The following is a 121,240-nucleotide window of genomic DNA, read 5'->3' as shown; positions in this document are numbered from 1 at the left end:
TGTAGTGACAATGTTTTGAGCATTCTCTCCCCCCCCCCCCCAATTCTTCCGGTTGCATTGCCTTAGTTGTGGAATGCAAGATACGACAACTGCCATATTTCCTCCAGGTATATTTCTCCAACGGGATGTGTTCTGCAGTCACTGATACCTCAAGGAGAGAGAAATTGCCTTAACGGTCAACATTGCAGCTCGTTTCATTCAACCAAGGGAAGATGGTGGGATGGAGATTCGTAGAGCTGTGGAACTGCAAAAGACACGACTGAGTATTTTACTTCAGTTAACCAAAACTTGAATATTTAACTGCAATTTGGCATACAAAGAAGAGTATCCTGGACTTTTGTCTTTGTAAACCTTTTTGTTTTGGGAATCTTTGTAGTGTGTGAGGAATTTTGTACATGCTATACTGTGAATACTCTTTACTACCATGAATTTTATCAAAAATGCTCATTGACGAGTTCCTGTTTCACAACCCTGCTTTTCATATGCCTATTTTCTGCTTCTGGCAGAGCACTGAAGGAGGGAGTCTTGCATAATATTCAGTAATCCTGTCCAGGTTTGCTCTTTGCAGTTGCTGTGGTGAATCTTAATGTCTAGGTTGTTTACTCTGCCAAAGTGACATATTTAAACAAAGGCATAAGAAAGTGAAAATCCTAGCATAGCTATAATCCTTTATTGTAGACAAGTAGACAGTAATGTAGGATTCAGCAGTATAAAATCTTAAGAGTACAAAAGCTTGAAAATTGTAAGCAATTGTGCCTGACCTTTTTATCTGTTAGAATTACTTTGAGTAGGTTTCTTTCTTTGATTGCAGTGAAGCCACCTAGCCCTCGGTGATTACCCTTTTTGTACTTGTTTCCAGTTCTGTCAGTCCCTCCCTGGAGCAGAAATAGTGGCTGTTGTTTTTTAGGTTTTGAGTGAAACTTCTGAATTGACTGAGAGTGGCCAAATCTTTCAACCCTGTGCCATGTTGCTCACCCACAAGGGGCCTAATCCTTCTGCCATACCTTTCCCCAGCCCCTTTCAACAAATATGTTGGTGCTTCCTGATCACCTTAGTCGATACTTCAGATTCTCCCTGGAAGTGACTAGCCACTCTTAAAAAGTGCCATGTTTTCTCCCACTGCCCTCTTTCAAGTGTTCCACCTAGTTTTGCTTTCAGAGATAGCTGAGCAACTTCAAACTTGTGACTAAGGCTGACACTCCTCTTCTGAGGTAAGCAAAAGCTGCATTAATTATAAATTTGACTGGGTTACACACACACACACACTACTTGTTTCGGTGACAGCATTATTGGTCTGGATAATCACCTGACTGTTACTTGTGCCACATACTTTCGTGACTGAATGGGAGGCTGCCATGTGTTCTGAGTAGCGCCTGCATAAGTGTGTGGGGTACTCCATGCAAGTATGCCCTTCAGGGCTCTGGTGTGTAGCACTATGGCATATTGGTAAGTTGGGCTGCATTCTTGAAATAAAAAGACTGCTGGTCAGTGTAGAACAAAAGTGTGTTTGGCTTCACTCCAGACAAAGAGCTGCCAAGTCTGCTCTTGGTAGTTGCAGAAGTTGGCCAGCTCATTCAGTAAAGGGACCTTCACCTATAGAACTTGCTTTCTGAGTCAGTATTCTACAACTTGGGTTTTCCTGAGTTTCATTTCCTGAAGCCAAAAAGACCCTTCTTATAAACTTTTTTTGGGTGGGTGTTTTGTTTTAGTGACAGCACAATCCCCTTCCCTGTTAAGAACTTCCAAAACCTGATTGGTTCTAAGGTAGAAGTCTGAAATTTCTAGTCACTAGTCCAGGGTTATGCACTTATCTCTGTACCACTGTGGAAGATTCTACAGCAGGGATGAAGAAACTGTGGCCCTCCAGATGTTGCTGAACTGCAACTCCCACAGTGCCTGCCCATGCCCGTGCTGGTTGGGATTGATGGAAGTGGGAGCCCAATAACATCTGGAGGGCCATAGGTTCCGCATCCCTGCTCTTCACCGCTACCATAGGTAAAGCCTAACCTACTTAAGAATTGTATCCTTTGCCAAGAGGGGCTTTTCATTTCTGACAGGTCAGTTTGTAACAGGTCACAGCTGGGGAGAATGTGTTTGTCCAGTGCTTGATTTCCAGGGGAGTTGGGCCCCCTACCTATCTACTTTGCCTTTTTATGCTGTCCTGTTCATTGAAGGTGGATGCGTTAATTGTCTTAAGGAGCCATAGGCTGGAAGTTGTAAGTTTCATTACAGGCCTCGTACCTCCCCTGCCCCTAACTAAAAGACTTTCTTCATTGCTTCTTTAGCTAGTTTTGAAGGCATAGCGTTGCAAGGCAAAGTGTAGCTTTTGTTAGGATATGGTGCTTGAAGTAAGTGGGGTGCCGAAGTCTATTGCACCTTAGCAGTGCTTTTTAAAAAATAGATAAAGGTGCTGGCACTATGAAGTTAACAGTAAGTGCCACACTTTTAACATTTTTTTGGGGGGGGGGTTGCCAGTACTGAGTACCCTTGAGGACCCCTAGAAAAAAGCACTGCACCTTAGAATGCCTGTGTTGCTGTGCATTGTGGATTTTTACTGCTCCACTTAGATTATATGGCTGGATCAGCATGGACTTGGGCTGCAATGTTTTCATGTTTGGAGCTTCTTGTATAATCTTTCTGGCTGTGGAACTCCTTAGGGCTGCAGGGTAGCCTTCTGCTCAGCAGAAGCTGCCCTTTTGGAAAGAGATGGAAGGCCTGGCAAGGGTGGCTGTGATGTGCACTTTAACATTAGAGATCAGCCTTACCCAACCTGGTGCCCACCAGATGGTTCAAACAACTCCCATCTGCAGGGCACCTGGTTGAGGAAGACCATTTTTAGAGTACCTCAGTGTAGCTGTGACTATCTTTTCTGTGGCCTATATCACAATTTTGATATTTTTCTGTATCGCTAATTCAGTGTTTTGTAAAGGCCGTATTCATTACTCCCCTTTTAGAATGAACTATTTTGCTATGTATTATGAACTTGAGTTTGTATGCCAGTAGTCTTTATAGGGCAAAATACCCTGATTTATTGTACATTTGTGGATGTGTTGTGTGATGGAGGTGAAGAGTAACCTACATATGATACATTTCTGCAGCAGCTATGATTAAGTATTTTTTAAGCAGGAACTGTGATCCATAAATGATTTATTAGGTGTCTTTAGGATAGCTAACCTATCCTTGCTGTTTGGGCCACCATCCAGATCAGGGGAATTAATATTCCTTTTTTGCCTCTTTATAAATATTGGAAAAATGAGTTTTTAAGGGCAACTAATCTGAAGCTGCCATTCTCTTGCAGTAGCAGGCATCTCCAGCCAGTTCATTTAAAAACAGGCATCTCATTTTCTCCCTTAATGGGCAAACTGTATTATATTTGTTACTTTGAATTTCTTTTCAGTGGTATCCTTTGGGCAGAGGCTTATTCCATCATCAAAGCTGGCAGTGGGATGTGTGTCTCCACTGACCTATAACCCACCTTTGGTCCATCTGCTTTGCTCTTCCAGGTGCCAGCAATGGAGCCCTCCTCTCTTCCACTAAATCCTAGGTGTCTTATCATAGGCTCAATTTTATAAACTACTCCTTCCTTTTTAAAAAATGTAATAAAAACCCATTAGGTAACCTTTTCCAAATGCACACACAAAGTAGATATCGCGTACTTGAATTTATGGGAATTTGTATTTGTGTCTCAAATGACTATCTCTTAATAAAATATTGTTCCTGGGGAAGTTGGTTGCATTTATTTAAATGGAATAAATATCCCTACGTGCAATTAGCACAGTTGTGGTATAAAGGAATTAAAACAAGTTATGCTAAAGGTAACTTCCACTTTTGGACATTGGGATGGTGGCTAAAATGTCCATCCAGAATCTACAGGGCTTGGACCACCCCGCAGCAAAAACACAAAGCCATCCTTTGCTCTAAAACTCCTACAGAGCTGCAGGAAGTTCATAGTTGCTACTGACGGCAAGAGCACCAGCTATTAGGTACCTGACAGCCAAGCACATTTCTAGGAAAGCATATAGATAAAAATTAAGGATAAGGCTGATGGTTGTGTAGCCAAATATAATAATTTTGGAGCCTATCAGCTAGTTTAATCCATTGATTTTTTCCTTCAAAAATTACTGGATTGTGGAATTGCCAAAGGGGGGTAATTATGTTAGCCAGCTGGAACAAAAAGAACAAAAGGTCCTATGGCACCTCAAAGATTAAAATGCATATAATGACAATAAGATTTCATGGATTACATTGCTGACCCAGTGAAATGTGGTTCACAAAAAAGCTTGTGCTCTTAATACATTTGGTGCCACAAGACTCTTAAGATTGCGAAAGCGAACTTGTAAACTGTAATTCGACTTAGAGCTTTGAAAGTCCCCCTGTTTTAAGTCACCATATTACTACTGCATCAATAGTAATTTAAGAACAGGAGGTCTAGATACTTAATAGGCATGGAATTCTGCTACTCCACAATCACACACCCAACTGGAGGGGAGGAGGGAAAGCCAGCCCTTTCAAGTTTTTTTTTTTTTTAAAGCAGCTGGAAGAAAAGCACAGCTCAAATTCTGAGCTTGTGGAAAGCATGCCCCCAAAGTAGCTTTTATTACAAAGCATCCGAGATCTTTCCTTACGATTTACACAAACATGGGTCATTTAACATAATGGAAGGGGCCTAGCAGTAGCTCCAACTGAAGCCAGCTGATTGGAGGCTGAAAAAAAAGTGTTAAAGGAGTGGCAAGGACAGTGGTATTCAGCCACAAACTGCAAATCATACATCACATTTGAAGGGGCTGTGGAATTCTATTTCTCTAAGTGGACTTCGAAAAGTTGGAAAAAGTCCACTGAAACACTTCAGGAAGTTGAATTTACATGCAACAGAGGAACACCAAGTAGAGTGGTTCCTTGGTTTGCGATCAGTCCTGTTTACGAACTATTCTGTTTATGAACTCCGCAAAACCGGAGGTAGTTTCTTGGTTTGCAAACTACCTTGGTCTAAGAATGGAATCTGAATGGTGGAAGGGCACCAGCAGCGGGAGGCCTCATTAGGGAAAGCGTGCCTCAGTTTAAGAACGGTTTTGGTTTAAGAACGGACTTCCAGAACGGATTAAGTTTGTAAACCGAGGTACCACTGTACAGTGAACTGGCTAACAAGTTGCCAATAGGTAGAAACACCTTTAAATCTTACATGATGCTCACCAGAAAAGGCCCACTATGGTTTTCCCCTCATGGGTACGTACTGTACTTCAAAGAAAAGCCCTCTACTTACATATTGAAAAGCTAAAATGCATTTTCAAGGTTAACTTGAAGCCTCCCCATCTCCCATTTTCTTGCAGAATGGTGGCAGCTGAACATATCTGGATGACTGCAGTACACTCTTGTTGAAATATACCAGGCCAAACACTTTTAAGGAAAAGCATAAATACAAGCAGTGATTTTTTTCTGCTTATTTTTATTGGGTAAATGATTTAAAAGGTAATAACAATAGTGTTAAAACTACTACAATATCTTTCCACAGCCATATCTCACAGACCCACAAATTACCTTCTAGATTTTTTTTTTTCCTTTTTCCTCATTTTTACCTTTAAGCCATACTTATAAAAATGCCCATTTTATTCAACAGTATCTTCACACTAATAGCAAATAAACATGGAAGGATCTAGTTTAAATGGTAGGAGGTTTGTGGTAATCTGTGATAATATTGTAATCAATAGTCAAGTTACTAAGGAAGGAAAAAAATAGGGGCCTTTAAGCTACTCCAGGCAGCTTTTCTTTTTTTGCCCATTTGTGTCACCTTGTTGCATTAAAGAACTCATTATGCTGGTGAGCCATTAATTCTTGTAACATATAAAACACGAAAATAACTTAGAAACTAGATCCAATCTTTTGAAAAGAATCAACTTTGATATACAAAACAGTCATAAGTTGTTACAAAAGTTCTTTTGTTCTCAGTGCATTTGTGTACCAGCAAAGTTACTGGATCCAGGGCAAAAGGAAGGGTTTTTTTTATTTGTTTTTTTTAGTCTTCTTCTGAAACAGTAATAAAAAAAAAACAAGGAAAAAAACATATCTTTGTATATAAAGAATAATCATTGCTGGTCTTAATAAATGTAACCAGAAACCCTTAAAATCTGAGAGGCACACTTCGGGTTTCTATATTATTTTATTTAAAACACAAAAAGTCACCAGTTTTATTTCATTGGAGGAGTCGCTTAGGCTCCTCGAAACTTAATTCAATTAACACCACTAGCAAAAAATCAGTTAAGAAACTGTACAAAAATAAAAAAGTTAACCCATTTCATCCTGCAGGGACTTTGGAAGGACTGGAAGGCAGGCATTTTTTTTATTTTTTTTTAAAGGAGCAGCATTTAGGCTTGGCTGGAGGATTCTTTGGTTCGATCCAACACACAAGAGATGTAATCTACTCCAGGCAACAGTTTCAAGAACCCACACAGTTGAAGACAAGTGAAAAGGTTGAGATACATACGCATCGTGGTGCGGCCCGGTGCTTCCAGCTGACAATTGTGTTGCAGTTGGTGCAAAGCACCTCCCATATCCCACCAGAGCCTGCTGCGGCCCCAGCGGGAAAGTGGCAACGATGCAAGACACATCACTGCACAAGACTCTTCCAGCTGCTGCAACGGTGTATGTTGTGTGTGTGCAGCTCAACTCTCCTTCAGCATAACGGGAGAGACTTGTTCTGGAACTGCCTCATACCACACGGGTGCAGGAAGCAAACTTTTAAAGCTAGAACGAAAGCGCCTTTTGGAATGAAATAAGGCAAAAGTAACTGATCAATGCTTGCCCAAAGCTCAGTGATCAATATCGACAGGAAGGTGAGAAATCTGTCTGGGATTTTCAAAATCAACACGAAATGCTCTGATTTTAATTTGCATATTTAGGAACAATGCACAAGGCATATTTCAAGCCTTGTTTTTTCCTTGATTTGTTTTCAGCGAACAAAGCTACTATGTTCCTGTGAAGTACACCATGTTTTGTACAAATAAACCTACAATTACATAAGAAACATAATCTTTGTGTCGTTGGCACTTCCATGCTCAAGAGGTAAGTGCCAAGAAAAAAATGTCAGCAAGAAACGGATTCGTCTATATGTAAAAACAGAACATTTGCTGAAGCTTCTGTCTCACAACATGCCAAGCAAGAACTCTTCCTAAATGAACATATGCAAGATAGGCTCAGAAGGGTCTGGAGGTTTTTTCATTTGTTTGTTTTTTAAAGCACACCTTTCCAGTTTGTATAACCCTTTGAACTAGTTTTAATTTCCCAAGCAACAGCTACTGAAACATAAGACAAATATGCATTGTGCATTACACTGTGTACAAAAAAGGAGACAAAATGATCCTTTTTCCTCCCCCAAGCCATGGTGGGAAGTATTGCTGACCTCGTCCTTCAAACCCTGCAGGATATTTTATTTAAATCAGTATTTCATTATTACACTGGTAAGAAATTCTGTATAACATCTGCATATATTGAGGATTTTTTTTCTAAAAAAATCTGATATGATTTCCGAGTCCGCATGACCAGTCACGTGACCTGCTCAAGGTTGATTAGCACCTTTAAATACACATATATTTATATATATATAATAGATCTTTTTAAAAAACTTCTAACAATGAGCTCACCCAGAAGCATGAGCTGTAATGAGATAATAGAGGAAAGATGAGATTGGGTGGCCATGGCTGATTTTTCAAATGTTTTGCAGCAGATAATATTTTTTTCAGCTTGTGCTCAAGTTTCCCTTTAAAGGGCAAGAATGAAAAAGTTGCATTCAGAAAGCCACTTGTTGATACCTGTTGTTTCAAGGTGAATCTGCTTTCCAACACCCAAATGGAAAGGGTCCCCACATAACTTCAACAGAAGCAATGGCCAGTTCTTTTCCTGACCTGCAATGTCTGCCAGACATCTGTTGGCTACTTGTGTTTTCAGGCCTTCTGTTCACTTAAAATTAAGGCATTAAAACAGAAAGTTAATATTTGGACATCAAATGCTGTGGATGAAGGAAATGACAGCATTCCCTGTGAGAACTTTCTCTGCTAGCTTCCCTGTTAATGTGAGAGCCACCCTCTGCTTGCCTCCCTGTACGTATGAGAATTAAGAGTACATTTCAGGATTCTTAACCAGCTGCTTGACATTTAATAGTGTTTGGTTTTGCCCAGACTCATCTATCCTCCTATAGGTATGCATATGAACTCCACATCTAGTGAATGAAATATGCTGGGATTCCTGTGAAAATGTATTTGGTTCATCCAAAATTTATTATTGTTATTTATTAAATTTATGTATCACAGGGCTGTTTAGCAAAGAGCCTATCCCCTTGAATATACACTTCATCACTGTCCATGAGAGTTCTGTCAGTACATTAAATAAGGTGAGTCCCAAACTACTAACAGCTTCCAACTTCATGAATGCCTTTTCCCTGTCTCTCTTCCTCATTGCTAGAGTCTGATCAAGACAATAACTCTTTCAGCCCCTTTCACGTAGGACAGAAAGACAGTCATTGCCACAGGACTGATCCCTCCGGCTCAGAACCATTCAGACGACACATTAAATCGAAACACATTTTTCATATCCACCACCATGACTACTTAAAACAGTAATTGTGTTTGGTTGATTGTAACAAACTCCAGGCAACTAGAATATGATGGGAAGAGAAAGAAGAAAACCGATTTCTGCTCTCAAACTAATTTAATTCCTCACCAACTCTCAACAGAGAAAGGAGTTCAATATAGCCATCTTTTCTCCAGTTTCCCCCTATGTCCCCCCTATTATTTTGCGAAAACTTGCATCCTTGTCAAAGGCACTAATACCTAAATCCATTGACTTCCTAATACGACAGCTGCTACATGCCAACTGCTTCAGCACAAAAGCAGCTTCTATCACTGAAGTCTTAGAATGGCATTGGTGCAAACACAAGCCAACCTGCTATACATGGGGCCTGTGAAGGCCTTGAGTCCCATGAGTAAAAAGGTGGCAAATCCTCTTCCTAGATGTGCAGCAATTAAAATGGCAAACACATTGGCCAACACAGCCTGAACTGGCTTTGCAATGAAATTCTTCCTATGATCATTGTATACCACGCTAAAAACCATAGCTGCCTTCTATTCATAATCAAGCAATTCATCTTAAAACCTGCCTCTCCTAGGATTATCAGAAGGATCTGAGGCTCACATATTTACTTACATGAAATAAAAACAAGTTTATAGGAACGTTGAGGATTGTACGGCTAGTCCTACTCAGGCCCCCTTCATAGTCTAAGCTTCTGACCTAAATCTTGTATGTTTTGTTTTTATGAGCAGCTAATCATGCTTGTATTCTCTAATCCAAGCCCTTTAAGCATTATACTCTTTCCTTCCATCCACAGTCTTACAGAGAATCTTGACTGATATAATTCAATGTTAATGAAGTTAGAATTTTAAGGTTTTATATCAAAAGAATCCCAAAAGGTCTATATACTAGCCAAAGTAAGAATTTTTAAAAAAGAGAGTGAAGGGGCTCTTTGTAATGATGCAGCGTTTCCATCCGTTGCCATGATGAACTTAACCTGCTGTGGAGAAGCGCCATCATGGCAACGGAAACTATCATCATAAAATGGTACAGTAATAGAGATAGCTAGACCAAGAGGGGGTGGGGTCTCCTGGGAAGAGGTCTGCAGAGAAGTCCAGGGACTGGTCATGCGGCTCAGTGTCAGGAATAATGGTTGTATGGTGGGAGGGGGTGCCCAATGCCATTCTGGAAGTGATGATGCTGACGGTGAGCAAGGTATTCTGTGTAGCTCATGGTCATCTTCTCACTGCGGTACCTATGGGGGCCGAGAGGGAGAAAAACAGAGACAGAAGGGTTTAAAGAAAAGGAGGAAACACTCAGGATTTCCCAAAGCAACACATCAGGAAACAGACTTCTGACTGCAAAATATTCAGTGAGTAACACAATGCACACACATTGCAGTCTGCATATAGAGGCTACACACACGTATGTCCGAACACAGGTCCCCCCCCCTTTATGATCCATTATCCACCAATGACCTAGGAGCAAGGACTTTATGAGGAATAACCTAAATAGGGTAAGCCTTGGAAGGGACAAGGCCATTATTAATTAATTGTAAGAGTATACCAATGTTGATTCCTACAACTAGTCATTAGGGCTGGAGAATGAGCTTCTATAAACACCTGCTAGCTAGAACCAGCTCTCCTCTCTCTTATGACCTATACTAAAAACAAAACAAAAAACCCACCATGTTTTTTACTTTTAAAATAAAAAACCTGGCTTCCTGTATGTTATTTATCTGAAGCTACTTTTATTAATGAAATCCATCATCCCCATGACCCACTGACTAAGGAGAAGGCAATTCATCAAAAGAGAGCTGCTTTCAGCCACAGTCAGATTTGGCACAGGGAAGAACTCACCAGAGTGCAAGCTTCTAAATCAAGCACATACTGACATGCCAATTCACCAAGCAGCTCTTGGGCTAGCATTCTTTGTGTAGCTTTTCCTTGCCAAATTCAATCAGCCCTGGTCAACATTACCATTGGTCAGGATGATGGGAGTTGTAGTCCAGCAATATCTGGATGATACTATGCTGGCTACCCATACCTTAAGGTTTGGCATCTAGCCCAATGCCTTGAATGTGCATCAGAGACAGTGAAGGGCAGCAAAAGCATCAACAAAAAGCACATGCACAGGACCTGTTTTATGTACTGTCGGACACGACTGAACGACTGAACAACAACAACATGATTTAAAAAGTGCAACTGCTGATATATCAGAATAAAATGAATCGCCAAAGAAGAAGAAGTTGTGAGGGTAAATGGGAAGGGAGGTAAGACCCACAAGGACAAAAGCATTGTAAATTAAACCAGAAGTTCTACTAAGGATGCATGTGCATTTTGGTGTGGCTGCCAACACAGGATTTGGCCCATGATCAGCAACACACACTTATCTGGAATAGTTCTGGAATTGCTTTTAAAGATAGTTTGATCTTTAATTACACAAACAGCACAGATCGGCAAACATTTAGCCATTAAAGAGGGGGGGGGGAGAGACAGAATTGTTCTGCTATGTTTAAAGTTTTCCTTAAAAGCTAAACTGGCTTGAAAGTGAAGCAGCTGCAATCCGGGTCTAATTGAGTCCACCCATTCGGCAATGTGTACAGGACTGGGGAAGTAGTGCCTAGTTAAAAAGGACCATACCTTGCCATCAAATTTGCAAAGATCAGGGACATGGCACCTGTGGCCACCCAGATGTTTGACTCCCAACTCCTGAGCCTGAGTTAGAATGAGGCATGGTGGAATATCAACTGCAGCCAGATCTGGATGGTCAGAGGCTCTGGCATAGATCATAAGCTATAGGCTGACCCAAGTGCCAATACAGAGCTTTGAGGGAAGCTGCTCTGTAAGAAATTGGTAAAATTAAGAGCCCAGAACAATGGCCAAGTCCAATGATAGCTTTCTAGGGCTCAAAACTGATCCTAGATCTGTTCAGCACAAAAGCTGGTCCAGTCATGACACAGTGCTCTGATGTGAGGGCCAAAGCTTTTGATGTTAAATGCATGAACTCATTCAATGTGCATACTTTTAATCTCTGTATGTGTCTATTTTTAATCACCAGTCATTTTAGTAATTGTATACTGTTTGTGGTGTTTTACATTTTATGGTATATGCTGCTGTGCACCTCCATGTTGTATTGCATGAAATGGTGGTATACCAATACTTTCCCAAACAAACAAACAAACATTTCTCAGTTAGCAAAAGCAGCCGGGGATTTTCAGCAGGGGTGCAGCACAGGGGGAAAGGGTTAAGCCCCCTCTGCCCACAGCCTCAATCCTGCAACTAATGCAGTCATACATTTAATGTCACATTTGCTTTGGGCTAAGAGCCTGAAAGCAACTGCCTCAGCCTCTAAATGAAGAGCTTCAGGACTGCTGCTCTCTCATACTGCAATCTGTTCATCATCATAATCAATTCCTCTTTGCAAAGCTCTAATACCCTAATATGCCCAGACTCCTAGAATCCATTAGATCCAGATGCAGAAGAAAGGGGAGAATATTCTATTAAGCGTCATTATTAGATCTTTGCTGCCATTATCAGGAGAGATGCTGCAGGAAACAGCTCACTTTTTGCCAATAATAAAACCAGCATGCCCATGAAATGCAATTGTAAGCATAGAGAAAAATGGACTCCTACCTGGTCAGTTTTATTGTTTTCCTGAAATCGTTTGTAATTGGAGCCTTGTAGCCTCCTTTTCTCAATAAGGAATCTATGGTCTGAATATGGTCCCATCCTGTTGAGAATCATCAGGGGAAGAAAAATACTATTAGAACACAGAAACCAAAAGCCAAATTGCAAGGCATAACTAGTGAAGGCATTATGTAGACCCCAGGGCTGGGTCTAACCATGCAGCATGCAAACCCTCTCACCTAGAAAAATGCCCTTGCAAGAAGAAATCTGACCTATTGCTTCCTGTAAAGATGTGTGGGCAGTCCGAAGGCACACACAGTTCTGCTTTCTAGAGCTCGTTTTTTTAACATTTGATGCTTTTAGTTTGTATACTGACTTGTGATGTTTTATATGGAAGAGCAGCTTCATAGAACTGTTTCAAGTATGTATGTAATAAGCAAACAAGAAATTTGCTGCCATGTTTGCACTAAAAAACTACATGAAGTCATTTGGAATTGAAGTTTCTAATGGTAATATTGCATGTATGTTGGTTAAATCTTGGCCCCACAAAAGGTAAAACAGACACACACACTCTCAAACTGCAGCATCAAAACAGGGCAAGGCAAGGGAACCCTCTGAGATGTTGTTGGGTCTCCAACTCCCATCAGCCTCAGCCAGCCTGGCCAAATGGTGAGGGATGATGGGAGCTATAGTCCAACAGTTATCTGGAGGTCCACGGGACCTCCACCCACAAGCTAGAGTGCTGGACTACATGAAGACCCAGGTTCACAACCTCAGCCAATTCTGAAGTTCATTGGGTGATCCTAGGTCATTGTCCACCCTTCTGAGACAGAGTTATTGCTGACAATAAATAGAGGGAGGGGACTATGTGTATCGCCCTGAGATCCCTGGAGGAAGAACAGGATAAACATTTTGTAAAAAATAAATAAAATCAAAATCAGAACTATGTTCCTATTTTATGCTTATATTACAGGTGAGGAACTGATAATAAATAGACATGGCTTAGAAGTAGCCGACTATAGTTCCTTAAGATGAACCACATTTTACATCTTAGTATAAAATGGTGATCAGCAAATGCATAACTTACATTTTATCAAAGATGCTGTATCATAGCAATGCGCAAAATAACAATGTTATTTAACGAAGAACAATCTAACCACAAACAACTGTTGATCAACCTTTGCCCATTTTAATGGTGACTGTGGTACTTGGTGGACTGCATCACTGTGTTTCAGAGAACTTTCCCACCCTCCCACCCCCTGCCCCTGGTTTCATTTGCCTTGTAAATCTAGAGAGCTTGTTATCTTTAGAGACCTTCCCAGCTTCTTAGAAGATACAGGTGTATAAAGATGCAGGATGAACAATTATCCCAAGCATTTCAATGCAGGTTGGTGTTTGTTTCTTTGTGGGTTTTTTTTAAAAATGATCTCTTCCCAGTCCACACAAGGGATTATACCTAACTAAAGGTCTACTCATGAGTCAACCCACTGAAATTAATGGGTTTAAGTTAGCCTCATTCATTAATTTCAATGGGTTGGGTCTGAGTATGACTAATATAGGACACAACCCAATGAGATGCCTTTAAAAACTCAAAACTCATGTAGAGAGATGCAGAAAAAGTGCAACCAATGCAATAAAAGTAATAATGCTGAGAAAACCTTAGGCAAGTATACATTAGTTGCTTTATTTCATATAATGACAAAGTTCACTGAGCTTTCCCAAAGCTATGCTTAAGTTGACAGCTTAGTGCCTTTGCTATAGCATGGCATGGGACAGGGCTGCTGACAGGCTGCCTCAGATGGGAGTCCTAACTAGTGCATGGTTTTCATTATGATAAGAAGAGGGTCAGAGTCGTACACAAGCGCAGTCCTTACAGGCACTTATAGCCCAAAATCAAACCAATTTTTACTCTTAACTATTGCTGCAAACCATATTGGGTTTTTAACCAAAGAGGTGCCAAGGGACAGAGCAACACCCACTCTATGTTGATAGGTGATCCTGGCCAATGGCAGTTTTCAATTTAATACTGGAATTTGAGGCTCTGTGTCACGTAGTCTTTTTGCATCACAATGCCGTTTCTTATATCATTGACTCATGGCCTTATGCCTACTCCCCACAACCTGTGACAGCAACACCCAAGTCTGCATGTAACCCGCTGTGCACTTGATAGGTCGAGGCCACTCAATTCTGGCACTCTGACTTGCATTTTTCCAATAATGTTCACCCACACACCATATTTTTAGAAGCACATTTTAAAAACTGTAATGTGCAAAACATCTCAAAGAAAAATGGAGGCCGGAATCTCCTCCAAACAGCAGCAAGTTGAAGTACATGCAGATGAAGTACCAACGGTGACCGCCAGACAAGAGGAACATTATAGCAATTATTAATAACTGTCTCATCACTTATTTAAAATACTTTCCCCATGTTGCTAATGATAGCCCCATGCACCAAAGAGCAGTTTTTTGTCACAGAGACCCTGTGGACTTTGCTCTACGTTTCCTATTTGGCATGCTACTGATCTTGATACTGTAGCACATTGCTAGCTTGCTGCAATGTATGGAAGGATTCCCAATAAAGGGACTTAGGGTTGTATGCAAGTAAGTTATAGACCCACTGAAATCAACTGATGTTGCTAACTGGTCTATTTGTTTCAGTGGGTCTACTCTGAGTCTGACTTAGTTGGATACAATCCTTTATTTTCTATTGATACACAAGTGACATTTAAAGAAGAGTCATCCCTTACAATTAAAAGTATCGCTCCATCATCTGACATCAGCGCAAGGTCAAATATTGCATTTTAAGTTCCTAGGTATGTTTAAATTCTTCACCAGAGCATATGAGATAAAGTGCAACAATGACCTTGCTCCTTTGCAACCTCCGGTAAGTAGGTGGCGGTGCGTTTTGATCCTTTTTCATTGATGAATTCTATTCTAATACCATGTACACCCACCTGAAAGAAATGGACAGCATTATTAGGACATTTAAAAAAAGAAAAATGAAAACAAAGAGATAGTTAGAAACATAAATCTCAAAGAGTCAATTCTGCATTTTTTTTTAAAAAAAGGTCATCCCAAGTCTTGACCTTGTTTGCTCTTCCAGGGTATTTTTTTTAAAAAGTCACATTTAGCCTCTCTTGAATGAGAAGCTGAGGAGGAAGAAGCATATCCTTCACTTAGGATCCTATGGAATACGAATGACTCCATCAGCATCTCCTACTGAAGCCAATAAAAGGTTGGCAGAAGTTGAGTCCTACTGTCTCCTATGTGAGCACATCTGCTCCCACTCACTTGTCAAAAGTGATGGAGTGTTCTTGCTATACTCAACATAGGATACATCTGCTGAAGTGACTGTCCATGTCCAGGCGAAGCAGCTATTTTATATTACAGCAAAGACTTACCAAAAGCAATAGGACTAACTCCATTTTAACAAATGGCCAACCAGCTTGGTGAAGTTCAACGGATCAAATAGCTTAATAATTAAAGGCTCTGAAAGGTGCCCTCTGAGTCCTTCTCATGGCAAAGCATCTCACTTATTCAAAGTGGCTTGAGAGATATCTAAGTGCTTATGCAATCATAAGCCCCCAAACAGAGAACTATAGAACTGATACAAGCTAAGACTTCAATGGGGTGACACAAGAGACTTGCAATATTTTTTTACAGCTGCTTCAGAGAAGATAAGTGTAAAAGTCGATCACACAGTCTCAAGGAAGTCACACTGAACCCTATTATATAACTATTTGTATTCCCTTTTTTAGAGTAGTCTTCATGTGGAAGTACGGTAATAGTTATGTCAAACTGAGATTACTGATAAATTGGCTGGACGTCAAAAGCCGTATTTTCATAAAAATTACACACAAAAAGAAGTCTTCCCCATGCCTGCTTAGACTTGTGCACTGGAATACTGAGGCTCAAGGAGGCCCACCCAGTTAGCAGAGTCAGATATATTTCAGAATGCAATACAAAACCGATATTATTCTCACTTTCACATTGTCATGGGAGAATGAAGTAGCATTTGTGTTCATAACCCTTGAGAACTCTAACTTATAGTACACTAATATATACTGAACTTCCCAATACAAATTCATTTAAGAATAAGCAAAGACTAGTGCAAATGACTTTATGACAATCCATACATGCAAGCCAGCCATTTTATTGTCTGCACAAACCTAAGACTTCTAAGCTGGGACAGCCAAAGTTAGCGAAACAACCATTTGCAATGGAGATTTGCACTTGGCTCTGAAGTTAACTACAGAGTCTCTGAGAAACTTGCCATGGAGAGGCAAAAGACAGGCAGGCTAACCAACCAGGTTTAACAGGAGAGTCAGGTGTGACTATGCAAAGTAACTAATTCCAAGATTGATGAAGGATTCAATTTAAAACTGATTTATGATCCAGTTTATTAGATACCTAATCAGAACTGCACAGGAGGAGCTAGTCATCAATGGGACCTCCACTGTTTCCCTATTATATATTCACAGCCCCTAGGAAAAAATAATCATACCAACCCATCCAAGGATACAATTGTGCTAAAGACATGCCACTGTGCTTGGATACCTTAGCTTGCCTGGAAAGGTAGAAGAGTCCAAGAGCTGACACTTGGATGGTTGAAGAGGAGTAGAAGAAACCACTTGGGATGCAGATGGATGTTGCAGATCTTCACATACACTCCCTGCCTGACAAACCTACATCCATTTCCTCCCAGGAGGTTACAAATACTATGCTTGTTGAGGCTGATGGGAGCTTGAGTTGAGCAACACCTGGAGGGTCGTAGGTTTCCATTCCCTGACCAAGAACTAAAGTTATGGTTTAGCATTATGTCAAAACATGACCTGTGAGTCCTTTCAGCTTTCTAAGTCTTGTGGGACCAAGACTACTTATTTCTTCCTGTTTACTAAAAGAATAATGAAAGCCTGGGTTCTGGGTGCCTTCTGAGATGGGGAGGGTGGCTACCAGGGGCAGAATTTGTTGGTTGTGGCATCTTAGCTATGGAATCCTCCCTTTCACCTAGTGCCAAATTTGGCATATTTTAGATGCCAGGTTAAATTGTTTGCACTCCCAGAGTTTTTAATGGTTTTTAGATTAGCACCTAGCATTTCCTGAAGGGATCGCTACTGTGCTGTTTAATTGCAGTTGTTAGCAATCATGAGAATTGTTTTAGTGAAAGGATAAGCATGTTTCAAAAGCAACCACCTGATCAGATCGAGGTTACTATGGATTGACTTTATTATATGCCCCAATTATTTGAAACTAGGGTTGGATAACAGTGCTATACCAATGCACAAGATGGAAGGTTGACATAATACAGAGAGGCTGTAATCGAGGATTTTTTTTGGAAATCAGTATATAAACACTAATGCCATGTGAAAAACCAAGATGGAAGGCACAGCTAAAGGTGAGCATGGAATAAATAAGTATCTCCTGCTCACAAATATGGATTACGATTATGAGCCCTTTCTGAAGTAATATTGGTGGCTTCCATGGAAAGATTTTTGAATGATTTATGCAGTGGTGGCATATGCACTGGAGACAGTAGGGTAGAATTTTTTAAAGCATTTTTTAAGGGAATGACATGTGGACTGGCAGCCAGTAAGAAGCTAATCTCTTACTTATGGACCTTTCCTAAACAGAAGGGCAAACTATATGTCTGCAGGGCAATTAGCTAAGCACTACCTACAATAGAAATGGCCCCATGTGAAATGGGAAGATCAGAAGTATCCAGAACCACAGAATGATTGTGACTTGGAAACATGAGGCCTTCCTTTTGGCTTTCTGTAGCACTGAGGCGCAATAGCTTGGCTCTATGTGTGAAACCACCAGATGTTTATACATTTTCCTGTGAAGTTTTCACCACCACTTTCTATCAGACACACATGGAAAATATAGAAATATTTTATCAAACATTGATTGGAACACACACCTGTTGCTCTGGATTCTGTGGAGTACGACCGGGAGAAACCGCTACATTTCAATCACAATTTTCGCATATCATATTCTCGGAGAATGCAGAAGAATTCATCCCCTCTGCTCCCCCCATAGGATAAGAAACAATGGATTTAAGCCACAAAACGCGAGAATAACCGTTTTGAAATATAATAGCATTTCAACTTTGGAATTAGGTGCCTTGGGACACAGTGAAATCTTTTGTCTTGGAAGGCTTTCAAAACAAGACAAAAGATAGGAATTGCACAGGACTGGGAACTGATCGACTAAGTTGACAACTGGGTCCAGAGATGATAACCACCACTTTATTGGTAGCCTAACTAAGAATGGGTTCCAGGTGTCTAGGCAGACCATCTCTGGAAACTGGCAACAGTATAGGAAAGGACAAAATCCCATCTGCTACTGTCAATATATTGAGATGTTGTACCAGTTCTGTGCCCAAACTTTGGTTCAGTTCTTAAAACTTCAGTTGAGCAAGAAGCTTAGACTTTTGAAGTAAGATCTGGGATTATGAGAACGCAGTTTTCTCTCTTTTAGCAAACTGCTAGCAGTTGCAAAATTTATTGCACCTGTGCTATCTGGTACCAGCGTCTCAAGGCCGAAAGTGACCAGTCCATTAATTGGGCAAACATTCTTCAACTGTGCTGTCATGAGTTCATCAAAGAGTTTTGGAAAGTTCCAGCTGAGAAGCAGGTAACTATGCTAGAGGACATGAGACATTTCCTTAACATTACTCATTTGTCCCCTATCTTGGTTCTGAACTTTCTGACTAAGACCTTGAGTCACACCTCTTTGAGGGGACAAAGGGTGTTTGTAATGTGTTTAGGGAAGGTTTTGTTATTTGTGTGCATGTTTCCTAAACCCTTTATTCAGTAACAAGGTTCATTAGGCATGGTTATTTAGGTAAGGCTTTGGTTTGAAAACCAGTGTCTTGGATCACTTTGGTCACATTCTGCTACTATGCATTTGGCAGACTTTGCCTGAGGCTTCAGGAAGCAGAGAGTAGTACTTTTCGCTCTTGCTCCTTGGAATCTTGGGGACATCTGGTATGCAACTTGAGAATCTCCTGCCTCAAACTGGGTGAATCAAAGAAGTGGGGGCAGCTTACTTCCTTTGAGGGTTGGTTTACCCTGGGGCTGAGAGTAACTTCTGCCTTCAACACAGACAGTCACCGACCTGGACTTTGGATCAGGCTTGAACTATGATCTGGGGGCAGGTAGCATATTGGAATCAAGAGGCCAAATTCCCTTGATCCTCAAACCCTTGACAGCTACCTTTCTATATTGGAATTTAAAGAATGCAAAAGCCAATAAAAACAGCATAACAAATAATGCAAATAGCATAAAACAACTGAGTACAATAAAGATTTGAAAGCAGTGGTAGGCTAAAAGCAGTCTAAATGAAGTGTTGTTCTGATAATGTCCCAGACTGTTTCCAAAGCCTGCCAAAAGGTGGGCAGTCAAGGGACTTGTTATAACTCTCTTGGGAGACTATTTCACATCCCGGGTGCCAAAAACAGAAAAAACCCTCTCTTTTGTACCCACACCTGATAGATGAAGTAGAATGGCATTTTAATTTCTAAGATGTCAGGGTCCCAGATCATTTTCTGTATCTGGAAATAAATTAGCAAACATTCAGGCTGGTAAAGGACCTGGCCCTAGACAGTACCCTGGTGACCATATTTTACACCAATTGAAGCTTCTGGACCATCTTCAAGGACAATCCCATGTATAACGAATTACAGTAACCAAAACATGATTTGAGTATCAATGACTGAGCCTAGGTCTAACATTTCCAGGAAAGGCACTGCTGGCCTACCAGATGGTATTGGTAAAAGGCACATCTACGCATTGTGATCCAAGACAAGGCAATAGTTGTTCAAATTGGATGATTTGAGTGATGGCTTTTGTAGAAAGGAATTAACTTCAACCATCTTAAGTGCTATTTGGAACTTTGCTCTACCTTAATGAGGCATTTATCATCTCAGTGACCTACACTCCAAACCTTGTCCTGGCAGATTTAAAAAGACAAGATAGGGACAGGTCAAAAGTAAACATGGTGGGTCTCAACTCTTCCAGAATCTTGACCATGTATCAGATTGTACAAACTGAAAAGTATCCATATGAAACAGAGTAGGCAGAGTCCTAGAGTCATGGAAACTATTCTGCTATAACTATGGCATCTACATAAGGAGTGGATATTGTTAAGATTTTTTTTTTTTTTGCCACCAACACAGTCACAGAATAGGCTCTTACCTGTGTATGGTCGGATTTGGCCCAAGTCTTTCGTCACTTATGCTCTAGTCATCATCCTTCTCATTTCACTGAACCCACTCCTCAGAAAACCAAGGAGATGGTCCAACTCTACAAGACAGGAGAGGACGTATGGTTGCAATTATGTTGACAGCCTATGTTACTTCCAAATTCTAGAGATCAACCAGGGCATTGATTGGGCAGTTAATCATATTAACCAGAAAAATCTACAGGAGACACCAGGAGAGCAATGAGATCCATAATTCTCAGGGAGTGGATCATCCTAAAAGGTTCCCCCACCCCTCTAGAAGTTAGAGGCTGCTTCAAATCTAAACCTCATCAGATAATGAGACATCCAGCACAAATGCAGCTGTAGTAATGACATCTATTCCCTCCCATTGGATCTAATAAATAATTTTGTTGAGTCTAGTAAAGGTGGAATCAAAGACTCAAATGGACTAACCACCACTACAGCAGTAAGAAGAGATCACTGATCTCTTATCACAAGGATTTCAAACACACGATAAATGGATGCAGAAAACGTAACTAGATTTAAAACAAAACAAAAACCTAATTACTTCCAGCATCTACCATCAACGAGCTACATCAAAAGGAAATTTGACAGGCCCAGATAATGAAACTTCATACGAGAAATTAATTCTCAGAAGTCACTCAACGGGGCAAGCCAATTTTGATACTGTTTTTCTTTCTGATGACAGCTTTCGAAGAATTCTATAGGTACACACAACTCTTGAGCTTCCTGCAACAGGAATCCAGTTCACAGCAAATACACTGAAAGAAATACAGTAATCACATCTATTCTTATGATTTTCACTATACGCACAACCATCTTTCTATCCCTCCCTAAAGCCATATCAGGGATAGAAAAATATTTTGAACAAAACCCTGCCTGAAAGTGGCAGCTTTAAACTCCTGTCCCTGTGGGTATTGCAGAGGAGGTTCATAACACAACTGAGAACCTTCAACTTGGTGCCCTCCAGGTGTTTTTGTACTACAACTCCAATAAGCCCCAGCCAACACAGTTGTAGTTTAAAACTTCTGGAGGGCTTCAACAGAGGAACAACTAAATCTAAAGATTTTGTTATTCCCTTCAATTTGCCTATTCTGCAATTTAGACTTTCTGGGTGGGGCTTGGGAATGACACTGTAATCATCAGCATGACTGCAAGAGGACTATAAAAATCTGAAGAATAACAAGAGGAACAAAAGTTACAACATGAAGAAGTTTATTTATTGTTTAGGATTGGAACAAGTGTAATACCAGACACTGTTCACCCAATTCCTGTCTGCTATAATCCCTCCATCACCATTTGCATGAAACTGGTAACTGCCATATGCCTGCATTCTCTATGTATGTGGTGTTTCAGGTGTAGTAAGACTACTGGTTTACTAACTAGGCCATTATTTTGTAGTCTCTTTCCATAACTTCTCTAGCATATGCAGAGAAATTGGGGGAAGAGAGCTATATGCCCTTGTATTGGGCTTTTGAAGGAGATTTAACCTGCACTTTGTTGTGGCTTCCTTCTGCAAAAGCTCAGTTGAGGAGGAGGAAAACTCTCCCCCTTAAATCCCCCCAATTGTCCATGGTGGAAAGGGGAGGTGGTTAACCACCCATAATCTGGGCTTTTGCAGAGAATTTTAACAAAACAACCATTAGAAAGTAGTCCTGCACCCTTTCTCCTTAAGTTTTCCATGGAAAAAAGGAGGGTAGTTTCACTCAAACAAGCAGGACAGCAATGTGGACAGAGCAAAATTTGCTCTCTGTCTTTGGTGAGAATTCTGCCTAGCTCCATCTTGGCCTTTGGCTCTTGTGGCAGAATATTCTGGCTTTTATGGAGAAAGAGAGACAATTTATCCAGTCTTTTTTCTTCCTGCATGCAAGTCTGGCATTATTCTTGGGCACAGCTTTGCTACCCTGATCTCAAAAGGGCTTCCTGGCTCTCTCGGTGCCACAGTTACACAAACTGCAATTTACATCCTGCAGTCTCTCTTCAACAAGAGAATGTTGACAAGATCTGGGAGTCATCAACCCTACAACATACTTTCTTCCCTCCCCCCTCTTCTATTTCTCCTTCCCTCCTACACCTCCACTTTGAAATATGTTTAATCCTCCTGCATTTTTTTTAATAAAAGGAAATAATCTCCCTTCTCCTCTGTTCTTCCTCAAACTACAGTTCTCTGCTCCTAGCTCTAAATTCTGTGTTCTTGGGAGCACATGTGCAATGGTGCTTCACAAAGCATGAGAGAACAAGTACCTGTTGCAAAGGTCTTATAATTTAGAAATCAATCATGAGAGAGACAACAGAACAAGGCTATGTGATTAGTACAATTGCGTAAGCCTAGGCTTAGTTTACAGGGAGTAATGTCAAATACTTCATGGAAGAGGCTGATTTTGAAGAGGGATTTTAAAGTGAAAAAAGAGAAGGAAAGAGGGACATTTTGGAGTTAGTTCCAGACAACAGAAGGGAGGTAGGACTCTTTTGTGAGAGCCAGAGGCCTTCAAGCAGCTAAGGTGGTAGAACTGAATGAGCAAAGGCAGGAATATGGGGCAGCTGTGCCAGAGAGAGCTTTAAAGGCCACAGCAAGAAATTTGTGCTGGATCTAGGAGAAGACAAGAATCCAGTAAAGGTATTTAAGGAGAGACAAAATCAAACCTTGATTTGAATCCAATGAATGTCAGTGCACTGACCAGGATTTGGCCCAGAGTGCACTGATTCTGACTGGATCACTAGATTAACAAATTTAAATTGCTTTAAGCGATCTGAAGGAAAGGCAGAATGAAAATGTAAACTATCACTCCTTCTCTCCTGTTTCATGTCTCCTTTGCTCCTCTCACGTCCCCCCTTAAGGCAGATGCTCGTAGCTCTCATCTATGATTCCTAAAGCTGGCAGCATATGACAGCTGCCACACCCTGCAAACGGCTTCGATTGGCTGGCTAAACCAGGTGAGGGGAGCCAATGGTTCTCAAACCCTTGATGTGTTAGGGACTTCCCATGCACACGAATACAGGCTCCTGCGGATTGAGCAGTTGAGACCAATAGTGGGACCAATGGTCAAGAAGGCAGTTCCTGCACATGCTGTGGAAGGAAGTGAGGGGCAGATGGGGCTTGTCCACCTGGAAAGATAGCCCTTCTGGGAGAAGGAAAACTGGTCCTAAACCTCTGCTGCCCTATGGGAGAAGAAAAAGCTAGGGAGTAAACCCTATACAAATCTGGAGTGGAATCCCTAAGACAGTTGGGTGGCGGCTTGTATGCAACCTTCCAGCAACACCTACAGCCAAACTGGTGCCAAATTTACTGCTCTGCTTTCCTTTGGACCACATCAGTGAGGCTGAGAGCGGGGTCTTGTCATCTAGGCAGCCCAAATACTCTTTATTCTGGGAAGGGTCTAGCTGTGGTTGAGGGATGAAAGTACTAGGAATGTCACTCGAGGAAAGGAAATTTCAAGAACTAGGGTAAGGAGATGAGAACAGTCGTCCTATGTCTGTTGGTGTGATAAAAGTAGGGTCAGACCCGTTATTGGCATACAGTTCAGATGTTAGGAAACTGCTTCGCATGGAGTAGCCCGAATGTTTCCAGGACCAAGATGTAAGGAAGAAGCAATGTTTGGCCCTGCACATCCAAAGATTTAGCACATGTAAAAGGAAGCCATAGGAAACAATCTAATAACAAGCCAGAGCATTGGTCCATCTAGTTCAGTCCTGTCTATAGAGTAGGATCACGTCTTGCATGGAGGTTATGTTCTTTGGGGTAGCATGTAAAGCCAAAATTGCAAATAGTCAAAACAACTCCTTGGAACCAACCCTGTATTAGCAAACTTATCTCCCAGAGCTGGCATGAGATGTTGAGAGCCATCAGAGATCTTGCCTCCAGAGCCCATGAGAGAGTTTTCTGGAGCACAGTAAGCAAGGCAGAGAGCGCAGAAAGAGCTTTTAAGCTTTCTGCCTTCTGTGTGTTTGTGTGACTTCAGTTGGCTGCCTGCCAAGTGCATAAAGTTGAAATTGTTCAAGTTAAATCCACCTAGGTTGAGAGTTGATTATACTGACTGGCAATGGCTCTCCAAAGTTTTAGGCAGGAAATCTTTACCAGACCTACCTCAAGATGCCGGGGATCAATTTTTCGGCTGTCTGCATGCAAAGCATATATTCTGCCAGTGAGCTATGGTCCAGTGGCCAGCTAATCTCTTTACTTCTTCTTCCATGTGTCTGTGTCCCTGAGGCCTCTCAGACTGCTTTGATGAATAGTATGTTCGCATTTGAACCAGCCCTTAGCTACTGGCATTTCTTTTACCCTATGTAATGCATCAGCTTTTTTTTATTAAGACATTGGCAAAGTTTGTGGGGTAGGAAGCCCTTGCTCTGAGAGGCATGCAGTAACAACACGCCCAGTTTCCTGACAGCAGGAGCTGATGAGCAGGGTGAGTCCCACAAAGCCATGCCAGGGAAGAATGAATGGGACAAATGAAAATGCCTGCATTTGTACACTGTGGTCCCAAGTGACTCTTCTGGCAAGCAGCTGGAAAAACATGCAAATTATATTTGAACAACAGGTGGAACGGCAGCAATTTTTTTGGGGGGGGGAATACAACATATGGGAGATAATGACAGCCAGTTCACTCATCCCCCACTGAAGAGGTATATATTTCTCAGGGGGAAATATTAAACTATCCAGTAGCGGGGGGAGATCCTTTGTCTGCCTGCACCAAAGTGCAGGTGCATCCCTGAGTCACATCCTTAGCTTTGCTTGCCATAAAAGCACCACATTCAACCATCTAAGCACCTGAAATTTAGAAGTAGTTTCGCACCTGTCAGCTATTTGTTGTATTAGCTCCCACAATATCATTAACAGCATACCTACAGAAGAAAGGTCTCCTTTCAGGAGGACCTGGAAATGAGCAGTTATGCCAGATGGAAGACCCACATTCTCTCTTAAGGTCATATTCTAGCCATCTTGAAATGACCTTTGGCCATTCACATTGCTTAACTGCATCTTCCTTAAAAGAAACACAGATGATATAAGCTTTCTCACTGTCAGAGGGGAATAATTATTTTAAGGTCCCATTTTTCAATAAAATTCATTCTCTCTCAAAGGATGCTACCATCTTGCTTAAAATGGGGGGAAGGGGAGGAGGAGACACACACCTCAGGTCTGAGAACCAAATGCTGCCCTCCACACTTTCTTGTCCAGCCATTAGGCTACTCCTAAGGTCAGGCCCCCTTTCTCTGGCCACTTCCCTCACTTCCTCTTCACCCTCCTTGAGAGCCTTGTCTGGCTTAAATGTTTCTTGTTTGCCTGCATAGAAAAGTGGGTCCTCTCCTTCCCTTGTTATCAAACATTTGTATGACTGGAATGTAGCCCACTGTACAAAGATAGATGTCACAAACATTGCCCTACTTACTTTGTTTGTGCTGCTGTCCACCACTAGCATGCTGTTTCCAGAAAGTTACCCATGAGACAATACAACCCTCAGACTGAAATGGTTTTTCAACACTGCCTACAATGATATAGGGGACCACAGCCTAAAGGATACTAGGAAATAAAGGGGGGAAGGCACCCCAAGTCCCGCTGAACAATTAGTTTCCAATGTGAAGACCCTTCAAATAAATGCCAAGAGTTTGAAAACACATTAAAAAACCAGTCAGCCACTTCTGCTGTCCCAACTCTCTGACATATAAGTACTAATTGCCAATCTTCCTGGAAATCTGCTCCTTCTTTCTCCCAACTGTTGTAATTTAGAATGAGTACCTAACCAAGCAAAGGTTAAGTACATTATGTGGCACCTCTAAGTGGTAATGAATGAGTGGTTACTTTTGTTGATGCTGAATGGTATCTATAAGAATATAAGAAAAGCCCTGCTGTATTAGACCAAAGGCCCATCTGGTCCAGCATTCTGTTCCCAAAGTGCCCAATCAAATGCCTATTGAAAGCCTGCAAGCAGGGCAAGAGTGCAACAGCAGTATCCCCAACAATTGGCATTTGGAGGCATAATGCCTCAGGTGCTGGGGGAAGAACATTGCCATATCCCTTTATGATTTCTTTTAAATGGTGGAACGATGCAGCATAAGGCAATCCGAATGCTCCTAGCCTTGTGTTTTTCCTTGTGAGGAAAGTATTGTAGTGGGAAACACATGCAGAGTATAATCACCTGGTGGAAGAGGGTGGTTAAAACTTTCCCACAGCTGTTGGTTGCCTCCTGAAAAGGTTATTCAGTGTCATTTTTATCCCACTGGCCTATCCTCCCCATCAGCTAAGCTCAGAGAATGGAAGCAAGTTGGGTGGGTGAAAATGGGGGTTTCAGAGAGAGCTCTTCTAAGGGAGAAGGAATAATTTTCTGAGTACAGATTTGCCAAGGTAATGTGCAGCTCAGCCCTAAGTTCCCTGACTACCTGCCTCCTCCCCAACAAAAGGACTGAAAATAAAACAGTAAGAATTTAGACAGTTTACTTAAGAACGTAAAAAGAGCCCTGTTGGATGAGGCCAGTGGCCCATCTAGTCCAGCATCCTGTTCTCACAGTGGCCAACCAGATTCCCCCGTGGGAAGCCCACAAGTAGGACTTGAGCAGAACAGCACTCTCTCCTTCTGCAAAGTATAGCCATCATGGCTAGCAACCTAATAACCGCTCTCTTGTAGGAACCTCTCTAATTCTCTTTTAAAGCCATCCAAGTTGGTGGCCATCGCTGCCTCTTGTGGACTGCAGATCAAACTGGTCCACTTCACACTAAGCCAAACTATGGCTTAACATGAACAAGCAAATGTGCGGGTCCAAGAGAGAAGAGGCCACTTTGCTCCTCCTCCAGCCCTGCTGTTAGCTAAGCCACAGGTTTGCTCATGGTTTACCTCCCCAAACACGAGTGGCAAGCTACAGAACAAACCTTTGACTGTTTGTGGTGTGTCTGGAGAGAGATAAACCACAAGCCCAGGTTCAGACATAACATTAAGCGAAACAGCAGGACCCCAACATGTTTGCTTGTTCCATTAAGACATATTTTGGCATAGAGCTACATACAAACATGGTCACCTGAAGGTTGTTGGGTTTTTGTGTCTGTGTGCTACACAGTAATCTGTGAAACCCTATGGGACTTTGCTCTGCAGCCCATTGCAACCAGAAGACATTCAGCTACTTGATTATATTATATGGACAGACATTTGGCAATGTACCAGAATGAACAAGAAAGTCCAAACTTGACACTAAGAACTGGTCTTAATTGTGTATCCTTTTGCTTATTTAAATGCTAGCTTCAGAATGCAATAGCTGCTTTGAAGAGACCTGAAACCATACTGTGACTGTATTACGAAACCTCAAGTGCATCTTTAGAGAACTTAATGCTCTTCACAGAGTACTTTACTGTACTTTACTACATTGTTCACAGCTCAATTGCTCTAAAATGTTAGCTATCTTGAACGTCACAAAGGTAGTTTCTAAGCATACCCATATCCAGTTTTCTGCTACTAATTACTGTCATTGAAATTTTGTTCATTTTTATCTGAGTGCAAAAATTAAATGAACTGCAGTTAATAGCAACAAGTTATTCACACGGAGCAGCCAACTGGCAGTCTGCGAAGTTGCATGCAAAGGATTATTATAGTTATTATTATTATCTGAAACCATGATACAACCAAGAACTCCATTTCTATTTTTGCAGCTTATAAAACAGCCAGTAGAATTTCTAGAGGGGAGAGGAACCTTTTCTCATTGTAGATACATCCACAAAGATCAGGCTGTGCCCGAATATTGACATTCAAGGGTGGTTTTGTTTTTTTGGTTTTGTTTTTTTTCAAAAAAAAACAAGAACAAAAAGGGGTATAAAGGCCCAGGCAATCAGAAGCCCTTTCCATCTGTGAAGTGCATTCTCCTCCTCTTCCGCGTTGTATAAGTGACTCTGTCTAAGGCTAACCCTAAAGGTAATTTACAGCCTTATCAGTGAAAGCAACCATGGCAGATATTACACATTTTAAACCTGCATGACAGAGGGGAAAAAGAAACATTAATGGTCACTTAATCAGGAACACTCAAAACCCTACATTAGAACTCATCTGAGGCATATTAAAGCAAAATGCTGTAATTTTACGTAGCACTCTGCAATTACCACGGGGAGCCCATTATTGTTGCAAGTGATTTTCAGAAACCTATCTAGGCACCCTATATAAATCGGCTGTTGCAATGAGGAGATGCAAAAAATGCTGAAAATACTCTTGTCCTGCAAGCTTTCATGTTCTCCAAAGAACGACATGCGGTTTTTAAATGGCAAATGCTCACTTAGGTGCTGCCACGTCCATAACATTTATGGAATAAAAGAGATAAAAGCACATTTATGTGGTTCTTCCTGTGTGGCCTGCACCGTGTTTGTCCAAGGACGCTCTCAGTTCAGTTACTCAAAACTTCTTCCTTAGGCCTAGTTCTCACTGTGCCTGGGCAGGAGTACTTCACATGGCAGGAATGATTCCTACTCACACAAAACAATCATGTTGGGAAGGATACTTTAAAACCCTCTGCCCTGATAACTATTTATTTTAAGTGTGAGTTATTTTCTTATAAGGAGAAGCATCCCATCAAATGGGCCTCACCTGCAATCTACAGTCCAGACAAATATATACTGTCTCAGTGAGAAACGGGCCTCCGAGATAGTACTGTGACTAAATATGATCTGGGCAAACGTTGGCCAAAGGAAAAAAATGAAATTCTGTGTGCTTGTAGTTAAATGCAATGTTGAAAGTTTATTTGCCAGGCTACACACTGTTCCAGAAGAGCACCATATGTTTACTTTGATTAAGTAGAGGTCTATATCCATCTCCTCTGTGCATGTTTACCCTAGTGCAGTGCAAAACAAACTCTAATGAAGGACGACAGTACTAAGCGACTATGCTAAAGTATTCTAGCCATATTTTGTTTTAACAAAGACAGAGAAATTGTGCTCAACAAAGCAGCAACTCTTTTCACAGAGAGAAAAGAAGATTGAGAATCCTTACCTCCCAGTCCAAGTAATCACAGACATCTTCAAAATTAGTAAGTAGAGACACTGAGCAGAAAAGCCGTGGCAGCTCATCCCTCGTCATTGGGGGAAATCGGCTATCTTTAAGGGCACTGCAAAACAAAAAAGAAAAAAGGTGTGTGTGTGTGTGTGTGTGTGTGATTTTGATGCACCTTATTGTAAACAAATGCACTGAAACGGCACAGATGAACATATTTTAGCCTTAATAATAAATTCTTAGCAGTAAATGGAAAGCTTCTGAACACTAAAACTATTCTTTCCATCATATGTTTAGTTATTTGTCACAATTATCACCTTTCCTTCAAGGAATTCATGGTGGGTGGATAAATGTTCTCTCCCTCCTTGCCGGCTGCATCTTCAGAAGAACCCTGCAAGTTATATTAGGCCAAGTGAAACTAGCCAAGTTCACACATAACCTTCAAGCAAGAACGGGGAACTTGCGGCCCTCCAGATGTTGCTGGACTAAAAGGCCCAATACCCCTGGATGTCAGCTGGGTGGGACTGATGGGGGATAGAGTCCAACAACATCTGAAGGGCCACAGGCCCCCAGCCCTACACTAAACCATTGTTTAGTGCTATGTGCACAAGCTGGACTAAGCCTAAGCAAAGTATTAGGCTGACAAGCTCTCCCTTCTCTTCCTCTCACAGAAGGAATTCTGCAGAGTTTAGTTTTACTTTACACAAATCCTGGTTTGTGGTTATGAACAGAGAAACAACCTCTGATTAATTTCCAGACAAACCAACTTCAAACCATGGGTTATGAAACTGATTTGTTTAACTAACCCAGGGGGTCCCAAACTAAGGCCCGGGGGCCGGATGCGGCGCAATCGCCTTCTAAATCCGGCCTGCGGACGGTCCGGGAATCAGCGTGTTTTTACATGAATAGAATGTGTCCTTTTATTTAAAATTAATCTCTGGGTTATTTGTGGGGCATAGGAATTTGTTCATTTTTCTCCCCCAAAATATAGTCCAGCCCCCACAAGGTCTGAGGGACAGTGGACCAGCCCCCTGCTGAAAAAGTTTGCTGACCCCTGAACTAACCAGACTATGCTGTAATCTGCAATCTCAGGTTGTAGCTTGTTCATGTAGCACTAAACCACAGTGCTATGCTATTTGCTATGTTACGTGCAAACCAGGCCACTGACCAACCCAAGGCCACCCAGTGAGTTCCATGGCCAATTCCAGGACCCAGTCAAGCTTAAGCAAGAGTGAAGCAACCCACGGATCAAGCAATTCATCCCCTGCAAGTGTACAAGACAAGACCATACTCCAAATGGGAGAAAAACATTATGGAAACAGCTTTCAGTGCTAACCAAAGTCCAGAACTGACAAAGCTTTTAGACATAAATGATTAATATTTTAAGGATAAAAATGTCACATATATGTTACAAGTTTGATATCAGAATTGCAGTATGCAGAGAACAAATGGCATGTATCGCAGCTCTGGAGCACAAGGCATTTTGAGGAACAGAGAAATGGTTAGTCAGTGAGAAGGTTGTGAACTTGAGATAATCCACAACTGCTCCATATTCCTACTAGAGAGTACAAAGTATGACACATCACAGATTTAAACTGGAGAGAAATCGTTAATGACAATACATTTCAAACAATATTTGAAAGAACATCGGAGTACAATATTTGGAAGAGGCAAGTGCACAAACCTGAAGAACAAAGAAAATCTGTATGTGTGCTCACTTATACCTAGGGGTAGAAGTTTGCTCCAAATATTTCTTTGAAAATTGTGATTTTGATTACAATATCTAGCTTCTGAACATAAAAAATCTGTCATAATGTGCAATATCCATACTGTATTTGATACCCAGTTATACTGCACTTCAACATTTGATGTTATTGATTTATTACATTTATTTCCTAAAGACACCCATAGAGTGTTACATGACATCATATCCCACAAAGTCGCTGACCACATAAGCACTAGGCCTGGGCTATATATCAATATATTGCCCAGGAGCAGTATGAGGAGCAGAACGTGATGTCGGCTTCATTTAGCAGTTTGTCGCTGGTGAAACCACCACCGCTCCTGAGTTCATCTGCCAGTGATTTCCTCCAGTGAGCGTTGCTAGCAGAGGGACCCAGGAGCGGTGGAAGTTTCCCCAGCGATATATCGCTGAGTGAAACCCCAATCCCACTCAGCCGATACAGCTTGTTCCTCCCTCTGCATCTTTAAACTGCTCCACTGAGGAGTGTGCGATTGCCGCTCCCCTCAGCTGAGCAGTTAAAGGACCCCCCAGCCCGACGCTGGCTCCCACGCAAGCAGGGCGAGCACCGGGGATGGGGAATCCACCCCATCCCCAGCAGAGCCGCACAAAGGATCCCCCGTGCTCTCCCAGGTCGTCTGCAAGTGGAGGGAGCACTGGGGACGGCTTTGCCAGGGAAGGGGAGCCCGTCCTGCACCCCAGCTAAGCCACACAAACAAGCTGCGTTGTCCCAGCCTGCTAGGTGCTGAGGTGAAACTGCCTCAGCTCCCAAAGTGAGAGCTGTGGCAATTTCACTCAGTACCTTGCAGGCTGAGGCCAATGCAGCTTGTTTTTTCATCACCACGGTATATTCCCAGACCGCGATGTTTGGCTGGTGATATATTGTGATGTTGAAAAGCTGATATCGCTCAGCCCTAATAAGCACTACTTGTCTTCAGACTATACATATTCAACAGTATGTCTGCTTAGTACATGACAGCATTTTGCATTAGAGCACCAAACACAAAATGAATGATAGGCATCAGCTAAGTCTAAAGCACTCAAATTTGTTAGCATGGATCTTAATGCAAATAGTTCTCCAATTCATTTACAAATAGTGACCTTTAAAGTTTTTTGATAAACAGCAGCACATATCCTTCCATTTAAGTTTTTTTTAAAATAAAAAACTCAAAGGTTATTTGCATACAAGGAAGTGTTTGTAAGGTGTTTTAATGTGTAATTGCTCATGTGTATGCATTACACAAATGGAGGAAAATTACACAAACAAAAAGAACTGAAAGTTGCAGCAGGACTAAACACATAAGCCATTTGTTAAATCAAAGGAATTTCCTGTACAAACTGTGAGCAAAGTACAGTGTGGGTGGAAACGGATTGTGTGTGTGTGTCTGTCCCAACATAGAAGGAAGTCCCATTTATTTTAATGGGAGTTATATTCAAACAATTTAAGTTTAGTATTGCAGCCTCCATCTCAACAGATTTTCCCAGATTCCTTCAGGACAGCTGCAGAGTTAGCAAGCAACAGAAATCTCATCTTGCATTAACTGGTTCTCCACCACCACTTTACAAAACTGTGATCAGCCATGTACAAATAGGATTCTAGCTCTTTTTTTTTACCTGTTGCCTCAGTGGCTTCTAGCTGCACTGGAGTACAAAAGCACTCTGATTACGCTGAAGCTGTGCTAATCAGCTGGATGCAAACCAGCCACAGGGCTCCCTACAGGGCAATCCTCCCTGGGTGTGAGCCACATTATAAACTCCACAGCATTGTTAACAGCTGTGACCAAAAAACGAAACAAAGCAAGGCCCCCAAAGCACTGAAAAGCCTGTGAAGCAACCACAGATCCATCCGGACTAAGCAAAATGCAGTTTGGTGGAGTTTTTTTTCCACATGTCTCTGGAGTAGAAACTAAATTACATGTTTGCTTTAGATAATTATCCATCAGCAAAAGAGCTGAAAGGACAGTGAGTTTCTTGGGACAATTCAGAGGTGTACATTTTGCTGCAGGAACATTTGTTCTGTTTGAACTGAGTGGTCAGCCATTACTACAGGAAGACAAAACAATGTTATTGGACAACACATGCTGAGGCACAGGCAGAGAAAGATGAAGAAATTTCTTTTCTGAATTTAAATGACAGAGATTTAAATGAAACTATCCCAGGAAGAACATGACAGCAAGGGAAGACTAACTTGGAACCATCCATCAGGCAGAGAAGCAGCAGCTGCAAGTAGCTTGCGCCTCTTTCTACCCCGTTTCCCCCAAGATGAAGAACTCTCTCCTCCTCTTGCCAATTGCAGTTGCCTGGGGATTGTGAAAGTTGAGGGAAAGCACACTCTGGCTTCTGCTGCCAGTCAGAGGAACAAGGGCTGCTGGGCCAACTGTATCACCTTTTATTCAAGTAAGACCACCAGCAAGAAAAGGTCAGCCTGGTGCCAACTGAAATTTCTGTTCACAAGGTTGCTTCCTAGCAACCTAGTTATTGAGCATTCATCTAGATTTGCTTGCACAGAGGTTATATGACTTGCCAACTGATTGTTTCCCCACACTTTCTACTGCATTTTCCTGTCACTTGCCTTAACACAAAAAGTCCTAAATTTGCCAGGTTGCAGTCGATTCCCTCCTGCAAAATAATGACAATCTGAAGGGGACCTGGGTCATCTTCATCATCATCATCATCAGAGTTTGGATTTGATATCCTGCTTTATCACTACCCTAGGGAGTCTCAAAGCGGTTAACATTCTCCTTTTCCTTCCTCCCCCACAACAAACACTCTGTGAGATGAGTGGGGCTGAGAGACTTCAAAGAAGTGTGACTAGCCCAAGGTCACCCAGCAGCTGCATGTGGAGGAGCGGAGACGCGAACCTGGTTCACCAGATTATGAGTCCACCGCTCTTAACCACTACACCACACTGGCTCCCTCTTTGTTTTGGGATTCATCTTCCCTTGTGTGGCCATATCTCCACTTCCCAGCGTCCAGTGTGAGAAGGAAGGGAGGAAGGAGGCAGAATAATCACTCACCCTTACAACTTTAAATCAAAATGTCATCAAAGCAACAATTGTGCTTTCTGACATTTCCAAGTACTGTAGTACTTTTAGGATGAAATCCTGAAAACACACTAAGACCAACTGAACACAGTGAGAACTCCTTCTAATCTAAGTAAATCCAGTTAAGATTGAGCTATTAACTTATAATATTAATATAAATAAATAGAATCACAGAAATGTAAAGTTGAAAGGGACTCTGAGGGTTATCTAGTCCAACCCCCCCACAATACAGTAATAGCTTTATATTTATTTGGATTTGCAACGTGGTTGTGTGTTAACTACAAACTGTAATACTTTGCCTGGTCAAAGATTAAGCTAACATACCTGTTCCTTTCTAATTTTAAGATTTACCCTTAGCAGTGAAAATGCCAAAATGGTTTTAAAAACTTTTTAGTTTCTGAGGGCTTCCAAACAATGACAGAAATCCAAATTGATAGCTTTTGAGATTTGATATTTAAGATAGTCTGCAAAATGCATAAGTAGTCACCTCGGTCCACAACCCACAGGACAGCACCTATTTTAGGATTAATAGGTGGCCAACCAGGTGGTTGTGGGAAGCCCACAAGCAGGACCTGGATGCGACAGCAGCACTCTCCCCATTTGTGATTCCTAGTTACAGGGATGAAGTTAAAGCAATGACTACATTCAGACACAATACTGAACTATGGGTTGTTGTTGTTGTTGTTTAATCGTGTCTGACTCTTTGTGACTCCATGGACCAGAGCACGCCAGGCACTCCTGTCTTCCACTGCCTCCCGCAGTTTGGTCAGACTCATGTTGGTAGCTTCGAAAACACTATCCAACCATCTCATCCTCTGTCGTCCCCTTCTCCTTGTGCCCTCCATCTTTCCCAACATCAGGGTCTTTTCCAGGGAGTCTTCTCTTCTCATGAGGTGGCCAAAATATTGGAGCCTCAGCTTCAGGATCTGCCCTTCCAGCGAACAGAACTATGGCTTAGCATTACATAAGCAGGACTGGATGAGCCATAGGCTCACACGCTCCCTTCTCTTCTGTTCTTGCTAACTGCAGTTCAACTTCAGACTGTGGTTTATGAAGATGGCTTGTTTCAATAAACTATGGTTAAGACTGACTGCTGCTTAAGGTCTCACTTTTTGAAATCATGACATTTCATAGATATGTGCTACTATGATCCACCTACAACTTTAATTATGATTTCAGAGCAGACCCGTTGTTACTCTCCCCATTTGTAATTCCTAGTTAGAGGGATGAAGTTAAAGCAATAACAACTACATTCAGACACAATACTGAACTGGGGATAATGTGCTTTTGGTGGCAATGATTTCAGATTAAGAGCACTAAGCATAATAGTACACTTTGGGGGACTGCATAAATAACAGCATGACCTCAGTCATGAAAATGATATGCAAATGTTGTTTCATGCCACCAATATACATCAGTGACATACTGTTCTCAGTTCAGGACATACCTCCAACCCAGCACTGCATACCAAACCAGTTCCCCATCACAATTTTGGGATCTTGCCAAAGGCGAACAAAAAGTTTTGAGACAGCAGCTGCCTCTCATTTCAGGGCTTGGAGGCATGTGGCTGCCTGAGTAAGGCTTTAAGAAACATAAAGGTCAATGAAAATTAGAAGGCTACCACACAAAACAAATGGCCAATACAGTGGTACACAACCCAGTGATACTAGCATCCACTGTATAGATTTGAGAAGTGTACTCCTACTTAGTACTACTTTCCAGTGCAAAGCCAGTAGTGGAGCACTTGCCCAAAACCATTGGGGAGGAGTACAAATGCCATGGCTTTGCTGCCTGGAGCAGAAGGCAGGAAGAGGCATGACACCACTAGCAACTGAGTGGAAGCTGGCATGAGTGAAGCATTTTTTAAAGTGCCCACAAAGATGTATCCTTCCAGTAGCACCTTAGAGACCAACTAAGTTTGTTATTGGTATGAGCTTTCGTGTGCATGTACACTTCTTCACACGAAAGCTCATACCAAGAACAAACGTAGTTGGTCTCTAAGGTGCTACTGGAAGGAATTTTTTTTATTTTTTATTTTGTTTTGACTATGGCAGACCAACACGGCTACCTACCTGTAACACAAAGATGTATGCCGGCAATAACATATGGAAAGTTTCACACCCAAGTGAGGGGGAGTGACAGCTTCTGCTCTCTTTGCTAACAGAAGACATTTCAGCAAAACATGATTGTAGTGAATCACTGCCGTCATCACTGCCATCACCACCACAACCATCTCTATTTCTAATGTTCAGACTGTTAAGTGCCGCTCATGTAGCAAAAGAGACCAGCACACCACCCATGTGCAAGAGGGGCAGAAGTTTTAGCAGCCTCGGGGGAACATCATGCTTTGGAGAAGTTCAAAAGATCTTTGGTTGTTGTTGTTTTAAAAAAACACGCTAAGAGGAAGGAACACCACAAAACAGGGGGAAGAGAATGAAATTGAGTGAATTGTTTGGAATCCTGATCAGGAAAACTCCACATTTTGTTGCAAGTCCCAATTATTTATTTATAAATTATTTATAAAAATTTAATTGAGCACCAGCAACAGCATGAGAGAGGCATTTGTCAGGAATTCAAAATGTGTTCTGAACATTATAGAACAAAGGCAAAGGATGCTAAATGTTCATCACCTAATTTTAGATGTGTGATAAATATCTAAAAAAACCAAACACCAAAACACCCTCAAGATGGCATACCAGAAAAGAGATGCATGCAATGCTTGGCAATACAGTGGCTTTTAAAAAATAACTTGTCTGGGGAAGCAAACTGGGGGTGGGATTGAGTGGGTTGGAATATACCAGAGAAAACTCTGATTGTGGACTTGGAAAGGTAATTCTAAAGACTATCATGGACAGTAGATGGAAAATTGAAAATAATAGTTGATGTCTTTTAACAATTTAGTGATACGTAGGTCCTGTTTATCGAACACAATGTGTTTCCTGGAAATCATTTGTTAGGAGAGAGTATTTGCATAATGAGTCAATGATTTCCATTATTTCCTATAGAAATATTTATAATGCAGGATTTGTCCACATGCTTTCTCCCACTCTCTTCATGGTTTCTTCCTGAAATGACTGCAGTCAATCAACAAAGGAAAGACAAAGACAAACAAACAAAAACAAACCCAACCCTAACAGATCTGTCTGAACTCTCCTGCTCTCTGATGTATCCAATCTTGCTCCCCGAAGGAGCATTTTCTGCCTGAAAATGGCTGCTGCCAACGAGCAAAGCGGAAACAAACAAGGAAGTAAGGAAGTCGACTGTTTGAATAAGTGAATCTGCAGAACATATAGCAAGGTTTGTGCATAATTCTTTAAATGTGGATAAGTGAATTTTCAGATAATGAGCAGGCAGATAGGGGGACCTGCATGTAGATACATAAGTAGGGCTGATACTTGTGGAGAGCTTTATTTTCTCCCAACCTTACTGATGATATAGATTCACACTGCACAAAGGGGTGCCTCTCCTTGTGCAAATATAAAACTGGTTTACTGAATTCAGACTGAAAACCAGCTGCCTTCACCTGGGTAACACAGCTTCCACGAAGTAGTCTAGTTAAGTAGGCTACTGAATGAGGGCAAGACTTTTAAGTAGAGCAGTAGTGTCTGATTGATTAATCAGGTGTATTAAAACAATTAAATAATTTTGATTGGCAAAAAGACACTCCTGATTTAATAAGGATTCTGTTGTTGCTTTTTTAAAACACACACACACACACAAGTATTTATAGAAAATGTAGAGAGAAAAAGCCCTCCTTCGCCAATGGAGAAGAGGGAATGCTTATTCTGAAAGTGAATGCATACTGCTACATGTGTGTGCATCAGCTGAAAAAACAAAGTTTGTTTGTTTTCCTTAGAACTATCATTTTTCCAATGCAACTTTAATCCATTTAATTACCCAAAGTTAAAACTCAATATGGTCAGTCAACTAGGATTTTTTCAGTTTGACAGCAGACCAAAAGTATTTACAGAGTGGTGGCAAAGCTCTAGAAAGAGAGCTTTCCCCACTTTATTTTTAACAGCCAGAGGGCAAGTCCAACATTACATTTCAGCAAACTGATTGCAATGAGTCAGTGACACAGCCAAGAATAGAACTCACGAGTCAGGGCTTCCCTGCCTGCTTTTTTTACTTGCTTCCCCACACCCATTCCCTTTTTATAACACAAGCTATGCAAAATATTGCCATGCCCCAAGAGTTCAATAGCAAGCAGCTTAAATCCAGTTTCAGAGGGAACCATTAAAGTAAAACTAGTCCCACTCTTAGAGTGAGGAAAAGTCAACTGATGTTTATTATGGCTGTGAATTGGTGGAGAATCAGGATTAAGAGAATGAACAGTGAATCAGAAATCCTTTAGTGTGATTCCTACTTCAGCCACAAATTAATTAATTGGCCTTAGATTCTATCTTGGCATCAGTCCCCCACACTCATGGAAATAATAATACTTACCTATAATACAGGGCTCCTGTATGGATTACAAGATAACATATGTGAGGAACAAAGAAGACATCTTGCCAAATGAGCTAGAAATCCCCAAAGTGGCAGACTCCACAACAGTGGGAGTGAAACCGGGTCCCATGAGAGATTCAGTACTAGAGGCACACTATTGTTCCCCTGACCAAAATGGCCAGAGCAATGTTGAGATGGAAAATGAAATCAAGGAGGCATTCAAAAGAGAAAATGCTGTAGTGGTGGGTTATTTCAAGTACCCTTAGATAGAATGGGTACATTACTGTTCCAGTTAGGACAAAGTTAAGATTTCTAGATACCCTAAATGACCGTACCCTAAAACACTTGTCATGGAGCCAACCAAAAATGAGGCAACATTTGACTTGATCTTAAGTGCTGTCCAGGACCTGGTTCAAGATGCAAGTGTTGCTGAATAAACTGGGATCAAATTCAATATACAGTCGTACCTTGGAAGTCAAACAGAATCTTTTTCGGAAGTCCATGTTCGAAAACCAAAGCGCATCAGAAATTCAGCTTCCAAAAATAGTTCACAAACCTGAACAGTCACTTCTGGGTTTGCGGCGTTCGGAAGCCAAAACATTCAAGAACTAGGCTCTTCAAAAACCAAGGCACAACTGTATATGCAAGTGGCCAATAGCCAAGTAAATCAAACACAGTTATATTTGGCTTCAAAAGAGACTTTGGTATCGGTATTGGTAAGAAAGAAGCTGAAAGGCCAATTCAAGAAAATAGTCTCACCAGAATGCTTGGGGTTGTTCAAAAGCATACTATTAAAAGCTCACCTAGGTGGTCTACTGCTCATCAAGAAAACTACCACCAGGGTGAAAATGAGGCCAGATGGTCAAATAGCAGAGACAAAGAAGCAATTAGAGGGAAGAAGGCATCCTTCAGAAAATGGAAGTCTTATCTTAGAGGACAAACCAAACCCTTCTTGCCGATGGGTTAGGGGTTTTTTTATATGCAAGGAACTCATCCACCCAACACGTGACAGCATTTGAATGTGCAAATCCTCCACTTACAATTAAAGTGATACAATCCATAGCTTTACAGTTTTAGTTTTGTTGAATTTATAAATGTCCCAGAGAAGCTAAGCTAAGGGGATTCATAATGTCTAGGCCAGTGTTTTTCAACCTTTTTTGGGCAAGGGCACACTTGCTTTATGAAAAAAATCACGAGGCACACCACCATTAGAAAATGTTAAAAAAAATTAACTCTGTGCCTATATTGACTATATATAAAGTAATTCTCTTGAATAGGAATCAAATAAACACAATTTTCCCACGGCACACCAGGCAACATCTCGCGGCACACTAGTGTGCCGCGGAACAGTGGTTGAAAAACACTGGTCTAGGCACAGCCTCACTCTTTGTGGATGGCCTGGCAAAAAAAAAGAAATCCCCCACACAGCTGCTGATACCACTAAATATTTCCCAGAAAAATTCTGCACTGAATATTTACCAGCGCATCCCATGTCCTCCATCATGGGGGTGGTGCTGGCACTGCAAATAGGACAGCCAACTGGAAGCAAACAAAACTTGAGATGGGTCATGGTTTACCCAGATCTTTGACTCAGGGCAAAGGAATGTGTGGTGTGGTGGGGCTTTCCCTGAAATCTGTCCCTTATTCCAAAACAGCCACCATGGATACCTATTCCCTGGGATTTCCCTTGATAGGAACCAGGAGAATTATGAAGATAGACATTAATTTAGAGACAGAGGGAGTTTGTTAACAACTATTGATTTTTCCATTGCCAGGTTTTAGCTGGCTGAGGCCACTAACAGGCAGCGAGGGAATTCTTGTTATACTGACAATCAATATTTTCCTAGTGAATCCCCAGCAGCAATAAGCATAATTTAGCTTTATCAAAAGAGCAGCCAAACCAACAGCTTCTTTCATCTGATAGTATAAAGAGAAATACTGCTCCTGAGAGAACAGGCAAAATTCTCATTCCAGTTTTTGTAAAGAAGCCTGAGAGAGATCATTTTCAGGCAGTCCCCTTCCCACCTTTGAGAAGAAAACTTGAAATCCAAAATCTAAGTTGATGGTCAGAAATAACTAGTGCAACTTGTGTGAGCAGGAATGAGCTGCAATAAGCCTTGGTCTCATGCACTCACACTTATTATGCTGCCAGGGGTTGTCTGGAAAGCTTTTTGGTTTGGTTAACAGCAGGTTTTTGTATTATGGGGAGTGATGAACTGTGGTTAATATTAACTATGGTTAGGTTCAAACAATCCAACTCCAAACTATGGCTTTTGAAACTGGTTTGCCAAAACTAACTGTGGTTCATGTTAACAACAATTATGGGTCCAGAAGATGCAACAAGCAGTTCTTTCTTTCCAGCACAAGCACAAGACGTGATGTGCTAACATAGCTAGTGTCTATGCTTGAGACTAGACAGCAAAACAACCCCTGCCCTATATCCAGACCTATGAATTATGTGTACATCCTGAACACTAGCTGAAGGCAGGAAAGGAAATTTAAAAAAAACACACTTGAATTTCCTATGTATTGTTATTTTGAATTGGAAAATGCTTTAAGATCACACGGGCTGCCAGCTGAGACAGAGGTCATACCAGAGGACAGAAATAAAAAAGAATACGGAACTGATATGGTACAACAGAGAACTGGATATTTGCCCTGGGTAAGAACAGGAGTGAAAAGAAATTCTCCATATGACAAGATAAAGGTGCACAAAGGTTTTGGGAACCACATATTCCGAAAGTCTCTCTATGAAGTTTGGAATAGGAATAAAAACCTATTGGAAAGGAAAACACCTTGGTGGTTTATCACCATTAGAAATCTTGAGTGTGAAAAAAGCCAATATGAGTAAAAATCGGGTAACATGAAATGTTACTCCAAAATGATGGTGTTAAATGGAAATTAAAACCATATGAGGAAGTGAAAGGTTTTGTAAATGATTGGTTGCATTATTATCAGATCAATGAGATGTTCAAAGATGATATGAAGAAAAATGGATTTGGAAATGTTAAATCTAAATTTGAAACCGAAATATTGAATAATCATTTTAAAATATTGTCAAAAATGTATAAAATGTTGGAATGGCATTTGAAAGATGAGGAAGTAAAGTCAGTGATGATTCATTGGGTGAAAGATTTTGGTCATAATATCATTGTAGATGATTGGGAGAAATTGTGGAAAGAAGGAATGAAATTTACCGCATGTAATGCATTAAAAGAAAATGTCTTGAAGATGATGTATAGGTGGTACATAACACCAGTTAAATTAGTAAAACTCTATAAAGTTGAGAACAAATGTTGGAAATGTAAGGAAAAAGAAGGTACCTTTTATCATATGTGGTGGGAATGTAAGAAGGTGAAAGGCTTTATATGATATATAATGAAATTAAGAAAATGTTGAAATATGCATTTGTTAAAAAACCAGAAGCTTTTCTATTGGGAATTACAGGTACAGACATTAAAAAGCAAGACGTCAAATTTTTCCAATATGCTGTAACCACAGTGAGAATCTTAATTGAATAAAAATGGAAACAGGAAGAAACACCGACAAAGGAAGAACGGACAGTGAAACTAATGGAGTATGCGGAACTGGATAAGATGACGGGAAGAATCCGAGAACAGCAGGACCAGAAGTTCATCAAAGATTGGAATAAATTTGCAGATTATCTGAAGGACAATTGCACTGGATTGAATACATTGGTAGGATTGCGAGAAGCTTTGTAGATTGAATAAGGAAGGTTATTGTAATATGAAATTTTAGCGATAAGTTTAAGCATGATAATTTTAAGCAGTGATTAATTTGTGAAGTATAGATATTAGTGATGAATGTTAGGATATCATAAGGAGGGTTTGAAGGAAGTCATGGCCTTAAAAAGCCAAAATGGTAAGAGTTGAAAAAATAACGTGATGGATTTTATTATTGTATTGTTATGAAACCAATAAAAATGATACGGCAAAAAAGAAAGAAAAGAAATTCTCCGCGAGATCTTTTTTCAGTCCTCTCGAAAGTTTTAAGGGCATTTACTAGTTTCCAATACAATGTTTAGAATCTGCATCCCCAGCATCCTAGACATTTTATACTATGCTAATTTTATGTTGTTTTGCTTTCACTCAAGGGAGAAAGTTCTTATTTTTACAACAACACGGAAGTTATGAAGCTGACAAGTTGAAGAGTCCTGGGAGAGTTTGTGGTGAATGGAGAGACTGATAAATAGTAACCTGATGTGTTCTCATAGTTGTAGTGGCTAAACTGTCCACACCTACTTCAGCATAACATACCTGGTATTTCTGTTGATCTAAAGCAAGGAGGGCAACCTTTTACAGACCAAGGGCCACATGCCCATCTGAGCAACCTTCCAGGGACCACATGCTTGTAGTGGGTGGTGCCAGAGTCTAAAGTGGGTGAAGCAACAAATGCAAATTTTACCTATTTACAGAAGGTTAATTTTTACACTTAAACACATAAAAAGAGCCTACTGGATCAGGCCAGTGGCCCATCCAGTCCAGCATCCTATTCTCACAGTGGCCAACCAGATGCCTATGGGAAACATGAAAGCAGGACCTGAGCACAAGAGCACTCTCCTCTCCGGTGGTTTCCAGCAACTGGTATTCAGATGCATTACTGCCTCAAACTGTAGAGATAGAGCATAGTATCATGGCTAGTAGCCACTGATAGCCCTGTCCTCTTTTAAAGCCATCTGGGTTGGTGCTGCCTGTGGCAATAAGTTCGATAGTCTATTTTATCTGTCCTGCATCTTCCAACATTCAGCTTCATTGGATGTCCATGAGTTCCAGCACTAAGAGAACGGGAGAAAAACTTTTCTCTATCCACTTGCTCCAGGCCATGCATAATTTCATAAACTTCTATCATGTAACCTTTCACTCGCCTCAAACACTGCAACTCACTTCTCCGCCCAGACAAGCAAGAGGCATAATCAGGAGTTCAGCCAGGCAAAACACTAGGGATGTGAAGCAGGGCCAGCAAGTGGGGGTGACCCATGGTGAAGTCTAAGGGCCAGCTAGAGACGCCTTAAGGATTGTATGAAGAGATTGCAGCCCTGCAAAGAATTGAGGGGAGGAGTTCCAAGGACCTGAGAGCTTGAGGCCCCTCAACACGGATCTAATGCAATAGAATGTGCCTCACCTACCAAGACTCTAGCAGTCTGAGAACAGCATGGTTTGAGAAGCAGCTTTGAAAAGGAAGTGTGGGATGTTTGGTTGCCTCTATCTTTATCTTGCTTTAAGTACAACACGTCTTTTCTATTAAGTGTACACAAAATAAACGTTCAAACAATATACAAGATTCTCAGATAAAATAGCTCAGGATCTAAGATAAGGCATAAACCTTATCCTAGCATAGAAGGTGATTCGTATGCTGGGGCATGAAGCTGCAACACCAGACACAGACAAGAGGGTACCTATGTCAATTGAGGAGGTATCCCCAGTCCAAGCTTAAGATCTGTCAATGATGCCTTGGTTTAAATTTCATCATATGAGGAAGGCATACTGGTCTTTTCCCGTGGCTAGCAGAGCTCTGAAACACTCCTCTGCGAGCTGTTCATTTGACTCCCTCTCTCAAGGCATTCTGGAAGCAAGTAAAGATGACATTATTTTGTTCTGCTTTTGGAAGTCAGTCCCTCCTGGCTGGTTTCCTGCTGTTCCAATGGCTGTTTTCTGTGGCAAATTTTAATGTGCAATTTTAATATGTTTTTTAGAATTGTTTTTTTAGGAGCAGTTGCTGAAAAGTGGCCTACAAATTCCTGCAAATGAACCTGACAGGCAGTTAACACAGATTCAGTGGGCAACAGGCCCAGCACGTGACACCATCCCTGGAAAGGCCACTTCAACACACACAGAGAGATGCTGAGAGTTCGAGAAAAGTGGTCCTGGAGCAATACTTCTGGCCACTGCCTTCATTGGAAGACAACTATTTCACCAGCCTGCAAAGTCGCTGCTGGGGAAGAATCCAAGCTCAGACAATCCCTAATGCACAGTGGTTTCAGGGGACTTCATTAAAGCAATGGGTAACTTCCCCCTCTCACCTTCTTTTTTCTTGCACTCCCATCTTTATTTAATTAGTCTACATGCTTTCCTTGGCTTTAGCCTGATGCACTAGACAGAGGAACTATTTCCAAGAGATGTGGAGTCACAATTGTGGCTGACCTATTCTGATAAGTACAAACATACTGCAATCATGGATGAAGCAGGGGACGAGGTTGATTTTAAGAGCAAAGGAACATATAGGGAAGTGGTGCTGAATCCACAGATTACCTTTATCCTCTACAGGTATGCCTTTTCTCAACCAGACTCTTGACACTGAAAGTGAGAAAAGCACCTGGTGGAGGGGTCGTAAGCGGGGGGGGGGGGAGGATTTAGCACATTGTTTCAACACAATCTGAGTGTGTATCATTTCTAGTTTCGGGCTTACATGCCAGAAGTAGCTTTTGAAAGTTTCACGACTGTTAATTCAGGTGCAATTTACATTGCAATTTGGTACATGTTGATTTGCAAAGGCACTTACAGGTATATTATGTATCACAAGCAAGGTCTGAACCCAATTCCCTCCAAGAATGCCTGCAGCTTTGTCACCACAGCCCTCTCAAGTATCTTGCCCCCAAGGGTATATTTGCAATAGGATGGTAGTTGTTCAATACCATTCAGTGCAGGATGGGTTTTTTTTCCAGGAGTGGCCACACTATCACCTTCTTCATGGTGGGCAGTACCACCCCCTGAATCCAGCCAGTCATGCTTCACGCCAGCTAGTTTTAATCAGCCAAGAAGAGGAAGGATGAAGAGGGCACATCGTTAGGTGCATGCAAGCACCATGTCAATGTAATCAGGTTGCAAAAACTGAAACTGATCCCACAGAACATGGTTTGATGGGGCACTGGAAATCTCTTCTGGGACTGCATCAGTCATTGCATCTAGCTTGCTAAAGAGAAGAATGTCTTTGTCTTCAAAGTGCTTAACATGGAGGGTCTCTGGGGTGTCCCAGACTCCATCCACTGATATGCTGTAGGTGTCAACAGCCAATGGACCACCCTGAAGAGTTCTGCTGGGCCATTTCTTGAGGATGCAGCAAAGTAGGCCCTCTTCACTGCTTTCACCATCGTGCTCTAGCATGTGTCTAGTCATTGTTGCACTAACTCAGGGGTAGTCAACCTTTTTATACCTACTGCCCACTAATGCATCCCAGTGCTCGATGGAAGGAGGATTCAGCTTGTGCCGTAGAACCCCCTACCGCCCACCTAGAATCCTGAAATGCCCACTAATGGGACCACGTTGACAACCCCTGCACTAAATGCACTCTAACTGTCCTTGACTTGTTTCCTCACATGTAACTCCCAAGTACACCAGGGAGCTGAACGTGCTCCACTGTGTCAGAGTATGCTCAGGAGCAATTACCGGTATATCTGAATCTCACCATTCCATAGCAAGTCAAGGGCCTCAGGACAATCACCAGATCTACCAACTAGAAAATCCCTCAAGAGCATTCAGAGATCCTTTTGAGTCCTTAGAATAAAGTTTAAAACCTGTAAAGACAAAACAGCAAGAACACCAATGGGGCAGAAGACCTGCAGTTGCTGAACTCCCTTTAAACCTGGTTAATGATTCTTGGCTCCTCAGAGAATAAAACAACATTGAAAAGCTCCTAGCCCCTGACAAATTAGATAGCTGCTGGGCCAGCAACAGCACTATCACATAAAAAGCAAACAAACCCCAATTAAATAATTAAAACAGATTGCAGAGCCCAGCCAAGAACAACCTTTCTCAACACCATCTTGGCAGCATCCTTTCAAGTCTGTAAATCTTTGGTGGCAGATCATCCCAAAAGGTCCCTCACTTATGTGGGGTGACTTGGTAAATACCGCATTGGATTCCTCTGTTGCACAACTCTAAAAATTCTATTTTGCTTGTTTATTTTAAGACACTTATATACCGCTTAATCATTAGCATTTCTGAGCCCTTGCAGTAGTGGAGACACAAGATGGGATACAGCCCAATGTCACCTGAATAAGATTCAGAACATAACCAAAGGGCTAAGGACTGAAGGGGTGTTTAACTTAGGGTCCATATGTACAGGATGTAGCTTTGGATTCAACAAAGCCTGTATGTGTGGACTTTTACTTTGTGACCCCCAATCAGTCCCACAGGGGCTATGTGAACTAATATTAGAAACCAATATAGAAGTGAGAAAAACAGCCAGTTCTGAGGCAGCAGGAGGAAATGTTTTTCTGTATTGTTCATAGCCACTGGTATTGAAAAGTTGGAATATATTACTGCAGTGTACCCAAAAGAATCAAATCAGCAGGCCAAAGCAGAACTACTCAGTTTGATTATTATCTCATATCTCATTATTTCTACATCAATATGATTGCACAGGCCAGATGGTCAATATTTATGGTTATAATTCCAGAGCTTTTTTATTGTGCATTATGTTTTCAAAAATAGTAGAAATAATTTCCTAATAATAGGCTCCAGTAAGACCCTGAACTACGTAAAGTGCTAACAGTTTACATTTTAGGAAAGCTCTTTTATGCTTTATACTGTTTAGGAAGCATGTGAAATCATACTATTTTTAAGGTCTTTAGCTATGTCACACAGAAGCCTAAGGAAACCTAAGAATAGAATAGCCCACTGCAAACCAATACCACCAATATAGTGGTACCTCGGAACTTGAACGGCTCCGTTCTCGAATATTTGGCTTCCGAACACAGACAATCCGGAAGTAAGTGTTCTGGTTTTCGAACGTTCCTCGGAACCTGAACGTCCAACATGGCTTCCGCTGTGCAAAAACCTAGCAGTCAGGCAATTGAAAGCCAAGACTTTGATCTTTGATCTCATTCCATATCCATCACTCCCCTTCTCTCGTGACCAACTAACATTTCTTTCTCCCACATCTCTGTCTCTACCCTTCTCTTCCTGCAAAAGGACCTCCCCCTACTATCCTTCTTTCTCTACCCAAGAACATCCCTCCCCCCACCACACATACCCTCGTCTCTCCCCCAAGAGCACATATTCTACCCCCACATCTTTTCCTCCCCCTCTCTTTCCAAGAACACGTTATTTTATGCCCCCTCCCCACACACCTCACCCCAAATTCTCTTCCCTCACACAACACTCCAAATGCATCCTGTGCCCCACATGTATTTCCCAAAACCTTTTTTCCCTTTCCCCCGGTGGGTGGACTGAAAGGAAAAGCGCTGGACCAGAGTGGAGTAGCCTTTGCAAGCTTTCCCTCTCTTAAACTGCTGCCACTGCATCTGCCAAGGGAAGCCAGAGAAGAATTGCTGCATTTTTCCTCCTGTCTTCTGTAACAACCAGTGGTGGCTGCGATAGGAGTAGAGTGGGAAAGCCTGCAAAGCTCGCCCCGCGCTGATCTGCCCACCCACTTCCAGTTACCTCCTCTTTGCCCCGAGGCCACTCGTCTACCAGGGCAGCTCACCAGAAACTGTCCTGCTTCTTTGTGGCTTTCTAGGCCTGCCAGGCTGAAATAGCGGTGTTTGTGTCCGGAGCACAGTGGAATTGATTGCTAGGGGAGTGCCTTGCCCTACCTGTTCCGCTGCAGCTCTTCCGCCTCCTCCAACAAAACCTACACTGGTTGCTTGCCTGTCTACGTTGCCTACCTGCTGCTCTGTCATCATGCTGCAGTTCGGGGACAAGCCAACTACCGCTTAGCATTTTTCTTACAAAAATAATATATGATAAGAAATCGCTTTCCCTCAAGGTAACGTGGATAACAAGACACTTAAAATGAGAATTGGGAAATACAGGAACAACAGTGAGGAGCAGCCTTCCCCAATTTGGTCCCCCTCAGATGCTTTGGACCACAACTCCTATCATCGCCTGCCATTGGCCATGCTGGTGCAGGCTGTGAGTTGCAGTCCAAAACATCTGGAGGCCAGCAGGCTGGGGAAGACCGGTGCAGAGGTACAAGCAAGCAGAGTGGCTAACATGAACCAAATATTAGACACAAGAAAATAATTTTTCAGACATTAGTTGCACAGCCAATATTATAAAAGTCAAGGGGTACACATGCTGAACAGGAAACAATACCTGTATTTCAGCACTTTTAAATAAGCCAGCCAATGAAACAGGGGTTTGGGGTTTTTTGTTTGTTTGGTTGTTGTTTTGCTAATTAGCACTAAAACGCTGGAAGCCTACATGCTTGACAGACAGAAAGGTACTATTGTGTGTACACTCCTTTCCTATCTGTTAGAAAACAAATTGTTCTGATATTCAAATCTTAACTACTGAACAGGAAACTCGGGTTACATTTCCTGAATAGAACTGACAAACCTTAGAATGCTAAGGAAAGTATGCATAGAACAGAAACGAGAGGAATTTACTGAGGGATTTGTATGTGTAGGTGGGAGACTTCTCCCCACTTTCCTTTTAAACCTAATATAACTGCAAATCTGAAAGGGTGGGTGGGACTAGCAAAGGCTTTCCACAGGAGCAACGGACACTGGCTTCCTTCTTTCCCTTCATCCCCAGTGAAGAGAGAACAACATCTGTGTCCTCCCCACTCTCCACAAAGGAGAGAAGGAAGCCAGTGGGGTTCTCAAGTGATGAGAACAATTGAGCAGCTCCTGGTCCTACAGTTCTTCAGAGTCACACTGTGCAACCACAGCTTGATGCTTACTGACCATTGTTGGTCCATGGACCACAGTTTGGGAACCCCTAGTTTAAGTCACGAAAGTTGCCCATGAACTTGTGCACAAATATTTCAAACATATTAATACATAAATAAGCAAATTTTCATTTCTTTAAAAAGAAAAGGCGTGTTTGGGGCAACCGACCCTGGAAGGGTGTGCATGTGAGGAAAGGAAACTGCAATTCAAAAACTGAAACAGAGTTGAAAGGCAAAGTTTAATACATTTCCATGAGCCTGGGAAATTTTTTAGTTTTTTTATACAGTGGAGAATGCAAAAGGCATCAATATTTTACATGGAGGCAGGCAAGGAAAAGGATACCCAGCTCCCTTGATCTACAGGGGATCAGCTTTTAAGGAATCTTCCTGTTAACTACATTCTTCCCAAATAAATTCTTCTATTCATATTCTCCCATAGAACAAGTCACAATAAAGAAGGATGGGCATGCTTCCCTGGGTCGTGAGTCAAATTTATCTTTCCACTGACTGGAGACGGTTAGTAGCAAAAACATGAAGAATGTATTTAATACAAAGAGGAAGTGCCCAGTGGCTGCCATCATCTGACAAGACTCTTGCCTGGCAATGACTGCTATGAATACTTTGCCCAAAAGCCTTCAAATCATTTTTGGTATGCACACTCCAAATGCAAGGACTCTATTGCTACATATAATGTTAATTTTCAAATGCACGAACTATATAGTTCTGATCTGTTTGGACTTGTAGTTGTTGCATAATGATGGGTGTTAATGCAAAAAAGAAAAAAGCACCTGTTGGCAGTTCAAGGGCAATTATGTTAAAATTGTCAAGGATTTCTGTTTGAGAAAGAGCCCCAACCCATTATTATTCATTATTATTATTACTTATTAAAGTTGTATACTGCCTTTCATCTGAAGATCACAGGGCAGTTCACAACATAAAAATACAAAATGAGAACACAAAATAATAAAACAAAAAACCTCCACTAATAGCTCCCCTCCCATAAACACATTTAAAAGGCCATAGAATGTTAATCAGCCCAAGGCCTGGTTCATAAGAAATGTTTTTGCCTGGTGCCTAAAGATATGTAATGAAGGAGCCACACAAGCTCCCCTGGAGAGAGCATTGCACAGGTGTTGCTGCCCTCTGGACCTCTTGTGGAGGAGGCACACAGAGAAGGGCCTTAAATATGGCCACAGCTTCCAGGTGGGTTCATATGGGGAGAGGTGTTCCTTGAGATATTGAGTTCCTGAGCTGTTTAAGGCTTTATAGGTCAAAATCAGCACTTTGAATTGAGCCTGGAAATTAATTGGCAGCCAGTGTAGTTGGGCCAGGATCGGTGTAATGTGCTCAAATCATCTTGTGCCAGAGAGTAACCTGGCCACCAAATTCTGCACCAACTGAAGTTTCCAAACTGTCTTTAGAGGCAGCCCCACCTACAACACATTGCAGTAATCTCACCTAGAGGTTACCAGAGCATAGACAACAGTAGTTAGGCTATCCCTGTCTACACAGGGGCACAGCTGGGCCACTAGCCAAAGCTGACGGAAGGCACCCTTCACCACTGAGACCACCTGAGCCTGAAGTGACAGCAAAGGATCCAGAAGTAGCTCCAAGCTGTGTGCCTGCTCCTTCACAGGGAGTGTAACCCCATCAAAAGCAGGCAAATTCCCATCCATTCAGTCTAGTCAACCACATACTAACGGTGCCTCAGTGTTAACTACTAAGACCTTTTGGAACAGTGCAGATTTAACCCAGGCTACCTACTAGCTATAAGTTTGCAAATGAGCAGCATGCATTTTCTCCATTTCACTTTTTGTTTGCCTTAAACTGCTGTTATATGGTTCAAACCTGCTTAGCATCAATCTTGGTTTAGCATTACACCCACTTAAGGCACAGGGAAAGGAACAAAGAAAACAGAAAGAGCCCCACTCAATCAAAGTAAGGGGTTCATCTAGTCCAGCATCCTGTTTCTCAAGAGCTTTCAGGGAGGCTGCAAGCAGGGCATGATGACAATAAAGATCCCCTGCTGTTGCTCCCCAACAAATGGTACATAGTGGCATGCTGACTCTTAAGCGGAGGCTTCATCACAACTAAAATGCCTTTGACTGAGCTGTTTTCTCAATGAATTTATCTTAATTCCATTTTACACCCATGCAAGTTAGTGCCCATCTCTATTATCTTGAGGCAGCAAATGCCCCTTGCACTGAGCAGGGGGGAAGGGAGGCTGCTTCCAGTTTGCAACCCTTGCTGTGCTAGTAGCCAATTGTCTTCTTCTTCAAGTGCCCCAATGTTTTCACCTTTCTGGAGTCCTGACAAGACAGCTCTTCTCACTCAGGCCACCGGGCTTACTGGTCATGTCACTGTGTAGTCTCTGAATAGGCCCAATGCAAAATGCTAAAATAGCAGAGGTAGGTGAAACAGGCTGCCTTCATTGTGAAAATATAAGCTGTAAAGAGCTTTGAAAAGGAATCCTGCAGTGAAGATGAAGAGTGCATGTCTAGACTGGAATCATTAAAACAATTACCAGTTATGCTGGCTCCTGTCTTTATTCCCCAATAACACCCAGGTATATCACACAAATTCCTCCCTTCAACCCTTCCCCACATGTCAAATTTTAGATTGCAAGCTCTAAGGGCAGGGGGACATGCCCTTCTGTACTCTGTAAAGTGACATGGACACTGAAAGTGCTACAGAAATCATCATCATCATCTGTGAAAGCTAGACGAACTCTTGCAACATAAAGTCAGTATGACCAAAGGCACCAAAAATGAATGAACACTAGATAACTTGGGAAAAATACTAGGTTATGTATTGTGAATCAAATAATTGTGCAGTCAATGAAGATATCACATTTCTTTGTGCTTTCTTGTATTTCATGGTTTATTTCTTTGCTCTGCTTTATGGGAAACCCTCAAAGAAATATGGATGCTTCTATTACATTAAAACTACACTTAGCTGTCCTAAATTATGGGAACAGATTTGGAAACATGGGAACTAACTCTGAGGAAAATTTTGTATTTGGCATCTTTAAAGTACCAAAAACAGTGTAATAAATGAAAGCACAATTATCTCCAAGTGCTTACATCACTACTTTAAACAGTATACATGCATGCACATTATCTGTGTTATGGGGTACAAATTTTGTTTCTTCTTCATTCCCCTTTCATAGAAGTGAAATAGATCTATATTGCAGTCAAAAAGAATCCTGCTAGGCCAAGAATCATGGACTCCACTACCTTAAAACTCTACCCCTACCCCTGTCAGTTAACATACAAATTACCATCAACACTAAGGCTAGCAAAACGTCTTGGTCAATTAACACCTGCTCAAAGTCATGCTTCCTTCATGACATGAAGGTGGTAACAATGTTAAAGTTAGGAATGGTCAGAAAGCGGTTTGGACTATGAATTTATGTTTTATAGCATCTTCAAATAAATTCTGAATCAGACCCAGACAACTCCAATCTCTGTTTAAATGTCAGGCCCAGTTCAGAATGGGCTTGCCTGGCTCAGTCCCTACCTCACTGATGCTGCATATGCCCCTCTATCTTTCCTTGTTTAGGTTTACTATGTTGCACCAGAAAGATCCTGCTGCAAAGTCTTAATTAGACAGCAGGAATCTGGGCCAAGAGCATTCCATGCACAGGGACCCTTGGGAAATAGGTCTCAAAACTAGAAATGCCCAAGGAACCCAGTGGTTGACTAGCATTCTAGAGGATAATGGAAACTTCAATTTGAGAATTTCTTCACCCACCCCTGCCAAATGGGGTTAAAGGAAATAAAGATAGTAAGACTATAACAAATTCAAGAGGAGAGCCTCAAGAACGACTGCTCAACAATACATGAAAAATAGTTTGTCAACCTGTTCTGAAATGGTGTAGTAAACTGCTTCCAAGGTCAGTAAATTCTTGAAGAAGCTGGAAAACACAAGGCAATTTTTTTCATAATCTAGATTGCTAAAAATCACACATTCTGCTGGTTTACTCAAAATCATACATTTGGTCTGCCGTACACTATTTGGGTGCAAAATACAACAAATGCTTCAGCATATTTTAAAAAACATTTCTCTTTCCTACTACCGTATCATCACATTTATAGTCATGAAGAACAGTAAAGACTGTGCCAAAAGAAAAATCCATGAAACATATAGCCAGAAATGTTCTTCACTGTGGGTAGTCTCACCCCTTCTACATAATCTATGTGATGTGGCCAGTTAACAAGAACTCAATTCCATGTCATTCAGATAGGATGGGGAGAGGGACAGGATCAGTGCCAGTAATGTTAGGAAAGCTGATTTTTCATTACATTGAAACCTTTGACTTCATGAATGAGGGGAAAACATGTTACACTCGTGCACCTGGCTCACCTCTCCCTTTAATAAAAATATTAGCATAAAAAGTTAGTTCTGAAAATACCAATTCCACTATTTATTCCTTCCTTACAAAGAGTGACATTACCAGGCATAAAATTATTTCTCAATCCTTTTTTTCCTGATCACCTTTTCAAAAGATCATTTGGCCAGCCTTTGCCAAATTGGTGCCCTCCAGATGTTTTGGACCACAACTCTCATCAGACCTAGCCAGCATGGCCATACTTGCTGGGCTGAAGGAAGCTGCAGCCCAGAACATCAGGAGGGCACCTGGTTGGCAAAGATTGCCCCAGGCTATTTTCTAACTACTGCACAATAATGTAAAGCAAGAAGCTACTGTGACAACCATGTGGAAATATATGAAGCTACAGGCTTTGAGCATACCAGATGGTGAACTCCCTGCATTCGATTCAAAAAGCTGAAATTCTGGAAATGCAAAATATAATGTTACAAAATCCACAGCAATAATGATATGAAGCACACTCCACTATATGCCTACCACCTGTCAAGACAGGAATGCAGTCCTGAAAACTGCCACCTTGTGACCTACCAGCCAATCTAAACTTATTTCAGTGACTGAACCTGCTGTAGTGCAGTGCCCCAGAGCTTGGGCTACAACAAAGCATGCCCTCAATTTGATTCTCATCTCTGCTGTGAGCTCACTACTAGGTGGCCTCTCTCTCTTCCAGCCTCACTTAAAGCACACAAGCCCAGCGATCACTTCTCATATCAGAGCAGATAAGTTGGGGTCAAGTTAAGAAATTATTGTAACTCGGTAAGGTTTGCAAGTCAGTAAAGCAGAAAAGGCAGAGGGTTTGGCTCCCCTGATTCAAACAGCACAGAAATTAGACTTTCCTGCACTTTGTACATGAATTGAACAGATGTGAACAAACATGGATGTCCTTGTCATGTGTAGTTTGGCCCTTGGGCTATAAAGATATGGTCTCCGAAAGCCAGGCTGCTGCAGTGCATCTTTGAACATCTGCTATCAACTGGGGACAGTACAAAGACAATAGCCACCCAAAGAAAGTGCAAACAGGGCTGTAGCAGTTCCTCAAAAAAGGGCTTTCCCAAAGGATGGCTGCTGAGTATATAAAGCATAAAAAGAATTTGAATAGCAAAGGTTTGTGAAACTGTTCAGACAAATCACAAGAAAGCAAAAATACTCAATGAAAAATCAAATCCACAGCCCTCAGATTCCTCTCCTTCAGAGTGTGCAAGAGAGTTAGATTGCCAGAAATAAATTTATGAGTAGTCAGGGTAAGCACAAAACAGATTTGTCTCATGCCAGTGATGCAACACATTAATATTTGTTACATCAGATCCCTCTGTGGCTGGAAGTGAAGATTATCCCTTAAACTGTCCCACCCCTCAAGGTCATCAGAGCTGGGAACCATAAGATCCAACTCCCATTTCCACATTGATAAAGCAAATTCTTCAGTTATTGGCATCCAGGCATTGCTTCCACAGCATATAAAAGATGCTATTCAGACCCTATTAAACTGGCTCCAAAAGGGGTAGCTGATCCCTTTCTTCTAGGAATTATGAAAGTTTCAAAAGGGAACTCAGGAAAAGTCAATATTGGGCCCAGCAACAGGACAACATCACAAAAGTCTGTATCCAGTGCAGGGAACAGACATTTCCTTTTCTCCCGACTCACCCAGCTCCTCATTTTGTGGTGGGGTGAAGGTCTCCCAAGGGCATCGTAAGGGCCAACAAATAATGACTCCTTTTGACAAAGTGGGCAGGCAAGTAGACTCATTAGCAAGAAGACAGAATTCTTCTGGGGCTCTTGCTATTTAATATTGCAAATTACAAGGCACTAATGGCAAGGTATCAATTATTTTTATGAGAAACATTGTTGGCATCAATTCTGTATCAGACTGAAGAAAAATTAGATTGCAGAGGCGTTCTGCAGAGAATTGACCGTGGCTACATACAATCTGACAAAAGTATATATCCTTTTCTTTGGGAAATGTTCCCAAAGAAAAAATAAATACACCAAAAGGGGAAGAAAGGGGGCAGGGTTCTGGGGGAAATGACTTTGGCAATCCCAGCCACCATTGAATCCAAAGGGTTTGGACTAAACACTATTTTGGCTTTAGGCGAAATCCCTGGACTGTAACCCCCACATTAAGTTGCAAGCTTACTGTATTAGCAAAAATATGGAGTATTCACAGTAAAAAGGAAAAAGAAATTATAATTTTTAACTAAGACTGAGTTTGGGAATATCCAAGAAGCCAGTACCAGATCTACAGGTGGTCTGCCCTGTGGGGGAAAAAATATTTAAGACTCCAGGGCACCTAAATCAAATGTCCAGGTGCTACGCAAGTATGTGCCTGGGACAGATTTGTGTGTGTGTGTCCCAACTTTGTCTTTCACCTTCAGAACTCAAAGGGAAATTAAAGGGCTAAAGTATTATTACTGTTGTTATTATTATTAGTAGGAGTAGGAGTAGGAGTACCCTGCCCATCTGACTTGGTTGCCCCAGCCACTCTTTGCTGCTAGCTTTTTTATTGTTTCCATTTAAAGAGTTACGGAATGATACAATCTATTGGCAGACAGAGGAATCTCTGGCCAAGTGGTAGCCCATTTATGCTGGCCCATATAGTAATTTTTATAATTTCCCACAGTCTGGTAGAGCTACCAGATTTTACCTACTACTACTACTACTACTACTACAGTGTTTTTCAACCTTTTTTGGGCAAAGGCACACTTGTTTCATGAAAAAAATCACGAGGCACACCACCATTAGAAAATGTTTTAAAAATTAACTCTATGCCTATATTAACTATATATAAAGTAATTCTCTTGAATAGGAATCAAATAAACACAAAGAAAGTATTTTATAATTCTTGGACTTAAGAGCAGGGGTCCCCAAACTAAGACCCGGGGGCCGGATGTGGCCCAATCACCTTCTAAATGCTGCCCGCGGATGGTCCAGGAATCAGCGTGTTTTTACAGAATTGGAACCTGTCCTTTTATTTAAAATGCATCTCTGGGTTATTTGTGGGGCATAGGAATTTGTTCATATTTTTTTCAAAATATAGTCCAGCCCCAAGTAAGGTCTGAGGGACTCTAGTCTTGTACCTGAGTGACTTTTTGTGACAAAGACATGAGTGGAGAAGCTCCTGAGACATCCTGACATGATATAATTAACTGCCATGCCACACTTCAAAGCCCAGCCAATGTGGTGTTTCCCTTTTTTGTGATGATCTTGTGTACAATTCACGGCAGTGGTTGTCCACACCGTGCTGTCCCCCTGGGACCCTCACCATGGGCAGTGCCCTGGGACGCTTGACTTGCCCCCCCCCCAGCGGTGCACAGCATGTGTGCTGCTTAGGGTGCTGGAGCAGCTAGCTCCTCCTCTGGCAATTAGGCTTCCTTGGGTTTTTTTTTTTTATTCCTCCCTCCCTGCTTTTATTTTGGGGGAGAACATAATAAAGAGCAGGATCACTTCTGGTGAAGTCTGTAAAACTTAAGAGTCTGAGCATCTCACAATAATTTATTTGGTTATAAAAACAAAAGCATATGCTTCAAAAATATCCACTTCAGCCCCTGGTCTCCTTTAAATAATGATCTTTAAAATGACAACAGTATGATGCAACATTGAACAAATTGGGCAGGTGTGTCCAAGCATCTCAGAACCACAGTTTTCAGTTAGGAAAATTAGTGATGTTTGTTTATAAGATTGTTAAGGCTCCAAAACTATAACGAATGACCAATGCATAAGGTTTGCACTGATGGACACAGAAAGCCCCAAGCCCCACCTCCAGCAGTGGGGCAGATCCATTGCTGCATCCAAAGTTATACTTTTGCTGGCCAGGACAAAAGGTGAGAGAATGCTTGTTGATTTGCCTGTTGCACTAGTTCAGGGCGGGTCAGAAACGCAAACCAGCCGGCGAGAAGCGCCCCTCATTCCGCCCTCCAGCGAAGCCCCAGGCCAAGCCCTTCCCGAAGGGAAGCTCCGCTAAGGCAGCCTCAGAAAGCGAGCCTGCTCCTTCCTCCTGCAGACTCGGGGACGACAGGGCTCCCTTCAGAAAACCGCTGCCGCCGCTCCAGCCTCCCTCTTGCCGCCTTCAAACCTCTTCCCTCGCTTGACCACCAGAGCTGCCTCGTGCCCGCTACTTACCCGCCACGTCCCCTCAGGGCGCCGGCCGAGCAGCGCAGCCGAGCGAGGAGGTTGCGGGGGAGGCGGCGGCGGCAGCGAGACCAACTCGTCCTCCTCGCGCCGCCAAAATCTCACGCACGCGCATGCCACCAAGCGCCATCACCACACACGCCTTCGCGCCTTTATAGCACGTTGCCGGCCCCGCCCCTCACCCCGCGTTGGCCCATTTCCCAGTCACTTTAACGGGATCGCACTCCTATTGGGAAAGAAGCTGCAACCGGACTTCTTCTCCCTCCACTTAGGAGCAGCCCAAGTTCCCAAATCCGATTGGCCTCGGAACCCCACTCGCGACAAGGCGCGTGCGGAGCGCAGGACCCCTTCAGGGCCACGCCGACGGCCGAGGAGGCGGGGAACTCCGGCAGGCCGGAGGGCGCAGACGATTGGCTGGCGGGAGGGCGAAGGAAGGAGGGAGGCACTTTTGAGGCAGCCGGCGTCTCTTTTCGGCTCTGTGTACAAACGCGCGGGCTGACCCTGATTAGCTGAAGGAAGGCAACAACAACGGCCGGGACGTTTTTCCCACGGCACACCAGGCAACATCTCGCGGCACACTAGTGTGCCGCGGAACAGTGGTTGAAAAACACTGTACTACTATCATTTATTTATTTATTTTTCTCTCTATCAATCAGTCAGTCAGTCAGTCAGTCAATTTGCTACTCAATGTGGCTTCTAAGCAGCTTACAAGTATAAAACCAATTACAAAATGTCTTTTAAAATTACAAGCTAAGTTTCACTTAAAAAATAATTATTACTAGGTTGTATAAACAAGGATCATAGAAATACTGGTGTGCTTTTGACCCTAGCAGTTCAAAAGCATACCAGTGCAAGTAGATAAACAGGTACCGCTGCAGCGGGAAGGTAAACAGCGTTTCTGTGTGCTCTGATTTCCATCACGAAGTTCTGTGCGCCAGAAGCGGTTTAGTCATGCTGGTCACATGACCCAGAAAGCTGTCTGTGGACAAAAGTTGGCTCCCTCGGCCTGAAAGCGAGATGAGCGCTGCAACCCCATAGTCACCTTTGACTGGACTTAACTGTCCAGGGGTCCTTTACCTTTTATTACCATAGGAATAACAAGTGATACAAAGAAACAGAACAAGTATCATGCCATTTGTATATCACAAAAGTAGCCTAATAGATTTGCAGTAATACTTGGTTCGTGACTTGCTTTAAAAGAAAACAATAATGAAGGGGAAACAGGATAGAACAGAGTTAGCAGATAACATTCAACATCACATAGCTACATGCCTAATCAGAAGCCCTTGCAGTTGTGCTTAGATTAAGTATGAGTAATAGTCATTTTTCCTCTTACGTTGCTACCGAAACAATTCAGTTTTAAGGGGAAAGAACAGTTTTCAAAAGTAAGGCAAAGAGGGGGTGATTCTCTCCTTTATACTTTCAAACACCATGTGTGCCCTGATCAGCACTGTGCAACCATCTGAACTTGTTTTCAGTCCGGAAGTGAAACAAGGCCACCCAGAAATAAAGGTGTACTTTATACATGCTCAGGAGGCTTCCTAGGTATAGAAAAGTATATGAGCCTGTAAATGAAAGTATTTATAAAACAAACAAACAGAAAAATGGACTTTCAAGCACCTGTGAACTTTCAGGTTGTAAATAGACTGAAAAGTACAGAATGTAGAGTAGTTAGTTGAGAAAGGGGGAAAAGAAAGAAATTGGAGGTGAGGAACTGGCTTGATCAAGTTGCGAACAGTTTACAGAAAGGATCCTGGAGTGAGGCAGATCACGGTTGTTATTATTATTATTAATTTTATTTTATATCACTTTAGATTTGTAATAAAAAAATCTCAAAGCAGTTTACAACCTACATTAAAACATCAAATAAAACGATCTAAAACAAAACATTACAAACGAAAATCAACTATAAAGGACACAATTAACAGTAAACTACAACTTAAAGATTTCAAAATAAAACATAATAAAGGAGGTCAAGTATAGAACACACATTTAATGAAATGAAGTTAACAAAAAAAAATCTTAAACATTCCAAAAATAAACTAAAATATAAAATAAACATTTAAAACAACTTAATTAGCAATAGAATAAATTATTATTTTAAACATAGCACATATCTGCTGCTGTTGCTGCAACTGCTGGTTCATGGTGGACAGTGGCTGTAGAAGCTTGGGCTCAATGGCCTGGGTCTACACACTAAGAGACCTGTGCCAGGCAGAGAAGCCGAGGGACTCCAAGATGACGCTAAGTATGCACTTAGTGTCGAAGGAATGTACATCATTAAAATAAAAATAATTCCCCTCCATCCACTGTATAGGGATGTTTCTGCAAGGACCCTGTTTCCCTCTCCCACTTTCTACCCCCAACCACATGAACATGAAATGTTAACATTTGGGACTGGCAGCCCGAAACCTGAACTTTTAAGCACTATTAAGAGCACAGGAAGAAGATTGGTAGTCCAACTAGCTCAATATTATCTACTTTGACAGGCAGAGGCTCTTGGGGGTCTCTTGACAGTTTTCAGTTCACCTGCAACCTGATCTTTCTAGCACAAAGGTGAGCAACCCTTTTCAGCCCAAAGGCCATATTCCCTTATGGGCAACTTTCTAAAAGCTGTATGTCAGTGTGGGCAGAACCACAGACAAAAGCAGGCAGAGCAATGGATGTGACTGTTACCGCTATACAGCAGGTCACATCCAGGCATGCAAAAGCCATGTGTTTCTACACACACACACACACACACACACACACACACACCCATCACTCCATCCAGGCAACCATGAGGCATTGTAAAAGTTTTAATGGCATATTCCAGGCAGACAAAGCACTCAAGGAGGGCTTGGAGTGGGGCTGGAGAGAGTCCCAAAGGCTGGATGCGGAGTGCCAAATCTCTTGTCTCTGTCTCATGCACACATTGCCCCAGCAAGACCTGAAAGGTTCCTGTTCCCTGGAGCCCTGAACAGAAGTACTCTTCTTATGACACACAATGGAAAATTTTGTTGCCATTCCCAAATTTCAATCATTTGTGCAATTATTGACACCAGTGTGGGCAGCTGACTCAAGTAAACATATTGCATGGCAAAATACATTTCCAGGCCCTGGACCATTGCCTGAAGATTGAAAAGGCACACAGAAAGAACAGAGGTTAGCTAACTCTGATCCAGTATACCCATCTTTCAGAAAACATAAAATCACCTAAAAATCCAAGAGAGACTGAAGTCCAGATACTAATTCTATCATTGGCCACTGCTATAAAAAATTATGTATCAGCCTAGGTGTGACTCACAGGTGGCATCAGGTGCCAGGGAAGTGAAGGGTTAATTACTACTTACCTCCCCAGTCCAGCAGCTTCCCACTCAAGAACAAGATGCCCCTGAAAAATAAGGTGTCATGGAACTGTGTAGGATTAAGTTAATTGCAGCTGATTGGAAACACCTGCTGGAGAGGAACTGAGAATACCTGCTGTTTGAGAATGTTGAACGTGTCCATCCAAGCTTTATACACACACACAAGGTTTTGTGTCACACTTAGCTCAAATATTATTATTTTTTAAATCTCAGATTATCTGCCTTTTGGATAAAGGTGCTATGATACGGGTCTGTTATACAAAAGCCACAGAAATTTTTAGGCCACCAAAACAAACAAACAAAAACAAAACAAAACACCAGAACCCAGTTACAAGATTTTGTGACAACTGGCCTATAGAATCACTAACTGTGAGAGAAAAAAACCTACTGCATTTCAAGTGGTCAGAAATTCCTATCAGCTGAGTGTGGCTGAGATAAATGAAAAGAAACAAAATCTTACCTAGTAAGCGTGTACTCCCTGAGTCCTGAATGCAGGTTCATGGCAGAAAAGGTACCTATACATCCACGCAATCGTTTGTCTCGACCAATCTTCCACGTTACAAAGAGTGGGCTGTTTGGGAAAGAGGAAGGGGGAAAGGAGAACATGACAGGAGTTCTGACTGTGATCAAATCAAGTCTTCCACCTCATAGTTGAGAACAAAACTATGCTTGTGAAATGCTGTTAACAGTATTACTATAAATATGCCTCAAGGCTCATTGCACATGTTCTTGAGAATGCTGTTGTAGTTGAGGTGTCAAAAATACAGGTTAGTGGAAGGAAATGAATAGGAAGGAGAGAATACTTTTCAAGCACTTCTCCAACTTCCTATGCAACACTATATGATACACAACATGTTTCACTACTGCTTCTGACTGTAGATCAACCTTCCACAACCTGGTGCCCTCATTATGTTTTGTACTACAGTTCCTATCAGCCCCAGCAAGCTGTTTTAAATTAAACTTTAAAACCTGGTAGTTTAAATCTGCTCTATCTGTCCCACGCTTTGAATAAATAGCAAAGCTGAATTTAGTGCTGATTTTGAGATTTTATTGCTTCTGCTGTATTCCAAGTACTGCTAATTTTACCACATTTGTTTTGAATAATAGCATTCTACTTCAGTGATGTTTCCATTTTATTGGAAGCTGCCTACAATTTTCCCCCAAGGTAGGATAAAAATGTTTAAAGCCTATCCACAAATTTGACTACCCCCTCCCTCTTGATAACTCACACACTTCTGAATTATGCGTCGACACACACACCTAGAAACAATTAACTTTCCACAAGTGGCCAGATAAGTGGTTAACTGTGAGCTTACGGTAAGTGGGAAAAACAGGAGCATTTCACATGAAGGCTGTAGATTTCCATCCCAATACGCTGAAGAGAAATCTCATTAGCCTTACTATTATTGTTTCTTGGCCTTCTTATCTACCCTTGACTGTAAGGTCCAAGGGTAGGTTACAACAATATAAAATGCAAGTTTAAAACCAGTTAAAGGAACTTACAACCTGAAGAATAGGGTGGGTCATAAAAATTTATCTCCAGTGTCAAAGGCCAAGATAAAGAGGGGCATCTTCAGCACACGATAAAAGCTATACAATGAAGATGCCATGCCTCTGTGAGGAGAGAACTGCATAGCTTAGGGGCTGCCACATATAATGCTCCTTCCCGGGCTGCTACAGTTTGCACTCAACTCATAAAATATAAAACCACAGAAAGATGATTAAAATAACAGAATGGGAGAACATCAATGCAGGAGGAAAGACATCCTAACCCCCCCCCCAAAAAAACCCAGAGCAACCCAACCATCAACCAGGTCAACAGACTCCCAACATCCACCGGCCTCTATATCACAGATAGGGAAACAGGTTGGTTGGTACTCATGGAAGTTTGAGTTTCCATCCCTGCTTTAGAAAGAACAGGGTGGAGGAAATCAGAGAACATCTCCCAATGATGGGAAAAGGTAGCAGAAGTGCATACAGACCTGTAAGGAAACTCTGAGGCAGGCCAGAGCAAGTTACACTGAGAAAGTAGGCAATTATCAATAATTTTAGTCTGTTTACGCTGGTAATTCCCAAATGCCATGCCAAGAAAGCAATGCTAGCGTGCTGTGAGAAACAAATGTATGGGCAGATTTTTTGTCTTCCAAATTTCAGTGGTGCCCTGTGCAAGCCCAATATTCGGTGTGCCCCCCCCCCCGCCTCTTGCCTTCTTTTCTGATCAATTCACTACATCATAGCTGCGACACCCAACTGTGCCCCTTAGGCTCAGCATCCAGAGCAGAGGAACCAGTTGTGTTTAACTAAATCCACCTCTGTCCTTGATATAGTGTCATCCATGTATCCCATTCGCAAGGAAGAAGAAAGGTCCCTGCCTCAAGGAGCTTAAAATGTAGAAACAGGCAAAAGGTAGATAATAGTGGAAGGGGATAAGCTTGAAGGTAGGGTGAACAGGAGGAATATGCAATTACACGTAGGCAGACTGAGCTGCACAGGAAAGGATTTCTGCAGTACCTCAGAAGATACTTCTCAATCATTCCATTCAGCTGAGGAAGGAAAGCAGCAGAATTACCATTCCTTGAACGAAATGTGCCCAGGAGAGTGACTAATGCAGGGGTAGGGAACCTAAGGCCCGGGGGCCAGAATGTGTCCTTTTATTTAAAATGCACCTCTGGGTTATTTGTGGGGCCTGCCTGGTGTTTTTACGTAGACTCTGAGCTTTATTTAAAATACATCTATGAGTTATTTGTGGGGCATAGGAATTTGTTCATTCTTCCCCCCCAAAATATAGTCCGGCCCACCACATGGTCTGAGGGACGGTGGACTGGCCCACGGCTGAAAAAGGTTGCTGACCCCTGGACTAATGTATTCACACAGGGAGTGGGGAAACACCCCCCCCCCTCCGCCGGCTTAATTTTTCTGCAGAAAATTTTCAATTTCATAATTTCATTAGCAACAATGAATGGAAAGCTTGGCAGTTTCCAAGTTTTTAGCTTTGTTCTCTAAACAGAAGTAAAGCAAATATGCTAAATTAGATCACTCTCTAGGACATTATAAAATTTTCTGATTCATACTGAAAACTTTCCTAATTTGCATAGGAAAAGGAAACGTTTTCCAGGATGGGAGTGAAGATGTTTGAATCAGGAAAAAGAAAATAAATGAAGCGTTCATCCGCTATCACAAGTTTAGGGAAAATACAGTCGTACCTTGGATTCTGAACGCCTTGTGACTTGAACGTTTTGGCTCCCGAATGCTGCAAACCCAGAAGTGAGTGTTCCGGTTTACAAGTGTTCATTGGAAGCCGAATGTCTGGTGCAGCTTCTGCAGCTTCCGATTGACTGCAGGAAGTCTGGATCGGACTTCCAGAATGGATTCTGTTCGACAACCAAGGTACGACTGTAGTGGTTTAAGGCTTCTATGAAAAAGATCTCTCTCGTCACACTCTATTCCAGTGCAGTGTCTGGAAAATCTTTGGTCCTCAATATCAAGAGTGCCACGAACTTTCTGCAAGTGAGGCTGGTAAGCACACAAGTCTGCACAAAAGAAAAGCTGCCACTTCTGAGGCAAAGCCACTGTTTGCAGACAGCCTTTTTCAGAAACAGGAGGAGAGCAAAAGCTATTCACAGCAACACTGGCAAATTCATTGTGAGTACACCAACCTGCTCAAGTGCAGAAAGTGTTGCTGCTCAGAGCTCAACGCAAGGCAAAAGGCAGTCAGGGTGCCACACTCATAGAACCCTTTACATAGACCACACAAGCAGTGCAAGTAATAATATAAGCACAGTTTATGGTGATGGATACCCTTAAGAGAATTCATCACATTAGCTTTTCTCAGGCTTAGGGGGGAATATTCAGAATTCTTAAAAAAAAAAAAAAAAAAACCCTGCCTGAAGCATTGTAAAGCCTTTGACAACCAACCAGGGTTTCCCCCATGAATTTCAACATAAGCTCCACTTGTTCTTTATCATCATCATCACTTTACTCATAAAAATGACTCAAATTGACTTAAAAAAACAAAACGTTAGCTCAATCCACAAACAATTTCATGTATATGGAGTCTATTTGCATATACCTATACCGATTTAAGTTGGTGAGACTTTTATATGAATTTGTGTCCACTATGTAGGATAGTAAACGTATTTGAAAATCAGAAGTTAATGCAAGCTGGCTACAACAAACCATCATCTTGAGTCCACAGCTGATCAATACCTTTATGATTAGGTCTAATGAAAGTGATTAGGACTAATGAAAATAGTGGCAAGCTTTACAGTTTGTGTTCAGTGGCCTTCAGCCCCAACAGTAGGTATTACCAGCACAGGCCAAAAACTAAGATTATTTTTTTTAAAAAAAACAACCTCTGCTGGTGGGTCTCCCTTGGAAGGAAGTCTCATGGTTATGGTGCCATAACTGAACAGGCTGTGCTCCTCTCACTCATATTTTATTCAGTGGCAGATGCTATCAGGAGCAGGGCCCTTCCTTGAGATCTTAACAGACTCCCTTATAGGTACACACCATATGGCAGAGCATGATGCCTATGGTATTGGGCTCAGGTTTCATAGCTAATTGCTAGCATTCTGAGTTGACCTGGAAACAACAGCTGCTAATGGGTTTATACAGTAAGTATCTTGGATATGTAAAATGGAATTTTGATGACACAGAACCATAATGTATTATTAAGAGACTGGAAGTGAAACAGCCTAGGCTTTGGAATACCCTCCCTTTCGAAATCCATCTGGTGCCAACACTGGTTGTTTTTCACCATAACTATCTCTTTAGTCAGGCTTTTAATTGGGTGCATTCTAGATGCATTGAACCACTGATCTAAACAGAGGTTACACTAATTAAACAATATAAAAATCTGTGCTATTATTGGAATGGTTTAATATCTTTATTGGAACTGAATTGTTAGTTTATATTATTTATTAAAACATTTAGGGGAAGCTTTTCCACCACCTATAATCTCCTCACTGAGAAACTGCTATTGCACTTTCTGCCATCCCAGTGATTGCTGAACACAGTTTGAAAACCACTGCTTTGGGCAATGATATCTGCCTCAAAGAGAACGCTGCCTTAATTATATAAAATACTTCTTACTGTGGGTAAGAAATTTCAGGAAAAGGATGAAGCCTCCTCATCGCTTACTTTCAATGTCCTCCCCCCATTCATTATTCGGACCCCATTGGACATTATTTTGAATCACCACAATAAGCGTCTAAATAACTGGACTCAAGAAAGTATTTTTTTCTTTGAAACTGATAATCTGAAGATTAATGTTCCAGATATTTATGGATTACCTTTTGCAGGGGATTATTATCCTCAGTTGCTGTATAAAGCAGAAGGCAAACAGGGAAAGTGAACCACTGAGAAGTGCAAAATGGTTCAGAAGTTCAGATGTTCCCATCATTGCCCCATGATGGTATACTTTACTTATGCAGACTTAATCCCACCATAAGCAACCCCCTCATTAATGTTTTACAACAAATTCCATACACTGTACCAGTGACCTACTTTCATACAATGTCACTGGAGGTACTCTAAAAATCAAAGATGTGCAAGCTATTTTAGTAGTCAGCCAGCAAATTACAAGAGTAAATGATCTAGGATCTGTCATGCTCTTATCAGCAAGTGCCTGAATTACTCCTCTGAGGGATACCAAATGCAACTCACCACACGCCCTGCAGGTGCTGCTTTGCGTTTTCAGAAATGCAAACACTTTTCAGGGCGGAGGGATATCCATAATGACTTTTGCCTTTCCACATGAACCGATATACCTGCACAAATGACAGTAAATCTAGGCATCTACCAAGACAATGGAGAATCTGTATAGGAGATGGGGAACCTGTGGATACTCCAGATATTGTTCTCCTACCTCAAGTCACAGATGATGGGAATTGTAGTCCGACAACACCTAGAAGATCACAGGCTCTGCACCCCTGATATATAAAAGTCATTTTCCAGCATTCAGTCAGTTTACTGTAGCCTGGAAAGTGGTAGGGAGACAACTACATATGAAACACATCTAGGATTCTCCTGGTTCCACCATGATCCACGAAAGGAAGGGAGAAAATGAATCTCCTCCCACCCCATATGGAGGAAAAGGGCTATGAAGGTGATGCATTTTTAAAAAATGCTTAACCCTCTCCCCCTCAAGCTGAGCAAGGAAACGGGTTTGAAAACAGATAAGCCATGATGCATTGTCTTGTCTGCTTTACTCCCCCCTTTTTTTGGTGGAAGTGGGGAGAAGCAACAAGTTACTTAGCTGTATCTCTAGCAAGCTGCACTCCTTGCTTTGGTAAGCAGAGCCTGAGCAGAATTGCAAAAGCAGGCCTAGTCCAATTCACAAAAATGGGCTCTGTGGCGGACAAATTTATGGGACAATTGTCCACCCCCATCTCCTTGCCCTCCCAATTCATCAGTGGTCATTACTATAGACCATGGGAGAAGTGAAATTCGGCCTGTTTCTCCAGAACCAGGCCTTCCCTATGCTCACAAAGGGAAAGAAGTTTGAGTAGTGAATGGGAAGAGAAACTGGGAGGTGGGGATTCTGAGTAGGGAAAACACACTGAAGCCAGAGAAGTGAAGAGGAATAAAGGCGACACTGGTGTAACAAGACTTGGAAAGGGAAAGGCTAGGACTATCTTACATAAAGCATATCAACCCTTGGGTAAAATTTCTTGGACTTGTATAAAACCAATACATTCGTACCTTGATTTTCGAACAGCTCAGTTCTCATATGTTTTGGCTCCCAAATGCCGCAAAGCTGGAAATGACTGTTCCAGTTTTCAAACTATTTTTGGAAGCTGAACGTCTGACGGGTCTTCCGATTGGCTGCTGCGCTTTGGTTTTCGAATGTTTCGGAAGTCAAACGTTCGACTTCCAAGGTACAACTGTAAATGCAGAGATTATAAAACTGCATGTTCACAGCTTTGCACATTCGCCACGTTTTCTCAGAGGTGATATTTTAATTTGTCATGTTGTGTATTTGCAATAAGCAAATGGAATTTTCAACTCATTTTTTCTCTTTTGACAACAATCTTTAGGCCAGGCATAGCCACTGCACTCCCCCTTCAGATGTTGTTGGGCTATTACTCCCATCATTCATGACCATTGGCTATAAAGGCTGAAGCTGATAGGTACTGGAGTGCAATAACATCTAGAGGGCCATCACTTCTCAGCCTTTTGGCTAAGATCAAGTGTAGTAACTTCTGGAAGGCCGTAGACTCCACTCCCGTTTTAAGTGATGGCTGCAGAAATGACTTTGGACATGACCAAACAAGCTCAACTTACATTTGCTTCTTTTGTACAAACGGTGAAAAGTTACTACCACAAATGTGGGCATTAGCTTTATTTTTTTTAGTGAAGAAACAGAATGCCAACTAAGCAACTTCTCCATGAAGCACATTCTTTCAGACATTGTTCAGAGAGTACATAGGAGCTAAAGTTAGCAGAGGATAGGCTGAAATACCTATTTATAGCACAAGTGAGTATTGGACCTCTTCCAAAAACACAGCCAAGAGAAAACTTTATTAACCAAGATGTATGAAAAGAAAACCTGAAATGCACACACTTAAAACATCTGAATCTAGAGTGTCAAAAAAGCTGTTTAAAGGTTTAAGAGATAGGATTAAAATGTAATCTCCCCTTGAAAAATGGATGAAATAAATAAATAAATAAATAACTGCTGGAAGCTTCACACCACTCTAGTCCACGTAAATGAAATAAATTTGTATGCCTTTGATCAGTGGTACAGCTAATATGGTAGGCAAGCTATATTGCAAATTATATTCTGTGACACACAAAGCAGAGACACACAAACAAACAATTTTATGGTTAATTACTGCAACCCACATTTTGAGCTCTCTTTGTAGTGGCAGGATGTAAGCAGACACATGAAAATTAAAAAAAAAAACTGCAGAAAAATATTCAAAAAAGTGAAAAAGCAGGTCTTAGGATCAACCAATCTATATAAATTTATTGTTCTATCCCAGGGGTAGGCAACCTAAGGCCCGTAGGCCAGATGCAGCCCAATCGCTTTCTCAATCCAGCCCACGGCTGTTCCAGGAATCAGCATGTTTTTACATGAGTAGAATGTGTCCTTTTATTTAAAAAGCATCTCTGGGTTATTTTGGGTCCTGCCTGGTATTTTCTCATGAGTAGGATGTGTGCTTTTATTTAAAATGCATCTCTGGTTTATTTGTGGGCCCTGCCTGGTGTTTTTACATGAGTAGAATGTGTGCTTTTATTTAAAATTCATCTCTGGGTTATTTGTGGGGCATAGGAATTTGTTCATTATTTTTTTTTCAAAATATAGTCTGGCACACCACATGGTCTGAGGGACGGTGGACCAGCCCATGGCTGAAAAAGGTTGCTGACCCCTGTTCTATCCAAAGGCCATGACAAACCCACAGCAACAGTACCAATAAAACAGTACAGATCATATAACCATAATAAGAGCCAACATCCATGATGTAAGAGAGAGGTTGCCAGACACCAGCAAACTCATATCCAGCTTGATTTCAAATTACTGTAAATCTCTGAATCACCACGACAATTTTATTTAACAACTCCTCCTCCTGCTTCTTTGTAGCCAGTGCATAGAGGGCCACTTTGTGTGTTACAAAGCTATTATCGCCATTCAAAAGAAACCAGATCATTTCTGCTGGGGTGTACCTGCTTGCTTGTGTGAATAAAGTTCATAAAGCGATCTCTTGGGTGTCTACATAAAGGGCAGGTTAACAGATAATGAGTGAAGTCTTCAACTTGAGACTGACCACAAAAATGAAGTCTGTCTGCATATGGAACCTTGTTGTAGTTGCCATCCAAAACTGCATCATTTGAATGCAGCTCAATGTAGATATTTCATAAGGAAGCTGGTGAGAGTTTGGTCAGATAAACAGCTCTAAAACGCTCCATTTTCAAGAGTGGATACCATGAGAAAAATTTGGTATTCCTAATTAGGACTATCTTCAGACTCTGTTCGAAGGGAGAAGTTCATTGCTCAAAGAGCCTGTTCTTCAACAGACATACTAGGCTGGTGCTGACTGACAGCCACCATATGGAAACTTCTTGCAGCTGACTCCAGACTGTACCTGCTCCATACACTATGACTGCTCCATACACTCCAGACTGTACCTGCCTTCCATGTGTTCCAGCTTGCTACACCGATTGGCCCCATATTGTGTTGCTCTATGCTGCTGAAAGATGCTGTCAGGAATTTATTTCTAAATTTTTTGGTACCCCATATCATAAAACATCAAGGCAGTGTGCAACATTAACACAGAAAGCACCATTAAAAACAATACAGATAAATAATTAAAGTGAGCAGCTAATCAAAAACTTAAAAATTAAACAGCTATTAAGGCCTACAGCATTAAAAAGGTATTCAAGAGATGTCTGAAAGTCAAAAGTAAGGGTGCCTGCCTAATGTCTGGTGGAAGAGCCTTTCACAATATGGAACGGGCAATACTCATTGCCCAACTTCTAGTTGATGCCAGCTGGGTCTCTGTAACACAGGGAACAACTGATATATCCCTCAGCTGGGATATAAGGGCTAAGGAGTCCTGAGCTCAAGTTGTTCAGGGCTTTGTCTGTCAAAGCAGTAACTTTGAATTTGGCTAGGTAGTCAGTGCAGGTACCACATTCTATCTGCCCCCACCAGCAGTTAAGTCACTGCGTTCTGCAGTAGCTGAAGCTTCCAGACAACCCTACATAGAACACATTGCAGTAGTCTAGTTTCCACCAGGAACGTCTGGTGGGGAAGGGAGAAAGGAGAATCTGTATGGCAAACCATCATCCCCTAACAATGGATCGTTGGGTAAAGAAGTACTACGCAAAATTAATTTAAAGCAGGCATAGGCAAACTCGGCCCTCCAGATGTTTTGGGACTACAACTCCCACCATCCCTAGCTAACAGGACCAGTGGTCAGGGATGATGGGAGTTGTAGTCCCAAAACACCTGGAGGGCCGTGTTTGGGGACATTTTGAATTCTGAGGCGTGTGGTGTTGATATGCATCTCACAATTTGAGTGCCATGTGACAGCATATCAACACCACACGCCTCAGAATTCGAAAGAAAACATTTTCTTCCTACAATACTTTTCTATTATATTTTCATGTGTTTCCTTTATGAAGCATAAATATCACTAGGCAAACATGAAACACTAATGTAGCAGATATTGTTGCTTCAATAGCCCAAGTACGTGACAATGAATATGAGGAGAGAGGCATGTGGGGATTGACTGAGTTTATGGCGTTTCTCCAAATACATACCAAGCAAGTAACAGGAGATGTACTCATCGAGACCATGCATAAACACATGCTAGCTAAAGTGCTGGTGAGCAGGATCAAGTCAGTGCATGTCAGATTTTGGCTCTCCCAAAAATCATATAACAGGTACCGTAGTGTTGAGCCCCCATTGCTGTCTCCTATCCACCAGCCTTGTCAATGGCATTCATTTAACTGCAGTGTTTGATCACCTCTAGCTTCTTGACTGGCCACATGTTTCACACTGAAAAGGGGAATTTTAACATAAGAACACTGCCTTGATGAAGTCCTGCTTGACAACCTTAAAAGGGAACTTTTTAAGTACTGTACTTTCTCTGACTTGTACTGAGTCAGACCAGTGGCCCATCTGACTCAGTACTGTCTATGTAGACAGGCAGCTGCTCTCCAGAGTTTCAGATAGGGAACTTGGGACCTTCTGTGCAGCAAGAAGGTCTTTCCTTCAACAAGCCTCTATTTTTCTTTTACCTGTTCCATGCATCTAGCTCTCTTTGCTTTCCTGGACATTCTCACATTCCCCCCACCAAAACCCTTCAACTTAAGAACTCATTGTATATTCAGCAGCCAGTATCTGCTTTGCCTGCAGATTAGGTTCTCTCTCTAATTTGTTATTTTAGGCTGGTAGACTGCAGGATACGAGTCAGCAACTTCCAAGAGTTAACTCAAATAAACAAAAGTGTTTAAAATCTTGTGCCCATCCTCCAAAAGTAATTAAGTACAGAGAATATCTTAGCCAGTTAGCTATGACTGCATGTGCATACAAAAGATTGTTTAATCTATAAAGACTTTTTCAGGGGAGGTTTGCCAAGTATACTTACTTTCAAAAAACGTACCAGAAGATAAACTCTACACTAGTTTATCACTAGCAGCCAAAAACAACTGAAAGTTCCAACACGTTATTACACGCAAACACCCCAAAGGAAGGGGTGTGGCACAGTGGCATAGTTTATGCTTTGCATTCTGAAGGTCCCAGGTTCAATCCCCAGTATCTCAAGGTAGGGATGGAAGAAATTTCTGTCTGAATCCATGGAGACCTGCTACCAGTCAATGTAGACCATACTGAGCAAGATGGAAGGCAGCTTCATGTGTCCCACCCACAGCATACAATTAAATGCAAAGTCAACACATACTATGAAAGCAAAATGCCATGGATTCCTAACATCTCCACTCAAAAGAAACATGTAGCACATGGGTAAGACTCTGCCTTAGAACCTGCAGAGCAGCTGTCCATCAAAAGTAAAAAATAGCAGACTAGATTGACAATAGCCTAATCCAGGAGAAGGCAGTTTACTAAGCTACTAACACATGTTGCTTTATGACCTTTAAAGCCCTAAACGGCCTCGGTCCAGTATACCATCATTCCGCCCAGACACTGAGGTCCAGTGCCGAGGGCCTTCTGGCGGTTCCCTTGCTGCGAGAAGCCAAGTAACAGGGAACCAGGTAGAGGGCCTTCTCGGTAGTGGCACCCGCACTGTGGAACGCCCTCCCACCAGATGCCAAAGAGAAAAACAGCTACCAGACTTTTAGAAGACGTCTGAAGGCAGCCTTGTTTAGGGAAGCTTTTAATGTTTTACGGACTATTGTATTTTAATATTTTGTTGGAAGCCGCCCAGAGTGGCTGGAGAAACCCAGCCAGATGGGCGGGGTATAAATAAATAAATTAATAATAATAATAATAATAATAATAATATCATCATCATCATCATGGAAACAGGATTTCTACAAGACAGCATGAACTCTTACTAGTATTCATGAGGACATGAACTGACCAGTTGTAAAATAAAGTGGACCTTATGGAAGTGGTAAGACAGCCACAAAAAGTAGTGACCCAACATCTCATCCTTACTTTCTAAAACACGAAGTAAGATGTAATTACAATTGTGATGTTACTAGATGTTACAGAACAACAGATGAGGTGATGCGGGGCTGCTTTTTTCATAGCAGTCATGCAGCATTTGTAATTGATTGCTATACTATGCTCTGCATAATGCTGCATTTGAAGACTTTCCAGAAATGGCAGCTTGTGCAAAATATGGTCACTCAGTTATTGAGCAGATCAGGTTATTGAGAATACCGTACATAACACTAGTCTTGCAGTGGCTGCCTATATGCCATCTGAACCCAATTCAAGGTGCTTGTGATGGTTTAAAACACCTGAAACAACTTGGGATCTACCTTATTTACGCGAATCTAATGGGCCATTGAATCTAATGCACACCTCAATTTTCAAAACCTTGAAACCAAAAAAGTATTTGCTGGCAAATGTAAATGTGCCATAAAATCTAATGTGCACCCTAATTTTCACAACCTGATTTGGCCAAAAAAGGTGTGCATTACATTCAAGCAAATACAGTAAATACTTAATGGAGTGCCTCCTTCTATACCGATCCAGCTGTTTATAGATTAAGATAATCAGGGAGGCTCTCTGGCTGCAGTTCAATTTATTATATGGCAAATTGAGGGAGGACTATCTCTGTTCTTGAAAACCACCTATGAAACGACCTCCCCTCTGACACTGGTTGGTAAACAAATAACAAACAAGTAATTATTCAAGTAGCTACAATGAGTTCTTATGTCTCATCTAGAATCAAACCTTTATAGAATAAAGTTAACAATATCTCAATCAAATTCTGAGATTTCTATAGTCGTACCTCGTATTGTGTTCTCTGTGGGTTGCGAATGGCATGGGTTACGAATGTGGGTTTCACCACTCGCACACGCACAGAAGCGCTCCAGCCGGTCTGCATGCGCAGAAGCGTTCTGCACAGGTCGCGCATGCGCAGAAGCGCGATATCGCACTTCCACGCGTGTGCGATATCGCCGCTCTGGTTGCGTACTTTTCAGGGTGTGAACGGCACCCCAGAATGGATCAGGTACGTAAACAGAGGTACCACTGTAATGGGAAGTGCTGCTATGGGCCAGGACTTAAAAGTACAGCAAAAAATAGCCTTCTTAACTAAAACTAAGAGGGTTGCAATTTAAGCTGGAATATCTAGAAAACTGCAATAGATGGCCGAATTTAAGAATCAACAGCATCCTGAAGTTTGAGGGAAGGTTGGTGGAAGCATTATGGCATTTCTGTCCATTAGTGGGTTTCTGTTTTGCACCCATGTACCTGTGCCCATAGATTACTTTGAGCATATTCATCAAGTACTGGTACTTCAGTCTCCAAAGCAGAAAGACCAATGGGCATTAGCTGGAAATGAGTAAAACAAAATAAAGGAAATAATTCCCATACTGTAGTACCTTATTTATTTAGCCAAAGCATTTTAATGCTGCTATTCAGTCAAAAAGGATCAAGCATAAATTAGATATTCAACCAGGTACATATAAAGGTGCTTACTTTGACTTTTCCTGCCCATCTGCTCTGACAAGCAGTGAGATCTCATCACACAGCTGTTTTGAGAATCTCACATTTCAAATATATATATATGGGGCTTCCACCTTCAAATTAGTCATCTTTTCACAAGCCCAAAATCAGCTTCATACCTCCTACCAGGAAGTACCAAACCTCTTAAGAGCAACTTAAGGCACCTAATGCAGTAGTCATCCAAGAATTGAAGTCAAGAAATTATATGACTGGTGCTAGAAGACTGAAAAGAACAAGAAGCCACATATCAATACACTTGAGTGAGCATTTAATCCGTTTGATTTTTTAGCTTCACATACCAATTACTAGCATTTTATTTAGACAAATACGTAAAAGGTTAAGACTTATTGTCTTGGTTCATTTTTAACTTTTAATTAACAGACTAGTTGCCTTAGGTTGTTCCTCCTCTAAAACTTGTCGCCAAGTAGCAGCCATTCCAACAGTCTGAGGGAGAGAAGGGAAGAAGGATCAACTTATTGGCTCTGCTGATACACCCGATCCTTTGGCTCCTCCCCTCTCTGAAGTTTTGGGGGCACAGCAGTGTTGCAGCAAAAAATGCACTGCAGTCCATTTCCATCAGATGCATAGAAACATAGAACTGTACAGCTGAGATGTTTCATGGGTCTTCTCCCTCCCCCCCCCCTTTTGAAGATGGGGCAACAACATCTGTCCGCCTCCAGTCTGTAGGGACCTCACCTATTCTCAAAGAATTCTCAAAGATTATAGACAAAGGCTCTGCGATTACTTCCTCAAGCTCCTTTAATTTTATTGGGTACAGCCTCCAATTCAAGTTAGTGGTAGCTTGCGTTACAAATGCCTCAGGTAACAAACGCTTCAGGTTACAAACTCCGCTAACCTGAAAGAGTTACCTCGAGTTGAGAACTTTGCCCCAGGATGAGAAGAGAAATCGTGTGCCGGCGGCGCAGTGGCAGCAAGAGGCCCAATTAGCAAAAGCGCGCCTCTAGTTAAGAACAGTTTCAGGTTAAGAACGGACCTCCAGAACGAATTAAGTTCGTAACTAGAGGTACCACTGTATTTGAAACATGAACTTGGAGACACTAGACAAAAGCGACTTCTGCAATTTAGGAAACATAAAACCACTATTTTCTGTCTTTTTTGAAAACCTGCACAATTTAAGTATCAAATACTAAACAAAAAAAGGGAGCTAAATCTTTAAATTATATTAACGTTATCTCAAATACACACAGGGTGGGTAAATTTCAGTTTTCTGGCTGAATAAGAGCTTACATGTTGAGGTGTCTGGAAATTCTCCCTGGGAAACTCTGGGAGCAGACCACACGGTTGTAGTCAATGGAAGAAATTTTCAAACCGGTGGAACTCAAGGAGTGGATTCAGTGGATCTGAACACAGGATTTGTCCTAACCCTGGAATGTTGAAACCTTTCTAGAAAGAGAACCTTCAGCCCACATTGCAAATCCATATATGAGTAGGCTGTAGTTTTGGAATGAAGAAATAGGTATATTAGCATCAATATAGTCTTGTATAGCACCATGATCAACATATGATTAGGAAGTATAAAAGAATAATGTTTTGTTATTAAGGCAACTGAAATAAGCACATCTCTTTTGTGAAAGCAATACACCTTTTCTATGCTCCTAACATCAATTTTTAAAAGTATTTCTAGATGCCTGCTACCAAATGTCAATTTCAAATATAACTACCGGTAATAAATGCTTCGTGAAAGCTCTTTTGTCACAAAGGGCTTAGAATTAAGATTTTATTGCGAATGTTTTTCAAATGTCAAGCTTATACACAAATAACATAATGTAACGGTAGCTGTTCTAAAGCTTGCATCTAAGTCTACTTTTGAAAAACCAGAATCACGAAAATGGCTGTCTCACAGAATCTGACTTCTAGACCCCTATACACTGCACACAACCTCTCCCCGTCAACATGGTTATTATTAAAACAAAATTAAAAAATTTAAAAAATTCCTTCCAGTAGCACCTTAGAGACCAACTAAGTTTGTTCTTGGTATGAGCTTTCGTGTGCATGCACACTTCTTCATACGTTTTTTCTTAGGCTGTTTCTGAGCTCAAGAGTTCAATGAAGTGCTTGGTATTCTTTCTTCTAGGGTGCTTGGTTGGTGCAAGAATACTGAATGGCACTCATGGATACTACATTTTTAAATCTGCCAGTCATTATTTCTGAATCTTCCACTAGTACCCTAGATGCTCAGAAAATGCATTTGTACAGATGATTCTAACAATGAGCTAGAGAAGTTATACAGTACAGCCAACGCATGTGAAAAACACACTCTGTGAAGGCAAGAGCTGAGCTCTCCAACACAGATTTAAGGAGGTGGCCAAGGCAAAGAGAAGCATCTCAGGAGCAAACAGCAAAGGAGGCTCAGGTACTGGGGGTGATTAGGTGTGTGATTTAAGTTTCAGCTGGTGCACCAACTTAATTGAGCAGACCTAGCAAGAATAATCCATGCTCTGGTCACATCTAGGCTTGGCTACTGCAATCGTTCTACATGGCTTTGCCTTCAAAGAAAGCTTGGAAACTTCATCTGTTTGAAAATGTAGCTGCCAGAGGGGGGAAGGCAGTCAGATCATGCAACATCATCATAATATCTGCTGCATTGGTTGTCAGTGTGTTTCTGAGCCAATTTAAAAATGCTGGTTTCGATCTTAAAAGCTTTAAATGTTTTGAAGGACGGCCTGCATCTATAGCAACCTGACTATACCTTAACATTCAACAATAGAGGCCCTCCTCAATTGCCTACCACCTAGATTGGTGAGTGTGAAAGAGACTGTCTTCTCTGTGGTGGTCCCACAGTTCTAGAATTCATTCCTACTGACCATCAGGAAGCTACAACAGAACAGTCCTTTAGAAAGGTTTGGAAACTTTATTTGTTTCGTGAATAATTTGTACATGAGTAGCATGTACGCGGATGCGGGTGGTGCTGTGGGTTAAACCACAGAGCCTAGGGCTTTTCAATCAGAAGGTCAGCAGTTCGAATCCCCGTGACGGGGTGAGCTCCCATTGCTCGGTCCCTGCTCCTGCCAACCTATCAGTTCGAAAGCACATCAAAGTGCAAGTGGATAAATAGGTACCACTCGGGAGGGAAGGTAAACGGCGTTTCCGTGTGCTGCTCTGGTTCGCCAGAAGCGGCTTAGTCATGCTGGCCACATGACCCGAAAGCTGTCTGCGGACAAACGTCGGCTCCCTTGCTTATAGAGCGAGATGAGTGCTGCAACCCCAGAGTCGTCCACGACTGAACCTAACAGTCAGGGGTACCTTTACCTTTACCTAGCATTTCTTTATGTGCTACGCAATGTAATGGAGAAATCACGGGAACTGTATTTAGATTTGGGGTTTGCTCGGATGCTGTACTACTGCTGGCTCATTTTGTGTGGGGGAGGGTGTTTTGTTGAAATTATGCTGCATGGTTCCTATTTTGTATTGTTGTTATGTGTTTTATTTTGACCACATTAAATCACCCTGAGAGAGTTCATACTTGGCAAATGCAGGATATACGTATTTTAAAATAAATAAATCCTGTTGGGGAAGAGATGAATTTAGGCCTTCTAGAGTCACATCGCAATGGTAGTGGACATATCACAGAGCTAGTTGCTACTGATTTCAAGCACAAGAGAATGCTTACACTTTGTATTAGCTGGCTAAAAATAAAGCAGTGGATGTCCTCATCCTTATTACTGCTTTCAGTTTAAGGATACACAAAGGATCCATCTGCTACTGAACATCTTTGACATTAATAGTACAGCCAATGCCAACACCAAGTCCTGGAAAAGACTGCAGCAAAATCATCATCATCATCATCATCTATTTTCATATTGTATTCACCATGCTGGTTTAAACATATTCATTTTTCACTCACTTCAAGTTCTCCATCACTGTATCAGGAGCTTGTTAAACCATCACAGATGAGATGCAGACAAGACCCCAAGATCAAATTAGGACAGCCTGTTCTGATGCAAACTGTGTACTGTATAGTGTTTTAGTTGTGTCACCATGACAGCTAAACACCTTGGATTATGTTATGTTTTAACAGCAGGGAGGAAAAAGGACCCTTTTGCTTAAAACTATAATGTGAGTTACAGCACATCTGGCCAAATCAGTGTAAGGATTACTGGTAACTTTATCCTCAGTATGAAGAACATAGGAAGAAAAAACAAGGGTAAGCCTGGAAAGAGTCACTGAGGAAATGTGAATGAAGAAGTTAACATGGAAGCCAACAACAGAGTAAACTGGGAATACAAACTCAGCAGCACCTAAGTTATGGCTACTTCTGCCAGTGATAAACTCCAGTTTCCGAGAGCATAGCCGTTTTGTCGTTCAGCTGCCAGAGTTTGCACAGATCTGTATGGTTTTCACTTTCTGACCCCAGCATATCACTCAACTACACCACATCAACTCTATCATGTCCACTGGCTCATGTCTACAGAATTTTAGCATAGTAGTTGAAAAAACAAATTCAGAGATTGTTCTTCCAAATTATCAGCCTCCTGTAATGTTCATTTTTTAATAGTCAGGTTTGTGAGGCCGGTCACCTCTCTATAAAACCCATCTCCAATATTGTTTCACATTCTAGCGCAGTGTTCCTTCCCCTCAACCCGGTGCCCACCAGATGTTGTCAAACCCCAACTCACTTCGGTCCCATCCAGCACGGGCAATGGCAGTAAGGCAATGCAAGGAGCAGTTGCCTTATTCTCAATAACTCAGTGAATTCTGGGTCACTTCTTTTTTAAAAATATTTTTTATTAAAGATTTTCTTGATTTACAAAGGTGTGTGCAATGTCTCTCTCATATTTTTTTCCATGTAACATTTTTACAAATCAGTTTCGTTTGTTGAGACATTGGGAAGAGAAGGGGGAAAGAGGTGGGCGGGATGGGGAGATGGGTGGGGTGGGGTGACGATATTTCTATTTTACTTAGTATATGTAGGGTTTGGTGTCAGCATTGTTTGTGCAGGTTCTTTGTTGTTCGGTTGTACTCCTTTGGTGGTGAGAGAGGTCAGAGTTGGCGTAGGGTGTGATTGTTCATTTGTGGTGGTCTTTGGTTTCCTGTTTGAGTGGGGTGGATGAGTGTTTTTGATCAGGTTAGCCATATTGATTTGTATGCTGTCGGTAGATTTTTGTCATTGTCTTGTTGGGCTGTGTGTGTGATGAAGGGGAGTCATACCAGGGTGAAGGCGTCTTCTTCTAAAGAGTAGGGGGTAGGTTGTAAAGGGTTTCCTATATGTAGTCATATAGGTGTTTGTTTGGGGTATTTTGGACCCTTTGGCGATTAGCCGGTTGGTCCTGGGTCTCAGCTGGTGTGGAGGGCTGTGTTCAGGGACAGGCCATCCCCCTTGTCGTTTGCGATAGGGGGTGTCCAGCGAGACGGTGTGAAGCGTCTTTGTGATGCCAATGTCGTGTATAAGATTCAGAAGCAATGTTGCCAGTGTTAATAGCAACATCGTTGGTGTGTTAGGGTCGGGGTGTGTGTATTGGTACTCTCTAGTGCCACCATTGTGTTGGTTAGGTATCAGATTTTAGCCTGATTGTGGGTTGTGTTATGAAGGTTGGAGAAGTTGTTTTTCCTTAGTGTGGAGTGGGGGGGGGGTGTTGAAGGTGTGGGTTGTGAGTTGTTGGGTGATGGGGAATGTGTTTGAGGTTGTCTGAACTGGTGTTGGGGTGGGGGTTCCTGTGGAGGTGTGGTGTTGGGGGGGATGTTGATGGTGTTAGCTACATTTGTGGCTTAGGGGGAGGGGGGAGAATCACCAGTCCTGCAGTTTGAGATGTTTTCCGGTTGCTTCATTCAGCTGTGGTTGTTGTTGTAGGGTCGTTCCTCTGTGATGTGTTGGTTTGGTTAAACTTGGTCTGGGTTCTTCTGCTGTATTTTTGGCAGGATGATTCTGTGCGTGGCAGTAGTTGGTTGTATTGATATGTGTTGTTTTGTCGCTTCTGTTGCCTCCTTTTCCTCTGTACTGTCGTCCATTTGTTTGCTGTTGTTTCATCGGCGTGGTCGTGGCTGTCACCTGGTGGGTCTTCCTGTTGCCATTCCGGTGGAAGGTCGAGTCTGAAGTTCTCCAGTAGTTGCTGGGCATCAAGTATGTTGGTAGCCATGTGTTGTGTTGTGTTGTGTTGTGTTGTGCTGGTTGTTACAATGAGGCGGAAGGGGAAGCCGCATCGGTACTTGATCCCTTCTTGCTGGAGACGCTGGGTGCATGGGCTTAGCATTTTTCTCTGATTTAGGGTGTCCTAGGATAAAATTGATGCTTTTGAATTATGGTGCTGGAGGAGACTCTTGAGAGTCCCATGGACTGCAAGAAGATCAAACCTATCCATTCTCAAAGAAATCAGCCCTGAACATCAAAAACAACAAAAAGGATAAATCCTGTAAGACCAATATGCGGTTGTCTTTGTATCGAAGGTCGGTTGAACTTCTGAGTTTGTTCCATACCTCTTCCTTCTTTTTGTAGCGTGTGAAGCACACGATGATGTCCCTTGGGTGGGCGTTGGAATTTCGGCATAGCTCTACTGTGAGCCCTCTCCAGGTCGTCTGTCTCGAGTGTCAGATTTGGGATTGTATTTTTCAGCCAGCTTACAATTAGGTCTGCTGGGCTTTTCTCCTCTGCATTTTCAGGAAAGTTGTGGAAGCAGATGTTGCAGCATCTACTTCGGTCTTCGAGGTCTGCTTGTTTGATTCTCATTTCTGTGTTTTCTGTTTCCAGTTCGTTCATTTTCTTTTTCATATGTGTGTTCTCCTCCTGGTATTGTGCTATTGTTTTTTCTTGCATTTGGTTCTTGTTCTCTAGAGCTTCCACTTTGGAGGTTAGATCGTTGATTAGTACCTTCAGGGGGGCCACTGCGGCCTCCAGTTTTTCTGCTAATATTTCTGCTAAGCTTGCTTCCATTTCCCTTAGATCTCATTTCGCCGTTGGGTGGTCGTCATCTTGGAGGGGTGTTGTGGTCTCAGCGCTGTTTGCCATCTCCCTGGTTGGTGCCATCTTAATCTCCGTGATGATTTTGGTTTGAGGTCTGCTTAGCGTCCTCTTGGAGTATGGCGTGTTGCAGTTAGGGGTTGTGGCACTGGTGGTTCCTGGGTGTTGCTGGGTTGTTGAGCTGATCAGGCATTGTTGACTGGTGGCTTTTGCAGAGCGTTCGGATTAGGCGGTCATTTATGTCACTTCTGGGCTGTGCTTTAAGAACTTCTCTAGGAATTCCATAATCGTCTCGGTGGTGCCATCAAGGCGGGGGTCAGGTATGGCAGGGGCAGTGAGATTGGGGCTCCTTTCCTCAAGGGGTCCCTCTCCCCTTCCGCTCTCTCTCTGGGGTGGCAGTGGTAGCAGCGAGGTAGGAGTTTCCTCCCTCCTCTGGGGCACCGCAGCACTGCGAGTTGGGTGGTTGCAGGCTTCGGGACCTTGGAGGTCTGCCTGGCTGGGGTCGCTGGCTGGGGGGGACTCTGGCGGCTCCCCGGTTGGTCTCCCGGGCGCCCCCAGTACTCACACGGTGGAGGCGGCTCCCCCCCTTTTCTTTTTCCTCGGGGGCAGCGGCGGCGGTATCAATGTCGGGCTTCCTCTTTCCTCCTCCGGCTTCCAGAGCGCTGGCGTGCCGCGATGTAGGCCATCTCAGGCCTCTAGGTCTCAGGGCTCGGCCTGGCGTTGGCCAGGTGTCCTTGGCCCCGGCTTAGTGGATTTGCTGGGGGGGTCTGGTGGCTCCCGGTTGCTACACCAGTTGCCCCCAGTACCCGCGTGGCGGTTGCAGCGGTCCCAGCAGCTCAGGAGTCGGTGGGGTAGTGCAGGGAGCTCTGGCCTCTTTCAGGAGCTCCGCAGCTCCGTGCCATGCGCCATGTTGCCTTGCCGGAAGTTCCCTTCTGGGTCACTTCTGAGAGGAGAAAAAGCCTCCCTCCCCACCAACTCCAGAGACAGGGAACTCCAGGGCAGATTTGCTTCCAACCTTTATGGTGCTCCTAAGTATGCATTTTGACTTCCTCTTGTACAAGTGAAGAGATACAGCTTGAAACTATAGTGGGAAATACTTAAGTATAGAGATGGGAGGGGATCAAACCTGCCAGCCAACTTGACGTCACCAGTCACCACTAACAGGAACTGCTAAATGAAATGCATTTTATTTTATTTTATTAAATTTTTCTTAAATTTTCTAATTGACATTTCAAAATATTCATTTAAACAACCTTAAATCAATGACTTCCTTTCTTCTCTTTCCGTGGTTCATTTTGCACACCATACATCCCTGCATATTTTGCATGAACTAAACCATTCAGGAAACCATTGTTATATCCATCAAAACTTATTTACACTGTTGAATTTATTTTAATGCTACCAGCATTTTAAATGATGTTGTCCTCACATCAGACCTAAGGAAAAGGTTTGTGTTTGGAAGTAGAAAATGCTTATTTGTCCTTGTTGAGACCCTGAGCCTAAGTGGTGATGATATTAATTTTGGGGAAACCAGACCAGAAAAGCAGACCAGGTGCCAAGCCTTGCTCTACTTCAATGATAGAAAATATGGGGAACTGAAAAATAATTATAACTTTTTATTTACCCCCTGCCAAGGCCTGTACCTAGTTCATTTTTTAAAAGAATTCACAAAAGCTCAATTTTCACCTATTGTACTCCACTCTGCAATTAGAGGCCTGACACTTAACTCTACATGCCTTTTATTAAAGCAGGCAAAACCGAGGCATACGTTCAGTAGTACCGTATTTTCCGGCGTATAAGACGACTGGGCGTATAAGACGACCCCCAACTTTTCCAGTTAAAATATAGAGTTTGAGATATACTTGACCACAGATTTTCCACCCGGCGTTTAAGACGACCCCCGACTTTTGAGAAGATTTTCCTGGATTAAAAAGTAGTTTTATATGCCAGAATATACAGTACTTTTTACCCAAATCAAATTTATATTTCTAATCCTTATTTACCTGGCTAAATTCAACATGCTCCAAATTGGGAACCATGGGTTTCCTCATGGGTGTTTTTGGAAAGTGCAAAATATCTGGGAACCAAATAATTCATGTCCAGAACATTTCTATGGGAATCTGAATTATCCATATCACTCAATGCACCCTCCCCCAGCATGAAGATTATACCTCCTAAACTTCCCCACATGATAATGAATGAGTTTCTGGCTTGCAGCATTTCAACTTTGCTTTTTCAAAGCTGTCAGTTGCCTACAGTTTGCCATTAATTTTAACTGTGCTGTGAACATGAGTGCCTTTTAAAAACATTTCAGATCTAGTGTGGAATCAGTTAACAACAGAGAGGTGGGGTAGAAAGAGAAAAAGGGAAAGGAAATATTGTGGAAAAATTCATCAGCACAGTTCAACCTACATCATCCTAGGATTGCTATGTTACAGACAGACACAGATAAAAGCCAGTTATCTCAGACTGCAGTCATATGCCTTAAACACAAAACCATATTCTCTAATCCAAGGCTTGCCTACCCCTTAGGCTTTAAATCTTCAATGGAGATTGCCCTGGGAAAGTCTCTCAAGGGAGGATTACACAGGCTAAAACTGACTAGTTTTAATTGAAGTTTAGAAATATATGACCAGTATAAGACCTAAGATCTTAATCTCAGGCTTCAGTCTCCTGTGGAGGCCTCAGAGCACGATTAATATTGCTTGCATCACCTGTTTGGGTGTAACACGGGCAGTCGTCATAGAGACAATTAAATTGCAGCAGTGACATACAGGGAGATGGGGGCCTTATGAGCAAGGTAGAAGCAGAGAATAGACTTGAAGAAGGAATGGCATTAATTATTTTCATATATCAATTAAAAACCCTGCCTTTACATCTATTTTGTTTACACCAGCTCAAGGTTCCTTAAAATGGTGTTCAACACTTACAAAGCAAACTTCTATATCTAGCACTAATAATAAAATTCCAGACTAAAAGACAGCTCACAGCAGATACAAATATAAACATCATAGGATTAGTAAAAAGCCTTTCAGCTCAAACAAGCTCAAAGCCTGCCAAAAAGGAGTATCTTAAATAGGTGCCAAAAGACCTTTGGACGGAAAACATGAGCCTCCCTAGGTAAGGAGTTCCACAACCATAGTATAGTCACAGAGAAAACAACTGAGGCGGCAGGAAGAAAGAAGTGCCTCACCTACAAATCTTTATAATAAGACAGGATCATTTGGAATGAACTGGGACCTGTAGATATCCTGAACCTAAATTGCTTTAAAAGGTCTGATACCTTCAAACTGTGTCCAAAAACAAACTGAAAGCCAGTAGCTGTTGGAGCAAGGGGTTTGCATGCTCCTAAGAACCAGCTCCCTTTGCTGCTGCATTCTGAAACACTTGGAAGTTTCCAAATACTTTCCAAATCGGCTCAAAGGAAAGAGCACCGCCGTAATCCAGTCTCGGTGTAACATCATCTGACTCCACTCCAGGAATAAGCTCAGCTGACACTCCAGCCTGTGGTGGCCAAATGCATTTTTACTATCACCTGAATTCACAAGAAATTCATGCAGAGATCTTTCCCAGTCCTACTTAAGAGATCCTGGAGATTGAACCAGATGGGCTTCTGCATGCAAAGGAGATGCTCTGCAGTGGACTTTCTTCCCTCTATTTCAGAGTGGGATCATCTCTGCACTAACTAGCAAATAATTAATTTTGTGTGTGGCTATCAGTAAAATGCAACACAGAGCAATGAATTAGATAGCTAACCCTAGAGCAGCTGATTTGTCTAACACCAAGAGCCCTATGGGATGGAGGGCAGCAATTCCTTTGTCTATTATCAAAATCAGCTTAATTAACACAATTTATATAAATTTGCGGGGCTCTAGGCCATAGCTCTTGCTCCTTTTCCACAGTGCCACTACTACAATAATTAAAGTGGTCACATTTTGAATATTTTGGTGCTGCTAATCAGTTAACCAAGATTCTAGTCAGACCTATTAAGATTCTGTAGTGAAGAACTGCAAATTAAGGAGAGGCCACCAACAGATTTCTCCTCATTTGCTCCGAGAAATTTTACTAATTCAAGGAAGCTTAAATTCCGCATTCATTCTGCAACCCTTTCAACAACTTGGCATGCCCTCTTCCTGGCTTTTAATACCAAGGTACATTCACCAATCTTTGTTTTGAAAGTACAGGAATCCCCTGCTGAGTAGCACAGTGGCGTCTCTTAAGTATACAGCATTTATGAAACATTTGAAGAAGGTGCCACACTTTAAAGCCTTACCCACCATGGTGCAAATAGTTAAAAACAAAAAAGGACAGCTCTGTAAAGCCTTTTAATATTTAGGCAGAACATTCTAGAATAAATTAGAACAGAGAATAAGAACAGATGAGAATAAAGAATACAAGAATATAAGAATAAATAATAAGGAGCCATAGATGTTGCTTATAAAACTGATAGGAAACCTCTGTTAATAGGGTTTAAGTATATTGTAAACCACTTTCAGAGCCCTTACAGAACAGTAAGATTTATGAATTCAATTAGAATAAATAGGGGTGCATGGGGCGTTAGGGGAGCGTTAGTACCTCTGGGAACACGTCAAGCTCCTTCTGGGATAGTTTGTCCACCTTTGGTCTCCACCCTGCACTCATCTCCCACCTGTAGCTCTTAGAAACCAGGTGAGGGCAGCTGGTGTGTCTCAAACACTCCGTGAGTTAGGGACTTCCCCTGCAGGCAAAGACAGGCTCCCATGGATTGAGTGGACAAGACCAAAAGTGGGTCAAGAAGGCAGGTTCTGTATGTGCTGTAGAGGGAAGGGAGAAGCAGATTGGGCTCATCAACCTGGGAAGGTAGCCCATCTGGGAGAAATAAAACTCTGATTCGAAACCTCTGCTGCCCTGCAATATATCGTCAGGAGAAGAAAGGGCTAAGGAGAAAACCCTACACAATTTTGGACTGGAGTACCTAAGATGGTTAGATGGGACCTTGTATGACTCCTTCCAGCAACTTCTGCAGCCAAGCTGGAGCCAACTGTATTTTTCTGTTTTCCTTTGGTCCACATCAGCGAAGCTGAGAGGGAGGTCTTGTCAACTGAGCAGCCTAAAGGTAAAAGGACCCCTGAACGTTGGGTCCAGTTGCGGACGACTCTGGGGTTGCGGCGTTCATCTCGCTTTACTGGCCGAGGGAGCCAGCGTACAGCTTCCGGGTCATGTGGCCAGCATGACTAAGCCGCTTCTGGTGAACCAGAGCAGCGCACGGAAATGCAATTTACCTTCCCGCCGGTGTGGTACCTATTTATCTACTTGCACTTGAGGTACTTTTGAACTGCTAGGTGGGCAGGAGCTGTGACCGAACAACAGGAGCTCACCCCATCGCAGGGATTCGAACTGCCGACCTTCTGATCGGCAAGCCTTAGCCTCTGTGGTTTAGACCACAGCGACCCCTGGAGGCATACTCCATTGTCTCTTGAGACAGACAGATGCCAACAGCAGACTAAATAATACACATCTTCCACACTGTATGGATTCTGTCGGAATACTATGAAAAGGGACCAGATGAAAGGTGGCTGAATAGTCAAATACCTAGGTATTCTTTAGTACAACACTGAAACACTACATTTCAACAATTGAGCCAAGGTGCCCTGGGCTTCCTCCTCCCTTCTCTTTTTTTATTTAATACTAGCTGGCCCGGCCGCGCCTTGCTGTGGCTCTTTCCCCCACCTCCCTGTTCTCACCTGGTTTCCCACAGCTTATCCCCACGAACTTCCGTGTGCCCCATTTCAGTCTCTCCCCCCCCCCCGTTTTTGCCTGGTTTCCCACACGTTATCCCTATGAACTTAAGCCTACCTCCTCTCAGTCTCTCTCTCCCGTTTTCACCTGGTTTCCCACAGCTTATCCTGATGAACTTCTGAGTGCCTCCTCTCAAGTCCCCCCCTTTTCGTCTTTCCCCTACTCACGCGGTGTGATTTGTTCCCCTCCCCCGCACTTTCCGTGATCACTCCAAAACTGTGTTGATCTCCTACCTCCCTTCTCTCCGGTTTCCCTCCTGGTTTCACCTGGCTCTCCACGGGTTGTTCTGTTGAACTCCTGTGCTGTGATTTGATCCGTCACCTCCACACTCTCATGTCTGTTGCTGTTTTAAAATGGGAATTGGCCAAGCCTGAGGCAAGGAGTTGTTATGGCGATAGTAGCTAAAGATTGATTCGGCCCCTCCCCCGCCAACAGCCTATTGGCTGAGACGACCTCAAGTTCTGCTCCCCCTCCCAGCCTCTTCTGAAGTCTGTTTTTGTAAAGCGTGTGTTCCTTTGACGTCCACTGGAGGGCGCTGTATTTTTTTGCACAAATTCATGGATTTACCTGGGAAAGTTGTGATATTTTTGCAATCTAGGTAACTAAGAACCTTCCCATATGGCCAAGGAATGTTGTGTCCAAATTTGAAGGCAACCGCGCAAGCGGTTACGGAGCAAGGCCTTTGCGTCCGCGCACCCATCTTGAACATTTATATATATATAGATTTATACACTGCTTAATCAACAAAAAACTCTAAGCAGTTTACATAACACATGTATTCCCCTATCAATTCCTGTACAATGCTGAACATACCTTGTTATGATGATGAACTATGCTTAGAGGCTGCCTTCCAAATTAGAATCAGAAATTGCTGACTGAATTGGATTTTCCATTTTGGTATAGAGGAAAAGCCCTAACTATAATTTGCAGATTTTGACCTAATAGCAAAATTAAATAGGAGTATGCCGCTCATAAACCTAAATCTCATTTCTGATCTCCCGATCCTTGATTTGATGTACCATGTGAAATTAGTCAAGAGGAAATATTCATATTTGCATAAATTTTGTATTTGTCTGAACACACTTCTACATGTTCTGAGGGAAAAGAAATATAAAACACACCAAACATGTTGACATACTCTAGATACGAAGGGCAGCTGATTTTATTAGACTCATGTTGGAAATTGGCTCCTAAAGAATACAATCTCTGAGAACAAAGAAATCCAAATTGGCGACGGAAGTTTGTCAACACAAGCAGCTTCAGTTCCTAGGAACAATTTTCAGGCATGAGTCGAGACAAAAAGCCAGACACAGGAAAAGGAACACCCGGTGAACAGGCAAGTAAAGGTGGTAGCATGATAAATGAGCCACATCTCTTTGAATAGGAAATGAAGTCATAACCAGATATGTATTTTACAAATTTAAAATTATTAATTTAAAGTTATCTTACGGAAATATACCAGTACTTAAGATTATGATAAGAGTAATGTTGAAACACTTGTAAGAATACAGCCTATAATGTGCAAAAGATTAAGAAGCACCTACTACCGGTATATGGGCTCACACTACTTAGTAGGATGTCTATCCATTTGCTTAAACAGATGAAGATGACAAACAAAACCTAAAGGAATGTATTGCAGGGGACAGGGAGAGAACCTAAAGCGTTCAAACCACTCTTCAAGTTCAGTTTATACCAATGCCACATTCACCTTCTTATAACTGAGGCCCCCAATTCATAAACGTTTTGCTAAAATATGACTATTCATATGTCCCAACATCAAAAGCTGAAGTTATGTTGTGCCACCTGGTCAGGTTGTGGGTGTTTTACACAGCTCTGTATGTCAGATGGGCGGGGTACAAATAATAAATTATTATTATTATCATTGTCATTATTATTCCCTTTTTAATAATCAGTTTGCCATCTCTGCCCCATGCTTTGATGCACCTGAGCATTACCATTTAAATGCTAATCTGCAAAAGCTTTAAAACAAAGTACTGGTCTGACCAGGTGCTTTTTTTTTAGTGATTTGTTGTTTTTTTCTCACTTTCACTTGCATTTTATTGTAATATAAGTTAGATGCTGCTTTTCCAAAAGCCTTTGTCAAGATTGGTATACTGAAAAGTAAATATAAAAAACCCTAATATTTCCTTATTGTCTGAAGAATGCCTAAAAATACTCCAGCTTTTTCCACCGGCTTATAGAAGCTTAATATTACAAAAGTTGTGAAAAGCTGAACATACCTCCTACACACCCTCATGGATAATGCATCCCAACAGAAAGGGATCTGAAATAAGGCCTTGCCATTAGACCCTAAATGGGAGAAGTATCTAACAAGAAGGCATTCCTACAGATAGAGCAGCTCTCAACTGTTAAATGCTTTAGACAGCTAATGACAAACACTTTGAAGCAAACCTGTAAGCTAATAGAAAGCCAATGAAACTACAACCAAACAATTGTAAAAGGCTGCTATATTTTACACCAGTTTGAAGCTTTCCAAATGTCTTAAGAAGGCAATGTTATGTAGACTGCTTTGCAGCAATCAAGTCACAAGGGTTTCATTGCATGATGAATGGCTGGTAATCTCCTATTATCTAGGGCAGGCATCCCCAAACTGCGGCCCTCCAAATGTTTTGGCCTGCAACTCCCATGATCCCTAGCTAACAGGACCAGTGGTCAGGGATGATGGGAATTGTAGTCCAAAACATCTGGAGGGCTGAATTTGGGGATGCCTGATCTGGGGGGGGGGGGTGCTGTTTACTTATGGATGGCAGTATAAAAAATGCACCCAGACTACAACTACTTCTTGATCTTCCATAAGCAAAGAAAAGCTGAGTTGAAAAACATCCTCCAGCTGAGAGCCTAGCTCTTCAAACGGAACATGTTCTTCAAAGATCCTACTGTATATTGTATTAAGTATCAGTACCTTAGCACTCATCCAATCCAGTGCAGCCTATAGACATTGATTCAAGGAAGCGACAATTGCTCCTGGATCCAAATTATAATCTAATATATGCACCTCTCTCAAAATTTCCAAACAAACCCAGTCAAGGTAAATATTAAAGAATTCAGCAAAGAATAAAAGTTTAAGGAATTTCACAAATTACTTCCTATGAGGTAGAAAATAAGTTACAGAAAACACCTCCAAATTTTCCCAAGACCTACAGGTGAAATAGCTACATTTACTGTCTTTCAAGACCACGAACACCAACAGGGTCTCAAGTCCTCCTCCCACTCTCAGATTCAGGTCACCCACCAAAGCCATCTCCACCCCACAGCTAGTTCTAAAACCAAAGGATCCAGAAAATCAGTTTAATCTAGTAAAACATGAGATTTATTTGACACCACCCACCAACTAACTTACTTAGAAGTTAATGAGATGTTGGCCAATAATTTCCAAAATCTGGTAGATCAAATACTGGCTTTTCAGTGACATCTGTACCTCTGCCTATTTACCGTAAAGGTGGCCAACATATTACATTTGGCTAGTGAAGAGTTTAACACAGCCATTACTGAAAGTGCAAACTTTTCCACACCAGCCATAAGTCGCCAATATCCAACAAGCAAGTGGCTGTGTGGACAAAACTCTTGTTGACGAATCTTCGGGAAACAACAGCTAAAACCTACCTAACCAAATGTTAGTGAACAGGGCATTAAACACTGCAGGTCTAGACTCTCCATGTCAGCAGCAGCCAAGTCAGACCTAACACAGGCAATTTCATCTTCAAAGTGCCTGGTAAAAATGTCACAGCAAGCTGATGAGGCATCTGTAAATGAAGAAGCAGGAGATTGTAAAGGTTCTCTCATTGCCTTAAAGAGCCCCACTAGACGGCCCTGAGCTGACACTGATGATGAAGTAAGTCTTCATCACTGTTTCATAACCAGAGCATAGTCCTTTAAATAGACTCTATGATGCAAGTTTAATCAGATTCAACATATATTTGCTGGATTTAAAATATGTTTGAGCTATTCTAAACTTTAAGGAGCATCAAATTGGTTCCCATGAAACCAAACTGAAGTTACTTGAGACCATATATTCATGTGCAAGCAAAATTATTTATTTTTCATCAAAACATTAAGCACTAAAAACTCCTAACTATGGCATTCCAGGGAGTGATCTCTAAATAGCTTAATGGAGGGAGTTCCATGGGTAATATATTCTTAGAGTAATCACAAACTAACCTGTGGGTGGAATTAATTTCTGACACATTAATTAAATGCAAATCTGAAACTCAATATTCTTCAGCTGATGCATCTGACAGTGGGCTTCGGCCCACAAAAGCTTATGCTACAATAAATCTGTTAGTTTTGAAGGTGCCACAAAACTCTTGTTTTCCCTGCAACAGAGAAATATAGCTAACCATGTGGAATTAAACACACTTTTGAGAATTTTAATGGAGCCACAGATTTTCCTTAGGTATATGTGCACAGTTTATTTACTCCAGAAGAAAACCTAAGAAATTACACCCACACAAAAACTATTGGGAAGAAAACCCTTATTAAAATCAAATGTTTGGAGTGAAACAAACCATGATCCTTGGACTTGAAGGGCCAAACCAGGAATAGTGGCGTGTTGCTTCCACTAGCAAAGGAGCAAAGCAGAAGCTATTTGCATGCTCACATTAAGGCATTAAAATACAGTATGGTCCACCATGACACGACATGACTGCCATGGAAAAAACAGTAAGAAGGAACAGCCATGAATAAGAACACAAAGGCACCAAACTTAGAACGGGATAAGGTGTTCTTGCACTTGTAAAGACTACTGTTTCTGGTCCCTACCAAGAGCTGACTTCAGAATAAATCAAGGGGCCTCCAGGAAACACAGGAAGTCAGAGACTGGTGCTATGCAGCATTCAAGCGACCGTATTTTCCGGCATATAAGACAACTGGATATATAAGACAACCCCCAACTTTTCCAGTTAAAATATAGAGTTTGAGATATACTCGACCGCAAATTCTCCACCCGGCATATAAGACGACCCTCGACTTTTGAGAAGATTTTCCTGGATTAAAAAGCAGTTTTATATGCCAGAATATACAGTACTCACCACAGCTCTTAACGATAGGTACAAGAGCGGCACTAAAATTAAGTTAAGTGACCAGTTTGGCATTCTGTCATTTCAAAGCCTAAAAATCTATTGATCAAACAATCAAGACAATTTTCTTGTCAGTGTGGAAGCTGGCACAGAAAATCTTCCTGCTGAGGGGTATAGACTGAACAAATTTTAGAACATCTGATAAAAAATGACTAAGTTCTCGCAGTTTAAAAGCCTGCTTTGAACCATAGTCTTTATTCTGTTTGCGTTTTCGTATCCACTGAAAACACGGTCGAAGCTTAATCTTTTGGCAATTCAGATTATTTTAACAATTCAATTTTTTTTGTGAAGGTGTGCCTTCTGCTTGTCTAGTGAAAATCCATTCAGTGTTCCTAAAATTGTGTGGTTTCAAAGTGCCTGTTTTAATGAGCCATGTAAGCACATAACTAAGGCCAAGTATGACAACACAGCTCTGTTTGGCAGACTGAAGCTTCCCTGGTGGAGCTTTCTTCTCAAGGGTCAACAATTTCATTCAGCACTGCAAGGGCTCACACAACCTCTAGCAAGCATGAGAAGGTCCAGGCTTCTTCCCAGGGCAAGGCAGGGGGATTCCCACTCCCTCCCCAGCCACAAAGATCAGAGGAAGCCTGGGATTTACTTTGGCTCTATGCCCACTGGGAGTTCGGACTACCAGGTAGAAAGCCAAAGTTTGCCTCTGCCTTCCCCTTTCGGCTCTAAGTTGGAGCAGGAAGGCAGATTTGGGTCAGCTTGTGCTGAAGTTCATTAGATACTCCAAAAGATCAGCAAATGTCAAAGCCAAAGCAAGCCTTGCCTCTACCCCACCAAGCTGGATGAAGGGTAGGGATAGAGACCAGAGTGGGAGGCTGATAACAGACTACACAGAATCCCCTACCAATCTCCAAAGTTGAAATTGGAGAAGAGAGCAAAAAATTGTCCCCAACTTTGCACTGTGTTTCAGATACACAGGGCAAAGTCATCGACAAGCCTCCACCCAGCATTACTGGTTGCACAATGGATGTGTTGGTTAATATGGCATCACAGGTGAAGTCAAAATCATTAGCTGGCTTGGAGCAGAGAGAGGATTATTGTATAAATATACTGATACAATGGGGAGCTACAGCCATAGCAACTATGGACTGTAGAATGGGAGATGATTTCTTGGTGACACAAAGAAATTTTTTTAAAAGCACAGTGGCAGAGAAGGATATACTGAGCAACTATGGAACTAGTTTATGGGGAGCAGGCAAGGTATTTAGTGAAATTTGTTAATAAAACAGACTGAGCATGAGAAATACTATTACTGTATAGAGAAAAAAACATTATCAGTAGAAAAGGTGGATTTATTCAGAAAACTATACTGGCAGAATAGAGTTTTACAAAACACTGTGAAAGGAAAACTCACTCCTGTCCGTAACTCATTTTATTTTAGGCACTTTTGCCCCAGCTTTCAAACATGTTCGCAGGACAACTATAATTTTATTTATCTCACCTTTCCAACAAGGAGCTTTAGGTGGCGTGCATGGATCCCCGCCCCCACTACCCTATGGTAGGTTAGGCCAGTGTTTTTCAACCTTTTTTGGGCAAGGGCACACTTGTTTTATGAAAAAAATCACGAGGCACACCACCATTAGAAAATGTTAAAAAAATTAACTCTGTGCCTATATTGACTATATATAAAGTAATTCTCTTGAATAGGAATCAAATAAACACAATTTTTCCCACGGCACACCAGGCAACATCTCGCCGCACACTAGTGTGCCGCGGAACAGTGGTTGAAAAACACTGGGTTAGGCACACACATGCATGCACACCAGGGTGGATTTGATTTAAAGCAAAACGATATAAATCACGATATAAATCACTAGTCAGTAAGACTTGATTTAAATATTATTATTATTTTTACAGAAAGGCATTCCTGCTGGTATAATCTTAATATTTACAACCGGATGAAAGTTTCATTTTTGGAATAATACATTTTCAGAGTAGTTTTTACAATTATATCAAAAATCACTGATTTGGTTACACTATTAGAAATACATAGACAGGTAATTATGAAATTATTGTGAGGTTTAATAAGTTAACTGTTTATATTTGGACATCTTTTCTATTGTACTTTATTGGAAGGAGAAAAACAATCATTTTCTTAATAACAATTTAAACAATTTATTTAACTAAAACAATAACATTATAGCATATGTATCCATGTTTGTTAACTGGTGTGGTTAAACTTTTTTTTCAGCACACATGAAAAACTTTTTTAAAATCCTTATTTCCTGATGAATAGCCTTTGGACTATAATGTAACTTAAATAGAAAAGTATTTTTAGAAAGATTTTTTTCCTCCAAAAGCATTTTATTTTAAAAATCCAATTTAAAAAATCGATTTAAATAAAAAATATCCCTTTTTTAAAAAAAATCTTTGATTTTTATCCACCCTGCACACACACACACACACACACACAGGGAGAAGGAAGGGAAGGAAGGAGAACCAAAATCACCTAGTGTGTTTCATGGCTGAGTGAGGATTTGAATCTGGGCTTCCTCAGTCTAGTCTGACACTAATGTTAAAAACTGAGGTAAACCTAGGTTATGGAAGCAACAATGGAATGTCTAGGTGTGCTTTTTTATAACAAGAATACAAAGTTGAAAATGAACTGTGCATTTTTCACATGGTCTAGTCCTTCCCCTGCTCACCCCCCTAATATTCTTAAGAGGGTCTCTTCTCCAGTGAATAACTGGAAGTGGGGGGCGGGCGGGCGCAGAAAAAGGTCCTCCTTTCCTTTCACTTTGTAGTTTTAATCTGAAATCTTAGGAGCAGTATTGCGCCGAGCTCAGAAACTGCTCGTACTAATGAAATTCCCTGTTGCAAAATGTGCCTAGAACAATAAAAGTTTTGAACACTGTCTGACACTAACCACTGCACAAGCCTGCCAATGCAACGGATCTAAGAAATAAAGTAATTCTTAGCAAGAGTGACATAATGGTGGGCTTTAATGATCCACAATCTATCATGAGTAGCTCAGATTACATTCTGAAGAGGAGCATATGTTTTGTTTAGGAATCACTGAAGAGTTAGGGATACAGAAATCACTGGAGGAAGCTAGAAGGCTTAGATAAGAGACTTACTGGCCAGCCAACAAGTCAGCACATGGAATAAGGAGGCTGGGCATGTAACTCTCAAGATGCAGCACAGTAAGCTGCCTTATGCCAAGCCAGAGCACTGATCCCTTTAGCTGCGTATTACCTACACAACTGCTATTCAGTGGTGGGTTGCAGCCTGATCCAAGATGGGTCACAAAAGGAGCACTACTACCATGCAAAAATATTAAGAAATGGGTCCCCAAATGCATGCTTGGGTGAAAAGTGGGTCCTGGGCACATTAAAAAATCAATGATTTTTTTTAAAAAAATCAGATTTTTTTATTTGAATCGGATTTTTAAAATAAAATGCTTTTGGAGGAAAAATCTTTCTAAAGATAGTTTTCTATTTAAGTTACATTATAGTTCAAAGGCTGTTAATCAGGAAATAAGGATTGGTTTTAAATTTTTCATGTGTGCTAAAACTCAGTCTAGGGTTGTTGTTTTTTTTAATCGTTTAACCACAGCAGTTAACAAACATGGATACATATGCTATAATGTTATTGTGTTAGTTAAATAAATTGTTTAAATTGTTATTAAGGAAATTATTTTTCTCCTTCCAATACAGTAGAAAAGTTGTCCAAATATAAAGTTAACTTATTAAACCTCAGAATAATTTCATAATTATCTGTCAATGTATTTCTAATAGTATATCAAATCAGTAATTTTCTATATAACTGTAAAAATTACTCTGAAAAATGTATTATTCCAAAAATGAAACTTTCATCTGGTTGTAAATATTAAGATTATACCAGCAAAAATGAGTCTTTCTGTAAATTTTTTTTATTTAAATCAAGTCTTACTGACTAGTGATTTAAATCGATTTTATTTGATTTAAATCAAATCCACCCTGGTCCTGGGTCTGAAAAGGTTGAAGATACTGTATTAGCCCTCCAGGGTTTCAGAACATACCCTGCTAGATCAGACCAAAGAGCTATTTTTTTTCAGAGTCCTGTTTCCAGTAGTGACCAATAGTTGCCTCTGGAAAGCTCACAAGCAGGACAAGAGTGCAATAGCAATCTTCCACTCCTGTTCTCAGAGACTGGCATTCAGAGGCAGCTTGCTCTGATCCTGGAGAAAATATATGCCCATCATCTGAGTCTCATGCCTTTGTAAAGTCATCTAAGTTGGGGTCCCTCACCACATTTTGTGGTAGTGAATTCTGTAGTTTAATTATGTGCTTTGCGAATAACTAGTTTTTATTTATTTTTTTATTTTATTTATTGAATTTGTATACCACCCTTCATCCACAGATCTCAGGGAGGTTCACAATATAAACTACTTTTGTTTTCTGTATCTTGAATCTGTCACTCATATAAGCTTCATTAGATGATCCTGGGTTTCTGTAGCATGAGAGGGAGAGAAAAAGTTCTGCCAACTTTTTCAACACAATATTTTATATACATGATCCCTATTACCCTATTTCATTCTAAACAAAAAAAGGTCACAAATCTTAGAGGGAAGTTACTCCAGCCCACTTATCATTTTGGATGCCCCTTTCCTGCTTTACAGAAACCAAAGCTGTAGCAGCTGTGAGGTAACTGTGCTCTCACCATAGATTTGTAGACAGGTTTCTTTCCCAACCCTACCTAGAGATGCCTAGAATTGAACATTCACATGGCCAAGGACCTACAGGTCTTCTCCAAGATGTATTTGCTGAACAATAAGGTATTCACCGTTGCAGACAGTGGATGAGTGCAAGAGTGCAGCAATACACATCAGCAACAACCCTAGTAGGGTGCATGTCACTACTAAAACGCAGTGTGTGCGTTTTAATTTGTCATACAGCTTCCAGGGTATGGAATTTTCACCATTCCTAGTCCAGAAGAGGCTGAGGAGGAGGAAAGGAATGGGAGATTCAGGAAGCTGAAGAAGCATGGAGACCACCAAAAGGCATAAACTGTTTATATGTTTTTGAAAGTGGAAGCATTTTTGGCAGGGATGCATGTTCTCTCTCCCCCTCTTTGTTCCTCTCCCACAGCTTAAAATATTACTCATCAACTTCCTTGGCTTCTGGCATTTTAGCAGGCATTGGTCACATATCTCAAAGCCTACCTTTGCAGACAAAAGGAAGTAGAAACTCTCATGAAAGTTCAGAATTCCAGGAAGCTGAATTCTATGTTCAGCACATCATGCTTAACTCTCATGGAATAGCAGCATAGGTACTGCCCTGGTAACTGTGGAGGCTCAATGCACAGGAAGAATTTTGGTGAAACTGAAGCCAAGACAGCTTGAGAAAGACAGCAGTCATGTGGTAAGCCAACAACTACAGTTGTTCGAATGTCCAGAGAAATGGAGGGCACAGTTACACTTGGCTTTCCATCTGGCCAGTCTAAACCAGCTGTCTCTCGTGTTACAGCTGCCATGGGGAATATTGTACATTGGAAACCACATGGAAACTGGCCATCTGTTTCAACCCACAGTTGTAGGAGGGATAACCAGAGATTACAACTTATGTTGAAAACAATATAAGACAGCATTCTGTAAGTGGGACAAGTGGGAGCTGTAACAAAATGTGGCTGTGTATCCTCATCTCGTGGAAGAAGTTCAGATTTCCTGTCAGCCCTCCTCCAGGATACTTACTCCTCCGCCACCCTTCATTTTTCTATTCCAAGTGACATTCAACATTCCATAGCTACTAAGTGTACTAAGTCTTCAGTGATCTGTTGGGGTGTGGCATTGCTTTTTAATCTAGTTAGATTTTCAGTTTGTTTTTTATTTGTACTTCTTTAATTCTCTACATTCCACAAATCTCTCATTCCTCTGTTTGGGCTGCATTGTTATCGGCACTCACCATCTGAGTTGGACAGAGTATTCTAAGACAGGTGGCTTGGAAGTACTTTGAAACATAGGGATAAGGCAAACTAGCTAGGATGAGGCAAGCAATTCATAGAAAAAAAATAAGGTTCCTGACTGAACAGAAAATGTTGTGTGAGGGGTGTTCTGTATAGGGGCAATGTGTATGACAGCTGTACAGCATTTTCTATGCCACACAAAGGTCATAATCCTGTGTGCTATGTTAATCAATCAATCAATCAATCAATCAAGAACAATTGCTACCTCCCAAGCTTCCTTATTTTTGTTCAGTAACCTGGATTAGAATCCCTACTTCACCCATTACAGCACATTGAAAAACTAAGTAAAATATACTTTCTTATCCTTTTACGTTTCTATTTGTAGGACAGTCATACAAAGGATAACTAATGTGGTTATGTCATGGCAAATGTGCATCTTTAAGTTAAGAGGTTATGAGAACTCATAACTTAACTCTGATACAGCAAAGAGAAAATTAATTCAATGGTCTAATGCCACAATGAACAGAATACAGAGACAGATATGAGATATTCAGGTTTAGCTTTGTGTTTAGCTATGCAGATTTCTGGCTTCAGAGGCAAAAAGATCAATCTCCAAGATGAACATATCAAAAAATATTCTGATAAATATACAAAGTTCACAATATATGTATTGAAGAGTTCAGTGAAGCACACAGTAGATTCTATGCAAAGCAGCAAACAGTGCTTATTATTACTGCAATGGTCTCCTATATAGCAAAATTCTTTGAATAAATTATCAATATACTGTACATGGTTATGGATATACACTGCATTCAACTCCTTACTTAGCCATCAAGCTCTCTCCCTGAAGTGGTCTGGGTCACTCCTGGTCTAACCATTTACAGGCACTTCTCACAATCCCCTTTACACACACACACACACACACACACACACACTGCTTCAGGCTCAGCCCTTTACACTCACTTCACACAAATAAATCCAAACATACACATAATGCAAAGCACTACAACCAACCACTACATACAGGCTGTTGTTCCCTCTTGCCCCTACACCCCCATTTCCCAGACCTACTGGCTTTTGCAAGCTTCCTGAGGCTGAAATCCTACACCTGAGAGTAAGTCCCATTGAACTAAATGAGCCTTAATTCTGAGCAGGCTAGTACTGTATAAGATTGTGCTGTCAGTCTGGCAGCAGATGATCATCCAACTGAGAAGCTTCACCCGGCACAACCTAGCCCTGAATGTGTGTTGAAATATGACTTGCCCTTACTTAAATGATGGGTTGAAATTGAAATTTTAAAACCTCACATTTTTATGGATACACAACAGATTTTCACCAAACCAGGAAGAGAAGACCTCTGCAATTTCCTTGAATTTTTGAGTGTATCTAAACCAGCAAAAGGGAAAAACAGAAGGTATATTTTAGATGTGCAAATAATTGTCACTAAGTGGATAAATTTGCACTTATTGGGGGAATCTTTAAACAACTGCTGTATCTCAGTAATTTCTTATCAGATTTTATTTTTAATGTGGTCAATTTATAGTGTGCTTAGCATGAAGATTTTCTGTGTTAACCTTTAGATAATTTGGACAAATAGTCTTGATTTTATTAGGATTACAGTGGCAAGACTTTACAATAGCATAATGTCATTTCCACCTTAACTATACGGCAACAAAGTTTCTGCAATATAGAGTGGTGAAGATCCTTACTAGCAAAACCTGCAATACAGGTTCAAACATGTTGTAGGGATGCTAGTTGCTATGTGGGGATGCATAGCTTGGGTAGCTGGGTTCCTCCACTCAGGAAGATGGTGTCCTACCTTTCTTGGACAGGGCTGTACTCCTCATAAGAAAGAAGTCTGCAGTCTAAGAATATTCCTGGATCCAGCTGCCACTGGGGGCCCAAGTGGCCTCTGGGGCATAAAATATATTCCATCAGCTGCAACATCTCTTGGACATGTTTAGCCTCAGTATATTGGCTTCCTAGAGCATGACTATCTACAATGAGTTCTCTTCTGGGTTCCCTCCCAGTCTGAGCAGTAACTTGAGAGATAGCATTCTCATTGCTAGTACCCTGTCAGTAGAATTCCCTTCCCTGGAGCCTACACTACCGATCTTTTTTTACCTACTATCTTTGGTTTAGACACTATCTCTTGGAGTAACTCAGTGGTAGCCAACATAGTGTCTACTAGATATTTTGGACTACAACTCCCATCAGCCCCAGCCAAAATTGCCAGTGGTCAGGGATTATGGGAACTGAGGTCAAAAAGACCCAGAAGGCACGGCACTGGCTATCCCTGACCTATCTCAAAGGGCTGCTGTGAGAGTAAAAGAGACAGTGAAGAATTTGTATGCTATCTTGAGCATCTATATATATAAAACCCAAGTGTCTCTGCGTCCATTCCGTGTGTCTCTGGGTTTGTGCTACTGCGCATGTGCCCCACGGACACAGGGATTGGAGCAGAGAGATTGGGCCAGGAGCAGCGGCGGCAGTTGAAGCGGGGCGGTTGAATCAGAACGCCGGCGCTCCAGAGGCCAAGGAGAGGCCGAGAAGGGAGGCCGCGCTGGCACAGCTGCTGCAGCCGCCGTCTGACTCGGAGCCCCGAGGACTAGCGGCCCAGGAGCAGCGCAGAGCAGCCCGCCCCGCGGAGCACCGACGCTCTGGAGGGACGCCACGCTGCCACAGCCGCCATCTGACTCGGGGCCCTGAGGACTAGCGGCCCGGGAGCGGCGCAGAACAGCCCGCCCCGCAGAGCGCCAACGCTCCGGAGGCTGAGGAGGGACGCCGTGCTCCCGCAGCCGCTGTGTGACAGCCTGCCCCACGGAGCAGGAGAAGGAACTCAAGAGGTGCCTCAAGCAGCTCTACTGCCGCGCTCCTGGAGCCCGAAGGACAACTTCAATTACATTAGCCTCTCACAGAACAACCTGCGCGTCCACTACAAAGGTGATAGGAATGGAGGGAGGGCGAGACCGCCTCAATCCCCACACACCCCCTCTGCCTTTTCCTCCGAAAGGCAGGCTAAGAAACTCCTAGGGAAGCTCTGAACATCTCCCCAGGCAGGAGAGGCGGGGGAAGCTGAGTGCGCGCGCGCCCAGTCGTTAGGCAGACGGGTTTTTAAAAAAAACAAAAAAGGACAAAAAAGCACGGCCTTCAGGGCGGGGGTGGGGGTGGCAGAGGACACGCTCCGCACTCCGGGCTCCTTCCCTCACGCGCCTCTTTTTGACCACATATGTTCTAGCGCCCGTTATTTTAACGGGCTTAAACCACTAGTATTATATAAATATAATAAATATTATTGAGTGATTGCTTATGAAAAACAACCTGAAAACATGGTGGTACTGTATATGATTTTGTTTTAAAATTAATAAACGAGGGGCTGTACTTTGAAAGAGGACATCCACTGTGAATTTTATGCTTGCTGTGAGGTGATGGGTGTGGAAGTATTATGGGGTGCATGGTCCTAAAGGGACATTAGCGAAGTTGGAACTGAGGACCTTCTCCCCCCCCCCCTCCTGCCAGTGTAAGAAGCCAAGGAACATAACTGAAGTAGCTACAGAACTGCTCACTGGAGAAAGGAGGAGTTATATTTCAGCTAAGAGAAAGCTATATGGGAAGGAAGTAAGGGATTATTCACTAAAGGTTGCTGCTGCTGAAGCAGTTGCTCTGAAGGCAAAACTATTGAATTACCTTAGCAAACTCTACTACTAAACCCACTTTAGCTACAGTAACAGAATGCAGGGGAGAACTGGCAGGTGAGAGGAAGGATACATAACTTTTCTCATGCCAATGAAACTCTTCATTGCAGCCACCTCGGTCCATCCCCCCCCCCTAGCTGTGTTTACTTCTGTTCTCAAATGGGGAGGAGGGGGGGTGTATTCTCGGATGAAAAACTTGCAGGTGGATGGAAGTGTCAAGGATTCTCTTTCTGCCTGCTAGTTCTTCCCTGCATATGCCACCCTCCACCAGCACTCCACCCAAGCTCCCATACAAGTACAGTATGAGTGTTAGGAGACAAACAGGGTGAGGAAGCAAAACCCTGAGAGATCTGTTAAGTATTTACAGGGAAAGCAGAAAAATCTGAAGGGTGCCCACAAGATGTGTTTGTTGGGGTACACAAAGGGGTTGTGTTGAGCCGTGTAGAGGTGTAGGAGAGCATAGCTAGAGGGAAGGATGCTATCCACAAGACTAGAGCAATTTCATTCAGATGCACTGAAATACAGTATTCACTATTACTTACAATAGAAGAGTAATTAGGGATAATGGGTGGGGGATTCCTGGTACATAAGAGATGGGAGCACTGTGAGGATCTAGGTCAGACGTTTTAGGCAGGGTGAAAAATACATAGGGGGAGCACACTAGGGCAGTAACATTGGAATGGAGTGCTATCAGAGATAAAAGGTTGTGTGTTTTAATAAAGTAAGTAAGGCTTTAGGGTTTGTGAGAATGGCTGTGAGTGGGAGGGAGGGAGGGAGAGACAGAGAGAGAAAGAGAAGTTGTTCTTAGAGCAGGAAAAATATGGGGGATTCTAACAAAAGTAGTTGGAGCAGCACACGGGAGCAACAAGACAAACTGGAGAGCTACCTGCTAGTCTAATGGGGGGCTCTTACACAGAAAACAATCGGTTTGGGGTTACATTGTGCTAGAACAAGAGGAGCATTATGTATTGGAGGGTCATTGGGGAGGGTTGCCGGATACTTCTTGGTACACTTTTTAAATATATACGGAGAGAGGGAAAGCTTGCTTCCAGTATTGTCTGCATTAATATATCCATACTAACGCTACCACTTTGCATCACTGTAAGCATACTTACATTAGTACACTTTTCAGGCACCCACCTTACAGCCCAAACCTGCACTACGTGGAACGGAGCTTACTGAAAGGTTCAATGAATGCACAGAGGGATCGCAGCCATTATAAATATTATGAATTAGAACTAGATGGGAAAGCGGGTGGGGGGGAAGAGTACACGACAGGCAAATGACATGGGGTGGGGGGGTCCCTACAGACTTCTGGCTTTTCAAAGAGGGGTGGGGGAATAAATAAAACTATGAGCCAAAGGTCATTAAAGAAGTAAACCCCCCCCCCACCGCTTTCCCCACCCCATACACACATCCACACACATACTGAACTTAGGGAGGGGTCTTTCCAAGGGGAGGCTTCCCACCCACAAATGCAAGCACCCTTTTCTTTCCGCGGACAGGAGAGGGGGGCACCTTCTTCACTTACTAAGGGTCGTTGGTGAAGCGGGGGCTCCGCGGGGGCTGGTAGCCGTACAGGTGACAGTAGAGCACGTCGAAGCAGAAGCAGCACATCTCGGCCGACACCACCATCTTCCTGCAGCCGCCGGGCCCGACCCCGGGCGAGGAGAGGAGCGAGGCGGCGGCCGGCGCGGAGAGGCCTCCTGGTCCCGCGCCGCAGCTGGGCGGCAGCGGCGGGGAGAGGGCGCAGCCGGGGGAGCCCCCCGCCAGCCCCCCGAGGCCGTTGAGGCGGGGGGCGCCCCCCGGCAGCGCAGGAAGGGACCCCGGCTCGCCGCAGCCTCCCCCGGACCCGGCCGCCGCCGCCGCCCCGCCGCAGTGCGAGCTGCCGCCGCCGCCGCTGCCCGGGCCGGCCGAGCCCGACGGAGGGGAGCTGGAGAGCTTCTGCTTCTTCACCCCGCAGCAACCCGCCGCCATCTTGGAGCCGTCTCCCCCCACGCAGCGCTTCCGACCCATGGCGGGGGGGCCGCTCCGCCGGCCGGGGGACGTGCGCCCGGCCGCCCCGCCTCCGCCTCCGCCTCCTGCCGGGCCCGCTCCGCCTGCAGCCGGGGAGGAGGGGAGGCGGGCAGGAGGGAGAGGAAGGGGCGAACGGAGGGGGAGAGAGAAGGAGGGAATGCGAGGAGGCAGGAGAGGGATGAGGAGATTGGGGGGGGGGATGAGGAGAAGAAAGAGAAGAGGCGGAGAAGTGGGGATGTGAGAAGAGAAGAAAGAAAGCGGGGAGGAAAGGGAGAATGTGAGAAGGCAGGAAAGGGAGAGAGAGAAAGAAAGAGAGGGATGTGCGGGAAAGAGTAGAGGGGACGTGGGAAAGGAAGAGCGAAGGACGTGAGCGAGAAAGGGGAGCGGGGATGTGGGAAAGGAGGGGACCGAAAGGAGGAGGAAGGGACGGGGGGATGTGGGGGCAGCAGACGAAGAAAGAAATGTGGGGAAGGAGAAATGAAAGAGATGGAGGGGGGATGTGAGGAGAAGCGGAAGATGGGAGATAGAAAGGTAAAGATGAAGGAGTGGTGTGCGGGGAAGACGCGGCAGAAGAAGGAGCGAGGGAGGATTGAATGGAAGGAGGTAGGGAGAGAAGAAGGACCCAGGGAATAATGGCCGAGGAACAAGGATGAAGGGAAAGGGATGTCGAGATGTGTTGGGAAATTGAAAACAACGACAACGTGGGAATGGGGGGGGAGCGTTGATGTACACAGTGGGGAAAATAAGGGGTATAACGAGAGAGAAAAAGAAAGAGTAACATTAGTAGCCTCCCCCGTGTCCCATTTTGACAATCCCCTCCAGATCCCATATTTTCCCCTCCCCCACTCCATGTTCGTTTCTCAGTGTCAGGAAAATCTTTATAGCCTCAGCTTACGACGGTGTTTGGTTTGGGCTTTTTTTTCCTTTTCGTTTTAATCGCATTATTAAAAACACACAAAAACCAGGTATACTGTCTGAAAGGTTGAAGTTCAGCTTGCCTCCCAACCACCCCTCCCTTCGGAGAGAATGAAAAATGTCCTACTAAATAATTCACATGACCTGAGTTGGCTTGGAGAAGGAAGGCGAAATATATAAGTCTGAGTCAGCAAGCCAGAGCCTGGGAGGATCCTGTTTTTTTAAACACCACCAACCCCCTCCCCCCCCCCCAAAAAAAACAGCAACGTGCACGCTGCTACCTGCCCTTGGCTACCTTATGACTGTGATTATATGGTGGGAAGGGTTCTCCCATGGCTCCCAAAAACACCACCAGAGAGAAGGGCATCCTTTATAGGCGAGGTGAGTGAGGCAGCCCAATAAGTGCAGACATTTTTTTTCATTGGTTTTAGAATGATACATACAGACAAGCAAAATAAAATAATTATTTGGAACTGTTCTTCCTTCCTCTCTCCCCACCCCACCCCAGCTTTTAATATTGCCCATTGACACTTAACAGTTAAGTAAATAGACAATCCTATGTATACTTAGTGGGGGAAAGTAATAGCTGCCTTTGAGGCTTCTTCTTAAGGGCAAATGGGCAGTGAACAACATCCTCCATGTTGAAATCCTGTAGTTTCCCACAAGAGCCATAGGAAGCTTGACTATTTTAAAACCAGGCCAGTGACATGAGTGTGAGATATAGGGTGTATTTTTATATATCTGAGCCTTGAAGCAGGGGGGTTAATCTAGTGTGGCAAGATGTCATTATGTTCAGGGAATGGCCTTTAAGGCAGATCATACCACCTCTGCAGCTTCATCATGCATTGCTAGAGCAACTTATTTTAAAGCCACTCACAACCCCTTTTGATTAATTGATATATTACAATACTTCAGCAGACAGTGATCAGGCTCAGATCAAATCCAGAACGCTGTTTTTAGTAGCAGTGTTTGGTTTTTTTAAAAAAAGATTGTTTTATGTAAAACACTAGTTTTAAAAGGTTGTAGTTATGGCAGGCTGATCTACATCCGCACTATACATTTAAAGCACTCTTATATTGCTTTACCAGTCATGGAGAATCCTGGGGGTTGCAGTTTGTTAAGGGTGCTGGGAACTGTAGATCTGTGAGGTCATCATGCTGAACATACTACAGTTCCCAGGATTCTTTGTACAAAGACCTGATGGTTAAAGTTGTTTAACAGTGCTTTAAATGTATGGTGTGGATGTGCTTTTCTTGGGAGAAAAGCAATGACAAACCTAGACAGCATCTTAAAAAGCAAAGACATCACCTTGCCAACAAAGGTATGGAAGTGAGAGCTGGACCATAAAGAAGGCTGATCGTCGAAGAATTGATGCTTTTGAATTATGGTGCTGGAGGAGACTCTTGAGAGTCCCATGGACTGCAAGAAGGTCAAACCTATCCATTCTTAAAGAAATCAGCCCTGAGTGCTCACTAGAAGGACCGATCCTGAAGTTGAGGCTCCAGTACTTTGGCCACCTCATGAGAAGAGAAGACTCCCTAGAAAAGACCCTGATGTTGGGAAAGATGGAGGGCACAAGGAGAAGGGGACGACAGAGGATGAGATGGTTGGACAGTGTTCTCGAAGCTACTAACATGAGTTTGGCCAAACTGCGAGAGGCAGTAAAGGATAGGCGTGCCTGGCGTGCTCTGGTCCATGGGGTCATGAAGAGTTGGACACGACTGAACAACAACAAGTGGATGTGATGCAAGACTTGCCCTCCAGGATGCTCTTGAGCAGAGTATTTAAGGCAGCAGCTCTCTTTGCTTTTTTTGTCCACCTGCCATTCTGCTCCTGTACCTGTAGCTAGGGTGGGACAGTACTAGCTTCACCTCAGTATGCCTCTGAAGCATTGCCACTGAGAATGCAAGTGGGGAAAGTACTCTTATGCTCAAGGTTCTGCTTGTGGGCTTCCCATAAGCATCTGATTGGCCACTGTGAGACCAAATTCAAGATTAGAGTTATTGGCTTCATCCAGTTGGGCTCTTGTGATGTGAACCTTGGAGGGTCTCTCCTTGTCCTGTCCTTGGTGATGTCAGTCTCTGGAATAGAGGCCTGGTTTCCCCCCCCCCCATTCACCTGTGTCGCAGTTTGCAGCCTGCTTTTACTATCCCACAGAATTCAGGGTGGGGGGGGGTTAAATGATAACTCCCAGCTACTCTACATAGCATTCAACATTCTGGTCACACTAAATTGGGTGTACTGCTTCCTGAGATCAACATTGTTAGGGCACTAGCTGTAAAAGGGAGCAGAGGCGTAGAACTCATTAAGCGCCAAGAGAGATATGTGGTGACCTTACAGAAACAGTGACTGTGATCTTAGAATACTTTAAACAATTATGAATGATACACTCCAACTGAACATGATTAATCATTTTAGGGTCCTTAACGACTCTTCTGTATATAGAAGGCATTTTTTTTTTTTAGGATGCATAATGACAAAAACAGAATAGTGATTCGTGCAGTAAGAAAATAGTACATCTCTTGTTTATTGATGGTTTCTCACCTTGGTATTTTAAAAAAGTTCTCCTGAGGTTCTTTTCTCTCAGAGGAGGATAAAAGCACCAAAGGGAACAAACAGCAGATAAGGAAAGGTTCTGTAGTCCTTACCCACAAGCTTATGGTTATGCTTAAAAAAAAAAAAAAAACCCACTCACTCCTCTTTTTATACAATTGAGGAAGGTCAATGTGTAAACATCCAGATCTGCTGCCGTAAAATCTAGTTTGTTCCTAAAAGACCTCTCAGAATTTGAAAAACTAAGGCTTTGATGCATTGCTATATCCACTTGCCTGGAAGTCAGCCACACTGAACTCAGTAGGACTTATTTTTGCATAGGGATGCCTAGGATTGTGTAGTAGTAGTAGTGGTAGTAATAGTAATAGTAGTAGTAATTTTATTATTTGTACCCCACCCATCTGACTGGGTTGCCCCAGCCACTCTGGGCAGCTTCCAACAAATATAAAGCATAATAAAACATCAAACATTAAAACCTTCCCTATACAGGGCTACCTTCAGATGTCTTCTAAAAGCTGTATAGTTATTTATCTCATTGACATCTGGTGGGAAGGCGTTCCATAGGGTCCGTGCTGTCAAGTATCCCGGATTGGCCGGGATTCCCCCGTATTTAAACGCGTTTCCCGCTCCTGTCCCGGATGACGCAAAAACCCGTATATTCCCGGGTTGCGTGAGAAAGTGGATGGGGTGCTTTGGGGCAGCAGCTTGTTCCGCTCCCCTCCGGCCATGCGCCTTGCAGGCCTACTGAGCAACGCGCTGCCCGCCCCCCCATGGGGTGGGCCCTTGGGCGTTCCCGCCCGGCAGAGCCGGCCCCTTCTCAGCACACAAACTTCTTGCCGGGGGAACAAAAGTCTGCACGGCGAGGCTCGCTCATATGGAGGAATGCAGAGCGTGCAAAGGCTGGCTGGCTGGCAAGCCGCTCCTCTTCCTCGCCCTTGCAGGAGGGCCGGCGGGGCGAGACCAAGCAGCAGTCCACCCCCCCACCCGGGAAGCCCAACTCCGGCAGGAGAGCTCCGGCCCTCAGCGCCAACGGCCGCGAGATTCTGGCTGGGCCAACAAGCTGCCAACTCCGAGGGGAGGAGATGCACCGAGTGGCGGGGGGGGGGTAGGGAGAGAGGGAAGGGAAGGGAGGAGGAAAGCAGATGCCAAAGAGGCAGGTGAAGGGGCCGGTTCGGTTGCTGCTGCTGCTGCTCCTCATTGCTTTTTCCCCTTTGAGGAGAACGAGGAGTCTGCTCATGACCCCCACCCCTCAAACCTTGGTGTTAAAGCGCGCACGCGTGCAAACACACAGAATCCACCCCTTTCCTCTGGTTCCTTCTCAGCAATGCAAACACTTCTTTCTGTCTGTAAAAAATGGGGGAAGAGCGCAGATGCCGCGTTCTAGCTGCTCCGCCCACTTTTGCTTCTGGCTCCGCCCACCACTGCCATGTGACTGTCATAGGTGAGGCTGCTGATCCTTTATTTTCAAATCTGAAAGTTGACAGCTATGCATAGGGTAGGTGCCACTACCGAGAAGGCCCTCTACCTGGTTCCCTGTAACTTTTCACCAGAACTGCCTGAAGGCCCTTGGAGCTGGACCTCAGTGTCCAGGCTGAACAATGGGGGTGGAAATACTCCTTCAGGTATACTTGGCCAAGGCCGTTTATGGCTTTAAAGGTCAACACCAACACTTTGAATTGTGCTCAGAAACATACTGGGAGCTGGTGTAGCTTCTTTAGGACCAGTGTTATAATCCACTCCCAGTCACCAGTCTAGCTGCTGCATTCTGGATTATTTGTAGTTTCCGAGTCACCTTCAAAGACTGCCCCTCGTAGAGCATGTTGCAGTACTCCAAGCAAGAGTTAACAAGTGCATGTACCACTCTGGTGAGACAGTATGCAGGCAGGTAGAACCTCAGCCGCTGTAATAATGCAGTGGAGTTGGAAAGATTGTTTTTTTGTTTTTTTTTTTGCAATAACAACTGTTATTTTTCTTTTTTCTTTTTAATTTACCTGGAGACCTTCCAAAATACATTATGAAAGCCTGTATTCCTGTACATACACCACAACTTATAACAGTATATGTCTATAATACATGTACTTACTAAGGGATCCAGAAGATAGTAAGATAGTATAAAGTATTTGAAACTGGTCTTTGGTTTTCTGGGTAATTTGTAAATGAAATGAAGCTCTACCATTCTCCTGCAAAGGTAGCAAACAGCAAAGTAGTAAAACCAGTGCTTTTTGTAGTCAACGATACACAGTACTGGCACCCCCCCCCCAAGATGAATTGTACCCCATTTTCTTTGACTGGCTCACTTCCATCCTAAGGAACTCAAAAGTGTTGATATCTATCAGTTTAACAAATTGTGAATCATCCCTAGCTGAAACAGCCTTGGGGGAGCGAATCTGGGCAGCTGTTTCAACAGAGCACACAAGTGCTACATAATGATTGAAGAGGACAAGGAGATGCATCATCTTAACTGTAAGAGCACCAGGGGGTGAGGAGACAAAATGTAATTATCCAAACTGGAATATTGCCCTAAAAGTGTCTCAAAGGAAAAGTCACAGTGAGCCTAAACAGCACAGTGTTTGTCAAGATACACCTTTGGCATGACAGCGCTCTAATAGGAGCCTGAGCACGTATGTCATCGGAGGATGCTGGGGCAGAAATCCAAGGGTTCTCTCAACATAGCTATCTGGCTTGCTACACATTTAGGAATAAAACACACCTCTAAACAGTGCCAGTGCCAAGCTATTTTGTGCCCTGGGCAAGTGTAACTACTTGCACCCCCCAGAAACAAATTGTTAACTTCAGTTTTCAAAAAACCAATGTTTGTAGAAAAAAATAAAAAGCAATTCTAATGAATGAGTGACTTAAAAATGATAAAATTATTCAAAAATATAAGTAAAATGTTATCAGAAATTTATAAAACAAAACTATACAAAACTATGCCCCTCAAAGGTCAGTACTGTGCCCCTCTGAGGTCTGTGCCCTGGGCGGCTTCCTAGTTGGCCTAATGAAAGCACTGGCCCTCTAAAAAGCAACCCCTGCAAGTAGGACCATTAAATCCAGAGTTAAAAATTGCCTAAGTGCACCCTACCACTACCATGAGCACAGAAGGAACATTCCACCCACTAAATTTGAACCTAACTTCTGGATGGGATTTCCTCCCACTCATGTGCTGAGCTAACACAGCTCAGTTACAGGCACACCAACTCCTAGGGCCAGAGGTGTCTTCACCCCCCCTCAAAATCTGCTGGCAGGGGGCCAGGCCCCCTCAATTTTGAGGGGGCAGAGGAACCAGAGCATGGAGTCAAACACGGCATGTTTCAGTGGCTAGCTCCTAAGCATGAGAGAGGAAACCACACCGCTCTGGGCTTGACCTCCTCCCAATGATGCAACGTTGAGCACCGCACTGCCCCCCAATCTTGGGTGCAAGACAGCGCCTCTGCTCAGGTATGCTTAGAGACTAAATAGGGCCTCTTTTTTTCTTTGAAATTATGAAATTGAGGTCGTGAATGTAAGAACAGTAGCAAACAACCTTATATATTGATCACATTAAATGTAAAGAACATGGTCTACACCAGGGGTAGTCAACCATTTTATACCTACCGCCCACTAATGCATTTTTCTTGATAGTAAAATTTCCTTACTGCCCACCAGTGCTCGATGGAAGGAGGATTCAGCTTGTGCTGTAGAACCCCCTACCGCCCACCTAGAATCCTGAAACGCCCACTAGTGGGCGGTAGGGACCAGGTTGACAACCCCTGGTCTACACAAAGCTCAGCACTTTAAAATCCCATTGATTTCAGTGGGCCATGGGTAACTTTCCCATTGCGATCAATGGCAACCTCAAAGAGCTTAAGGTTGTCTAGATCATTTCTGTTAACTGTTAAATCAGAGGCAGGGACCAGCAGGCCAGATCTTCATCTCCCCTTGCTCTGCATGCCAACTTTGGCAGGTGGTGGGGAGGGGTTTGGTTTGCCAGCAAGTTCCTCAAAGGAAACGTGCTGGTGAATCAGCACCTAGCAGGATAGAATTCTCTGCTCATCAACTGATGGGTAGAGGGTTCAGCCCTGCTCTGTGCAGGAGTCTGCTTCACTAACATTATCCCACTGCACTCAGCAGAAGAAGAGTTTGGATTTGATATCCCGCTTTCCACTACCCGAAGGAGTCTCAAAGCGGCTAACATTCTCCTTTCCCTTCCTCCCCCACAACAAACACTCTGTGAGGTGAGTGGGGCTGAGAGACTTCAGAGAAGTGTGACTAGCCCAAGGTCACCCAGCAGCTGCATGTGGAGGAGCAGAGACGTGAACCCAGTTCACCAGATTACGAGTCTGCCGCTCTTAACCACTACACCACACTGGCTCTCAGCAGGATGGACCCTCACCCATCCTGTCACCCAGTGGTATCAACTGATGGACAGGTGGGCGTTATTTGGGGGAAATGACATTGCTGGCCAAACTGGGTGGGAATTGGATAGAGACTGATATAAATAATCTCTATAAATACTTAACAGTGGTTATTTCTATCAGTTTCTATCCTTCTCCACATGCCTAATAAGAGGCTGAGGAAAAAACAAATATATAAAAAAGCATTTTATTTAACACTGCAATATTATCTGTGTCTACCCAAAGATAAGCCCCGATGGGGCTCATTTCCAGATAAGTGTTTATGGGATGACAGCCTAAATGCATATATATAAAAAGATTCAAGTTATTTCACCTTGCCTTAATCCCAGCCATTAAAAAATGTTTTGTTGAGTATTTGTTTTTCTTAAAGATTTCTACATTGGCTTTCCACAGAGTTTACAGAGAAGTTTACAAAAACAATAGAGTATACAATTAAAATAGAGTATCCATTAAAATTAATGAACAAGAACAAGTTAGGTCTTTTAATTTCTACAGGTCCTTTCTCAGCAAAACTTCAGCTGAGTATTACCAGTGTGTTTTTTTTTAAAAAAATGTCATTGCTATTTCAACTCTTTGCATTGTTCATTAAATGTCAAAATGGGCTGTCACAAGGAAGACGGAGCAAGCTTGTTTTCTCCTGTTCCCAAACCAACAGATTCAAGTTACAAGAAGTTCTGATGGTAAGAGCTATTTGACAATGGAATGGATTCCTTTGGGAGGTTGTGGACTCTCCTTCATTTGAAGTTTTTAAGCAAAGGTTGGACGGCAATCTGTCATGGATGCTTTAGTCGAGATTCTTGCCTACCACATTACATACCACCCAACAATTGTCTGATGAAAATAGGGACATCAATGACAATGACAATGATAATGTTTAATAATAATAATAATAATAATAATAATAATAATAATAATAATATACCCCACCCATCTGACCGGGTTGTCCCAGCCACTCTGGGTGGCTTCCAACATATATAACAACTTAATAAAACTTCCCTATATAGGGCTGCTTTCATAAGTCTTCTAAAGGTTGTATAGTTACGGTACTTATCTCCTTGGCTCTGGTGTTGCATAACTCCATACCCTCCAACATTTCTCCAACAAAAATAGTGACGTTACAGGATCAAATCAGAAACTAGGGCACCTTCTGTAAATCTGGGTCTGTCCCTGAAAAATAGGGACATTTGGAGGGCCTGCATGTTAAAGTCCTTATAAAAAACAGCAGCAGCAGCAGCAGCTTAAATTGTGCCCACAAAATAATGGAAACTCATGGAAATTCAAGCCTCCCAAACATCAGTGATATCCAGTTCAACCTAAAGCTGGAAAGCAACTGCTCACTCAACAACCTTTCCCTGGATTATTATTTTTCGTTATTATTATTATTATTATTATTATTATTGTTGTTGTTGTTGTTGTTGTTGTTGCAGTTCACCTGGTCATTTATGACAATAAGATAATCCAGTGGATGACAGGTAACAGGTGCAATGGCAGCTGAGAAAATACTTGGTTTCCTGCTGTCACAGTGATCTATGTGACAACCTATTTCAGCATAAGCCCCACACCACCTTTGCTCCAGGTGTCTCCTTTCTTGTTGCATCTGCCTCAGGCTCTTTAGAAATCAGATAGACCTGTGCTGAAGAAACAAGAGAGAATGTCTTGGTAGGACAGTCAACCTAGTACAGTGGTACCTCAGTTTACAAACTCCGCAAAACCGGAAATAGTGTCTTGGTTTGAGAACTTTAACTCGGTCTAAGAACGGAATCCAAACGGTGGAAGGGCACTGGCGGCGGGAGGCCTCATTAGGGAAAGTGCGCCTCGGTTTGAGAACGGTTTTGGTTTAAGAACGGACTTCCGGAACTGATTAAGTTTGTAAACTGAAGTACCACTGTACTGTATTCCCAAGCTGAGAAGGCAAATTGGCAGAGTAGTTTCACAGACAGTGGGAAATTTTTCTTGGAGAGTTTTCTGTTAAATGTCTAGTGGCTTAAAACCTCAATTGGCCAATACTCATGATGGAAGCATAGGAAGGCATATTGGTATATCTGTGTCATCAAAAGGTGGTCTAGCTACAAGAATGGTGTAATTCTCATAGAAGCAATTTTTACTTGCCAGGCCGGTACAATACAAGCAAGCTCAAAATGTGCACTGCCATCTGTATTGACTAACTGAAAAGTTAGGAAAAGGAAAATTAAACCTGCTGCCTCAATACCTTTTTTAAGTTGCCATCAAAGTGTGGCCTTATGCTCAAAATTCATATGCTTAGCTTCAACTAGCAGTGACACCTGTTGTTTTTGGGGAAACAATTTTATGCCTTAGAGTTATGTCTTAAGGTGGGGTTTTTTCCCCTCTTCCTTCTTAGATACAAAATATTGTTTCCCCCGTCTTGTCTATCTGGTTTCTGGAAAACACTGGAGGCATATGTTACCTGGGAAAATCTGAATTATGAGTGTGCAAGGAGACTGTAGGAAAGCAGTTTAAGCACTGAGAGTATCTAAGCTGCCTCTGGAGCCCAGAGGCAAAAAAAAGCTTTGAACCACCTCCACGCCCCGACTACTTTTTTCAAGCCTCTTCAATTTTCAGCCCTGTGCTACACACTTAGAATCATAGAATCACAGAATTTTAAAGCCACAAGGGTAATCTAATCCAACCTCTTGCAATGCAGGAATCTTTTGCCCAAAGTGGGGCTTGAACCCACAACCCTAAGTCTGAATATGACTTGAATGCAGGAAATGAATGCATTCCACAAGGCTAGCAAGGCAAACATGTAAAAGAATACTGTTATAAGTTTGAGGGTGCTAAATGCCTGTATTTAGTAAATGTTGGGGTTTAATTAGGACTTGTATGTTAAAACAGGATGTCAGACTTGTTTGTCTTACGATGTGTGTTGTGCGGCTGACATCCCTAATCCTGGTGGATCAACTAGTATGCAATAAGCATAAAAAAGTGTAAAAGGTCATGGAGTCAGATTAATTTCCTGTGAGGTGATGGTCTTGGGATAATGAGCCATTAGCACATCAAAAGAGTGAGGCCTTGGCTGATGTTAGAAAAGGCAGCGATGGTAGAAACCTGGGAGGAACAGTGTGATGCAAGCTGACAGGAGAAAGGGGTCAGAGGTGTGGCATAGGGTGGGTTGCCGGTGCCTGGGGCAGGCAAGCCACCATCAGAGCGACTTCCCAACTAAAGCCAAACAGGGCTGCGCTGCGCAGGGGGAAGCCCAGCTGGCTGATGCAGCCCTTGTCAGGAAAATCCCCCTGATGGCCATAGTGAGGAGCTCCAGTCCGGGCTGCGCTGGGGGTCACCCCTTACCCACATCCCTCTATCTGCTCCCATTTGCCGTGGGCCTGGGTTTCTCGTGCCATTGTCCAGGGAGCACAGCCTCCAAGGAGCAAGCCGTCTTCGCCGGGATGGGGCAGGGATCCCTGCAGAAGCTATGAAAAAGGCAACTTCTACGATATCAATCATTAGGAAAAGAACTGAAAATGAAACAGCCACCATCAAAATGGCATAAAATTATACAAACCTAGATTTGTATATTGCCATATTTAAAGAAGTGAAAATCTGGGCATAAAAGTTGTTGAACTAAAAAAAAAAAAAAGTTGTTTCCCCCAGCTATTTCCCCAAAAATGTGCAAAAAAGGCAACATTTTCAATATGGGCTGCTATACACTCGGGTTTTACCAGACATCTTAAAAGGTTGTTGAAAATTCCACCTGGGCGCCCGGATGTATGGCAGCCCTGAGAAACCTACATGGTGCAACTGCATTTGCAATACTGTGGACAGTTCTGGTCACCTCACCTAAAAAAAAAAGGAAATTGTAGAGTTGGAAAGGTTTCAGAAAACGATAACCAACATAGTCAAGGTGATGGAACAACTCCCATATGGGGAAAGCTTGCAGCTTTGGATACTTGTTGGTTTAGGGCAGAGCTTTACAAACTGCGTATTGCAACACATTAGTGTATCGGCTGCAGTGTAAGTGTGTCATGCGGTCGCTCTTATAAGGGTTTAGTTTAACCTCCAGTTTGCTAGTAAAACTGAATTACTGTGTTGTGAAATGATGCATGTCTGAAAAGTGTGTCACCAACATGAAAAGTTTGGAAAGCTCTTGTTTAGAGAAAAGGAGGGCTAGAGGTGACCTGATAGAAGTGTATAATTTGACACGTGGTATGGAGAATGTGGGTAGAGAACAGTTTTTCTTCCTCTCTCTTGACTCCAGAATTTAGGGACATCTGATGAAGCTGGATGCTAGAGGATTCAGGACAGATAAAAAAGGGACTTCTTCACACAACACATTGTTTAGCTGTGGGATTCATTCCCACAAGAGGCAGTGATGGCCATCAACTTGGATGGCTTTAAAAGCGGATGAGGCAAATTCATGGAGAATAAGGCTATCAATGGCTACTAACCCTGTGGATATGTTCTGCATCACAGTTGCAGGCAGGCCTGTACAGAGGTGGGGAAGCCGGGTACACTTGCCCTGAGCCTCAGAGGGCAAAGCTGGCCAGGGGCTCCTGGCACGGATTGGCTGCTTTTTTGTTTGAGTTTATAATTTTATTCTAACGAGACTCCTGCCTTGGGCCTCAGACAAGCTCTGCATGAGCCTGATTGGAGGTTGTAATGGTTCTGAATACCAGTTGTTAGAAACTGGAAGTGAGGAGAGTGCTGGTGCACACTTACATCCTGCTTGTGAGCTTCTAATAGGCTATCCTGTTGGACACTGTAAGAACAGGATGCTGGGCTAGATGGGCCACCGGCCTGATCCAGCAGGGTCTTTTTATGTTCTTATGTCTTTACTTTTACCATTGCTAGCACCATTACAAAATATTTTAGTACAGGGATGGGGAATCTGTTTTGTCTCTCAGGTGTTATTGAACTGCAGCTCCCATCAGCACCAGTGAGTATGGTTAAATGATCAGGGATGGTGATCTAACCGTAGGACCAGTCCTGACAATGAATGAGAGAACCTGAGCTCACTGGGTGTTCGATCCATGCCTTAGACTTCAGCAGGGGTGGGGAACCTGTCGCTCTCCAGATGTTGCTGGACTACAACTCCCATCACTCGTGACCATTGGTCACCTTGGCTCAGGGAGCTGAATCCCAACAACAACTGGAGGGCCACTGTTTCACCATCCCTGTAGTAGGGCATCCATTTGGAAGGGAAACAATCTAATCAGGATTGGCTATATGTACAACCACATCTACCTAATTCAGAAGAGATTGTCCACTGGAAAAAAACAAAGATTCTGCTTTTTGTCCTCTGAAATCTATCCACTCTGAAAACCTGCCCCACTTTTATGAGTCTTTAGCTTCAGGTAAATTATTAGGATATACTGTTAATTGTTTCGTTGCCTGGATGTTTCTTATTTTATGACCTCATGATGACTCCTTTGGTTTCTCCTTTGGTTTCCTGCTTGGCAGGGGGTTGGACTGGATGGCCCTTGTGGTCTCTTCCAACTCTATGATTCTATGATTCTCCGTCCATATAATGTCTTTCTATTCCACTTGTTTTTGCATATTTTCTCTCCTCTCCTCTCCCTCCCTGCCCCCCCGCAAACAGTCACCTCTCCTGATTAGTTAGCAACTTTGCTTGAGCATTGGAAGATGTATGTAAAGCATGAAGTCAGCATGAATATCAAGTCACATCTCTTTAAAGCAATGAACAAAAGGCCAAGTCTGCACGGGGGATAAACAAGCTTAATTTATACCCAATTTGTCCAGTCACAAGTGGCAAATGCAGCAGTTTATCTTGCTGCACTGCAGGTTAGCAGCTCCACAGATCACCTTAGATTCACCCCAAGACCCATCTTGTGCTGCAAAATAACAAGGTCCCTGGAACTGACATTTGGCTATATAAAAAAATTAAATAAAAAGGGGAAATTGCCTAAGGATTGAAAATAGATGTCTCTGAAGTAAAGAGGCAAAGTCTTGTTAAGGCTGTAATTCTGGGGAGAAATGAGACTTCAGATAGAGTATTGCATTCAATACAATTCAAAGGCTACACCCAAGTGACATTTTCGTTAAAAAGAGAGAGACCTATTTAGTGCCAAGATTGAAAGGAAAAGGGCACACACACACACCCCAACTTTTATGAAGGGCAGAGATAACTCTTAAATTACATTTCTGGGTGTAAAGTGTTCTGTAGTGTTTCCCCATAATCACTTCCTGCACAGCACACATGTACAGTATTTTATGGGATAACCATCGTCATATAACCAACATGCTTAAGTCTAACTAATGCACGAAGAGGTTAAGACCATAGAGTAAGCTGTCATGACATGCTTAGCTCACCTTGGGTGGGACTAGGTAATCAAGTCACTCATAGCTGTCAACTTTCCCCCCCTTTTAAGGGAAATTCCCTTATTCCGAATAGGATTCTTTGCAAGAAAAGGGAAAAGTTGACAGCTATGATCAAGTCTCACCCCCCCCTCCCCACAGTCTACCTGAAAAGCTCAGCATATGAGGAGGTCTGAATTAATTGCTCCAGCTCAGCTGCATGGCTCTCACAAGCCTCTCTTCAGTTCCTACACCAATAATTTAGGAACTTTCACCACTTTGAAACTAAGCCAAGTTTTACTCTCTGTTCAACTTTTCTGACTGAAGTTTGGGAAAGCACACATGTCTGACCTTTGAAGAGTTTGTAAGTAAACCAATTTTTAACTTACCAAACATGTGGTCTTTTCTTATGCTGGGGGAAGAGGGAAGTTTTGGAATTCACAAATACATATTTTAAACCTATATTTTCATGCTTTACTTTGCTGCATATTCTGTGTTTTAAAATCTCTGCTGGGGTTCTCTCACCATAGAGTATAGTACTTGCCCCAAACTTGGATCTTGGCATCCAGAATTCTCCTTTCTATATATACCTATTTTTCCATGAACCAACATGTATTTCCAACAGGACACCTAGAATCATCTGCACAGTGGTTCAATATGCATCCTTGTCTCTGATTTTAAGGACTGAAGCAATAAGCTGGGAGAGGTGAGTAAAGCATCCAAAGGGCCCATCCAAGCATGAGATCAGTAAGCAAACTATCCTCCCCCTTTCTCTTTTGTCCCATTCATCCTTTACTGTATTTTATTCAATTAATTGATGGTAATTGTGCAGGTTTGCTTCATGTGGCAAGAACTTGGCTGTAATTACTCTGAACATTTATTATTTATACTCATTGGTTATATATTTTTGTGTATGATTTTGTGTATGATTGAGAGCCAGTGTGGTATAGTGGTTAAGAGCGGTAGACTCGTAATCTGGGGAACTGGGTTCGTGTCTCCACTCCTCCACATGCAGCTGCTGGGTGACCTTGGGCTAGTCACACTTCTTTGAAGTCTCTCAGCCCCACTCACCTCACAGAGTGTTTGTTGTGGGGGAGGAAGGGAAAGGAGAATGTTAGCCGCTTTGAGACTCCTTCGGGTAGTGAAAAGCGGGATATCAAATCCAAACTCTTCTTCTTATATTTTCTGGAAAGTTGATCCATTCTCTATGCATTTGGACACCTCACAATATACTGTGTCATATTTGGCAGGTTCCTGAAAACGAGGGGCAGGCTTTTCTGCTTACCGGTAAGTTTGATTGACATTAGACACCATTTTGAATCAAGATGGTGGACCAAACCTGTCAAAAGCACTCTGGTTTGGTCACCTCTTAAGAGATCGCCAAATTGTTCCAGAGATCAAGGAGCAGGTTTTGGCTTATGTTTCAGCTCCCTGTTTGTTTGTTTTTTTTTTTACCCTGAACTGTTTCTGGACATTGTCTTTCGGGCTGGCCTTGTGTTTTTCCTTTAAACCATGCCCTTGCTTTTTGGATTGCACCTGTGAGTTATGGCTGCTGGATTTCATCTGAAGCAGGACAGTAATCAAATTATTCATGATGGCTGCTGAGTTCGAGGAGGAAGCTTTTGCCTGTGTTTGGCTATAATTGGATGCAGTGCTATTTTTATAGAAAAAGAGGTGCCAGAACTCACCATGAACACCTCCCTTGTCCTCTTATAATGGCAATGGCGCTCACCTGAGATGTGATGGAACTGAGTTCGAGTGAGTTCTGGGTGAAAAAGAAGCCCTGATTCAATGTCTTTCGGAATCAAGATGGCAGTCAGAACCTTAAAAGGCTACACTGATTTAGACACCTCTTAACATAGTGTGGCTACTCTCACTGGAGGAATCATTTTTGTTATGGAGGAGCAGGCTGTGTCAATGGGCACTGAGATGGAGCAGCAGAAGGAAGCGGATAAATAAGGTCATGTCTGTTGACACCCTTTCTTTCATTATAAGGATTATTTTGTACACTACACCCATCCACTACTGCACATTTGCAGAAAGCTTTTCACTACCTGATGGAATTAATTCTTTCGGCAATGGCATGTTCTCGATAGATTAAAACAGCATGAGGGCGATAGACTATATAGAATCAAAAACAGGATTGTCATACAGCTTGTATTAAAAAAATAAATAAAAAAAATCCTTCCAGTAGCACCTTAGAGACCAACTAAGTTTGTCCTTGGTATGAGCTTTCGTGTGCAGTCTGAAGAAGTGTGCATGCACGCGAAAGCTCATATCAAGAACAAACTTAGTTGGTGCTACTGGAAGGATTTTTATTTTTATTTTTTGTTTTGTTTTGACTACGGCAGGCCAACACGGCTACCTACCTGTAACTGGAGCTTGTATTAAACAATACAACATGTGCCTCAGCAGTTGCACTACACCAAGTGGCAGGATGTATATGATTGGAAGGGTGTATTCTGATTGGTAAGTTTTCCATTTACAGAGAAGCATTTGGGTTTTCATTCTTTCTTATAGGGAAAAAATAACAGATTTACAGTCCTCAGCATTTTGTCATTTCCTTTCCACTGCATCCTGCCTTTCATGTAGACAGCCTCCACCCACCCCTACCCCTCTGTAATTCCACTGCAGAATGTTGGCAAACCAGTCCGTCAACTGCTAGTTCTACAAGGCCCAGCTCAACCAGAACAGCTGCTTTTTGCTGGTGCTTTCAAACATCATGGTAAAATAATAAAAAAGCAGCCTGTGAAGTAGACATTATGTTATCCATTAATATGGAACATCACACACACACACACACACACCATTGTCCATGCTATAGATATTTTTACCCCAAACATTCCCACATGAATTTCAGATCATCCTCCCCAAATGCTACTGTCATCACTTTCATCTGATATTTTGGCCCTCTTCAGTCCTGTGAAGGCTAAAAGTGTAGAGGGCTGGGAGTGTAAATGCAAGTCTCGCCTCTTATGGATGCT

The 121,240-nt window shown here is 42.4% G+C and overlaps 1 protein-coding gene across 1 annotated transcript; it reads right to left on the bottom strand.

The window, feature by feature from the left end:
* Window positions 1-7,221: 7,221 nt before the first annotated feature.
* On the bottom strand, window positions 7,222-104,149 carry AMMECR1 (AMMECR nuclear protein 1). The gene is made up of 6 exons (XM_033138376.1): window positions 103,640-104,149; window positions 61,547-61,657; window positions 29,368-29,482; window positions 15,048-15,138; window positions 12,192-12,288; window positions 7,222-9,811 (listed from the first exon to the last, which is right to left on the bottom strand). Exons 1-6 carry the CDS (start codon window positions 104,122-104,124, stop codon window positions 9,697-9,699), a joined length of 1,014 nt encoding a protein of 337 aa, XP_032994267.1. The 5' UTR covers window positions 104,125-104,149; the 3' UTR covers window positions 7,222-9,696.
* Between the last annotated feature and the right edge of the window lie 17,091 nt (window positions 104,150-121,240).

Source organism: Lacerta agilis, chromosome Z (assembly GCF_009819535.1).
Source record: "Lacerta agilis isolate rLacAgi1 chromosome Z, rLacAgi1.pri, whole genome shotgun sequence".
NCBI classification, from domain to species: Eukaryota; Metazoa; Chordata; class Lepidosauria; order Squamata; family Lacertidae; genus Lacerta; species Lacerta agilis.
Note: the sequence above shows the minus strand (reverse complement) of the source record. Positions and strands in the feature narration are given on the sequence as shown.

Excerpts from the sequence above, each read along its gene's own strand:
- AMMECR1 (XM_033138376.1), bottom strand. The coding sequence starts at position 104,124 with ATGGGTCGGAAGCGCTGCGTGGGGGGAGACGGCTCCAAGATGGCGGCG. Across the intron at positions 29,483-61,546 it reads AGGGAGTACACGCTTACTAG|TGCCCTTAAAGATAGCCGAT; the intron begins GTAAGATTTTGT and ends TTTGTTTTGCAG. Across the intron at positions 9,812-12,191 it reads AAAACAATAAAACTGACCAG|GTACCGCAGTGAGAAGATGA; the intron begins GTAGGAGTCCAT and ends CGGCCCCCATAG.